The sequence below is a fragment of the Neovison vison genome, chromosome 13 (genome assembly GCF_020171115.1).
Source record: "Neovison vison isolate M4711 chromosome 13, ASM_NN_V1, whole genome shotgun sequence".
NCBI classification, from domain to species: domain Eukaryota; kingdom Metazoa; phylum Chordata; class Mammalia; order Carnivora; family Mustelidae; genus Neogale; species Neogale vison.
The window spans coordinates 97,920,032-98,064,210 of record NC_058103.1 but is presented as its reverse complement, the minus strand read 5'-3'; the positions used below and the strand labels follow the sequence as shown (position 1 = coordinate 98,064,210).

General features: G+C 38.5%; 1 protein-coding gene and 1 pseudogene across 6 annotated transcripts; one reads left to right on the top strand and one right to left on the bottom strand.

Moving 5' to 3' along the window:
* Positions 1–24,116: 24,116 nt before the first annotated feature.
* On the top strand, positions 24,117–143,301 carry GLCE (glucuronic acid epimerase). 6 transcript variants are annotated; one of them, XM_044231663.1, is made up of 4 exons: positions 24,117–24,285; positions 128,072–128,667; positions 131,962–132,207; positions 139,299–143,301. In XM_044231663.1, exons 2-4 carry the CDS (start codon positions 128,085–128,087, stop codon positions 140,321–140,323), a joined length of 1,854 nt encoding a protein of 617 aa, XP_044087598.1. In that variant the 5' UTR covers positions 24,117–24,285; positions 128,072–128,084; the 3' UTR covers positions 140,324–143,301. The 6 variants fall into 6 exon arrangements, with proteins under 6 accessions (XP_044087598.1, XP_044087600.1, XP_044087601.1 ...); XM_044231665.1 differs by lacking the exon at positions 24,117–24,285 and adding an exon at positions 79,432–79,522; XM_044231666.1 differs by lacking the exon at positions 24,117–24,285 and adding an exon at positions 99,241–99,264.
* On the bottom strand, positions 73,573–74,134 carry LOC122894647 (annotated as a pseudogene).
* Positions 143,302–144,179: the final 878 nt, after the last annotated feature.

The following is a 144,179-nucleotide window of genomic DNA, read 5'->3' as shown; positions in this document are numbered from 1 at the left end:
GCACACATGGTACCCATGACCTTCTAACATGTGTGGCAGGCATCAGGAGTTAGTGACCACCCCGTGCACGGGCCTGCTAAGCTTACATAAGGCCCTAGAACCTTCAACCCAGGATGCACAAAGTATCTGTACCATTTTGTAGACCACTTATTTTGTTCATCCCTTGATAGTAGTGGAGTCCTAATTTGGTAGACTGTTGGGAGGTCCACTGGGAGTTTATTTACATCAGGAACAAAGGAGCTCCTTAGGAGAGAATTGATCCTAACAGAAGAGAGAAGGGAGTCACAGAAGTTAGATTTAAGGATAATGGCCCAACACGTGGGGGGAGTGGGGGTGTGGATTCTGCCACTCCGTATGTCCTCTACCCAGCCCCACTGGACCGATGTCTGAGCCCTTTTCTGTAGGAAGGCTAATATATATATATATATATATATATATATATAGAGAGAGAGAGAGAGAGAGAGAGAGAGAGAGAGAAGCTTCACAATCATGGTGATGGGTCCTAATGGTCTAAGATGGCTACCACTTTGGGGGCGGCAACTGTTGCCCAGGTGGGAAGAGATACTGTCTCCCATCTGGCCACCTATGCTGGATGCTGGGTGTGGATAGGTATTGGGCGCGTGTGGCTTCGGCACAAGTATGAGAGTACCGGCAGCAGGGATCTTTGTGGGGCCCCCAGCGCACCAGGCACCATGGCCGCTGTATGTACCATCGGTGGTAACCAAAGCCCTCAGTTGAGCAAGGCAGAACAGACAAGCAGCCTGCTTTCAGGTGCCCTGAGGCCCCCCTACACACAATGTGTCACCTACTGGGAACCTCTGAACTACATGGAAGGAATGTTGAGGTGCACAGAAAGGGTAAGAGGCACCAGATGAATATTTTAAAAATAGCATTCCTTGAGATGCCCTCCAATGCAGCCCCTGGGGACCTAGGAAACCACAGAGTTGGTGTATGATCTTGAATCATTATGCATCTTATTTTATTTTTTCAAGACGTGTTCTTTACAGTAGCCTCTGGTAGAGACCTTAAAAGCAGGAGCTAGAGTTTCTGCCTCATGCGGTCTTAGGTAGTCTCTAGACAAGCTGGAGTGACAGTAGGCCCTCAAGAAAGGCTGGTCAAAGGGATGAATAAAGGAATAATGGAATGGATGGATGGATAGATGGAGGGATAGACGGAGGGATGGATGGATGGACAGTTGGGCAGACGGATGGACAGACGGACAGAGGGATGGATGGATAGAGGGCCACTCCTGGCTGCCAGGATTGATGCTCCCCTCTTATCAAGCTTTACTTGCATTTTGTTTTGCTCCCCACTCCCCTCTCTCTCTACCTTCCTCCAAAACATTCCTTGCTTCCATTTTCAGCACTTTCCTGTTGGTCTCCGCTATGAGCTTACTTGTCATCCTTTCACCCTCCTGAGAGCAGAACGGAAGGCCAGGTCAATTTTCCATTAATTAATTAATTAATTAATTAAGTCAATAACTGTTTATTGAGCTCCAGCTGTTCCTCCTTCCATTCACACAGGCACTTGACAAGATGTTTATTGAGCACTGGTGGCGCGTCTGTAGTGGTGCCAGGAGTGAGCCGACAGGGAAGCAGAAAGATCTAAGTAAGACCCTGCTCTCTGGGGGCTGACAGTTTGCAAGGCCAGACTGACAGGGACCAGAAACCATGGAGCTCTGCAGAGCCTGGTCAGTTGCCTTGCATTCAGGGTGTGGAGGGCAGCCCTCTGGCTGCGCTGCTTTGTCTCTTGCCCTCTTGCTAATTGCCCGCCATGGCCCCGTAATTGATGCGGCAGGTGCAGAGGCATCCAGGCCCTCTCTCCTCCTGACCTCCTTTCCCCCCGCTGCTCTCATCATGCAGCGGATCATCTCTGGTCCCTCCTGCTGCTTCTCTGATTTGAATCTTCAGAGCTCCTGGTTAGAAGCCTTGGCTTGCTTCCCTGAAGCTGGTCCCTGGGCGCGTGCCCACACCTCCAGCAGCAGCCCGCCCTTTCTCGGTGTCATGGCACTCCTGTGCAGCCCCAGTGTGGCAGACTCGGATGGGGAGCTCAAGCTGACCCACTTGGTCTGGACTGCCGGAGTTAGCGAGCTCAGGATAATCCTGATGCGTCTTTGGAGCTGCAGTCTGTTCGCTATTGAGATTATAGCTCTGATGTTCCTTTCCAGGATTTTCTTCTTCAGGGTAAGTAGTTCCAGTTTCTCACCTTCTCCAAATTCAAATATGGCCTCTCATGATCTTCCCAAACTTTCTCTGGACAGACTCTAACTTTCCTATAGACTTCTCAAAATGTGCCTTTTTTCCCAAAGCTGCCTGCTACAAAGAGGTCTGTCCAGCCGTTGAGGTCGGCTGGGCTCCTGTCTTATCTCAAATGACCACGACACACCTGCTCAGACACCTTAAGTTCACATTAACCACGTTTTTGTGTACTATTACCTCTTACTGAATTTATGGCCAACTAAAACTACCAAATCATCTAGGCACACAAAATACAAGATAGAATGGTATGTGAAGGTTACAATAAACCACAAGGATTATCAAGTAGTCCAAACCACTAATTTTACAGGAAACTGATGCCCAGAGAGGTCAAGGGACTCCCAGCTTGTGTAGAGTCGGGGCAGAGTGAGGGGACCCCCCCCTCCTGATCTGCTACTCTTTCTACTGTAACCGACTGACTCCTGATCGGCTGTCATTTGGGCATCTTCTGTTTTTTTATTTTTTTAATTTTTAATTTTTAATTAACATATAATGTATTATTAGCCCCAGGGGTACAGGTCTGTACATCGCCAGGTTTACATACTTCACAGCACTCACCATAGCACATACCCTCCCCAATGTCCATAACCCAACCACCCTCTCCCTACCCCATCCCCCAGCAACCCTCAGTTTGTTTGTGAGTTTGAGTCTCTTATGGTTTGTCTCTCTCCCGGTCCCATCTTGTTTCATTTATTCCTTTTCTACCCCCAAACCCCCCTCATTGCCTCTCAACTTCCTCATATCAGGGAGATCATATGATGATTGTCTTTCTCTGATTGACTTATTTCACTCAGCATAATACTCTCTAGTTCCATCCATGTCATCGCAAATGGCAAGATTCCATTTCTTTTGATGGCTGCATAGTATTCCATTGTAATATATATCCCACATCTTCTTTATCTATTCATCTGTTGATGGACATCTAGGTACTTTCCAGAGTTTGGCTATTGTGGACGTTGCTGCTATAAACATTCGGGTGCACGTGTCCGTTTGGATCACTACATTTGTAAATACCCAGTAGTGCAATTGCTGGGTCATAGGGTAGCTTTATTTTCAACTTTTTGGGGAACCTCCATGCTGTTTTCCAGAGTGGTTGCACCAGCTTGCATTCCCACCAACAGTGTAGGAGGGTTCCCCTTTCTCCGCATCCTCGCCAGGCATCTGTCATTTCCTGACTTGTTAATTTTAGCCATTCTGACTGGTGTGAGGTGGTATCTCATTGTGGTTCTGATTTGTATTTCCCTGCGGCATCTTCTGCTTTTGAGTTAGGTTTTTTTCATTCAGTATTTTGTGCTATTGGGTTTTCAAACTCCATGCCTGACCCTGGCTTCCGTTCTTATGGATTTCGTCTCGTTCATTTCATTCAATCTGTCTCGATCTTTTCCAGCCATGTTTTAGAGCTGCTTTGCTGGGGCAGGTCCTCCCAACCTTGCATGGGCACTTCCTCCAGCCCTGGATGCTGTTCATCTGTGCCTTTGCCAGCTGGTTTCACTCTCAGCTTGGCAGAGAACACACCCTGCCTGAAGCCACACTCTCCATGAGCTTCCTTCTCCCCTCACCCATCTGCTTGGCTGTTGTCGTCCCAGTAAGGACCTCTCCTTCCATCCGCCTCTCCTGCTGTGTATTAGGAGTCCCACAATGCCATTTCATTTTAGAATCTTCTCCAAGGATGGAACTTAGGGGGAAATAAGAAAAACAGGGTTTTGTTTTATTTTGTGTAACGGCCTTTTCTGAGAGTCTATATGCTGTAGTAAGAATGATCCCTAGACCAGGCATGAGCCAGACACTGGTTCTTCTCTATCCCTTTATTTCTCTCTCCTCAGTTTTCCTATGTACATAATGGGAGACTATGGAAACTCCGTGCCAGCACCTATGCTGGGGACCTTGACAGTGTGGTTTTTTCAGTTCTTTGTCACCACTAGCCTGCACAGCAGAGGACATCCCATCCCAAAGGAGAGGAAACTGAGGCCAGAGAAGTTAATTTACCAAGGCTCATCCGGTTAGTGAATGGCAGTATTTCCTCACCCCCTACTCTCCCTTGCTGAGTAACTGTACAAACAAGATAATTTGGTAATGAGTGAAAAGCCACCTTACAAAGTATAAAACCCTCTGTAAATATAAGGTAGTATTGTTAAAATACTGAGATCCCCCCCCCTTGCTCTCTCCCCTTCTCCTTTTCTGTCACCTCCCTAAAGAGTAAGCAGCTGCCTTTGGTCCAGACCTATCAAAGAAATGTCACAAAACCATTTTTCAAAATGTCAAATGCCTGCGCGCTTTAGCCCAAAATAATTAAGCCCTTTTATTTTCACCGAGTCGCAAAGCAGAACCCTGGGAGCTTCCAGAATGTGCCCTTTCTCCGCCATCCTGAACTAATGGAAATCACGACTGAAGGCTGAGCTTGCAGGGATGCCCACAAGAGCCCTTTGGTGTCACAGAGGCCATGCCTGACCTTGGCGGGTCTCCAACAGTGACCACAGAGTGCTAAATAATAACAAGGTTGAATTATTGATCCAGGGGCTGGTGACTCATGATGGCACAGACCACTTCTGGCAGAGCGCCAATGTCTCAAGGTCCCAAGGTCCGAGGGGATTGGATGTCAGAGGCAAGAGTGTACTCCTGGTCTCTAGATCACCATCCCCACTTCATCCCCCCAGAATCATCCTGCTCTCTACCTCATGCACAGCCTGGTGCCTGGTTGGCAACTAACATTTTGGTGATGTTACTGGGCGTTTACGCTGAGCTAGGTGTTTGTGCATACACTTTCCCAGCTCATCGCCACAGCAACGCTCACTGTCTCTATTTTTCCTGATAAAGAAATTGAGACTCATGCTTCGGGTTACGAACTTGGCAAGGGCTAGAGCCAGAATGAGAGCCCAGGTCTGATTTATTTCTAGGATACCGTGTAGGCTTTCTCTTAGAATTCCTCTTCCCTGACAATTAGTTTTTCAAAGCCCAATCTAAGAAGTTTAGGGGGTGCCCGGTGCAGTCTGGGGAGCACAGTGGACTCTAAGGCTGGCGTTTAAGACCTTCCATGTTCTGGTCTCATTCTAACTGCTTCTTGGTACAGACACAAGGCTTTCCACCATTAGAATCACCTGGAAGCTTTAAAAGACAGATTCTGGGATCCCATCCCTACTTTACTGTAATCATATTTGGTGCTGGGATCCAGGAATCTGTCTCTAAACCTCCCAGGTGATGATGATGACCAGTTTGTTTGGAAACCGTGGTCTTACACGAACCGTCCCTTTTAGTCCCTTTCTCAATTACCACCTTAATCCTGTGACTGCGATGTGGGTCAGCATCATAGACTTCACTCAAATGGGCTCTTCTCTGTTTCTGCCCATCATTCCTGTAACTCAGCTCACATTCTGTCACCTCTCTGAGGACCTTGACTACCAGTTTCCAGGAATGGCCCACTCACCTGTATTCCATGAATACCTCTGACCTTCAACTGTTATACATATTAGTTAAAATGTACATTTTAAAACTGTAACAGAGACCCAGAATAATATTTTTCCCTCATTTAACACTCAGAAATATATATATCTGCCTTTCTTTTTTTCTTTTTCTTTTTTTTTTTTTTTAGATTTTATTTATTTATTTGACAGAGACAGAGAGGTCACAAGTGGGCAGAGAGGCAGGCAGAGAGAGAGGGGGAAGCAGACTACCTGCCGAGCAGAGAGCTCAATGCGGGGCTCAATCCCAGGACCCTGAGATCATGACCTGAGCTGAAGGCAAAGGCTTAACCCACTGAGCCACCCAGGAACTCCTACATCTGCCTTTCTTAACAGTGCAAGGAGAATTGGTCCTGTGCTGGCCCCAGGGCACCATGGACACAGGCTCCTGCTATCTTTGCCCTCATCTCTAGAATAGTGTCTTCTTTCAAGTGGGCCCAAATGGCTCATCACTGTGCCTCTATCCCTACCAGTGGGAAAAGGGAAAATGAGTTAAAAGAGCAATGAGCTAGGGGTTGCCCAGAACAATTCTTATCATGTCCCACTGTCTAGAACTCAATCACTTGGCCACACACAGCTGCAACAAAGCTCAAGACATTGAACTTTACTCTGTCACTGTATATCCAGTTAAAATTGGGAGTTCTGTTAATGGCCTGACTGAACCCTGGGCATCGTTTTTGGGGGACAACCCAGCAGGTTTGTAATTCCCTTTGCTTCTGTGATCCCAGCTGGACTGTGAGCTCTGGGAGAACAGGACCCCTGACTTATACCTGTTTGTGATCCTTCCAGGTGCCTAACATATGGTGCTAGATGAATGCCTCTGGTTGGCAAGATAGACTGGCGGATTGACAATGTTCTGGGGTAGAAGTCATATTTTTATTCTTGTCTTTGTTCTCCACATTTTAAGGAAAGTTTCTTAACCTCTCTGTTTCACAGAATCATTAAATTTAGTTGGAAAGCCCTTCCGATATTATCTAGCCCAACCCTCTCATTTTCGAGATGAGGAAGCTAAAAACCAACAAAGAGGGTAGCAACTTGTCCAGGGCACAAAACATCAGACAGAGAAGAGCCAGAGCCCAGGTCTCCAAGCCACCAACCCAGACACAGCGCTAGGGAATCTCATATCCAGGAAATGGGTACAAGGAACAATGGACCTCTATGCCATTTTCCAACTCAGAAACTCTGATGCACCTGCATGGTCCTTTCCTACCCCTCAACCAAACTGTAAATATAAATGTGGCCTTGACTGAGCCTCTGCCTCCTGCTGAATTTTGCTCTGTGATCAGCAGCCTAGGTGGGTCATTCGAGAGGCAGAAACATTCAAAATTTGGTGTTCCAAGGCCATCTAAGAAGCTGAACTATTTGGGGAAAGCAAGGGAGAGAGACTTGGATGACCTGATGACCTGGTCATAAGCAGCAAAGTTCCCGGAAAGATTCTTCTGAAAGGACCCTATTCTAGGTGCCTGGGAGTGGCTTTGGAATCCAGGTCACACACAGTTAAATAGCACGGGAGGAGGGTGTATGCAACATGAAACAGAAGAAATGTCACCAAGCAAACTGGCCATAATAATAATAACAGCTTCCATTTATTGCTCAGCTGCGATGTGTGCCCCACTCTGTGATAGGTATTTATTTTATAGGCTTGATCTCATTAAATTCTCACGACAAGCTTCTGGGATTACTGAAGGTCATAGAGCTGGTAAGTGGTGATTAATAGTCGCAGGAGTGGTGTGAAGACAATAAATTATGGGACAGTTCAGGAGAGTAGCCTAGGGATAGAGTGGTCCAGGAGGGCTGGGTGGGGGAGGAGAGAGTTCAGCTAGATCCTGAGGGTGGGTGGGGTGTGTGGAGGGGGAGACAAGGGGGATGGGAGTGCGGGTGGCAAAGGCAATGTACCAGTGTATGCACAGGGAACACTGAGTCAACAGATTTGCAGGAAAGGTGTGGGAGTGAGTAAACACAAAGACAAACAACCAAATTAGGAATTAGGGAGCTGGGGACGAATGGGGGTGGATGATGCCTGCAGCAAGCCATCCTTGGAGGAGGGATTAAAAAACCAGGCCAAGGGCCCAGAGCTCACACATGGCCCACTGCAGAAGAAACGAGAACGTGGAGTGACAGAACACGAGAGAGGCAACTTTTGTCCAGGGCCTTGGGAAAAACTAGATATTTTTTCATCCTGGAATCTCACTTCTAGAGAAAATTTCAGAAATGCCGTGAAAGCCAGAAACAACCAGATGTCCAAGAATAGGGGACTCGTTGAATGCATTTCAGTATGGACATAGGACTAAATGTTATGTTGCTTCTACAAAACAAACTTTCAAAGAATGAGAGCGCGTAATGTCAAGTAAAGAAGCAGAATGCCAGTCAATAGTACAGAAGTTCTTAATTTTAAAATTATATCTATTCAGATGACATAAAATCAAGTATGTGTACATACATGTGTGCATGTGTGTTGTGTACACATACTCACACAAGAGAAAACACTGAAAGGAAAGACACCAAGCATATCTACCATGATTAGCACTGCAGTGTGGGAATGGCGGGATATAATTTTTTCTTTAGACTTTTCTATATTTACCAGGTTTTATTCAGTGCACATGCACTTTCGTAGTAATAAAAATGCTCATTTTTAATCTTTTTAAAACTTCAAATCCCCACACTCTGCCATGAAACCCTATAATAAACATCTTGCTTTGCCTTTAGAGATAATTCATTATCTCATCCTCGTGTATGCAGACACTAATGTTCCAACCAAATGATTGTTTAGTGATTACCGCACCCATAGATTTTTTTTCTGAAGGTTCATTTAAACCTGATACTCCTAGGTCCCCACGGAAAGCTCCCAGCTCTGTGGATCAGAAAGACTAAAGTCTCCCATTAATGTTCTCTGTAGCCATTTAGATAAATCGTCTTCCCCAGAGCCATAAATCCTAAATGAACGACACCCTTATTTCAGGCGACAAGCACCAAAGCCTCTTTCAAACTCAGTGATTTATGAATCTGTGGCTTTTAGAATGTCAAGGGTCCTTCATCAATACCCATAGGGCCTTTCCAGGTAGAGGAACGGATCACATCAGATGGAAAGGCATTACTGTATTCAGGTCAATAGTTTTCACCTTTATCCTTCCTGCTTGGTTTGGTTTGGGGGTTTATTAATTTTTTTCCCTTCCATTGAAATAGTTGAGGTATTAGCTGAGCAAGAGAGGCAGTGCATTAAATGTAACTTGATCAGAATCCCAGCCTGCCTTTGCCCACCCTGCTTGAGGGGCAACGTAAAGGTTAATAACTGAGAGGCGCCCCTCCCGCCCCCCGCCACTCAACTACAGTGCGGCACCACATCACCTAGTAACAATTAGAAGCTCTCCGTGAATGCCAACGATGGGTGATCAAACAGCTTCACCCCAGCCAGGCGGACCTCTGCATTAGCTCAGCTCTCCATTCATCACTGAGCTGACAGCCTGCAGAACTCGATGTGGAGCGTGCAGCTCGGTCCTTCTGTTTCACCCAATGAAATGATCTACGCTCCTAGCACTGAGTGGGAGAGAAGCAGGGGAGGGAACGAGGGAAATGAAATAGGCTTGTCTCTGGCATGCTTGGACAACAGCTCCAAGAGTCTGCTTGAGACTTGAAAAGAAATATCGCACAATGATCTTGCTTGTCTCTGCTTGCCACTTTCTGGCTCTCAGGCAAGGATGTTCCTACCTTAAAGAGTTCTCTTTTTGGAGGCGGCATGACAAATTGGAGCAAGCACGGAGCTAGCTGTGTGATTTCGGACAAGTCACTCTGGGCCTGTGTGTTTTTTCATCCGTAAGAGGAATGGGTTGGATAAGAATAGTGGTTTTCAAACTGGGTTCCTCAAGGTCTTACTGTGCCCTGGTGGGGCTGCAGAACCTGCAGGAGTGGGGATGGGGCTGGGGTAGCCTGTGCCAGGCACGGCCACTTCGTGTAAGCTTACTGAATTATATCCACAGGCTACTTAAAAATGTGCAAGGAATGGTCTTACATACTAATCTGATTTGATCTTCACAACTTTGTGAGGTAGTCAGGACAGATATTAACCTTCTATTCCGGTGACTGTTGTTATGGGACAAACCATCCCAAAACTTGGTAACATAAGACAACCACTATATTATGTTCACGAACTCTTGGGGTGAGGATTTCAGACAGGCACAATGAAAAATGCTTTTCTCTGCTCTGTGATGTCTGGGACCTCAGCTAGAAAGACTTATAGGCTGGGGATAGCTCAATGGCCAAGGGTTAGACTCAGCTAGAGGTGTCTTCTCTCACGTCTGTCTATTGACCGAGCACCTACATGTGGCGTTTCTCTGTGGTTTTGGTCACATGGGCTAGTTTCAGCTTCCTCACACAATGGCAGCTGAGTTCAAAGAGCCGGTGTCCCAAGAACAAGGCAGAATCGCATGGTGTCTAAGATAATCTTGACTCAGAAGTCACAAAGTGTTGCTTCTACTGTGCTCTACAGGGTGAGGCAGGCCCCAGGTTTCAACCACGATCAAGGAAGAGGACACGATGGGAGAGAAAGAGCAGTAATAGGGGCGCCTGCGTGGCTCAGTTGGTTAAGCATCTGACTCTTGATTTCAGCTCAGGTCATGATCTCAGGGTCGTGAGATTGAGCCCCGAGACAGTCTCCACGCTTAGCGGGGAGTCTGCTTGAGATTCCTGCTCTCCCTCTGCCCCTGCCCCTGCTCTTTCTCGATCATGCATGCTCTCTCTTTCTTAGATAAATACAATCTTTTTTTTTCTCTTTTTTTTAAGGGGCAATAATATTATGGCCATCTTTTGAAAATACAGTCTGCCAGGTCTTCTTCATTTGAAAGGTGAAGAGACCAAGAGCTGGTATGTATCCCCTAAGGGCAGATCTTACTGAACCAATTCCTTCAGATTTGTGGTCCTTCCACTTTACCATGCTGCTTTGGCTCAGGGTTTTATCTTTCTGAACTAGCTGGTCATTCATTTAATGAATAGACTGATTCAAACATGAATCCTCATCTTAGTAGTATGTGACCAGCCTAGGAGAACAGTGTCTTCTGGTGGATGAAACATTTGGTCTCATCTGTTCTCAGAAAATTGGAATGGAAAAAATATATAAATCCCATTAAAGTTAAGGTAAAAGGCTAGGCTCCTGGCCAGCATCTGAAACATAATCAGTACTTAGTAAAGGATTGCTTTGTTGTGTTTTAATGAGTCAACATTTGATTTTAAATCCTTTCCAAAGTCAAGGCCATATGAATACTACTTTAAGGTACCTTTGATGCTTTTGCTGTTCCTACTTGGGAGTTTACTTTTCTCTTTTATCCATTCTCACAGCACCTAAGTGTATTTACTTCCAATTTACCAATGAAAGAAAAATGAGGTCTGAGGGACCAAGAGAAAGCCAGGGAGATGGGATGGAGCCTGAGAAAAGAACAAGACGTTGGGGGAAGTTGTGGAATCAACATTTTGTATTGATCCAGCCAGCCATCTACTGGGAAGTGACAATGCCTGGTCCCATGTTCAACACAGAAGCCAGAGAGAAGTCCATGATGGTTCCTGCCATTGAGGGCTTCACAGCCCAAAGCAGAAGCTCTCTAAAACAACCAGTGCTGAAACAGAGTCTGAACAAAGGGCTAATGGAACATAGAGGAAGCAGCAACAGGCACTGCCTGGGAGACTGGAAGGCTTCATGGGGGAGAAAACATGGAACCTGGCTTTGGTGGGAAAGGCAAGAGCTGTCCAGGCAGAGATTGTGGGGTGGGAACAGTTCTGAGCATGGGAGATACACATAGGAGCACAGAGACGTAACAAGACATGATGTGTCTTGAAAAATGTAGGCATCTGGTCAGTGTTGGGGGACAGGTGTGAAAGATGGCCAGACAAACAGGGAAGGAGGTTAGTGAAGTAAGTTGAAGTCACAGTGTAAAGGAGAATCGTTGGCATCCCTTGCTATCCACCTTCCTGTGAGCTTCTCCTTCCTCACCCTGCTCTCTGCTTCTCCACGATTAAAATCTGCTCTGGGAAGTACCTGCTGTCAGTCATATACACTATAGTATAAATGAGATTATCTGTAGCCTGGAAGCCAGTGTAGTGTGCTCTTTCTTGGAGAGTTTTTTTGGGTTTGTTTGTTTGTTTTTGGTGTGTGTGTGTTTTAGAAATTTTATTTCAGCATATAAAACAGAAGGTTATTGTGTCTCTCTAGGCTGTTACGGAGATCCTTCCTATGGTCAATGACATCCTGGCCCACAGTGAGAGTCTTATGAAGAAACATCTACCATTCTTCACCAGAGTCAAAATCCTGGGCTGAAATAAACATTTGCCCAATTCAATGTGCCTGTATAGTCCCTGGTCCCTTTGAGCTCCCTTGGTATCTGGATGAGAGCTTAATTATCCCAAGAGCTGCCAATCATTTCTCCCAATAAAATACAGTATGCCCTGTAATGATCAACCTGTAGAGCTCTTACCTTTCACATACGACAAGCCAAACTCCCAGGCATGGGGCAGAATGTAAATGTTAACAATCTCTTAGCTCATTGCCTATAAAAACTCTTTTATGGTGTCTAAGTAACAGGAGATTGTCCAGTGCCTGCAGCTAGAGTGGTAATTCCACCTCTTACCAGCTGAATGAGATGAGTGCTGATTCTCTACGTGAGAGCATGTAGGTTACAGTGATGTTCAGGGAAAGCCAGGTTTTACCAACGTGCTGACACCACAGGGCTGCCAGGGAGGAATGAGCATGTTTCCTTGGGTGATGGCTTTCTCTTCCCTTGTTGATTGTTGATTGGGGTCAGGTCCTGCCTGACCTGCTGGCTCATTGGCACCCCTTCTTATCTCCCACTTGTTGTCATCCTTGAAGTCTACCTGGCCTGATATTAGCAGGCAGTTGACTTCTCATTAAGCTCCATTCTTGCTGTTCTTACTCAGGTTACTCTTCTAACCCCTCCTTCCTATCATCTCTCTCTGCCTGACCCCACAAATGGTCTCACTCTTTTCTCATTTCCTGAACTCGGGTTTCCTGATCTCCCACAGTGCTGATTGCTTTTTCTCCATGTTCTGCTGTCCTCTGACTTATTGCCAAGGCCACTATGTGTCTTCACTAAGTACAGGTCTACCCCCATCCTCCCCAAATAGTATTACCCCAGAAGACTGCCACTGCTGGGGCTACTGTTTCTGGACAAGGGCAGATCTTCTTGCCTTGTTCTCTTCATCCAAGCCTCTGCCTTGTGCTGCGGTCCCAATCTGGTCTATGTCTTATCCGTGCTCGAACCCCTCCCCTGCCCAATTCCTTTTGAAATGTTTCACTCCATTCCTTTGGAATTATGGCCCCATCCTGCTCTCCCTATGCTGACTATGCCCCAGAGGCTGAAGTTGAAGGGGGAACCCTAGTCTTAGGATCCCAAGACGTTCTCTTGTTATGCTCACCAAATATTAGGCTATGGCTGCTAATATCACCTTGAAGACCTTGATCTGGAATCAGACCCTTTTCCTGTCTCTCTTATTTCTGGTCACTTTACTTTATTCCCTGCATAGACCTTATGCAGCCATCTGCTGCTGGATCTGCCCAGAAACCTGCCCTATCATCAGTCAATGCTAGGGTGGCCCAACTGCTGTGACAAACAACCCCAAATCTCGGTTGCTTAACACATAACAGATTTATTTCTCACTCACATCAATTCAAGTGTTGACAGTCTACCACATGGTGACTCAGGGCCACCACTCCCATCCAGTGCCCCTCCGTCTTCTCAGCCCTTGGAATCCTTAACTGGTTCCTCTCGATCCAGCCAGCCAGTAAATAGAAGGAGGTAGAGATAACAAAGGATATTTCAGGATGTTTTAGGACCTGGACAAAAGATGGTGTTCATTTCTTCTGCCCTTATACTGGCCAGAGCTAAATCCTAGGAAGTCCTCCTGGGTGCCAGGAGAAAATGGATTCCTTTGTTGTACAAGTGGCATTGTATCAGCTTACACAGTGGGGACATCTGTTTCTGAAGGGCGGTCTCCTCCCTATCCAGCCCACCTTGCCTGCTTCAGCTTATCATTCTGTCCAAAGCCTAGAAAGGACTAGACTTCTAAGAAGATGTCTCAGAGGTGATAGAAGATGTGGATCAGGGTTTCTGCCTTCCTACTCCATGAGCAGAAGGTGGATCCCGGCAGGGATCCCTCTACCGAGAACCTCAGGCCCTATATCATCTCACAAATCGGGCTCTTTCTGACAAGTGTCAGCCTTTCATTTCTTTCAAGAAATAGTCTCTTTTCCCTCCTGGGGACTTGTTCAGAGAAGAGATACTCAAGTGATAGGTGCTTCGCAAATACCTAGATGGGGGTGGGATGGCATAAAGGATAATTTAGACAAAACAATGTAGATTGCCATGGAAACAATCTTTAGAACACACTGGGGAGAAGGAATCATTGTTAACGTGGTTCATTTTTGCAGAGATATCCAATCACCAAATTCAATTCTGGGCCTTTGTGATAGAAAAACAGCTATTTTGAGTTGCTGCCTAGGCATTTTGCAGTATGACAATTCTGCTCACACCAAGAGTCTGGATATTTAGATAACCTGAGCTTTGGATTCCTCCCCTAAGTTTTCTTGGCAGATTCCTACCCTCCTGCTTTGCTTTTCCTGAGGCACCTTTTAAAATAACCACTTAAGGGGCCCCTGGGTGGCTCAGTCAGTTAAGCATCCGACTCCTGATTGTGGCTCAGGTCATCATCTCAAGATTATGAGATCAAGCCCCATGTCAGGCCCCAAGCTCAGCCAGCAGTCTGCTTAAGGATTCTCTCTCTGTCTCTGCCCTCCCTGCTTCTCTCTTTCTCTCTCAAAATTAATAAATAATATCTTTTTTTTTCTTTTTTTTACAAGAGAGGGAACACAGCAGAGGAGTGGGAGAGGGAGAAGCAGGCTTCCCTCTGAGCAGGGACCCCGATGTGGGGCTCGATCCCAGGACCCTGGGATCATGACCTGAGCTGAAGGCAGACACTTAATGACTGAGCCACCCAGGCACCCCAATAAATAATATCTTTAAAATTTTTTTAAAGTAATAAAATAAAATAACCACTTAAGAGCTGAGCCTGTGAAAGTTAGTGACCTTTGCCCCAACTACCTTATATGTAATAGGTGCTTGCTACCTTGCTCTCTTATTCCCTGCTCACTCTTGACCTGGAACCCAGGTCTGCCCTTCCCCCAGCTCATTGCCCACCCCCACCCCTCATTCTGGGATCTGGATGTAATAAATCTTGTGACTCTACTTCCTTCATGTGAGTATATCTTTGACTGTACTGCCAATGATCCTATAGGTTTCACTTCCCCAGAGTGGGAGCTTGAATGCTGAAGGAGCTACCTGCTGACTCCATGTGGGTGGCTGGTACCCCCTCATTTGGTGGCTCATAACTACAGAGCTAATTCAATATCCTATCTCCCGGCTTCCCAACACAATCTTTCATTCAAGCTACCTTCAAGATGCTGGGTTGTTATAATCACAGAGCACATGCTGGTTTGCAGGGAACTTTTTCTTACCCATCTAATAATCTTTAATGAAGATAATGCTTTAATTAAGGTAACTTACTGTTTCCCTGTTGGTTAACTTGAAATCAGTGAAAGGTCAAGTTTCCATTAACACAGTGCATTTACTATGCTATTCCAGAAGGATTATTATTCTGACAGCCGAGGCTTATAAGAATATCAGAAAAATACATATTTAGTTGAAATGCAAATAAGGAAAATGAGAGGCTCACCTTTTGTATTGCATGGAAAGGAGAAAAGAAACCATCCTTAATTACTGAGAAACAGTTTTTCTCTGACTTTTCTGTCCCAACATATGTGAAAAAGTCTATAGATGTGGATAATTCTTGGTCAGTAATAATGATTCAATGTCAAATACCTAAACAAAACCTCTAGGGGTTACAAACGAACAGATGCTACTAAAGAAATGTCAGAAGAAGGGCCATGGCTTTTGCAAGGGAGCCCTCAGAGACGTCGGGTCATCACAGTACAGATGCCGGGCCTCCACCTGGCAGGTGTGTAAATGTGGTGTCTGGCAAGGTTATCTGCTTGCTTCTTTCACGAGACTCTATCCCTGCCCATTCCCCAGTCTCCCGGGCTTCCTGGGGAAAGCTGGATGTCCTCCTCATTGGAAGGGAAAGCCATTGTCTAAGCTTGTGACCCCAGGAACCAGCTGGATCACGAGTCATGCTTCATGCTTGCTCTGGACTTTCGGAGAAGGGATTTGTGCTCTCCTGTCTCCTTTCCTTGTCCCTGGTCTTCCCAGTGCATGAAATGTGTGGCCAATCTGCTTGCCTCCTTGCCTTGATAGAATTATGATACTTCTTCCTTCCTTCCTTTCATTTCTTCCTACAAACATGTGTTAAGCACATACTGTGTACTAGGCAGTCCCTCTGGTCTCTCCAGTGTTTCTTTGTGTATCTCTCTTCCCTCTCTGTGACTTTTCTGCTTCCCACTTTCCTTTCTCCTGTCCTCTACCTCTCTTTGACCTCAAAACCTATTCTGGGGAAGTTCATCTATCAGCTGTGTGTACCTTAGTGGCTGTTTTTCTCCTCCTGGAGGAATTAGCCTTTGACATTTGATCTTTCATTGTTGTAGCAAATGGTTCCCTGTTCATGAAATTTTCAACATCAATTTGCAAGCAGGGGAGATATTTGCAAAATAGAGGACCTTCACAAAACCTTAGAGTCCCACCATCTGGTGACCACCCACTTGGAATATGCATGAGGTTGGCCCTTTCCTTGACTCCTTTTTGTGATAAAATCAGAGACCAGAATTGACTGATCTTAGAAAAACATGCTAACATTGCTTTTCGGATAAAGCTTCAAATCCTTTCCACAGCACCTAAGACCCTGCATGGTGTAGCCTCCTACTTAACTTTTTATTTACACCTTGCAGGAAAGTCACATTGGAATTTGTTCAGGTGTTTGGTAGAAATAAGTGTTCTACTTGTCAACCCCTTCCGCCATGCTAACTCCTCCTCCTGCGGCAGGTGTCATTTTAAATGTTGCTTCTTCCAGGAAGCCTTCTGTAACTTCTAGGAACCTAATGAGACTGGGATTAGTTTCCCTGATACATGATTTCACAACACCCAGTAATTGTCTAGCACCTATCACGATCATCTTTAGTTGTTTCATGGAAGCCTACCTCATTGACTGGTCTTTACATCTCACTTATCTATTATTCTGCACCAAGCGTCAGGCAGAGTGCTGGGCTCATAGTAAATATCTGTGGAATGTATGCATGACAAAACATACTCTGTCTCTAAGTAAACCTTCATCCAGAGTTCCCTTACTATTTACTAATTTAAAAAAACCAAAAAACTGATTAGTTCTGCTCTGCTGGGTGCTGACTTACTATTAAGGTCATCTCATCTCAAGCAGACTCTGTATTTGGATTCTGCTCTCACTGTCTCATACCTGGGCTTTGTCCACTGGGGTCCAACCTGTGAGATCCTTCTGGATTAATCTTCATCAAACACCGGTTTGACCAGATCACGCTGCTGCTAAAAACCTCTGATGTGGAGTTGGCTACAGAAGAAAGCTCAGACTCAGCCTGGCCTTGAAGCCTGTCTGTAATCTGACTCTGACCTATATTTCTGTGTTCGCTTACTTTGTAAAGGGAATTGTTTGTTCCACCAAACATTTTCACTCACTGACTCTAAGCTTTCATTGATAGTATGTGCTCTGTCCAGAAGCTCTCCCTCTTATTCTGTTATCAAACTTCTATCCATCCTGAGAGTACAGCTCATATCCCACTTTCTCTGTATTATGGCCCTAGTCACCTGTATTAGGACCCTTTCAGTTGCGAATAGTGAGGCAGACCCCAAACTGGCTTAAGTAAAAAAAACATTATTAGTTCATGTCATCCACAAGTCCATGATAGACTTTAGGTAAAACATTGTTAGTAATCTTTGTCTCTTCCGATTCTGCTGATGATTCTTCTTTTTTTTCTCTCTCTCTCTCTTTTTTTTTTCCCAAGCAGGCTCCATGCTCAGTGTAGAGCCCAGTATGGGGCTTGAACTCACAACCCTGAGATCAAGACCTAAACTGAGACCAAGAGTTGGATGCTTAGGTGATTGAGCCCCCAGGCGCCTCTCTGCAGATTGTTCTAATCTACCGATTTCACTCTGTTAGAACAGGTGACATTAAGGTCCATGTGGTAGCCCCAGATACTTGGGGCTTACATCCTACCAACTTGACAACCTCAGGGAAGACAAACTTACCTTTCTTAAAAGTTCTCACTGAAGTCCCAGAGAAGGGAGGGTCACAAGTCCATCCTAAACCTACTGCTATGTTTATGATTAAACAAATCTGGGTCATGGGTCCATTCCTGGGACCCATGGGTGGGGTCAGCCTCACAGACCTTCATGCACGGAGAGTGACAACTGGGTGGCTCCCCAAAGGAAAATTGAGATACCATCACCACAAGAAGGAGGAATCAGTGCTGGGAGGCAAAAGACAGCCTAAAGCCATTCTATCCTTCCAAATACGAGTGGTCTATCCTGGCTCCAAATTCTGTTGCTCTTTTTGTCTCCCCTACTCCTGTATTTGTTTCCCTAGGTCACTAGATAGCTGCCACAATCACAGACACCACAAAGTAATGCCAGAATCCAAGCAGAAGGGCAAGGGGAGCAGGTGGAGAGAGGACTTTTCCAGGGAAAGGAAAGCTTCCTTAGAGGCCATCCAAGATATTCGGATCACTTGGCAAGGAGGCAGGGAAAATGAGTATCTGGCAGAGAGGAACAGAATAGCTGAGATTGGATTAGTTTGGATGAGAGGTTTGTTACTGGGACTGAGCACACCGCAGAACAAAAGCAGGGTTTTGTTAGAAGGAAGGAAGGGATGAGGTCCTTGCCCTTGGCTGGGTCACCAAGAGTGGCTACCTAGGATACTTTTTTTTTTTAAGATTTTATTTATTTATTTGACAGGCAGAGATCACAAGTAGGCAGAAAGGCAGGCAGAGAGAGAGGGGGCTTAGCCAGATGGTTCTGGCTGAGGTCTCTCATGAGGTTAAGCAGGGAGCCTGATGATGTGGGGCTCAATGTGGGGCTCGATCGCAGGACCCTGAGGTCATGACCTGAGCCAAAGACAGAGGCTTAATCCACTGAGCCACCCAGGTGCCCCTGCCTAGGATACTTTTTAATCAACTTATCTGCCAGCAATTGGGAACTCACTACATGCAAGATGCTGTATATTTCTGATTCTCTTCTAGTCCGTTTGACTTTTTCTTTTTAATGCCGGGAACTGTGGCTTATACTTTGCATCTTTACATTGCCTTGCACTTAGTAGCTGTTCAATAAGTATTGGTTGAGTTTTAAAATTTGATGATGAGGGGTTGAGAGAAGGGTCTAGAATTCAGTCTTTCTTGGATCTTACGTAAAGACTTCATTTTTGCCCTCCTGCTAAAGGAAATGGAAGCTCACCACATCTGTGTTACAGTCATTTGAATCATGGAGATGCAAATGAACCTCAAATAGATCTTCTTGGCTGTAAGTTCTCTCTCAGTCAACTTGTAAATTACTTGCTTCTTCGTCTGTATGGCCCATCTATATAGTTCTTACATATGTAAAATGAATTTAGACAGGCAGTGTAGGTAATTTGGCTAACTGGTCTCCTTTTTCAAGGGCTTTTCCGCATTTTTTTATTTAATAGGGAAATTGCTCTCCCACTGAATCTCAATTCACAATGTTAAGACTTCAGAAACACAGGTTTTTATTCAGAAGGAATTTCAATCTTCTTGCTGTCAAACACACTCTGCTCTCACATGGGCACTTAGTGGTGTCAGGATGTCAATTTAATTTTGACAGGGCCCCTATCGATGGAATGTTCAACTTTTCATATGTAGTTAATATGGATGGGTAAGAGGATGTTTGAGGGTTTTTTTTTTCCTCTCTGTTTTCATGGAAACATATACTTTCCCATAAGATTGGATGACTGTAGTATGTATGAAGCACTGAAGGCTTTTTCGAGTGCAAAGTTTCCCAGCTGTTCAAGACCTACTATTAACTGCCTCCAAATGGCACACAGTTGTTGCTACCTCTAACTGCTATGATGCTCTAAATAGTCTGAAGGCACTGGAATCTTTGTTCCCACCAAGAAATGGTTTCTTCCACTTTCTTTTGGAGCAGCACCTCTTGAACTGTAGATGTAGCAAGTATGGCTACAAACTCAGTGTTCCTTGCCCGTTGGGGGACGTTAGTGCCCAATGGTTGGCAGCATGTGAGTTTTTAGATTTTTGTCTGGGAGTAGGAGAAGACCAAACTACTCTAACAACACTTGTATTAGCTATCTATTGCTCCATAATAAATGATGTGAAAAGTGAACTGGCTTAAAAGAAGAGAGGTGCCTTATCTTCCACCATTTCTGTATGGAATATGGGAGAGGCTTAGCCAGATGGTTCTGGCTGAGGTCTCTCATGAGGTTATGTCAAGTTGTTGGCTGAGGCGTTAGGCATCTGAAGGCTGAACTGGGACTAGGGTTTCCAAAATGGCTCACTCACGTAGCTATTGGCTGGAGGCCTAGGTTTCTTGCCATGTGGGCCTCTGGTTGAATGTCCTTATGGCATTGCAGCTGACTTCCTCCAGAATGAGTGATTAAAGAGAAAGACCTCAGAAGAAATGCAATGGCCCTCACAACCTGGTCTCAGGAGCCATCCATGGTCACTTCTGCAATAGTCTCTGTTAGATGCGAATCAGTAGGTCTAGCCCACACTCAGGGGGAGGGGAATGAAGGGGAATTTGTAGACATACTTTTTTGATTTTCCACTACAACTTTCTTGATTTTTTTGCCTTTGTGACTGGGTATCTGCAAAAAATAAACCAAACTCAGAGATTTAGTACATGGTCCGCAAATAGACAGGTGAGTACTGCCCCTTCATTCTTGGGGTAATTTATACATAATTGCAGCCTTCCAACGTAATGAGGTAGGTGCTTCCCCCAAAACTGCACAGGGGTGGAATGGAGGTTGGGTCTGAGAGAGCCAGATTTCTATGCCCCTCATGAATATGCAGTGGTCAAGAAGAGGTAGCTCAAGAAGGGGAAGAGTTAGCTTTTCCCAGGGCACGCTCAGAGAGTGGGGCACCAATAAGGATGGATTTGGGATGGGGAAAGGAGTGTTTAGTTGCACTCACCTAGACGGATAGGTCAGATAGAGGCGGCAGATGGCAAGAGCTGGGTGAGAAGCTCTCTGGTTCTGCTCTGCTGCTGGTTGGCAAAGACCAGCCACAGATGGTAAGAGTGAAGCTGTGAGCAGACTCCAGTCCTAGGATCAAGCAAGTGCCAACGCTCTGCTGAAATCACCCGCAGGACCACCAAGAGATGTGAGCATTCATAGGCGGAATTCTCTGCTTAGATCCCAAAAACAGAGACCATGGCAGTTCCGGCTCCTTGGCAGCTCTTGAGTGTATGTAAGGAAGGAAGCACTTAGGACCAGATGGAGAGGTTGGGAGACAGAGTGGGACTGTCAGGCCACAGAGTGAAGCGTCAATGCCATAGAGACAGATGGCAAGAGGGGTACCCCTGTCTCCAGTGACTTTAGTGTCTTTTCAGTACTCATCTGCTTGTGAACCCTTCACATAGGGCCTCTTCAAGGGCTTCTACTTCCAAAGCATTTTAATGTAGAAGTTGAATGTAAGTGTTCCAAGCTGGAGTCCAGGATAATAGTCTCTTTCCTCACATTTAGACAAACCCTGGTTTCTGATACACTGATTGATGAGGGAATCATACAGTGGTATTATAAGTTATGAAACTGTGCATTAGAGGGAAGATGCCACATAGGGACAGAGTCAAGAAGAGTTTTCTTTCCAGAATATTCCTGCCATTAAGATACCAGTGCAAGAGAAGAGGTATGAAACATAGAAACTTAGAAAGCACACAGATTTATACTTCAAGATAGAGATCTACTATATATGTCATTAGCCTCCTAAAGACATGCTGGTATCACCTTTAGGCACAGGTGGGAGGGGCCTGCTTTAAGGGGCTCTGTTCTGGCCCTTCTCCAGCTGCATTCCCACATACTGAGCAGGAGGCCATCAAGCCAAAGGAGTGTGTCCATCTGGAGCCAATTTCACCTCTTCTGACCTTGCTCCAGGTACCCAGAAGCCAGAATTCCCTGTCCAAAAGGCCATGAGCCCACTTCCAGGGCCTACGTGGGCTTCTCCTCTAGATCTTCTGATATGTACTCCTGGAGTGGCCAAGAAATGACAGTTTTGTAGAGGGAAAAGTGGACATGTGGGCTAGAGTGCCTACGGGGTGTGGGCCTTAACTGGCTGTGGGAAGTGAAGTGGGGAAGCCTTCCCTGTGTGGAAACCAGCTCTCCCTGTTCTAGCAAGGAACTCTGAGAAGTCCTAGAATTCTAAGTTCAAACCTAAGTTTGGTCTTCCAAACTGTATTGAAAGTATATTTTCAAGGTGAAAGGATACATACACACACACACACATATTAAATTTCACAGTTTGTTAGCTTTTTTTTATAAACTTTACATATTTATACGTTTGACTGCGGGCTTCTACATGTAGCCTTTTTGTGGACCCTACAAATGTCAGGGTTGGTTCTGGCTCCCCATTTAATACCATTTAATACAGAACCAAGTTGAATCAGCTTGGCTTGGTTTGGAAGGCCTTTTAATACTGATTCCTCTCTAATCTTACCTCCCACTGCTGTTCTGCAGGAATCTTCCATCAACCAAACTGGTCGACCCATAGCCAGGCTCGGCTCACATTCTTTCCTCTCTGCTCGGTTCACACTATTTTTCTCTAAAAGGCCTCCACTTCTGTCCTGCATTTGTATGGGCCACACTACTGTTTTAAGACCCAGCCTCATAGTCACATGTCACATTCCACTGGTCTCTTCTAACGGCTCTTGTCTGAGCCACTTACTGGCATTCAAAGTGTGCAACTACGGGTGGCCATTTTTTCTTATAATGGACAAGGTATGGCTATAAGATTAAGGAAACATCAATACATAATCATTTTCGGACCAAAAGAGGGGACCACCCCCCTCTCCCGCACCCCCCCCCCCCCAAAGTCAGAGGGGTAGCTAGGGAATGAGAAGAATGTAGTTAGGCAGGCACCCAAGGAGGAGATAGCCAGCATTGTCAAAAGCCGCAGAGAGCTCCTCGGGAAAGATGCCCAAAAATAGAATATTTGCCCATTAGAAAAGAGGTCTTTTGTGACCATTGAGAGAAGAATGTGTGGGTGAAACCAACAATGTAGTGGGAAAAATAAGAGATGAGAAAGTGGAGACAGCAAATATACTTCAATGTCTCTCAAGAAAATGGGATTCGTCGAAAAGATAGAGTAGCTTTAACAGGGTGGAAGAAGTAGGGTTGGTTTTGTTCTGTTCAAAGGTTGGAGGAGACTGTATTTGTAGGAGAAAAGAGCCAGATTAGAAGGAAAATTGATAATGGGGAAAGAAAGGATAGATGATTCAACAAAATCTGGGAATGGCTGAGATCCAGCGCACGGGTGTAGGGGTTAACCTTGATGAGGAGAAAGCTGGATTCTTCCTGTGGGTAAGGGAAGGAGGGAGGGAAGACGAATGAAGGCTACAGGATAGGCGTAATAATGGAGTGATTGGATTTACTGGTGAAGAGATTGGCTGTCATTGCAGAGAAAAGGCTAAGGAAGTCTGAATTTTCTAGGGTGGGTCCAGATTTCAAATATTCAAATATCACATTCTTTATTCATTTCTTTTACATTTGTTCAATGTCCTGCATGTACCGGACACTGGGGTCTATAGTGATGCGACTTTTCATGCAATTTTGTAATCTGTTATACTGGGACTCAAGTGAGATTTACTTTTTACTCTCCTAGAAGGCTTGAAGTAGAAATAAATGCACGAATCAGAAGGGTCCTTTGTCAGACCAGATGTCCCGACTTGGGGTTTGGAAAACACGGGCATCTCAACAATGGCGCCCTGTTTGAGGCGGAGAGGGAAGAGAGGCGAGATAGGGGTAAGGTTTACACCCGGGTAACCCCAGGAGAGTGCGCCTTCAGCCAGGAAGGTGCGAATCTTCCGTGTACTTCGGGCCGCGTGTAACCAAGGGTAACGGCGCCTCAGCCTACACCAGGGTGAAGACGCGTTTCTTCCCAGAACCAGGTGTGTTTACGGAGGCTGAGCAGGACCAGACAGACACAAACCCACCCTCGCCAACCCAGATATCTTGCCGCGATTCGCCACGGCCTCTGTTTAAGGTCACTGCTCCTTTTGCCCCTAGTTAATTGGGAGGGGCGGGGGAGGGGAGAAGCGGTGGGCGGGACGAATCCCTTTTCTATTCTGCAACTGGTCGCAATGGGCTCCGAGTCCCGCCTCCTGCACCGCCGCCGACAGGCTCTGCGGGCTGTCACTCGAGCCGCCGCGGCCGCCCCTCGCCGTGGCTGGGATCTCGCGGGAAGAGCGGCGGGCACGGCTGTAGCTTGGTCTCCCGGCTGCGCGCGAAGCGGGAGGGTTTTCCTCACACAAGCGCTTCCTCGCGGAGAGGTTGGAGCTGCGGCAGTCGCAGGCCTGGGCCGCCCCTTCCCTGCCGCCGCCTTCTTTTCCTCAGGGCTCCTCGGTCTGCTCGCCCTCCGGCGCTCCCAGGTAAGGAAGCCCGGAGCGCGTCTCGGGTGCGAAGCGGTCGGGGCGCGGGGACTCGGAGCAACCGGGGTGGGCTGGCTCCCGACGGGGGCGGCTCCGCGGGCTGTTCCGCGCTGCCGGGTGGGCGCGAGGCTTAGCGGGGCTCGAGAGTGCGGGGGGCACGAGGCGGCGGGGTGGGACCCGAGTGCGGGCGCCCAAGGGTGGTGTGACGGGTCCCGGGGCTCCTGAGGCAATGGGGCGGTTTATGGGGGGAGGGAGCTTCTTGAGGCTCTTCCAGCTTGGCGTGGGGGGTGGGTGGTGGCGCACAGGGTCCCACTTCGGGGTCAAGGGAGATTTGCCAGGGTCTTGGGGTTCCTCGAGGTGTCGTAGCGGGGTTTCACAACAAGGGGTCCTCATACCGCTGTCGCAGGCTCTTTGGAGGCAGAGAATTTAGCAGGTCCTAAGTCTCTGAAGGAGCAGATCATTGGGGTCTTGGGGGTCCTTTGAGCGGGAGCGTTTCACATCCGTGGGTGACAAAGCAGCGTATTAGGGTTCCGGGGAGGGGGCTCTGTTTATCCGGGTCTCGGGGGAGAGGGCGATGTCTGGGTCCTGCAGGGGCCGGGCCACCTTGGTGGGCTGCTGGGGGCGGAAGGGTGTTCGGCGGAGACCGGCGTCTCCCCTGGGGTTTCTGCTTTGCCCAGAGGGGGGCGGTAACTTGACATGGTCTCCGGGCTTTAAAGGGGTGACAGGGCGAGTTAGCGGGTCTCCGGGAGATCTCGAATGGAGGGCGCGGCTCAGCAGGCACTACTGGGTCGGCTCGGGGTAGGAGGGGGGCTCTAGGGGCTTCCGGAGCCAGCCCAATAGACAGTCTGTGGCTGGTCGGCATCCTGGAACAGGTCTCTTTCTCCGTGAGATTGATTTGGTGCTCAGTGGGAGGACTGAGCCGCGTTGTTTCTTAGTTGGAGAGATCGTGGGTTTGTTCTGCAGTTTTCTGTTCCCTGCCCCGGGCTCCCTGTGGGGGCGTGCTGGTCTCGCTGCTCTGGGAACGAGAGAGTGGCCGCACCTTAGGTTCTCTAGGGGGCGAGTCTTCTAAGGTTGGGCGTGCCAGCCGCTGAAGATAGGGAAGTCTGTGTGGTTTTGGCTTCTCTTTCCTAGATAGTCTGCTTATGCTGATCCTGCATTATTAGATCTGTCCTGAAGTCGTGCCTGAGTGGTAGGCAGTCGAGTAGGAATGGGAGGTGTGTTCTGGGTTCCCTCTGTCCTTTGAAAAACGTTCGTGGACAGGGGTAACTTGAAGTTTAGTCTCCAAATAATGTATTGGAATATGAAGTCCCAGAGCTAGAACTCTGCAGAAGCCTCATTTGAGACCTCTAAGGATGGCTAACAGCTCTTTTAGAGAATCCTGCAAAACAGTTTTATTGTTAAGGTTGAGTTAATCTTGTCTCTAATGCAGAGTTCTTGGTAACTAGCCCAGACTCTGGTGAAATTCAAGTAAAATGACCTATGTGTATGTGTATATGGTTTAAAAAAAAAATAAATGAATGGCTTGAGAAGTCTGCATTTGCTTGACAGTTCTTCAGGTTAGATGGCAACTTCATCACAGAGGCCTGTAAATGAAGTCTGATGTGGCAGGGGGTGGAGCCCATATTAACAGTAATTCTGTCATTTTGGGTAAACAGACAAATTTGATTATGCCAAAGCAAAGAATTTTGCCTGCCTTAGTCTTTTACTTAGTAACAGTTTTTTAAGATTGAGATTTCTTTTTATCTTAGAATCAAAAAGATTAGGAATAATGTACCTAGTCCTTGAGTATTGCAGTCATTTAAAAAAAGGGAGGGATCCCACATAGCAATATTTAACCCATTGAGGAGCTTAAGCTTTTTGTTTTGCTTTCATCTTTGCCAGATTGACTTTTATAGCTATCAAAATTGATCAATTGAGCAGATACTGGGTTGGAACTACAGCCAGAAAACCTGAAACAGACCTTTGTTCTCCTCATTATTTTTGAAAGATGAATAATTAAGCAAATTTCAGTAACTTTTTAAAGCAGCTTATATGATTTCTAAGTAAACATACTGAGCAGTCAACAAATATTTGATTAGGAGGTATCATAGCACTGGAGGTACAGTGATTCCAGCTCACATATAACCTATATTGAGAGAAAACAAATAAAATGAATATATAAAATAATTGACATGGCTGATAATGAAGAAACAGGTACTTAGGGTTCAGCTCACTTTAAAAAAAAATAACCCTTGAATAATAATATAATCGATGCCTGTTGTAATAACAAGAAACCAAGTAAGGTAATGATCTGCCTTCTGAATTATTAAAGACTGAATTATGATCAGTACAGTTTGGATGTTAATTATATGTTGACTCTGAGCATTAGCACCTTTTGTTACATAAGCATTAAAAAGTCTAAGGATACATACACATCGAATTTACAAGTATTTGGGGGATTCTTTAAGAGAGGGTTATAGAGGCATGGAAGAGAGCTATTAATTTTAGGCTTTAATATTTGAACCTATTTCAGTGAGTGGACATAAGTGCAAATTAGAGAAGTCTAAAATTTAAAACATTTTGGTAACTATGCAAATCTCTGAAATGTACAGTATTTATAAGGCATTTTGTGAGTGTTGCTAGTTCACTGTGTGTAGTGAAGGAAAAAGTGTATTTCAAGAATCTGATAATTATAGGGGTTGGGGAGCACAACAGAATAAGAATACTGAGACCTAAGTAAAATGTTAAAACATGTTAAAGATGTTGGATATTTAAGTATATAAAGATAAATTAATTCAAGGCCTTTCTTTTTTCAAATTTAATTATTTCCAAGTTTGAGAAGGGAAGTTTTTCAACTCCTTAGACAGGAATACCTTGTGTCTCTGTGTTGGGGGTAGAGGTGTTCTTATTGGTGCACAGACTTCAGGAAGAGATTTCTTTTTGTCAAATGTATGGGTACATCTACTAGATTTGTTTTTCTTCTGAGGCATATGAAACATAATAATTTTATGGTTCATTATTACTATAGTATTAGTATTTATATTTCATTATTGTTATAATGAAAATGGCACTACCAGAATGGCTCTTGGATTGTCATCCAAAATTCTAGAATTAGAAACATGATGTACTAAAGCAATTTCTAGAAAGGAAATCATAAGGCATGGATCCCAGTCTTCACTGTCCTACTAACATATAACCAGGGTAATTTTTTAGACTCTTAGGGCCTCGGTTTCCATATATACAAAATTAAAGAGAAGTCCCTGTTAGTAATCAGTGTAAGCTCCAATTCCAAGGATGCTATCGCATTGATTTTGATGTTGCATGTCAGCAGTGTTACATCTACAAAAAGGGATAGATGTCTGAAGAGTAGCTGGTTCTCAGGATACAACTAGTTCCATGTAATTTTCATTTATGATATGTAATTTTAGAAACCTCTTCCTTTTTAAGATACATAGGAAATATTTAATTCCAGAATATACAATCATGAAGGTAAATGATTTTCTTTTGATAATTTAGCTTTATTTGTTAAAGTATTATTATTTTTATTTCTGATTTCTGGTTGAGTATCTATGTGATGATGTAATGTCCTTATTTAACTTGGAATTGTAGAATGAGGTTTGTAGTGGTTGACCCCCTTTAATCCATCTTTTACACTCCTGCCAAGGTGACTTTTCTAAAATGAAAATCTATTCAAAGCTTCTTTCTTAAAATCCATACTTCTTGTTTACCTACAGGACATATTTAGTTTTTAAAAAACTGAGTAAATAAATTTTAATTTATAAAATATTATGTAAATAAAATAAATAAAATAATATTTTATAAAATTTAAAAGATTAATATTTTATAAATAAAAAGAAATTATTTTATATAATAATTATATAATTTATTTTTATATAATAATTTATTTTTAGGTGTTCTTCATATAAATAATTATTTATTTGACAGAGATCACAAGTAGGCAGAGAGGCAGGCAGAGAGAGGAGGGGAAGCATGCTCCCTGCTGAGCAGAGAGCCCGACATGGGGCTCGATCCCAGGATCCTGAGATTGTGACCTGAGCCACCCAGGCACCCCGGGCTTTCTTTAATAAAATAAGATACTTTGCCCTTATACCTATGACCACAAGCTGATATTAGATCTGTAGTTCTTATTCTCATATTTAAAAAAGTAAGACTCCCGGTACTATAGGAGTTAAGGGTTGCTCCATTATACTTGCAGATTTTGAGGCAACCACTAATTCCTATAACTAAAATATAAGAGAGTTATAAACTAATATGGGTATTTCAGATCTTGGATATCAGTGATTGGTAGCTATTTTAACCTTGGCTGCTTTTTGTATGGGACATGATTGTTGCCAACGTTTGTGTGTCTTTAGATTGTTTATTGGCTGAAGATTTATTAACTTGCTCAGGGTCATTATCTACTAAGCAACAGGCTATAACTAGATTCAGGTCTGTTGTACTCCTGGTTCTATGCTTTTCCAAATACTCTACACTGCTTTCTGAATATGATTCCTTACTCAGTGTATTAAAATTATTATTATTATTTTTAAATATTTTATTTATTTGACACAGAGAGAGACACAGTGAGAGAGGGAACACAAGTAGGGGGAGTGGGAGAGGGAGAAGCAAGCTTCCCACTGAGCAGGGAGCCGGATGCGGGACTCGATACCAGGATCCTGGGTTCATGACCTGAGGTGAAGGCAGACGCTTAAAGACTGAGTCACCCAGGTGCCCCCAGTGTATTAAAATTATTAATAGATATTTTATTCATTTTACAAATTGGAGAAGCTAGGTTGTAATGTTTATTCATTCAGTTTTTTCAAAAAAAGCTAGAGAATTTGAGATTGTTTGGACATTAGAGATCATTTAATCCAACTTCATTTTAGCATGTGAGGGAACTCACGCATGCAAGATTGAATGACTTGCTCAAGGTCATGTAGCTAATTGGTTAAGATTTTCTTTGTTAAGTTAGTTATACACATTGGTGTTACAAAAGCATTATTTGAAAGGAATACCAGGTGCCTAGTCCTGTCTCCTCCCTGTAATAGGAAAAAAAAAAAAAGCCTGGAGTGGTTTTTAGAAAAGTGATGTTGAGGATCTCAGAGTCTTAAGGACATGGCTCAGAGAAAATCCAGACTTTGGATCATGACACATGGAGATGCCTCAGTGCCTTTACTCACATAGTTCCCTCATCTTGGTTTCTTCCCTTCCTCTTTTTCTTCTTAAAAATCTATCCACAGTTAACTAATCTTGTGCCTGATGAGGTTATTAACATCAGCCTTACTAGTAACCACTTAAGTGCTATCCATAAGCCAGCTAAGAGAGATAGAAAAAAGCATAAAAGCTAGTCACTATCCTGAAGAGGCTTGGTTTATTTGCGAGTGGGAGACAGTGCATATTTAAAGATGCCAGTACTGGTGCAGCTGTAGGAACTCAAAAGATTAGATAAGGGTGGACTGAGCTAGTGGTTACAGAAGTTTCTGCGTAGAAAAGATTGGAAAAAAGAATTAATCTTTTTTTTTTTTTTTTAAGATTTTATTTTTAAGTAATCTGTACCCCCAGAGTGAGGCTTGAACTCACAACCCCGAGATCAAGAATCAAATGCTCTAATGACTGAGCCAGCCAGGCATTCCAATTTAAGTTAATTTTTTTTTTTTTTTTTTTAATAGAGAGAGAGAGCACGAGAGGGTGGGGGAGAGGTGCAGAGGGAAAGAGAGAATTTTAAGCCAGTTTCATGCTGGGCTTGGAGCCTGACACAGGACTCAGTCTCATGACGGAGATCTTGACCTGGGCCAAATCATGAGTCTATATTTAACAGACCGAGCCACCCAGGTGCCCCTAAGTTAATCTTTAAATAAGGAGTTGGAGTAAAACTCTTAATTAAACGCGTTGAAACCCTTGCTATTTTATTTTGTTTTGCACACTTCCCTGTGGTCACAGTGGCCTTCTCTCTTGCTTCAGGAGACCTGGAACATGTTCTTCCACACATACATGTCTCCCTTTCTTACTTCCTTCAAGTCTTAATTAAAATATTACCCCTTCTGTGAGGCCTTTACTGGCCCCCTTGTTTAGAATCCTAGCAGCCCTTCTACACATACTCTTCCTATTTCTCTTCCCTGTTTTGTTTCTTTGTTTTGTTCTTTCAGCTATCCAATGTACTCTATATTGGCTTTCCATGCCTATTATAAGATCCATGAGGGCAGGGATTTTTACCATTTTATTTAGTCCTATATACCCAACACCCATACAGTACCTGTTACAAACTAGGTGCTCAAATTTTTGTTGCATAAGACAACTGAACTTTAAAGCAGGAATCTGAAAACTATTTAACATTTTCTCCTTCCTTTTTTCCTTTCTTCCTGTTTTCCTGACTGGCATAGAGGAATAGGAACTTTCTCTTCCATTTTCTAAAAAATTTATGGGACTTCAAGAATATCCTACATGGTAAAGTGCAGAAATTATAAACAGCTCAGTGTATTTCTACATGTGTAAACATGTAGTCACCAATCAGATCAAGTATAGAACACTTCCTCATGTTCTCTCCTAGTCAGAATTTTCCCAAAGTAACCACTCTTCAGACTTTTATCACAGTAGATTAGTTTTATTCTTGCTGAATGTCATGCAAATGGAATCACCCTGGCTTCCTCTGCTCAGCATTGTGTCTGTAAGATTCATCCATGTTTTAAGTTAACAGTAATTCGTTCTTTTTCATTGTAATGTAGTATTCCATTGTGTGAGTACATATGTTTTTCTGTTCTGTTGATATATTTAGGCCATTTCTGGTTTTTAGCTCTTAGGAACAGCTGCTGTGAACAACTTTGTGCCTGTCTGTTAGTGTGCATAAAGATTACTTTCTTTGGGTGCCTGGTGGCTCAGTCAGTTGTGTATCCAACTCTTGATTTTGGCTCAGGTCATGATCTCAGGGTCCTGGGACCAGCTGGGTAGGCCTCCTTGCTCAGCGGGGAATCAGCTTGAGAATTCTCTATCCTCTACCTCTGCTGTTTCCCCTGCTCATGTTCTCTGTTTCTCTCTCTCTCTCTCTCTCTAAAATAAATAAATAAGTAAATGAATCTTAAAAACAAAACAAAACAAAAGATTAGGGCATTGGGTAGCTCAGTCAGTTAAGCATCTTCCTTCAACTCAGGTCATGATCCCAGGGTCCTGGGATTGAGTTCTACATCAGGCTCTTTTCTCAGCAGGGAGTCTCCTCCCTCTGCCCGCACCCCCCCTTCTTTTCTGTGTGTCTCTCTCTCAAAAATAAATAAAATCTTCAAAAAGATTAATTTCTGGGGCACCTGGGTGGTTGAGTCTTTAAGCAACTGCCTTTGGCTCAGGTCACAACCCCAGAATGCTGAGATCAAGTCCTGAGTCGGGCTCCCTGCTCAGTGGGAAGCTTGCTTCTCCCTCACCCACAACCCCCTGCTTGTGTTCCCTCTCTTGCCATATATCTCTCAGTCAAATAAATAAAATCTTAAAAAAAAAATTAATTTCTTGGCTAAATAACTAGAAGTTAACCTCATCTCCATATATATATATATATAGAGAGAGAGAGAGAGAGAGATACACATAATTCTTAATACCACATAGTTTTTAAGCACATGTTAGATGATCATTAAATGATTGAAGATAAATCAGTGACTAATTATGTACTGTGAGATTATCTCAAACTTATTAAAAATATTGGAGAACCACTTTTTTTTTTTTAAGATTTTATTTATTTATTTGAGAGAGTGAGAGCAAGTATAAGCCAGGGAGGGGCAGAAGCAGACTATCTGCAGAGCAGGGAGCGGAGCTCCAGTACCCTGGGGCAACAACCTGAGCCAAAGGCGCACTCAGTTGATGAGTCTCCCAGGTGCCTCTGGAGAACTGTTTCTAAATCCATACTTTTTTCTTATGTCTGACGTTAAATATGGGTTCATCTAGGCTTTACACGTTTCTCTTTCTTCTGGGATTGCCTTTTTTTTTTAAAGCCATATTCCTTATTACTTGCTCTCCCTCTAGAAAATGGGAGAAATATGTGCAGGAAAAAGAAAATTCAAATTAATTTCAAGATGTGAATTTCAGAACTGGTTGCTGTTTTTAATTTTTCAATAAGTCTTTTTTTCCTGACATTTGGTTCTACTGTACATTATATTTTTTCTAACGTTCTATACTCTTTTTGAAATCAGTTATACCAATGCATTCATAACAGGTGGAAGAGCTATGAATCTTTTTTTTTATTTTTGTCATGTGTTAGTGATGTTTTGGGGTATGTCAGGCAAAGCCTTTCTTTGATGGCCTTAAGTAATTCTAGAAATGGCTTTAGTTGGTGAAGAATGCAAATGAGAGCTACAATAATAGAAGAAATCTTGAGTAATATTTTTCTAATTCTGGGAAAGTTTACAGATTTCTTTTGAAGTGATTTCTAAGCTAAGACTTGAAAGATGAGTAGGAAACAAGGTGGATAGGACACCTCAGAGGGAATGAGGTAAAAGAAGGTAGGTAGCCAACTACATTTGTAGGAGAGAGCAGGGCAGATTTGGGATCTGCAGGCAATTTAGGAAGGCCAGAGCAGTGGTTTTCAAGCTATAATGTGCGTATGAATCTCCTAATAGGAGTGGGGCTTGTGAATTTGGAGTTCTGACATGCTTTGGTGATGGGAATGTTGCTGGTTCAAGGATCACACTTTCTTGTAAACTACTGGGTTCAGATGTAGAAAGCAAGTGAGAAGGAAGGAGTGGGGAGTGAAACCAAGGACCACCATCCCATGAGTCTTAAAACCAACCGAAGGAATTTGGGCTTAAGGCATTGGCAACCCACTGAAGGGAGCCGAGAGTAATAGTGAACTTGTGATTTAAGTGGGCAGTGGTGGTAGAAATAACCTTTAGGGGTAGGCTTCGTCTGCATTTGAAACATAGAGATTAATGTCTGAGAAATGATAATTTACCTATTCATCAGTAACTATTTTTGTTCCCCAGGAGCAGACTCAATGTATTTAAAGGAAAAGTTTGGTTATATTTATGAACTTAGATGTTATATGTTAATTTCAGCAGTTCCTTCTTGCAGGGATAGTGTTTATCCTATTAAATATTATTATAATTTTATATTATAATTTATCTCATAATTACATTATTAACCCTGTTCAATGGGATTAAATTTTTGTCCATTTGTGTACCAATATAATAGTCAGAAGTTTTCCTTTTTTATTATTTTGATTTAAAAATGAGCTAGCTGGTAGTGCTTATTGTATTGTATGGTAGTGCTTACTGTATAGTAGGAATGATCTTGATCCATAGTATGAGTAACTTGAGTTTCTCTTCATTGGTTTCCCTAAATGTTATTAATTAGAAGGTTTTTAGTATTTCAACTGTTTAAACATAGTATCAGTTTTACAATATTATAAACTCCAGAATAAAGGTATGTGTTTATGTTTTACATATTTATATTGTATTTTCCCCTGATTGTGTAAGTTCTAGGTACTCTTTTTTTTTTTAAAGTATATTCTTTTTTTTTTTTTTTAAAGATTTTTATTTATTTATTTATTTGACAGATAGAGATCACAAGTAGGCAGAGAGGCAGGCGGAGAGAGAGAGGAGGAAGCAGGCTCCCTGCTGAGCAGAGAGCCCAACGTGGGGCTTGATCCCAGCACCCTGGGATCATGACCTGAGCCGAAGGCAGAAGCATTAACCCACTGAGCCACCCAGGCGCCCACTAGGTACTCTTTTAAAAACTTGGAGAAAGGTAAAATAAGCTCAGCCCAAATATAAGCAAGCATTACTGTCATTTTGGTATACATTCTTTCTCCTCCCATGAATATATGAATATATTTATTTATTCATATGGATACTGTTTGTTGCCCCACCAAGGATTATATCATGAGGACTTTTCTACTTTGTTAAAATTGTTTTGAAATCTAACTTTTAATAGTAGCACAGTTCTATTAAATGGATGTGTAGTGATTTAACCATTCCCATTTATTAAACATTTTTTTCCTCTGCTGCTAACATTGAAGAAAATCTTTGCATAAGTCATTCTCCATACCTGTTTTCTTAGGATGGGAATAAAAATGGTCAAAGGTAAGACCTTAAAAAAAAAATTAGGTATTGCCCTACTGCTTTCTAGAAGGATCATGCCAATTTTTATGTCAATATTCAGCTTTTCTAATTTGGTAAGCAAAAATGATCTTATTTTAATTTGTCTTTTTGATTGTAAGAGAAGTCAAACATTGTAAATTGTTTTTAAAACAATTACATGTTAAAATGTTTTAAATATATCTTTACGAGAATCATTTATACATTATATTGTAAGGTAAAATATTTTAACTGGAATTAATGTTTTCTTTCAATGGATAAATTAATTTTTTGAATAGTTTTTATAAAAACATAAAAAAACCTCCAGGACCCAAACAGTTGCCTGAGAAGTAACCACTGTTAATCATTTTCTTATATATACTTCCAGAGTATGGTAGATCATGTATGTGTGTATGTGTGTATTTGTATGCCAAAATGTTAGATAAATTACAGGGAGCATTCATTAAAATACTGTCTAGTTCAGATGTGGTATTGTGTACTAAATTGTGTACTAAAAATTAGAAAGGGTCTAAATATGATTAGTATCTGGCTACTAGCCCAGAAAGAAGAAAAGCAGGGTCTGGCAGCATTTGGCAGTAATTTTCTATAAGACAAGTGGCCTTAGCTCTTTTTATTATTGGATCGATTCTTTGACAATAGCACTTCTGTTTATAGTACCAATTCTATAGTTCTGATCCAAAAAGGAAAGCCAAGTTTATTAAAATTAGACAGTTGATACCTGAAAGAAACTCTTTAAATTACGAAACCTATTTGGAGGCATTTAGGGGAAAGACACTTTATTCTTTTTTTTTTTTTTTTTAAAGATTTTATTTATTTATTTGACAGAGATCACAAGTAGGCAGAGAGGCAGGCAGAGAGAGAAAGCAGGCTCCCTGCTGCATAGAGAGCCTGATGCAGGGCTTGATCCGATCATGACCCGAGCCGAAGGCAGAGGCTTTAACACACTGAGCCACCCAGGCGCCACAAGACACTTGATTCTTAGGTATTTTAGGATTTTTCTGCTTGACATTTTTAGCAGAGCTTTCATGACTTTGTTGTTTAACATTGAAAGTTTGAGTAAAATAAAATAAAATTTAATTGTTTTCCTAAACTCTTATTTACCTATTTCAGAAACCAGTCATCCATGATATAAACATATTTTTAAAATGATTTCCATGCTAATGGTACTATTTAATAGTAATTGGTCTCATACATCAAAGATTTTGAACTTGACTTGAATGTTACTCCCAAGTAAGTGATTTGAGCAATAAGAGAGCTTTTAATTGGATTTTAGAGAGTTTTAATGCTTTAGGCATAAGGATACTTGCTTTGCAGGTAGATTTTTTTTTAAGGCTCTTGTTTCCAAAAATAAAATTGGGGGATGACTATTGTTTACTGAATACTAACTCTCTGTGTGACCCACATAAGTAGGGGTATTGTGAATATTCCTATTTTCTGGAATTCATACCTTCTATTCCAGATTAATTATCAGGCTGTAAAGGCCACTAAATAATTTGTACCTAATAGTGGTTGGTAATATTTGAGGTATTTTAGGAATGAATTTATCAGAGGTGAGAGAGATCATCTTAATTTTTTTAAAAGATTATTTATTTATTTATTTATTTGACAGAAATTACAAGTAGGCAGAGAGAGAGGAGGAAGCAGGCTCCCTGCTGAGCAGAGAGCCTGATGCGGGGCTCTGTCCCAGGACCCTGGGATCAAGACCTGAGCTGAAGGCAGAGGCTTTAACCCACTGAGCCACCCAGGTGCCCCGAGATCATCCTAATTTTTAAAAAACATTTAATTTTGAAAAACTTAGTACTGTATGTAAAAAACTGTTTTAGCTACTGAAGTATAGACAATGTTGGAAAACAAGTAAAGATTGCAGAAAAAAAATAAACTGATGAGCTAGGTGTCCTTCCTGAACAAATGCTCAGATTTTTTTTTTTTTTTTTTTAGATTTTATTTATTTATTTGGCAGACAGAGATCACAAGTAGGCAGAGAGTCAGGCAGAGAGAGAGGAAGGGAAGCAGGCTCCCTCCTGAGCAGAGAGCCCAGTGTGGGGCTCGATCCCAGTACCCGGAGATCATGACCTGAGCCAAAGGCAGAGGCTTAACCTGCTGAGTCACCCAGGTGCCTCACAAATGCTCAGACTTTTTAACATGTTTGTTGTTGGTACTTAGAAAAGAAGGCGCTGATCACTAGGAGCTAGCATGGGTTCCCAGAGAGCAAGTAATATCATACTGGCCTCATTTCTTTTCTTATAGGGTCCGTAACCTGGTAGGTACAAACAGGAGATATTCTGGCTGTATTATATCTAGAATTAAAGCTACATTTATTGGATTTTTAATTTTGTGCTGGGCACTGGGTTAAATGCTTTTACATAGATTGTCTCATTTAGTGCTGTTTTACAAATGAGAGAAGGGACCCCCAAGGTTATACAGATAGCATTTGACAGCCTTTTATGATATCTTTATAGACAACTTAGAGAAATGTAGTGTGAATAATTGCATAGATAGGTGGATTTGTGATTGATTAATGGGCTGATGTTAAAATTAAACTGCAGTTCATTCTTAGTGGTGTCCCTCAAGGTGCTGTCTTCCCCCATGTTCCATTAAAATGTTTATCCGTTACAAACTGTGAGGGAGTGCTAGTATGTTATGTGGCAGAATCAAGCTCTTCCCTCTGTCCTCCCCCTTTATTTTTAATAATTGGAAAGACAGACGATGTCTAAGAAAATATTTGTTGTAATAAGTTTATATTTGACACGTATGTACTTGCTAGGGACAAGCAAAGCCCTGTAATTGATTTTTTTTTTCTCTTTAATCTGCACAATTACAGGGTTGGAGATTTGGAGGGCTAACGCGTAGTTTGTTGTTGTTGTTAAGTAGGTATGTGCCTGGTTGGGTCTCCTTATTTGTCTGAAGTTGATGAGTCATAGGTTTATTATAACTGCCCCAAAGGCTCTTACTCACTTAAATAATATTTTGAAGCAGGTTGTTTAAAACATAGTTGATTATCCTTTTCTACTCTGCATTTAGCTGACTGTTCTCAGTTCTGTTTGCTGCTTTTTGAGGAGGATGTTGATAGTGTATTTAGAGGAAAGTAATGGGAATGAAGCAGTGTCTTGAAACAAATATTTGCAAAATAATTGAAATATTTGAGATTTTCAGCCTGGGAAAAAGAAGACTTTAGTGGGGTATATGATTATACTTTTCTAATTGGGTAATTGAGTGATCTTTAATATTCTTCCTGACTCAGATCTGTGGTTCTGTGAAAAGCATGAAGGAATGGGACATGGAAAAGGGACTAAAACATATGTTTTATATCCCCAGAGGCCAGAACTAGGAACAATGAATGAAAATTAGAGGAAGGGAAATATTGGTACATAATGAAGATGTTTTTAACAATTGAAATAAAAAAGGAGTGGACAATTTCTCATTATGGTGTTAAAGTATGTACTGAATAGCATTTCATCAAGCTATTCTTATTCTCTAAGGACTTTTCCAACTCTTTTTTTTTTTTTTTTTTTTTAAAGATTTTTAAGTAATCTCTACACTCAGCGTGGGGCTTGAACCTCCAACCCTGAGATCAAGATTAACATGCTCCTCTGACTGAACCAGCCAGGTGCCGCCAATCTTACTTTATTTCTTCATTGGTTATAATTTCCCATAGCAAAATTTTCTTGGGTATATCACTTACTCTCAGCACCTTAAGGTGTTATATAGTACTAAATGTTAGTAATAACATATTATTATGCTGGTAATAAATTTAAACAACAGCATTTTTCACTGCTAGATTGATAAAGATTTTAAAAGTTTGACAATATACAACAAAGACAAGGGTTTATAGAATCACTAACATCTAGGCAGGAATGTAAATTAGTGCAGTTTCTTTGGAGGACTTACTAAATTTTTAGTGTTCATACTTTCTGACTCAGTAATTTTATTTTATTTTTTTGTTTATTTGTTTTCTGACTCAGTGATTTTAAAGAACTTATCTTTGTTTATTAAGTGCCTGAAGCCCTAAGTAATTCTTAATACAGGTTAAATAAATTATTGTACAGCCATATAGTGGATGTCACACAGCTATAAAAGAAAGAGTAAAGGAGTACTTCTGCATGAGTTTATCTCTAACTTACTATTGAGTGAAAAAAATAAGTTGCAGGACAGTATTTATTGTAAGCTGACATTACCGTAAAAAAGTAAGTTGTGAAAAAAAGTCAATTGTGTATATGTGGATGTATATGCAAATACAAATGCACACATTATTAGACACATTTATGCTTCTATATTCATAAACCTCTCAGGAAGGATACACAAGAGCAATTAGGAGATTAGCAGTTAGGAGATTAAAAGTCTGAGATCTCATTAAGACTTTGGTTTGCCTGAGTACACTTTTATGCCACCCAGACACACACACACCCAGACACACACACACACACACACACACACACGTGTGTGTGTGTATAGGTCAAGATTGTATTGTAAAAAATTTTTTTATTTTGAAGTCATTACAGAGTCATAGGAAGTTCCAAAGTTAGTATGGAGAGGTCCCACATACCCTTCTTCCAGTTTCCCACAATGGTAACATCTTAGGTAACTATAGTACAGTATCAAAACCAGGAAATTGGCATTGGTACAACCCACAGATCTTGTTTAGGTTTCACCAGTTTTACATGTGCTCATTTGTGTGTGTATATAATTCTTTCAGGTTTTATCAGATGTGTAGATTAGTGTAATCAACATCACAACTGAGATACAGAACTGTTCTCTCACCAAAAAGATCCTTGTTCTATCTATACCCATCCATCCATCCTCTAGTCCCATCCAGTTCCCTAACCTCTGGCAACCACTAATCTTTATGCCATTTTTGAGCTTTGTCATTTCCAGAGGATAAATAAATGGAATAAAAACATATGTAGCCTTTGAGACAGACTTTTTTTTATTTAGTGCAATTCCTTTGGAATTCATCCAAGTTGTTGCATGTATCAATAATTGCTTTTTATTGCTGGACAATAACCCATGGTATGGGTGTACCAGAGTTTGATTTTGTTTTGTTTTTTGTTAACATATAATGTATTATTGGTTTCAAAGGTACAGGTCTCTGTGTACCAGAGTTTTTTGTATCTTCACTCATTGTTGGAGATTTGGGCAGCTTCCAGTTTTGACTATTACAGATAACAGCTGTTATCAACATTTGTGTGCAAGACATGAGATTTCATTTCTCTGGGAAAAATGTTTAGGAGTGTGAATTGCTGGATATTATGGTAAATGTTTTTAGGAAAGTATAAAGTATATTTTAAGAGGCTGCCAACCCATTTTCCAGAGTGGTATAACATTTTAGATTCCCATCATCATTGTATGAGAGGCCTAGTCTCTCTGTCTTCCTTGGCATTTGATATTGTCACTGTTTTTTTTACTTTAGGTGTTCTAATAGGTGTGTAGAGATATCTTTTATGTGTGGTTTTTTTTTTTAAGATTTTTTTTTTCAAAGATTTTATTTATTTATTTATTTGAAAGAGAGAGACCACAAGCAGGCAGAGAGGCAGGCAGAGAGAGTAGGGAAGCAGCTTCCCCGCTGAGCAGAGAGCCTGATGCAGGACTCGATCTCAGGACCCTGAGATCACAACCTGAGCCAAAGGCAGAGGCTTAACCCACTGAGCCACCCAGGCACCCCTTTTTAAAGATTTTTTATTTATTTGAGAGAGAGCACAAGTGGGGTGAGAGGCAGAGGGAGAAACCAACTCCCTTCCGAGCAGAAAATTCAATGCGGGGGCTCAATCCTGGAACTCTGGGATCATGATCTGAATTGAAGGCAGCCACTTAACCCACTGAGCCACCCAGGCGCCCCCCTCTCTTTATGGTTTTAATTTGCATTTCCTTGATGGCTAATGATGGTGAGCTTATTATTTTTGCTTTTTGTATTCTCTTTGGTGAAGTGTCTCATTTCTTCTCATTTTTAAATTTTTATTATTTTTAAGATTTTATTTATTTGAGAGAGTGAGTGAGAAAGAGAGACCAAGAGAGCCCCTGAGCAGGGACAGAGGGAGGGGGAGAAGCAGACTCCCCTCCTGAGCAGGGAGCCTGTCACTGGGCTGGATTCCAGGACTCTGGGATCATGACCTGAGCCAAAGGCAGACATTCAACTGACTGAGCCACTCAGGCTCAGTTCTCTTCTCATTTTTTTAATTGCATTTTTTGTTTTACTATTGGATTTTGAGAGCTCTTTATCTGTTCTAGATCTGAGTCATTTGTCATAGAAGTGGTTTGCAAATCTGACTTGTCAAACTTATTGGCCTAAAATTATTATGTTTTCCTATTATTCTTCTAATGGCTATAGATTCTATAATGCTGTCATTTCTTTCATTCCTGATATTGGTTGTGTCTTCCTCTTTTCCCTTCTTTGTCTGGCTAGATGTTTAATAATTTTATTGCTCTTCTCAATGAACCAGGTTTTGGGTCCACTGAATTTTCTCTGTTCTTTCCATTTTCTGTTTTTTGTTTTTGTTTTTGTTTTTAATTTCAGCTTTGGTCTTTATTATTTCCTTTCTTTGGCTTACTTTGGGTTTAGTTTATTCTTCTTTTTCTGGTTTTTAAAAGGTAGAAACTTAGGATAATTAATTTGAGACCTTTTCCAAATATAAGCAATTACTACTATAAATTTCGCCTTAAGTACTTCTTTAGCAGAATCTCATAAATTCTGATGTATTGTGCTTTTCTTTTCATTTAGTTAATAACACCTTCCAATTTGCCTTCCCCCTTTTTTAAGCCCATGAGTTATGTAGAAGTGTTTTCTTTAATTTCTAGATATTTGAGGATTTTTCTAGGAGCTGTCTGTTACTGGTTTCTGTCTTAATCACACTATGGGCAGAGAACATACTTTGTCTAACTTGAATTATTTTGGATTTGTTTAGCCTTGTTTTGTTTCCCAGAATATGGTCTCTCTTCATAGGTGTTCTGTGTACTCTTTTTTAAAAAAATATTTTATTTATTTATTTGACACACACAGAGAGAATACAAGCAGGCAGAGCAGCAGGCAGAGGCAGAGGGAGAAGCAGGCTCCTTGCTAAGCAAGGAGCCCGATGTGGGGCTCGATCCCAGGACCCAGGGATCATGATCTAAGGTAAAGGCAGATGTTTACCTGACTGAGCCACCCAGGCATCCCGAGTTCTGAGTAATTTTTTTTTTTTTTTGAAGAGTTTATTTATTTGACAGAGATCACAAGTAGGCAGAGAGGCAGGCAGAGAGAGGGGGCGGGGAAGCAGGCTCCCCGCTGAGCAGAGAGCCAGACTCGGGCCTCTATCCGAGGACCCTGAGATCATGACCTGAGCCAAAGGCAGAGGCTTAACCCATTGAGCCACTTAGGTGCCCCACTTCTGTGTACTCTTGAGAGGCATGTGTATTCTGCTCTCAGGTAGAGTATTTTAGAAATGTCAACCAGATCAAGTTGGTTGATAGTGTTGTTCAAATTTACTATACTCCCTATTTTTCTTTTCTTTTTTTTTTTTTTAAACCTATTTGTTACACTAATTTTTGAAAGAGAAGTATTGGAAATTCTTACAGCAATTGTGAATTTGTCTGTTTCCCTATGCACTTCTTTCAGTTTTTGCTTGATGTATTTTGAAGCTCTGTTATTAGGGGTATAAACATTGAGTATTGTTAGGTCTTCCTGATAAAATGACTTGTTCATCATTATGAGATGACTGTCTTTATTCCTAGTTACAGTCTTTGCTCTAAGAATCTCCTTTGTCTTATATTAATATAGCCACTCCAGTATTTTTTCATATATCTTTTTCCATCTTTATTTTTAACCTACTTGTGTTGTCTTCTTTATTTATTCATTTATTTATTTAGATTTAGTTGTTTGAGAGAGAGAAAGCGCAAGTAGAGGGAAGAGGGGGAGGGAGGAGCCTCAAGCAGACTCCTTGCTGAGGGCAGAGCCCAATATAGGGCTCAATCCCATGAGAAATCATGACCTGAGCTGAAATCAAGAGTTGGATGCTTAACTGACTGAGCGACCCAGGTGCCCCGTGTCTTCATGTTTAAAGTGTTTCTTATGGGCAGCTTCTAGTTGGATCACGTTTTTTAATCCAGTTTGATAGTATCTTGTTTTTTGTTTGTTTGTTTTTTAATATCTTGTCTTTTAAGTAGAGTCTGTAGATCCTATACAGGCATACTTTGGAGATAGTACGAGTTTAGTAGCAGACTGCTGAATATGAAGTGAATATTGCAATAAAGTATGTCACATGAATTTTTTGCTTTCCCAGTGTGTACAAAAGTTATGTTTAGGGGCGCCTGGGTGGCTCAGTGGGTTAAAGCCTCTGCCTTCAGCTCAGGTTGTGAACCCAGAGTCCTGGGATCGAGCCCCGCATCGGGCCCTCTGCTCAGCAGGGAGCCTGCTTCCCTTCCTCTCTCTGCCTGCCTCTCTGCCTGCCTGTGATCTCTGTCTGTCAAATAAATAAATAAAATCTTAAAAAAAAAGTTATGTTTATACTATCATATATACTCTATTAAGTGTGCAATAGTATTATATCTAAAAGAACACTAAACATAATTTAAAAATACTTGATTGCTAAAGTTGGTAACCATCATCTGAGCTTTCAGTGTTGTAATCATTCTTCACAGATCACCATAACATAGAGTAATAATAAAAAAGCTTGAAATACTGTGAGAATTACCAAAATGTTATAGGGACACATGAAGTGAGCTAATGCTGTTGGGAAAATGGCACTGATGGACTTGCTCAACAGTGTTGCCACAAACATTCAATTTGTAAAAAACAATATCTGTGAAGTGCAATAAAGTGAAGCACAATAGGAGGTATGCCTGTGTGCCTGATGTGATTGTGATGTTGTGTTTTGTGAATCTGTCATCTTGTTACTTGCATTTGTCCTGTGCTTTTTTCTGTCTTCTTTTGGCTTAGTTAAGTATTTTCTATGATTCTGTTTTATCACATCAGTTGCCTTATTAGCTGTAACTGTGTGTTTGGTTATTTTAGTGGTTGCTTAGATTTATAGTATATAAATGTCTATAGTATACATCTTTCATTTCACTCCTTTTTTTTTTTTTAAGATTTTATTTATTTATTTGACAGAGATCACAAGTAGGCAGAGAGGCAGGCAGAGAGAAAGAGGGAAGCAGCCTCCCTGCTGAGAAGAGAGCCTGATGCGGGGCTCGATCCCAGGATCCTGGGATCATGACCTGAGCTGAAGGCAGAGGCTTAACCCACTGAGCCACTCAGGCGCCCCTCATTTCACTACTTTCAAAGATAATGTCATTTTATGTATAGTATTATGAACCGTACAAAAGTGTATATACTTATACTCTTTTCTTAGCCTTTATGCCATTGTTGTGATCCATTTTACTTATACATGATATAAAACCTCGTTACATTGTTATCTTTTTTTAAACAGTCAGTTATCTTTTAAAGAGGTTTAAATAATAAAACAAAATCTTAAATATTTACCCTTGAAATGATCACTTCTGGTGTTCTTCATTCCTTTATGTAGATCCATATTTTTATGTGGATTTTCCTTTTGGCTAAAGAATTTCCTTTAACATTTAAAAAATGTAGGTCTGCTTTTGATGAAGTCCTTCTACTTTTCATGTCTAATATTTCCATTTTAAAAAAAGTCTTTCATGTCCTTAAGTTTTTAACATGCGGAATGTGGTTATAATGACTATTTTATTGTCCTTTTATGCTAATTCTAATATTTGTATCAGTTCTGAGTCTTTTAAAAATAATTGTGGTAAAATATACATAACATAAAATTTAACATTTTTAAGCATACAAATAAGTGAAATTTAATACATTAACAATGTTGTACAACCATTGACACTATATATTTCTAGTACATTTTATCACCACAGTTTTAAGTCTTCCAGCCTATGAACACGTGATGTCTTTACATTGGTTTAGGTCTTTAATAATTTCTTTCAGCAGTCATTTGTCCCTTGCAGTGTACATGTCTTAGAGTTACTTGGTTAAATTTATTCCTAAGTGTTTTTTTCTTTTTGATGCTGTTGGAAGTGACATTGTTTTCTTACTTTCCTCTTCAGATTGTTCTTTGCTAATGTGTAAAATATAGCTGATTTTTATGTATTGATCTTATATTCCACAACTTTACTGAATTTTATTAGCTCTAATGATTTTTCTTGTAGAGTCTTTAAGATTTTCTGTGTACGTAGTTTTACTTCTTTCTTTGCAGTTTGGGTGCCTTTTATGTATTTTGCCTTGCCTCACTGCTCTGACTGGAATCTCTGGTACAGTGTTTAAATAATCTTGTTCTTGATCTTAGTGAGAAAGCTTTATTTTCCCTACTTTGCTGAGCATTTTTTTTTTTATTATTATGAAAGGGTGTTGGATTTTGTCATGCCTTTTTTACATTAACTGAGATGATCATGTTTTCCTCCCTTCATTGTATTAATAGGATGTATTACATTGATTTATTTTCATGTGTTGAACTACCTTTGCAGTCTTGGAATAAATACTACTTGCTCAAAGAATATAGTCTTTTTACTATGCTGCTGGATTACATTTAGTATTTTGTTGAATATTTTTGCATCTGTTTAAAGGGACATTCATTGATAGTTTTCTTGTATCTTTGTCTGGCTTTGGTATCAAGGCAATGTTTGGTATCTTAAAATTAGTTAGGAAGTATTCCTTCAGTTTTTTTTGTTTTTTTTTTTTAAGATTTTATTTATTTATTTGTCAGAGAGAGAGAGAGTGAACACAGGCAGACAGAGCGGCAGAGGGAGAAGTAGGCTCCCTATTCCTTCAGTTTTTGTGCGAGAGTCTGAAAAGGATTGGTGTTAATTCTTTGGGAGGTTTTTGATTACTCATTCAGTCTCTTGTTATAGATCAGTAGATCATGTCTTTTAGGAATTTGTGCATCTCATCTAGGTTATCTAATTTGTTGGCATTCATTTGTTCATAGTATCCTTTTTTTTTCCTAAGATTTTATTCATTTATTTGACAGAGATCACAAGTAGGCAAAAAGGCAGGCAGAGAGAGAGAGAAGGAAGCAGGCTCCCTGCTGAGCAGAGAGCCCGATGCAGGACTCAATCCCAGGACCCTGAGATCATGACCTGAGCCAAAGGCAGAAGCTTAACCCACTGAGCTACCCAGGCGCTTTGTTCATAGTATTCTTTTATGATCCTTTTTATTTCTTTAAATTCAGTGGTAATGTGCCATGTTCATTTCTAATTTTAGTAGTTTGAGTCTTCTCTGTATTTTCTTAGTTAGTCTAGCTAAAAGTTTGTCATTTTATCTTTTCAACTACCAACTTTTGGTTTCCTTGATTCTTTCTGTGTCTTTATATTCTCTATTTAATTTATCTGGACTCTAATCTTTATTATTTACTTTCTTTTACTAGTTTGCTCTTCTTTTTCTAGTTCCTTAGTTAGATTGCTGACTTGAAAACTATTTTTTCCTGTAGATGTTTGCAATTAATTTAGTTGTTTGAGTCTGTTTTAAGAGCTTGTTAATTTCCATTTATCTATAGTTTTCTAGTTTTCCTTCTGTTACTGAGTTTAATTTTATTCTATTGTGTCCAGAGAATATACTTTGTATGATTTAAGTCTCTTAAATTTATTGAGACTTACTTTTGTATGTAGCCTAACCTATGGTTTATCTTGAAAGTGTTCATATGCGGGGCACCTGGGTGGCTCATTCAGTTAAGTGTCTGCCTTCAGCTCAGGTCTTGATTTCCAGAGTTTTGGGATTGAGCCCCACATCCAGCACTCTGCTCAGCAGGGAGCCTGCTTCTCTCTCTCCTTCTCCCTCTGCTTGGCACTCCCCCAGCCTGGGTACTTTCTGTCAAATAAATAAGTAAAATCATTTAAAAAAAAAAAAAAAGGAAGTGTTCATGTGAACTTCAGAAGAATATTCCAGAATGCCCTGTTGTGCTGTTGAGTGGCATGTTCTGTGTTTATGTATTAGGTCTGGTTGGTTTATAGTGTTGCTTACGTCTTCTATTTCCTTAACTTATTACCTGCCTGGTTTTTCCCACTGAAAGTGGGATATTGAAGTATCCAGCTACTACTATAGAGTGTTTCTCCCATCAGTTCTATTGGTCTTTGCTTTATTTATTTTGAGGGTCTGTTGTTAGGTGCACATGTTTATATTTGATATATTTTCATGCTGGATTTACCTTTTATCGGTGTATAATATCTAATTTTGTCTCTTGTGACTATTTTTGACTTAGTCTATTTTGTCTGGGGTGCCTTTGTGACTCAGTCAGTTAAACATCCAACTCTTGGTTTTGGTTCAGGTCATGATCCCAGAGTTAGGAGATGGAGCCCTGAGTGGGGCTTTGTGCTCAGCCTGGAGTCTGCTTGGGATTCTCTCTCTCCCTTTCTTTTTACCCCTCCTCCTCTGCCCCCAACTTGTGTTCTCTTGCTTTCACTCTTTCTCTCAAATAAATTTGAAAAAATTAAGCCTTATTTTGTTTGATATAAATATAACCACTTTAGCTCTCTCTTGGTTACTGTTTGTAAGGAATGTCTTTGTTCATTTTTTTTGCTTTTAGCCTCTGATTCTCTGGATCCAGAATGAGTGTCTTGTAGACAGTGTATAGTTCAGTCATCTTTTAAAATCCTTTCTACCAATCTTTGCTTTTTTTTTTTTTTAAGATTTTATTTATTTGACAGACAGCGAGAGGGAGAGTGCATACACAAGCAGGGAGAGCAGCAAAGGGAGAGGGAGAAGCAGACTCTCTGCTGAGCAGGGAGCCCGATGTGGGGCTTGATCCCAGGACCCTGGGATCATGACCTGAGCCTAAGCAGACACTTAACTGACTAAGCCACCCAGGCACCCCCAATCTCTGCTTTTTAATTGAGGAATTAAGCTCTTTACATTTAAAGTAGCTATAGGGAAGGGCTTTTTAATAAAAATATATATCCCTGGGGTGCCTGGGTGGCTCAGTGGGTTAAAGCCTCTGCCTTCCGCTTGGGTTATGATCCCAGAGTTCTGGGATCCTGCACCTCGTCGGGCTTTCTGCTCAGTGGGGAGCCTGCTTCCCCCTCTCTCTCTGCCTGCTTCTCTGCCTGCTTGTGATCTCTGTCTGTCAAATGAGTAAATAAAATCTTATTTAAAAAATTGTATCCCTTTTGTTCTTCAGTTCCTCCATTACTCCCTTCCTCTGCATTTATTTTTTCTAGTGTACTATTTTGTTTCCCTCTCTTATACTTTTAAACAAAGGTTCTGGGAAGCCAGAGAGGTAAGGGAGAACCAAGTGGTGGTTAAAGCAAGAATTATTTTAGCCAGTTGAGGGGGTGAAGAACATCTCAAATAGAGAATATCATAAACAGAGGCTTAGAAGGTACCAAGTGTTGGAGAACAGAAATTACAGTGCTGTTCAGGAATTTAAGTGTATCCTTGTTTGATATTGTCAAAGAACAAAATTGAACTGAGTAAATTTGAAGATCTAATTGGCTTTATTAAGTGATTTATGCATTGGGCAACTTCTTATCTAGCAAGTAGAGGGGAGCTCCAAGGGTCTGCACAAACTGAAAGTTTTTTTATAGGAAGGAAGTGGGGCAAGAAAATTATTAGTGAAAGAAAAGAAAGGATTGTTCCAAGCAAGATCATCTTCCCTTAGATAGAAGGGCAAGAGGTATTATTAGCTGGATTTCCTCATCTTTCTTTGGGGGATGGAGAGGATTCATGTGAGAGATTACCGCACTGGTGCTTATCAAAAAATTCCTGATGGACATGTTAAGACTTAAATTTCTGTGGGAGGTTGAAACTGCAGTTAGGTTAGGGGTTAAAACCCTGGTTTGGTTCTTTGCCTTCCCCAAGTGATGCCATTTTGGGCCTGTAGTTTTCTTTTTAACAGTGTTTTTGTAGACTTCCTCCTTTTAGTAGCACTTAGAATGAACAAATATTTTCTGTATTTTGGCATCCAGAAATTTTTCATAAAAATGAACATCAGACCCAAGACTGAAGTCAGTAGTTGGTTCCCAAGACCAAGACTGATCCTGAACCATTAACAGTGATTTTTGTTGCAGCTTCCCAAACACCTCCTCAATTTTAGCTGTTGGGCATACAATGCAAAATAATGACACCTCTCTCCCTCATGGACTCTGCCTCCCTCCAGCTCTTCCAGGAATATCCAAGTCAGAGAAAATATTAATTATAAAATTATTAATTACAATTTTTATTAATTATAAACATTTTAGTTATAAAATATAAGCATAGAGTTGTTATATTGCTTTTCCAAAATTCTGTTTTCTTTTTTCATTTTATATTACTACATCTAAATTACCTATATTACTACATCTAAATTGTCTGGGTGGCTCAGTGGCTAAGGTCATGCCTTTGGCTCAGGTCAGGATCCCAGGGTGGTTCAGTGGCTAAGGTCTGCCTCTGGCTCAGGTCATGATCCCAGGGCCCTGGGATTGAGCCCTGCTTCTGGCTTACTGCTCAACAGGTAGCCTGCTTCTCCCTTGCTCACTCCCCTTGCTTGTGTTCCCTCTCTCTGTCAAATAAATAAAAAAAATCCTAACTAACTAAAGAAATAACCTGCTAGTAGAATAAGTGTTCTTAAATCTTTTTTTAGAAATCCAAAAGCTCATTTTAGTTCTTAGGCATCTTTTCTAATTCATCAGCTAGATGTGTTATCTCAGTGTCTGTTTCAGCTAGGCTTCTTTTGGCTCTGAGTATCAAAGGCCCATTCCAAATATGTAACAAGGAAGTTTTTTGTCTTAACATAACCGGCAATGTTAAAGGACAGTAGTCTTCAGGATTAGCTCTTTACCACCCTACTGAAGATACCAAGAATTCAGATTCTTTTTTTTTTTTTTTTTTTTAATTTATGTATTTGGCAGAAGGAGACACAGCAAGAGAGGGAACACAAGCAGGGGGAGTGGGAAAGGGAGAAGCAGGCTTCCTGTTGAGCAGGGAGCCCAGTGTGGGGTTCAGTCCCAGGACCCTGGCATCATGACCTGAGTGGAAGGCAGACGCTTAACGACTGAGCCACCCAGGCATCCCAAGAATTCAAGATTCTTTGCGTTGTTCTACATTAGGTTCCATAATACTGGCTTTATGCCAAGAAGGGATTTCTCTATAGTTGTATGATGGTTGCCATGAAGGAACCCTATGTTCTACAAGGAAGAAAAGTCTGGCATCTGTAGAGGCTGCTTTTAGGCAACAAGTTTGAGCAATGGAAACCTGAATAAGGTAAAAAGGCCCCAGGTGACCACTGAGCTAAACGCAAACAAGCATTGCAAACAGGCTCAATAAGCAGCCTACCTCAAAATAACCATAGGCCCTCACTGGCTAGTTACAACCAGACACAGCTTGCTCCTTCCTTCCTTCCTTCCTTCCTTCCTTCCTTCCTTCCTTCCTTCCTTCCTTCCTTCCTTCCTTCCTTCCTTCTTTCTTTCAAAATTTTATTTATTTATTTGACGGAGAGAGAGAGATCACAATAGGCAGAGAGAAGGAAAGGCAGGCTCCCCGCTGAGCAGAGAGCCCAATGCGGGGGGGGGGGGGGTTCAATCCCAGGACCCTAAGGTCATGACCAGAGCGTGGAAGGCAGAGGCTTAACCCACTGCGCCCCCCAGGCACAGTTTCTGAGTTTACCAAAGAAAAGAAAGTTCGAATGTCTGAATAACTCCCTCACTCTGCACTTAACTGCTGCCTCATCGTAGATAATCTTTGTTGCTGTCCTGCCTGCTGCTCCCTTGAATTCAGTAAACTTTCATCTCCTTTGCTCTCCCTTGGGTGAATGCTTTTACCACCAGAGGCATCAGCCTCTGCCCAATCAGAGCGTCCCATGTTTAGTACCCCCCCCCCCATCCAGTGGGACACCCCACAGCTTCCTCTGGATAGAAAGGACAAACTTAACCAGAAGCTACCAGAAAACTTTTCTTCCTGTCTCTTTGGCATGATTGTCCTTATTTCTGAATTTCTAGCAGTGAGGGTGAGCTGAAGTCAGCTTTCCTAGTTGCTGCCACATAAAGTTGTGGAATGGGTATTGGAGCAGTCACAGTGTCTGCTTTGGTTGTGTCCTAGTGCTCTGAGGTTTCTTATTCATTCTTTTTCTGGTAGACTTTTATAATGAGTCAAAATATGCTTAGTCGTATTTTACTGATTTAATTGCCAATGTTCAGAGCTTTCTATCATATAAAGCAATACAGCAATTAGTAAGTATTCCTTTCTTTAAAAAGAGAATCTTGAAATAGTGAAAAGATTGAAGATAGTTGGCAAATTTGAATCTGTTTCTCCTTGTAACCAATAATTTTTAACCCCTTTCACCTCCAGATAATTGACTTAGCTGCCATTTACATAGAGACTTCAGTGATTTGATTTGTATCTCCTTTCTCTCTTCAAAAATTGCCTGGAGCATTGTGATAAAGTAGAAAGTGAGTTGGATTGTGATTAGGGTTCCAGTGATGTTTGATCATGGGCAAATCACTTCATCTCTCAGACCTTCAGCTGTCTTCTCTCTAAGATGAAATATCTTCTCGTGAAGTTGTTCTTATAGGAGTCAAATAAAATGATGTGAAAGAAATATGAGAAGTGTGGAGTAACACAATTTTAAATTGTCTTAATTGTTACACTAATTAAAGAGTGGGCATTTAAAGGGAGAAAAACCTAAAAAAGCAGAAGATTCTAGTCCTAAAAAATAATTGATCTTAGGTTTTGAGTATTCAAGAGCTATCAGTAGAAGATAAAGGTGTGTGCAGCTTTTTTAAAATTAGATGCTCAATGAGTAAAAGATGTTTTATTGTAAACAGTTGTTTGAATGCTTGATTCTACTAAGTGTATCCTAGTAGCAACTTTTCAGGTATTACCTACAATATCTTTACTTCAGATTTTTGCCTTGGTTAAAGCTGTTTTCGAAGATAGCAGCTGTAGAGTAAATGTAAGCTGTAGCGCTTTATGTTGCTTGCAGGGTTGATGGATTTATTTATTTATTTATTTATTCCAGTTATTGACTTTTCTCAAATGCACTTTTTCCTTCTTTGGGACATTATTCTTTTGGAGAACCCTGAGGTTTCCCACAGAAATGTGGGTGGAGTTTGATTGTTATTGCCAAAGGAGATTTGCATTTCATTTCTGAGAACTCTAATAAGCAAAAATTCCTCTTTGGTGTTGAATTAAATTAAAGTGAAGGTGAGGAATTTGACTTTTAAAATACTATTTAATATAGTCATCATGTCTTAGGTTAATGTACAAGTGGAATCTGAATATATTAATAAACTATGTTAAATATAGTTTCTGTATTTTATTACATTAAAATCTGAAAACATAGATGTTCCTTGAATTGACATCATTTGCCTTTTTGTTTTGACCTAGTTACTGCTCTCTGTCATGTTGGATGTGGTTCTAAATGAGAAGATCAGCTCTGTAATTTGCCTTTTTTATATGAAAAATATTGCTTATAGATTTCGGAAGGAAAAAGGAACTAATGTATGTTGACTTTGTTACTATGTACTAACATACCAAGTACCTAATATTTATGCACTTTATTCTTCCTTCAGCCTGATGGGAGAGTATTAGTGTCCCCATTCTGTACAAGAAAACATTGAAATTTAGAGACTAAATAACCTCACAATTACTGCAATGGAGGAATCAATCACACTCTCCCTCCCTGTCTTGCTCGTTCCTTCATTACATTTCTTAGACTGCTTTCATGTAATTATTACATCTTTTTTTTTTTGAGGAAGATTTTATTCTTCTTGCAAATGAAGAAAAGTGTTAACATGAGTATATAAAGAATAAAAAAATGAGAACATGTATTCTGCATTAAAGGATAGAATCTTACATAAAGGTTTTTTTTAACAATTCATTTTTAACGTAAACCAATTTTGCTTTTCTCATAAAAACACCACTTGGTCATGATGCATTAGGCTTTTTATGTATTGTTGGGTTTGTTAAGAATTGTTAAGAATTTTTATGTCTATATTCATGAGAGATTTGGTCTGTAGTTTTCTTAGGATGCCTTTGGTTTTGATATCAGGACAATGATGGCCTTGTAGAATAAGTCAAGAAGTATTCCCACCTTCCTTTTCAATTTTCTGGATTTTTTTAGGTTTGGTATTATTTCTTACTTATATTTTAGGTAGAATTCACCAATGAAGTCAGTTGGGCCTGGAGTTCTGTCTATGGAAAGATTTTAAACTACAGTTGCAATTTCTTTAACTGATAATGGGATTATTCTGTTTATTTCTTCTTAAGTGAGCTTTGGTAGTTTGTCTTTCAAGGAATTTATCTGTTTCATCTGAGTTGTTAAATGTATTGGCATTGGATTGTTCATAACATTTCCTTCCTTCCTTCCTTCATTTGTTAAAGATTTTATTCATTTATTTGACAGCACGCACAACCAGGGGGAGCAGCAGGCAGAGGGAGAGGGAGAAGTAGGCTTCCAACAGAATAGGGGGAGCCCAATGTGGAACTTGATCCCAAGAACCCAGGATCATGACCCAAACCGAAGGCATTTGCTGCTCAACCAACTAAGCCACCCAGGTGCCCTCCCTTATTCTTCTAATTTCTCTCTCCTATTTCTTTCTTTCTTTCTTTCTTTTTTTTTTTTTTCCCTATTTCTGATATTGGTGTTTTGCCTCTTTTCCTTTTTTCCCTCCTGATTAGTCTGGCTAGAGGTTTCTCGGTTTTAGTTATATCAAAGAACCAGCTTTTGGTTTCATGGACTTAAAATTTTCTTTTATTTTTTTATTTTTATTTTTTTAAAAAGATTTTAGCGAGAGAGGAAACACAAGCAGGGGAGTGGGAGAGGGAGAAGCAGGTTTCCTATTGAGCAGGGAGCCCAATGTGGGCTCTGTTCCAGGATCCCAGGGATCACAACCTGAGCTGAAGGCAGACACTTAATGACTGAACCACCCAAGTGCCCCTGAAAATTTTTTTTTAATTTTTTTTCAAGATTTTATTTATTTATTTGATAGAGATCACAAGTAGGCAGAGAGGCAGGCAGAGAGAGGAGGAAGCAGGCTCCCTGCTGAGCAGAGAGCCTGATGTGGGGCTCCATCCCAGGACCCTGGGATCATGACCCGAGCCGAAGGCAGAGGCTTTAACCCACTGAGCCACCCAGGCGCCCCTGAAAATTTCTTTTAAAACAGATTGTTTTTTAGAGTAGTTCTAGGTTCCCAGCAAAGTTGAGTGGAGAGTACAGATTTTTCTATATACCTCCTGCTCTCACGTGTGCACAGTCTCTTCCACCACTAATACTCAGTGAATCTACATTGACATATCATTATCACCTGAAGTCCATAGTTTACGTTAGGATTCACTCTTGGTGTTGTATGGGTTTGGACAAATGTTTAATGACCTATATTCACCATTACAGCATTATATAGAGTAGTTTGATGGCCCCCAAAATTGTGTGCAGTGCCTGTTCATTTCTCCCTCCCCCAACTCCTGGCATAGTTTTGACTTTTCCAGAATGTCATATGCCTTTTCACATTGGTTTCCTTTACTTAATAATAGGCATTTAAGTTTCCTCCATGTCTTGTCATGGCTTGATAGCTCTTTTTAAAGCCCTGAAGAATATTCCATTGTATAGATGTTCCACAGTTTACCCATTCAACTACTGAAGGACATCTTGTTGCTTGCAAGTTTTTGTTTTGTTTTGTTTAAAGATTTTATTCACTTATCACAAAAAAAATTTGTATTCGCTTATTAAAGAGTGCACACGAGCCACTGGGGGAGAGGCAGAGGGAGATGGAGAAGCAGACTTCCTGCTGAGCATGGAGCTGGATGTCAGTCTCCATTTCAGGACCCTGAGATCGTGACCTGAGCTGAAGGCAGATGCTTAACTGACTGAGCCACCCAGGCACCCCTCAAGTTTTGACAATTATAAATAAGGCTTATATAAATATTAATGTCCAGGTTTTTGTATAGAGATACATTTTCGACTCATTTGGGTCAATTGAATTGTATAAGAATATGTTTTGTTTTTATGGGGCACTTGGATGCCTTGAGCTCAGAACTTGATCCCAGAGTCCTGGGATCCAGCCCCGCATCCTGCTTTTCCCTCTCCCTCTCTGCCTGTTCCTCCCCGTGCTTGTGCTATCTCTCTCTCTCTCTGTCAAATGAATAAATAAAATCTTAAAAAAAAAAAAAAAGTTTCATTTATAAGACACTGCCAAACTGTCTTCCAAAGTGTCTTTACCACTTTACGTTTTACTAATCTCAAAAAATTAGCTTTTTTTCTACCTGTTTTCTGTTTTGTTGTCCTAACCTTTTGTTCTCCTTATCACCGACATCTTCTGCTTACTTTTTTTATTTTACAGAAAAGGAGAGAACATTTATTTACTGTTTAGGTTTATTTTGCTCTTCTCTTACTAATTTCTTAAGGTGGAATCTTAGGTCATTGATTTCAGACTTTCTTTTTTAAGATACAGATGTTTCTAGATGTTTGGGGATTTTGAAGATGTTCAGATTTTAATTTCTAATTTAATTCCTTTGTGATAATAGACTTTTTTTATGATTTAAAGTTCTTAAAATTATTGAGAATGGTTTTGTGGCTCAGAATATAGTCTCTTGGATAATGGTTCTGTGTGTATTTGAAAATAATGTATATTCTGCTGTTGGTGGAATGTTCTTTAAATTCAGTTAGATCAAGTTGGTTGATAGTATTGTTCAAGTCTGCTATATCCTTACTCATTTTCTGTGTACTTGTTCTATCACATATTGAGACCGTAGTGTTGAAATCACTGACAATAATTGTGGTTTTGTCTATTTTTCCTTGCAATTTTATCAGTTTTTGCTTTATGTATTTTGAAGCTCTTTGGTTTAGAATTCTTACGTCTTTATGACTAAATTGATTCCTTTATCATTATGAGATGACCCTTTTTATCTTTGGTAATAGTCTTAGCTATGAAATATACTTTATCTGATATTAAGAGAGCTATTCCAGCTCTTTTTTATTTAAGATTTTATTTATTTATTTGACAGACAGAGATCACAAGTAGGCAGAGAGGCAGGCAGAGAGTGAGGAGGAAGCAGGCCCCCTGCTGAGCAGAGAGCCCAATGTGGGGCTCCATCCCAGGATCCTGGGATCATGACCTGAGCCTAAGGAAGAGGCTTTAACCCACTGAGCCACCCAGGCTCCCCTATTCCAGCTCTTTATTGATTAGTGGTAGCCTGGTGTATTTTTATAATCCTTTAATTTTAACCTTTTTGTCTTTTATATTTAAGGTAGATTTTTTTTTTTAAAGATTTTATGTATTTATTTGACAGAGAGAAATCAGAAGTAGATGGTGAGGCAGGCAGAGAGAGAGAGAGGGAAGCAGCCTCCCCGCTGAGCAGAGAGCCCGATGCAGGACTCGATCCCAGGACCCTGAGATTATGACCTGAGCCGAAGGCAGCGGCTTAACCCACTGAGCCACCCAGGCGCCCTGAAGGTAGATTTCTTTTAGACAATATTTTATACAATTTGATAATCTCTTCCTTTCAGTCAGGTGTTATATAATGTGATTGGGCTTATGTCTGCCATCTTGCTAATCTTGCTATTTGTTTCCTTTTTCCCATCTCTACTTTTTTTACTCTTACGATCTTTTTTTTTTTTTTTTAAGATTTTATTTATTTATTTGACAGAGATCACAAGTAGGTGGAGAGGCAGGCAGAGAGAGGGAAGCAGGCTTCCTGCTGAGCAGAGAGCCCGACGTGGGGCTCGATCCCAGGACCCTGAAATCATGACCTGACCCGAAGGCAACGGCTTGACCCACTGAGCCACCCAGGTGCCCCACTCTTACCATCTTTTAAATTGAGTACATTTAGTATATGATTTTATCTTCACAATTGCCTTATGAGCTATAACTATTTTTTTCTTTTTCAGTGGTTGACATGGTTATAATTAGCGCCTTTAACTTACCACAGTCTTGCTACAAATAATCTATCACTTCATGTATAATGTGTGACTTTAAGCACAGTATATTTTTCCCTTATCCCATCACTTTTCCAAATGTTATCATATGTTTTACTTCTATATATTTTACAAACCCCATAATAGATTATTCTTTTAAAATAAGGAAAATCTGGGCGCCTGGGTGGCTCAGTGTGTTAAGCCTCTGCCTTTGGTTCAGGTCATGATCTCAGGGTCCTGGTATCGAGTCCCACATCGGGCTCTCTGCTCAGTGGGGAGGCTGCTTCCCTCTCTCTCTGCCTGCCTCTCTGCCTACTTATGATCTCTCTCCCTGTCAAATAAATAAATAAAATATTAAAAAAATAAAATAAGGAAAATCTATTTTATGTTTATTGACATATTTACTTATTTTAGTGCTCTTCATTTCTTTGTATAGATTTATGTTTCTGTTTATCATCAGTTTTCTTCTGCAGAAATTATTTCTCCTCATTTTTTTAATGTACAAGTCTGCTGGTGAGAAAGTCTCACAATTTTATTTGTCTAAAAAGTATCTTATCAACATTTCTGAAAGATATTTTTTCTGGTACTGGATTTTAGTGTATTAAGAGTCTCCAGGACTGCCTTCAGGTTTGGTGGTTCGCTAGGAGAATTCTCAGGACTGGGTATATAGTTATACTCATGATTTATTACGGTGAAAGGATGCAAGGTCAAATTAGCAAAGGGAAAAGGTACATGAGTAAAGTCTGGAGAAAACAAAGCACAGGAGTCTTCTAAGAGTCTTCTCCCAGTGGAGTCACACAGGATATGTTTAATTTTCTTAACAATGAATTGTGTCAGCACATGAAAAATGCTGTCTAACAAAGAAGCCCATTAGAGACTCTGTGTCCAAAGTTTTTATTGAGAGTTGGTCACATGAGTGTCCTCCGCCTAGTGTGCACCAAAATACCAGTCTCCTAGAAGGAAAGTAGGTGTTTAGCATAAATCATATTGTTTACACAAACACATTAGGTACAGTAAACCACCTGTATTAGTTAGAAAATGTTTTCTAAGGATAGCAGGCTTGAGCTTGGTATATTAATTCTCTTCTGTATAGTAGGTCACTTTGCTTTTTACCTTTTTGCTAGATTTTATTTTGTTGTCTTCTGGCTTGGATACCTTCTGAGGAGGAATTTGTGGTAATTCTTTGTTCCGTTGTGTGTAATGTACCTTTTTCCTCCTGCTGCTTTTAAGACGTTTCATCACTGTTTTCAGTAATTGGTTTATGAGGTACTTTGTGTGAATGTGTTTTTGTGTTTTCTTGTGTGGGATTCCTTGGACTTCTTGGAACTGTGAATTTTAGGTACTCAACAAATTGAAATTTTCTCAGCTATTATTTTTTCTGACATTGCTCTACCTCTTTTTTTTCATGCTTCAGTTATGTTAGACTGCTGATACTATCCCACGGGTCACTGAGTCTGTTCATTTGGGGAAGGGGAACATCTTTGTTACCCCACTCTCCTTTTTTGAATAGTATTACTCTTTGGTCTCCAGGTTTACTTCTACAGTGGCTTATCTACTATAAATCCCTTCCAATGATATTTTTATTTTAGATATTATATTTTTCATCTCTAGATGTTCCATTTGATTTGTTTTTATAGGTTTCCTTGTCTCCTCATTATATTCAAATACTTTATTATGTTATTGAGGAAATGTATCACTTTTAACTGTTCTCATATCTTCATCTGATTTGCTCCTCTCTTTCATTTCTGGTTCTATTAATACTGGCTATGGTTTTCTAGTTCATGGGTCACATTTTATTGTGTATTCATAAACCTATTTTTGTCCCGTATTTTAAAATAGTTTTTTATTATTTTATGATTATTGTATTTTTGATTATTGCATGCTTATCTTTGTTTTATGTTTGCTGGAATTTGCTGTATTACATTAAAGAATGTCAGAATTTTTATGGTAAACTGCTTAGTTACTTGCAGGTAAGTTTGGTCCTTTTATATCTTCTTTTTAAGCAGTTTCAGGGCAACCCCAGAATTGCCTTTACAGTAGGACTAATTTATTTTTTTATTTTCTTAAAAGTATTTTATTTATTTACTTGAGAGAGAGCACAGAGGGAGAGGGAGAAGCAGACCCTCACTGAGCAGGGAGCCTGCTCCTGAGTGGGGTCCAATCCCAGGACCCTGAGATCACGACCTAAGGCGAAGGCAGATGCTTAACCAACTGAGCCATCCAGGCACCCCTGTGGTGTAGGACCAAATTAACCTCACTTCTAAGGCATGGCCCTTCTGGGGTTACTGGTGGCTTCCATATTCAGCAAGATCTTTCCACTTTGGATTGGGAAACTTTAACAATTCCTGGCCCTTTGTGAGCTCTGACAATTTTTATCTAACAGCTTCCTGGTAATATTCTTTCCTTAGAGTTTGATTTTGATTTTGCCTCTTGCAGTTTCACTTTCTACATGTACAAATTGTATTCAGCTAAGATCCAATAGAACCCTCAGGCATTTTTTTGGACCTCTTTCTTTGTGTAGATCTCTCCTCTCAGTTAGTCTGTATCCTACACCCACACACATAGTTCTAGGCGCCTTGGCCTCTCTAAACTTTGATCTGTGTCTTTTTAACTCAGTAATAGTGCTGGATTCTTTTGGGGTTATCAGACTTCTCTGTACCATTGCCTGGAAGTTACCTCCAGGTGGAAAACTAGAGGTTTCTCTAACTTATTGCCCTTTATGAGCAGTAGTCTGGGATCACAGTCCTGTGTCACGTTTGTTCAGTGTTTGAAAACAGTTGTTTCCTATATTTTGTCTAGTTTCTAGTTGTTGAGACAGAAGAATAATTCCAGGCCTTCTTTGTCCTTCATGTTCAAAGTGGAAATCTCTCCATAAACACTAAATTTTTCCATTTACACTATAAACTTTTCCTTTTTCTAAAGATATGTGCAATTGTCATTTTCCAGAATATGAGCAAAATGTCAAGCCTCTCATTATATTCAGAAGATGGTCATGATGAATGTGACCAGGATTTCAGACTTCAAATTCTGCTTAGGTAGTTCTTAAAGCCACATAATCTTCCACTATACCTTTGATGAACATATATCTATACATACATACGTGTGTGTGTGCGCACGCGCGTGTGTGCACACGTGTGTATATATAATTTTATATATATACACACACTTATATATTTATATATCACAGTGGATGAATATATATATTTGATGAATATATATTTTATTGATGAATATGTATATAGATATATATATCTCACAGTAGATGAGGGCTCTAAATTGGTGAGGCAGTGGAGCACCTACAGTACAGAATTTAAGGAAACACTCTCAGGTGCCAATCCTGCACTTAAACTGCCTGTGGATTCGGAGCCTCCTTAAATATTGTGCCCTAGGCACCTTGCTTATCTTACTCTATTTCAGACTTTGCAGGGGATATTCCAGACAAAGATAATTTTCATTACTTAGGGTGTTGGTCCCAAACCACTATTAATTGCATCACATATTTCCTTTAGAGTAATTTTAAATCTTTCTTTTTTTTTTTTTTTTTTTTAACTTCCCTCCAACTGTTTATTTTCTTGAAGGAACTGGAAATAAAGTCTGATGTAGCATGTCAGTCCATAGATACTGGCTGAAAAATGGAAGCAACAGGAGTGTCTGTGGTAGCAAATACTGTTTCAAAGAAACAAACCATGTGTAGTGAAGTACTATATATTTTTAGGTTAGTCTTTTCTAGTCCTAGAAGTGAATGGCTCTCCCTACTTAGGCCAGGTTCTATCAGTTCCTATGTGCTATTGCTCACTGGACTGGCAGCCATATTTGCAGTTTGAAAGTCCCAGGTAAGCCTGACTTGGCTTCATAAATGAACCTAGATTTCTGCTAGGAGAACTTTTAATATGGGTGAGAGACACACGGGTTCTGATGATAGGAAGAACAAAGCTTTTAATCTCACATGGAATGTACTCTTTTTAAAGAGTTAGTCTCTTGACCCACTTTTGTATTGCTTTAAGATGCAGATAGAACGATAAAGGAATCCCTCTCTCCTCATCTTAGATTATTAGAGGACTTCATGAAGAAGTCCAGATGAATCAAGTCATGAAACTATTTGTTGATCTAAAGCTGAGTTGAACCTTAGGGGAGATGGGCAAAAAGAATTCACTCTTATTTCATTCTGAATTTCCAGGGTTGTTCAGATAAGGACCTAGTATGAGTTCTAGAAGTGATTTTTACCTGGAATTGACTTTGTTAAATATCTTCTTCTGGCTGCAGTGGTATTAAGTATCTGTTTGGTAGTTGAATGGTTCAAAAACATTTATCTTGGGGCATCTGGGTGGCTTAGTGGGTTGGGGCCTCTGCCTTCGGCTTAGGTCATGATCCCAGGGTCCTGGGATAGAGCCCGGCATCCAGCTCTCTGCTCGGCAGGGAGCCCGCTTCTCTCTCTTCCTCTGCCTGCCTCTCTGCCTACTTGTGATCTGTCGAATAAATAAATAAAATCTTAAAAAAAAAATTTATGTGCAGAGAATAACCATTAATCATATCACTACTGCTTTGGATACTGAGTTTTCTTTACTCCCATTTTATTGACTTCTTGGGCTTTTCTCCTTTTTTTCTGTGAGAATGTTAGCACATTTGTAGCATCTGCAAAGCATTTTATAATAGGTTGGAATGTGAAAATGTCCAGTCCTGAACGCAGACGCTTTTATAGTCGCAGACGCTTTCATAGTCAAGTTTTGTAGACTCAGGCAGTGGTACCTTTCTTTAATCACTGGGCGAGGTAATACGTTGTGATAGAAAACAGTAGACTTGTATTGGAAAGAACTTGGTTACATCCAGGTTGAACCACTTACATAGTTTTGTGCCCCTGAGCAAGTCAGTTAATCTCTTTAAGACTCAGTTTTTCTCCATCTGTAAAGTGTGTGTAAGTATGTGGGAGGTGGGTGAGGGTGTGATAATATCTGCCTGCTTACTGTACATATCAGTATGAAGATCATAAAGGTGTGAAAGCATTTGTGTAAAGCATTATACAAATGTAAAAATACAGTTATAAAATTATTTTATCTCAGCTCGATCAAGTCCTGTTCTTTGAGAATCTGTTAAGTTTCATCTAAATAGTTCATTTCTTTTATCACTGATAGTTCAGAGAAGAAAAATGTAGGGTAGAGTATAGATGGAAAATACACGATACTGTGTTACGCAAAGGTTATTAATTAACCTATGAAAAAATTCATAAAATCTTAAAAGTAGTTTTTTTGTACTAGTAAAATTTGATTGAAATTTTTACTTAACCTCTTCTCTACTCCTAGACTTTGCAAATTCTTAACAGTTATATCCTACGAAATACTGTGTGTAGATTTTTCACTTTAGATTATCTATAGAAAAAAAATGTTTTTAAGATTTTATTTATTTGAGAGAGAGTGCACAAGTGGAGGGTAGAGGCAGAGGAAGAGGGAAACACAGGCTCCACACCAAGCATGTAGCCTGTCCAGAGGCTTGATCACAGGGTCCCGGGGTTATGACCTGAGTCAAAGGCAGACGCTTAACCTACTAAGCCTCCATAGACAACCCTATGGAAAATTATTTTTAAAAATAAATCTGGGGGGGTGCATTCTGTTGAGCATCCAACTCTTGCTTTTGTCTCCGGTCTTAATCTCAGGGTTGTGAGATGGAGCCCTGACTCAGACTTCGCAGTTGGTGCACAGTCTGAGATTGTGTCTCCTCTTGCCCTCCCTTTCTTTCTCCCTCTCTCTCAGATAAATCCATAAATCCTTAAAACAAACAAACAAGAATCAATAGGGGTTCTCCTTGTTTAAGATGAATCTGCACTACTGTTCCCCACATAATTAGTATTCATCGAAGGGGATGAACGAATATGAGCCCAATATGAATGTAATTAGAGACTTAAATCTGCCAGAACTTAAATCATAATGATTGAAATATGGATGTAATATTTTGGTACCTTTGAAATTATTGAGATTATTCCCCTAACGATATTAGAATGAGTCAGTGGGAGGATCCCCTTGGTTGGTTCAGTCATTCATTGACCAAAAATATTAATACAGTGCTAATAGAGTACCTACTATTGTCAGGTACTCTTCTATTCAGGTACTCTGAATAGAACAGGAAAGAAATACAACAGGAAAGAAAAGAGACAAAAATTCCTGTTCTTATGAAACTTACATTCTAGTGAAGGGAGACAGAAAATAACAGATGAGATACATAGTATGCCAGATAACAATAGGTACTGTAGAGAAAAATAAGAGATGGAAAGGCCATTGGGAATGTTGGGAGGTGCTGGAGGAGAGCGCAGGCCAGACAAAGAAGGGAACGACTGAGCAAAGACATGAAGGAACAATCTATACAAACAGTAGTCTTAGAGAAGAGTATTCCTGTTCCAAGGTAAAAGTAAGTTCAGTGTCTATAAGGGAAGTGTGCTTCATGTGTTCGGGGAACAGGGAGGAGGCCAGTGTGACTGAGTGGAGTGAGCCTAAGGGAAAATATTAGATGATGTTAGAGAAATAATGGCAAGCTAGTTAATTGAATTTAAGGGGACTTTGCCTTTTAATCTTAAAAAAGGACGTCATTAGAGAGTTTTGAGCAGAGTTATCACATGGTCTTTTTTTTTTTTTTTTTTTAAATTATCACCAGTGGTGTGGGTGGGGGGAAGTGGGGGTTTGAGGGAGAAATAGATCATTTAGGAGACAATTGCGATAATCTGTGTGTGCTTGGTAGCAGTGGAGATGATGAAATATGGTTGGATTCTGTTTTAAAACTGAAGACAACAGGTTTTGCTGATAAGAAATAAGAGGGGGAGAGAAAGCAGGGCTAACAGTAGATGTTTGGGCCTAAGCTATTGGAAGCTTATAGTTACCATTTGCTAAGATGGGAGAGTGTGGAAGGAGAAGCAAGTTTGTTGGTTGGGTGGTGGTGAGGTTATTTAGGAGTTTTATTTTTTTTTTTTTTTATAGATTTTATTTATTTGAGACAGAGAGAGAGCGTGCGAGCGAGCACATGCGCACACACTTGAGCATGAGTGGGGGGGGGCAGAAGGAAGGGGAGCAGGGAGCCTGATACAAGCTTCATTCCAGTACCTGGAGATGATGACCTGAGCTGAAGTCACCTAGAGAGTGAATGTAGATGGAAGTACTGTTCTATACCCGATTCCAAACTGCATTTCCCCCCAACACCATGCAGTTCTTGAGATACCAGCTGAATGCCCTACAATTTAACTCAATTCTAACTGTCCAGAGAGAGCTTCAGGTTCCTCATGTTAAGGGCTCAGTCCTACAAGACTAATCCCCCTTTCAGATGCTAGACACAAGTCCAGGTGTTCCCAGTGACCCCTATTCTTGTGTTTGGCTAATTTATACTACAGTGGCTAACAGAACTCAAATACTTTACTTAGAGATAACTGGTTTATTATAAAAGAATGTAACTCAGGAATAGCAAAGTGGAAGGAGATGCATAGGGCAAGGTATGAAGAAAGGGTGCAGAGCTTCTGGGCTCCCAGGGAGCAGCACATCACTCTTTACAGATGTCAATATGTTCTCAACTTGGAAGGTTTCCTAAACTCCTCCTATTGTATGTTTTATGGAGGCTTCATTACATAGGCACGATTGATTAAATCATTGGCCATTGGTGACTGAGTCAACCTCTAGTCACTTGCCCCTCTCCTTTTCCAGAGGTCAAGTGGGTGAGACTGAAAGTTTCATGGGTAGGACTGAAGGTTTCAACCTTCTGGATTCAGGTTGGTGTTCCTGTAACTTCCTTGGTACTTTCTAAATCACTTCATTAACACAACAAAAGACATCTTTATTGTTCTCCTCTCTTAGGAAATTCCAAGAGCTTCAGGAGTTTTGTGCCAGAAACGGAGAAAACCAAATATACATATTTCTTTTTATAAATTAGTGTCACACTGGAGAGAAGAGGTCTGAGGACTGAATTCTGGAACATTCTGTATTTAGGGAGAAGAGAAATGAATCAGCAAAAGAGAGTGAGAAAGATGAAAACCAGGAGAGTTGGTGTTCTGCGAACCATGTATTTTATAGGAGGAGTTACTGTTTCTATTAGCTGCTGGTCACAGGTAAAGTAGAAGGAAGACAGAATTGATCATTGTATTTAGCAATATGGAAGTCATTGACTTTATTAAGGGCAAGTTTGACAAATAGGTGGAGAATAAAACCTGGTTGACAGGGATTCAAGAGATGAGATGGTGAGTATTGACAACACTTTTTAATTTTATTTTAAAGGGGGAGCTGTACACACATGGCATATAGAGTTAAGGGAGGGAATTTATTTTTGTTTTAAAATATGGGGTGAGAATGACCCCGTAGAAGGGGAATATTTGGCAGTGCAGTAGAGAGAAGAGGTCATTGCTGGAGCATTTTCCTTGCATAGGTGGAGGGTAATTGGGATCTAGTATACAGGTGGAAAGCTTGGCCCTTGCCAAGTCCTATCTTGGAGCATAGACCATTTATTCATAATTAGTGATATTATTCCATAATAAAGTAATGTTCTGTAATCTAGTGGAAGTTGAAAGTTTACTAATTAACTAAAGTTATACTGTGTATATACAATACTAGAAAGCTCTTTGACTCTTATGCTACCTATAAACGCTTGTACGTTTTTGAAGTTGGAGCACCAATAATCATCTCTGCCCTCTATGTTCCAGATTTACCAGATTACCTATAGTTTTCCAAACTGACCATTATATTTCATGCTTATAACTCACATTCCCCCTTTCAGAGAACTTCATTGCCTATGCCCTTCCAAAAACAAACTCTTTCTTAAGTCGCCACTGTACCCTGCACATATGTACTTCTGTTAGACTGCTTAAAACACTTTATTACATTTATGTACATGTTTCTCACCCATTACTAGATTGTTAATGCCTTGATCCTACTCATTGCTCAACTCTTGGTTCCTTCAGTACAATGTTCAGTGTTATGTGCCTATATTATCTATTGCTGCCTAATAAATTGCCTTCAAAACTTAGCAGCTCAAAACCACATCATCTGGGGCACCTGGGTGGCTCAGTCATTAAGCGTCTGCCTTCAGCTCAGGTCATGGTTCCAGGGTTCTGGGATCAAGCCCCGCATCGGACTCTGCTTGGCAAGAAGCCTGCTTCTCCTTCTCCCACTCCCCCTGCTTGTGTTCCCTCTCTCCCTGTGTGTCTATCAAATAAATAAATAAAATATTAAAAAAAAAAGTCATCTCACTGTAGCTCAGGAATATAGGAATGGCTTAGGTGGTCTTTTATAAGGCGACAGTCAGTGTGTTGAGTAGGCCTGCAGTCTCATCTGAAAGTTTACTGTGGAAGGATCCACTTCCTAGCTCACTCACATGGTTGTTGGCAGGATTCATTTCCTTATTGGGCTGTTGGTCAGAGGCCTCCCTTGGTCCCTTGCTACGTGGACCTTTCCAGAGTATCTACCTCAGAGCAAGTAAGCAAGAGGGCAAGAAAGAGTACCAGCAGAAGAGAGTGCTAGCAAGTAGGACATCATCATCATTTTTAACCTAATCACAGAAGTGACATCCCTTCACTTTTGCCCTATTCTGATCTTCAGAAGGAAGTCAGTAGGCCCAGCCCACACTCAGGGGAACAGCCTGTGAGTACCATGAATGCAGGAATCATTGGAGATCCGTTATAGAAGTATGCCACCTAGTCCCCAAACACTGGTACTATGAAGCGCTTACATGTTGAATGGATTAGCCTCTTTTTCAAGCACCCTCATTTCTGTAGCATACATTTGTGAGAAGGCTGGCTGAGGGTGAGGGCTCTGCTTGACGCTACCAAACACAGCTGCTTTTCAGGAGTTCTCTCGACCCCTGTTTTCCCATGTCCTTAATGCTTTGCTTTTATGAAATAAGTTAACATTAGTGAAAAGTTAAAATCATGTTGCGCCTCTGTGACCTAAATAAAACCAGGAATGCTACTTAGGAAAATCAGAATACATGTAGTATATAATTTAATGGGATTTCAAGAAATAGTCTAATAGCAAGCTGTATTTTAAGTTCATTCAAGATTCCCATCATCCCCAGTCCATATACTACTTTATGACCTGGATAGACAAAATGATGTATCAAAATTTGAGCAGTTGAAGTAGATAGCTAAATTTGCTCTCTACTATAAAATAATCTTTTCTTACAAAAATAAGCTCTTAATAGGCTGGAAAAACTATCAGGTCACGGATTTGGATTTTGGTTGGGGGAGGCATTTAAAATTGAGGCAGTTTAATCTTTAGAAGAGAACTAAGGAATCTCATCCTAGACTCATAATATGTTCCATATTAGCAATAATTTACCTAGCCTTATCTTTTTACAGATGAGGAAATGGCTACCCAGTCAGTGATGTACCCAAGCTGCTGGTGGCGGGACCAGTGCCAGATCCCAGGCCACCAGTTCCATAAAGTGCACTATACTGTGCCACATTGCTAGTCATAAATCATACTGGAACTACTTTGGGATCTTTAAAAGTACTTAGGCCTGTCCCATCCCCAGATATCCTGAGTTCATTGGGGTATAAGTTGAACACTGAGATTTTTAAGAGCTCCAAGTTTGAAAACTTCCATAAGGAATGAGTGTGCTTATGGACTTGGAACCAGAGTGAGATCAATAGTACAGACTTCCATCCATTCTGATGCCTTAATCATATATTTGGCTAGGTTTTATCTGGGCAGTAAGAAAAGTCTTTACATTGAGAAATAGCCAAGAGTTTTGCTGAACAAAGGCTTTCTTAATAAAGTTGTCCTTTCACTCACTAGTGTGTGTTTTGTAAATGAGATGGCCTGCAACAGAATTCTCCTTATCATGAAATAGGAGAACAGTTCTTTGACACTGATCAAGCAAGGAGAAAGTCTTCTGCCATCTGTGTTGTGGCGTGCTCTGCTGTTGTTTTAACTAGATAAAATTCTAATTACTGTTAAACAAATTCTTTATGAGTTTTTTTTTAATATTTTAGAGCAAGTATATAAATAGAAAGAGGCAAAGAAACGGTTCCAGATTTAAAAACAAAAGGCTTTGCCTTTGAAAGTAAGTTAATCTGGATTTGACATGCTGGGTTGTTCAATAACACATTTCTGTGTATGTCCTCGGTATTGCCTGTTGCAAGGAAATTTGCAGTTTTATTATAATCATTCTGTGGGGCAATCATGCACTCTTTGGTAGGATGCTGACTGAGCATTGTAACTAGAAAATAGAATTCGGGATTGGTAAACAACACATCTTGTTTCAGGATATCCCTTCCTTTAAACAAGGTATTTTCCTTCATAAGGACAGGTACCAGCAGCATGAAGTAGAAGAGTTAATAGGAGATTGTGGTCAGATTGAAGCATTAAGGATTTAAGATCTTTGAAAGAGTGTCAAGGTGATGACAAGAGGCTATACATTCAGGTTGCTAGAATAGAAGTTACAGGGGGTGCATTTGTTTTCTATTGCTACAGTGGCAAATCACTACAGGCTTTGTGGCTTAAACAACAGAAATCTATTATCTTACATTCTGTAGGTCAGGAGGGTCCAGCTGGGCTAAAATCAAGATTTCACCAGGATAGGATTCTTTTCCTTCCAGTTGTAGGGCTGACATCCCAGTTGCCTTACTGGCTATCCCATGAGGACCCTTCTCAGACCCTAAAGACTACCCTCATACCTTGACTTATGGCATTCTTTCCTCTATTTTAAAAGCCAGCAACAACAGGTCAAGTCCCTTTCACACTTAAGGTATTTCCTCCTCCTTCTTCTGTCTCATCTCTGTGATCCACTTTTTGTCTTCCTCTTCACTTTAAAGGACTTTTGTGGTTGATTAGATTGGACGCACTTGGATAATTTAGGCCAACCTCCCCATTTTAGCATCCTTAATCTGAATAATAACTGAAAATCTTTTTGTCATGTAAGGAAAGCTAGGCTGGGGGTAGGAGTGAAAGGAGAAAGGACATCTTTGGAGGGCTGTTCTGTCTGTCAAAAGGGGCTAGGTCACTGAAGTCAAGGAAAGCAAATGTCAGTATTGACAGGGCTGTTGAAAATCTTTTGTCCAGCAAATAATTTCTGATTACTTACATTGTGCCAGGCATTGCAATAGGCACTGGGGCTATTGTGATAAATAAGACAAGACACATTCCCTCCCCAGCCTGTATGTATATAGCAGCAAACTTAGAACAAGCAAACCAGAGCAGTGCTTTATAAAGGATTCTTCATGTTCTTTGTATTTATATTAAGTTCTTTGAAAGCAGATACTAGTGTTCTTTGTTTTGGTCCTTTCCTCATCCCACCACTAGACCAGTGTTTTACATCTTACGGGTTTAACAGATACTGTTCACAAAGGCTTACTTTGGTTTTCCTTTGCATTGTTAAGAATCTGATTTATCTCTTTTCTGATATTTTCTACTCTAAAAGCAGTGAGGAATTTTGAGTTCAATCCAGGCTAAGATGGCAAGTTAAGATTTAATCAGATTCCTGCTGAAGAATTTTTTAAAGGATTTAAAAATTTTCATGTACTCCATCTTCCTTTCCTGAGTTAAAACTCCAGAGTGGTAAAGGCAGCTTTACAAATGCTGTCATCATATAAATTTGCCCTTTTGCTTTATTTCTCCTGGGTTCGACAGCCAGAAAGTACCAACCCAATTTTTAGAAAATCAGCAGTTCTATTAAGCCCTGTATTCATCAATAGATAGTAAAAAATTACCAACCCTGAAGCACATTAAAATAAACTTCTCAATCTGGCTTTTCCATGGATAGATAGCCTATTAAAATAATGGGGAAAAATGAGTGAAAGAATAAAAATAAAATAATGGAAGAGATAGACTCTTTACTATGCCTAGAGCTATCTTCTTCATATTCAACTCCCTGTTGTTCTCCCACTGTGTGCTGAGTGTCAGTCTGTTTTTTTGTGAAAAGCCACAGGATTCTTACAAGTTGTTCAAAGACTTTAAAACAATGCTTAATTTTTTCAGTGGTAGTCAAGGTTATTCTGTGCTATGTAATGTCCCAGAGCAGCAATGAGGAACTTTAGTAATGATGGGTTGAAATAAACATTGGTGTGTGCGTTTTATAGATAATATACCAGCATTAATTTCAAACTTGATCATCACAGAACTTCTTATCAAAACAATTGGCAGTTGAAGTGGCGGGGGTGTGGGAGGTTGGGGTACCAGGTGGTGGGCATTATAGAGGGCACGGATTTCATGGAGCACTGGGTGTGGTGAAAAAATAATGAGTACTGTTTTTCTGAAAATAAATAAATTAAAAAAAAAAAACAGTTGGCAAGTGGTTAAATATATTTGTTGCAAAGGTGTGAGCTCCAAAGCATACATGTCACATAGGATCTTAGGGCACCTTCTTAATTTTGGTACACACAGAACTCCAACCAAAATTCCTTCCTGATTCTTTTTTTTAAATTAATTATTTTTATTAACATATAATGTATTATTTGCCCCAGGGGTACAGGTCTGTGAATCATCAGGCTTACACACTTCACAGCATTCACCATAGCACATACCTTCCCCAATGTCCATAACCCAACCACGCTCCCCGCCAACAATCCTCAGTTTGTTTTATGAGATTAAGAGTCTCTTATGGTTTATCTCCCTCCCAACCCATCTTGTTTCATCTTTTCCTTCTCTACCCCCAAAGCCCCCCACTCTGCCTCTCAAATTCCTCATATCAGGGAGATCACATGATAATTATCTTTCTCTGATTGACTTATTTCGCTCAGCTAATACCTTCTAGTTCCATCCCGGTCATTGCAAATTCCTTCCTGATTCTTTGGCAGTTAACATTATTTATGGATATCTTATCCATATGACTCTTCATGTCTCCAAACAAGTAGCCTAAGTATATTTACACAAAATTTCATTTCTGATAAAAGAAATTTTAGAACAGTAGATGAAAAATTCATTTCATTTGCTTATGTTAAGATGGGTATTGTCCTATTAAATTTGCATGATATTAATGTGGGTTGAGGAAGGCGATAGCTGCTTTTGTTTTATAAAGGTGTTTTAATGCACTATAATCATGAAAGCATTAACAGATAATGTTGATTTCTGTGGGCTTTTTTTTTTTTAATGCTTCAGTGAGTGTCTAGGAAAGTGTAGCATCCTGTCAGATTTCATTCATATGCAAAAATTCTTATTAAATGGAAACTTTTGGCGCGCCTGAGTTACCTCAGTCCATTAAGTGTCTGCCTTTGGCTCAGTTCATGATTCTAGGGTCCTGAGTTCGAGTACCATGTCGGGCTTCCTGCTTAGCTGGGAGCCTGCTTCTCCCTCTCCCTCTGCTCCTCTCTGCTGCTCATACTCTTGTGCGCTCTCTCAAATGAGTAAATAAAAATTCTAAATAAATAAGTAAATAAATTTAAAAAATGGAAACTTTTGAGGAGGCTGGGAGTATAACAATACAATAATAAAAATAACTGAGGTTCTTTTGATTTTTGTAAAAAGAGAAGGGAAAAGATCCTCTGGTTTTGGTCATTAAAATGTAGTATTGACTTAAATACATGCAATGCCACAGTGAAATGGTATTTACTGACTTATCGAAGCTTTTGACAGGTATATTTGCATCTTTAGACATCAGATTTGAATTCTTAAAGCAGCCTTTGTTTAGTAAATTGAACATTTACTGAGAAGATTACATGGAAGAATAAGCATACTGATTTGCAGTTGGTGCAGTTTTAGCTGGTGTTAAAACTAAACTGGCCTTAGTGAATTCTTACCCTGGCTACACAGAAATGGCTTCAGTTTGAAAGAATATGGTTTCAGAAGTCATATATTTTTCCAAATGTGTTTCTGGGGAAAATAAACCTAAATTCTTGAAGCAGGCCATTTCACTTCTAATTGAATGTAATACTAGGAAAACAAAAAGCCTTAAGGCAAAAACTGTTTCTTACAGAGGTTTTTGTTTTCCATTTGAAATTAGTGCAGTTGGAGATTGGCTTTTTTTTTTTTTTTTTTTTAAACTCCGATTCTTTTAAACAAAGTATAGCAATGTAAAATTGTTGCTAAATTTACTAGCACAACTGAGAACAATTGTCTTCTTTAAAAAAAAGTAATCAGTGGGACGCCTGGGTGGCTCAGTTGGTTAAGCAGCTGCCTTCGGCTCAGGTCATGATCCCAGCGTCCTGGGATCGAGTCCCACATCGGGCTCCTTGCTTGGCAGGGAGCCTGCTTCTCCCTCTGCCTTTGCCAGCCATTCTGTCTGCCTGTGCTTGCTCTCTCTCCCCCTCTCTCTAATAAATAAATAAAATCTTTAAAAAAAAAAGTAATCAGTGAGTTTTATTTAAATAAAATAGTTGCCTGAATATGATTTAAAAAAATAACACCTAAGATAAACCTAGAAGTCAGATTAAATAATAATAAAAGGTGTTTTCAAGAGACGTAGTGCCTTTCTACTTAGATTTTAAAATTTAAACCAATTGTTGTGTATGGGTTTGAATGTTTTGTTCTGTGTGTATGTGCAGTATAATGAAAGCTTATGTAGTGCTGTATTAGTTCAGGTAAAACTCTTGCAGAAGAGTAGATTTCTGAATATTATGTTATCTGATTTACATTTTTGCTTCACCTTCTTATTCAAGTAAAACAATTTTTGCCTGATAATAAAGGTGGAAACAAATGATTATGTTTTACTCTCGAATGTTAGAATGTTCTTAATGCATTTGAAGTAGAATTAATTACATTTTTTTCCTTCCCTGGAATTCTCTGGCTATAAATCAGTTTTGTTTTTTTTTATTAATGAAAGTTCTTTTATGATGCCCTTAAGCACCTGTCAAGATTTACTCTTCAATTAGGTAGGTTTGTGATTAGACTCTTTGCAGGTGATGCACTGACTAGAGGAATTGACTTTTAGGCTATTGATTCTATGTGTTAGGACTGAGCAGAGAAATTTTCATTTGTTTTATCTTAAAAGTAGCCAGAATAAATGAGAGGATTCTTATAGACTGTAAAACCCAAACTAAATATCCTGGAAAAATCTTCGTGACTTAAAGGTTATTTGTTTAAGTAGCAGAAATTAATTTTTTAATGAACATGAAGTAAAATTGCCTCGTGGGCATACAGTTGATGAACTTTAACATGTGTAGATTTTCTTGTAACTGTCATCACAGTCAGTATCCAGATACCCAGATGGTTCCATTAGTTCATAAAATTCCCTTATGCTATCTCTATGTAGTTTTGTTGGGTCCATGGTCAAAGGAGCGAGATTGATAACAAAGCAAAGGTCAAGCAAAGCTTTATTTCGCGCCAGGCATCAAGAATCAAACTGACCGGCGGGGGCCGTCTCTTGCAAAGAGGTGACCTCTCTCTGCCTTACAGACTAGCTTTTAAGGGCAAAGGCCATGTGGTTGGGCCTGACCACGCACAGGTGGCCAGTGAGATTGTAACACACAGAGAAAGCTGCGCAGTCATGCTAGGTCACATATAAGTGACCAATTGAATTACAATTTACCTTAGAGTAGATATTTGACTTAGCCTATCACCTTGGTCAGAATTGGCACCCAAAAGGTGCCCAGAGGGCGGGGCCCATATTCCTTGGTAGCTGGGGAGACAGTATGCGCCCCTACTGATTGCATACCTCTACCTGGCCTGACCCACCGTTGTATTTGGGCTTTGTTACCTGGGACTGGTTTCTGGGACTTGTTTTTAAGTAAATTCCCTGAGGTGTGGGGGCAGGGTCAGTTTAAGTTTTACTGCATAAACAACAAAATCACTGTTAACCGGATAGAGCTGCTCTGGCTAAATAGGCCCTTACAGTTGTACTCTCTTTATCTCACCCTGGCAACCACTTTGTTGTTTAGTTTTATCTTTTCAAAAATGGCCACTAAGTGGGATCATAAAGTATGTAGCTATTTGAGACAGTTATACATGCATTTACTCAGGATAGTGCCTTAATATTTCATCTAACTTGTTTTATATATCATTATTTCATTCATTTTTATTGCTGAGTAGTATTTGATTTAGTGGATTTACCACAGTTTATCCCTTAATTCATTGAAGGACTTTGAGTTGTTTTAAGTTCGTGACTATTTTAAATAGGGATGTTATAAACATTTGTTTGTTGACTTTTGTGAATACAAGTTTTCATTTCTCTTGGGTAAATACATAGTAGTGAGATTGTTGGTAATTGTATAATTTTACTTAATAAGAAATTGCCAAACTGTTTTCTAAATTGGTTGTACCACTTTGTAGTCCCATCAGCAATGTGTGATTGTTCTAGTTGTTTTGTCTATTTGCCAGCACTTGGTAGGGTCATTCTTTTATTTGTTTAGTTTTTATTTCATAATCATAAACTTAACTCTGTAATCCATCTAGACTTAGAAGGGAGTAAGGAAAACCTATAGAATTGCGGTGAGAGCACAAAGATTATAGGATATTTTAAACAGGTAGAGGTGAAGAGGTACTCTCCTGAGCTACAGAAGGAACGGTCTGGTAGTTAAGATAAAACACAAGTGAAATTTATTACATTTGTCCATAGTCAGCAATGGTGATCATTTGCTGGTCTTGCCATTCCTGGCTCTAAAGCACTCCATGTCTTTTATAGTATTCATGCCCTCCTTCACCTTGCCAAAGAACACATATTTGCTCTCCAACCACTCAGTGTTGGCACTGCAGATGAAAAACTGGGAACTATTTATGTAGGGTTTAACATTTGCCATGGAGAAGATGCCAGGACCTGTGTGCTTCAGGATAAAATTCTTATCATCAAATTTCTCCCCATAGATGGACTTGCTGCCAGTGCCATTATGGCATGTGAAGTCACCACCCTGGCTTGTAGATCCTGGAATAATCCTGTGAAAGCAAGCACCTTTATAACCAAATCCTTTTCCCCAGTGCTCAGCGCACAAAAGTTTTTTGCTGTCTTTGGAGCTCTGTCTGCAAACATCTTAAAGGAGACGTGGCCAAAGTGCTTGCTATCCACAGTGATATCCAAGAACACAATGCGGTGACCATGGCTGGATAGGCACAGGCAGCCCTGGGGCAGCAGCATCTGCAAGTGGTCATTCTCTTTAATTACAACCATTCTAATAGATTTGGAATGATATCTGATAATCATGATTTTAAATTGCATTTTTCTAATAGTTAATGATATCAACCACTTTGTTATGTGTTTTTTTGCTATACGTGTATTCTTTTTGGGTCTCTCCAAGTCTTTTGTCCACTTTATAAAATAACAGAAACTTTATTTGGGAATAATTTTAGATTTGTAGAAAAGTTGCAAAGATAATATAGAGGATCCCTGTATGTCTCTCATCCAGATGATAACATCTTATAAAACCAAGACCAAATACATTCATCAAAATGAAGAAACCAACATTGGTACCTTAATGTTAACCAAATTCCAAATTTTAGACTCAGATTTTGTCAGATTTTCCATGAGTCTCCTTTTTATGTTCTAAGGATTCCACATTGTGTTTACTATCTCCTTATTCTCCTTTGGTTTTTGGCAGTTTCTTAGTCTTCCCTTGTTTTTCATAACCTTGATAATTTTGAGTATTAATACTAGTGAGGTATTTTGGAGAATATCCCTTAATTTGTGTTTATTTGATGTTTTCTTCTGATTAGACTGAGGTTAAGGATTTTAGGGGAGGATACCAAAGGTATGATAGTGAAGTACCCTTCTCATCACATCATATTAGGGAGTATCTGATATCATCTGGTTAAGGTAGTGTTTGCTAGGTTACTATCCTGTAAAGTTATTATTATTTTTGTCTTTACGTCATCTCTTCTTTGGAAGTGAATCACTATTTCTAGCCTGCACTCAAGGAGGTGGGGTGATGGTTTCATTTTATGGTCTGTCTACATATATTATTAGGATTTCTTCCATAAGAAAGTTTGTCCCTTACCTTTGATTCATTCATTAATTCTTTCATTCATTTAGGTCATTATGAATACTTATTTTTATACATTGGCTTATAACCCAATGAATGTTATTTGTTTTGTTGCTAAAATTATTTCATTGTTGAACCCTGTATCCCTTTGACATTTGTTGAATAGTGCCTTGATTTCTGGCACTACAAGATACTCCAAACTCATCTTATATTTTCTCCACCCTATTCCTAGCCTCAGTCATTCTCTGAGCTCTGGTTTCTTGTATTAGAGAATTGTGTTTAGAGACCAGTGTCTGGGTGCTGGATGTACTCCTTACTCTTGGGGTGTCACTGTTTCTAAGCCTTTTCAGAGGATAAAGGTGGGAATTATACATCTGTATGCTAATCTGTGTGTATGTACACATTATAATTATGTATTTATGTATTTGTGTATTATGTAAGCAGTATATATGTTAAGTTCATACCAAAGTCTGTGACTCTGCTCCAGTACCATAAGGTTCATTCCAGCCTTCTCCTTTTTGCTTAACTACTAACTTTTCTTGAGAATGAGAAACCTGGCTTATTTACATTTTTGTTCCACCGCGGTGTACATGTAAAAAGTAAATTTAGAATTAACCATTGCTATTATAAAAAATAAATTTACCAACTAGAGTACTGTGTTTATGTATGGGTCCTTTTGTATTTAGCCTTAAAGTTTCCATTTAAAATACTGTTTTCCAAAGTTACTTAGGTCAGCTTATTTTCCTTCTAACCTCTTCAGTGGGGTGTTTGCCTTTCATTTGCAATACAGTCAGACGCATTTGTCACAGACTGCATTCTATCTTAAAATTTCCCTAGCATCTTAGTTGATTTTTAAAAATTTGCATACATTAAGGGTGCCTGGGTGGCTCAGTGGGTTAAAGCCTCTGCCTTCTGCTCAGGTCATGATCCCAGGGTCCTGGGATCAAGTCCTGCATAGCATCAGGCTCTCTGCTCAGCAGGGAGCCTGCCTCCCCTCCACCCCCTGCCTGCCTCTCTGTCTACTTGTGATCTCCATCTGTCAAATAAATAAATAAAATCTTTTTTAAAAATTTGCATACATTAAAGTTCACTTTTTGCATGTACAGTTCTGTGGATTTTGACAAATGCACAGGGTCATCAGTCACTATCCCAGTACCATACAGACAGTTTCATCACACCGAGTGTTCTCCTATTAAACAGTGCTGGACCCAGTTAACAACCTGTGTATATGTGCATGTATAGGGCAGAGGAGTTCCCCACACCAACCAGCAGCTGGGTGTCCTACAATTCAACTAAATGTCTGACAATCTACCCAGAGATAGTATCGGTTAAGGGCTCAATTCCATATGACTGTGCACTCCATACCTCAGTTCATATACCAGGTGCAAGCCGAGATTGTCACCAGTGATTCTGACCAACAAGCTATCAATCAGAAGTTCCAATGACTCCCTTTGCGTTGGTGGTATAGTGGTGAGCATAGCTGCCTTCCAATGACTCCCTTCTTGGGTTTGATTAATTTGTTAGAGTAGTTTTCAGAACTCAAACATTTAACTTACTAGATTATTGGCTTATTAAAAAGGTATATAACGTAGGAACAGCCAGATGGAAGATAAGTCTAGGGCAAGGTATGGGAAAAGGGTGCAAAGCTTCCATGCCCTCTGAGAGCACACTGCTCTCCAAATGCCCATGTATCCACCACCTAGAAGTTCTCTGAAACCCTTCCTGTTGTGTTTTTTTTTTTTTTAAAGATTTTATTTATTTATTTGAGAGAGAGAGACAGTGAGAGAGAGCATGAGCGAGGAGAAGGTCAGAGAGCGAAGCAGACTCCCCATGGAGCTGGGAGCCTGATGTGGGACTCGATCCCGGGACTCCAGGATCACGCCCTGAGCCGAAGGCAGTCGTCCAACCAACTGAGCCACCCAGGCGTCCCTCCTGTTGTGTTTTTATGGAGGCTTCATTACATAAACACAATTGATTAAATTATTGGCCATGGCACTTGATTCAGACTGTATTCCTTCTCCCCTCCCTGGAGGTTCATGGGGTGGAACTAAGTTTCCAACTTCCTAATCCCAGGATTGGTTCTTCCAGAAACCTTCCTTCCTCAGTTACTTTCTGTAAATCCAGTTGTGGTGGAAAGGAGCTTATTACAACTAACAAGTCACCCATTTCACCTTTATGGCTCTGAAGTGATTATAGGAACTGAGGCCAAGAGGCCAAATACAACAAAGGATGTTTCCCTTGCTCTTATTACTCAGGAAGTTCCAAGGGTTTGGGAACTGTGAGCCAGGAACCATGGATGAAGTATAAATATATATGAAAAATATGTTTTGGTCGTCTGAATGACCACATGTGTGTATTTGTTATAAATCACAAAGTTGCACTAAGTTCTGACACCATCTACCTGGAGATAGTAGCAAATTCCACATGTTAAGGGCTCAGTCCCAAAGGTCTGCCCATCCCACATCTCAGTTCACACACCTGCTTTGTAGTTAGCCATTCCCACATCCCCCAATCCCTGACAACCACTAATCTCTTTTCTTTCCATGTTGTTTTGCCTTCTCAAGTGTGTCATATACATGCAGTCATATAATATGTAACTTTTTGAATCTGACTTCTCACTTAGTGAAGTGCATTTAAGATTTCTCCTTGTTGGTCTTATGAATCAAATAGTTCAGTTTTTTTTATTCCTTCAGAGTATTCTATTGTATGGATTTACCACAATTATTTTATCCATTCTTCTTACTGAAATAACTTTCTAGGCCCAAGATAAAGCTGCTCCTCCTCCAGGTGCCACACCAGCAAACTGAAACCGTATCTCTATAAATGCTCCACTTCACCAAAAACACAGGCTCTCTGATAAGACAATCCCTAAACACCACGCCAACTCTGGGCCTTCTCACCCCAAATGAGGTTGACTGTGTGGTTCTAGCCAATCAGATATTTTTCATTTTTTTCCTTCCTTTTTCTTTATTCTTTATCCTGTAGAAGCTTCCTGTCTTCTGCCTCATTTTTACTTATTGGAATAGAGACTGTCCACTTCATAAAGTGTTAAATAAAATTTGTTTCACCTAAATTATTACCTTTAATCATTTTTTGTTTGTTCTTAACAACTTGTTGAAGGACATCTTGGTTCCTTCAGTTTTTGTTGATCGTGAGTAAAGCTTCTATTAAACAGTCATGTATAGATTTTTGTGTGACTATGCTTTCAGTTCACTTGAGTAAGTAATCTAGGAGCTTGATTGCTGGGATGTATAAGTGTAAATTTAACTTTATAAGAAACCGCCAAATTGTTTCTCAAAGTGGTTGTGCCATTTTTCATTCCCACGAGCAATGAATGAGAGTTCCTATTGCTCTGCATCTTTGGCAGCGTTTTCTTTTGCTATGTTATTGGTTTGTGTTTTTGTTTTCATTTTATTTATTTTTGCTGTTTTTAAAAAGATTTATTTACTGATTTGACAGAGAGAGACACAGTGAGGGGGGAACACAAGCAGGGGGGAGGGAGAAGCAGGCTTCCCACTGAGCAGGGAGCCCAATGCGGGGCTTTATCATGACCTGATCCACCCAGGTGCCCCTGGTTTTTTGTTTTTGTTTTTTTTAAATTTTAGCCATTCTAATCAGTGTGCTTTTTGTTCACATTTAAATTGGATTGTTTTGGGGTGCTTGGGTGGTTCAGTGGGTTAAAGCCTCTGGCTTCGGCTCAGGTCGTGATCCTGGGGTCCTGGGATGGAGCCCTGAATCCATCCATCCATCCAGCTCTCTGCTCAGTGGGGGTTCTGCTTCCTCCCCTCTCTCTGCCGATCTACCTACTTGTGTGTCAAGTAAATAAATAAAATCTTAACAAAAAAATTGGATTGTTTTCTTCCTGTTGAGTTTTGAGAGTTCTTTATATATTCTGGATACAAATATTTTGTTGAATATGTTATTTACAAACATTGTTTCCCTGTCTGTAGCTTGTCTTTATATTATATTAGCTAACTTTCTAGAGCAGAAGTTTTTAATTTTGATAAAGTCCAATTTATCCTTTTTTACTTTCTGGATTTTTTTTTTTTAAAGATTACTTATTTATTCATTTGACAGATCACAAGTAGGCAGAGAGGCAGGCAGATGGGGAGGAGGAAGCAAGCTCTCCACTGAGCCCAGAGCCTGATGCGGGGGCCCTGAGATGACCTGAGCCAAAGGCAGAGGCTCAACCCACTGAGCCACCCAGGTACCCTACTGGGTTGTATTTTGATGTCATAGCTAAGAACTCTTTACCTAGCTAGCCCTAGGTCACAAAAATTTTGTCCTGGGTCGGGGGGGGGTGTTGTATAAAAAGTTTTATAGTTTTATATTTTATGTATCCATTTGAGCTAATTTTTTAAAAAGATTTTATTTATTTATTTATTTGACAGAGACACAGCAAGAGAGGGAACACAAGCAGAGGGAGTAGTAGAAGGAGAAGGCGGCTTGCTGCTGAGCAGGGAGGGGGCTCTATCCCAGGACTCCGGGATCAAGACCTGAGCAAAAGGCAGGCACTTAATGACTGAGCCCCCTAAGTGCCCCAGCTTGACCTAATTTTTTATATGAAATGAGAGGTTTAGGTAAAAATTCATTTTTTTCTTTATATTTGGATGTTCAGTTCTTCCAACACAATATGTCAAAAGCCTATCCTTTTCTCATTGTATTATCTTTGAACCTTTGTTTGTGTGGAGCTATTTGTAGAAACTGTTCTGTTCCATTGGATTGTATTGTTCCTCCAATTTCCTCTTTTTCATTTGTTTTTTAATAGCTTTGGCTATTTTAGATTTTTTGCCTTTCCATATTAGTTTGAAAATCAGCTTGCTATCATAGCAAAAAATGCTGGGATTTTTATTGTGTTAAATCTGTAGACCAGTTTGGGAAAGAATTGACATTTTTACTATTTTGACTTTTCCAATCTGTGAAATCAGTATATCCTTCTATTCACTTATGTCTTCTTTGATTTACTTTATCAGCATTTTGTAGTTTTTAGCATACAGATCCTATACATGTTTTTATCAGATTTTATACCTAAGGAATTTGTTTCTATGGAACTATTATAAATGGCATTATTTAAAAATTGGGGGGTTCCAAAGTGTTTGTTGTTTAGTATATAGGGATATAATTGATATTGACCTTGTATTTTTTGACCATGATAAGTTCACTTATTAGTTCCAGGAGTGGTTTGTTTGTTTGTATTCCTTGGAATTTTTTGTGTAGACAGTAATGTTCTTTGCAAATAGGGACAGTTTTATTTCTTACTTTCCAGTCTTACCAGTCTGGAGTTAACCTCTTTTTTAAATGTTTGGTAGATTTCATTATTGAAGACATCTGGGCCTGAAGAATTCCTTCTTTTTTTTTTTTTTTTTTTTTTTTTTAAGTTTTTAACTAAAATTCAACTTATCTGATACTTCTGTGCAACACATCCATACTATTCTAAGTGAATGTTTATAGTTTGTCATTTTAGGAAGTTCTTGAGTTTATGTGCATAGAGTTGCTCACAGTATTTCCATGTTAATTAAATATTTGTATGATCTATTGTGAAATCTCTTCGTTTGTATTGATATTGAGAATTTATGTCTTCTTCCTTTTTGTCTTTGTCAGTCTTGCTTGTATTGATCTTTTCAAAGAGCCAGTTTAGGTTTTAGTTGATTTTCTGTATTTATTTGTTCTTTTCGATTTCATTGATTCCTGCTTTACTATTTACTTCCTTCTACTTTTTAGTTTGCTCTTCTTTTTTCTAGTCTCTTAAAAGCTTAGATTATTTCAGACTTTTCTTTTTTCTAACTTAAGTATTTAATGCTATAACATCCTCTAAGTAATGTGTTAGCTGTACCCCACAAATTTTGATATGTGTCTTATTTTTGTTTGGTTCAAAATACTTTCTATTTCCCCTCTGGTCCATGGATTACATACAAGTGTGTTTTGAAATTTCCTTTTCTTTCTTGGTCCTTTCTGTTATTGGCATCTACTCTAATTTTGTTACAGATAACATCCTTTTGTATGATTTAAAATTTTTTTTGTAAAGGTTTCTTTTATGATGCAGCATATTATTTTTCTATTGCTGCTTTAACAAATTACCAGAAACAGTGGTTTAAACAGCACAAATTTTTTGTCTTAACTGTTCTGGTGCTCAGAAGTTTGAAGCCTATTTCACTGGGCTATATTCCAGGTGTCAGCAAGATGGTTACTGCTTTCTGGAAGGTCAGTGGATTAATATATTTTCTTATTCCTGCCATCTTCTGAAGGTGTTCACTTTTCTTGACTCCTGGCGTCTTTTAGCACTGGCTTACTAGTTATGCTATTATAGTTAAAGAATGTTTCTTTTACTATTCTTTTTTGACTTTCCTTTAATTGGTGTGTTTAGATCTTTTACATTTAATGTAATTATTGATGTATTTGAATTTACCTCTACCATTTTCTTGTTCTTTTTTTCCATTTGTTGCTCCTGTTTTTATCTATTTTCCCTTTCCTGCCTTCTTTTGGAGTATTTGATTTGTCTCTCTCTCTCTCTGTGTGTGTGTGTGTGTGTGTGTATTGGCTAGGTATTCCATTATAATTTGTTGATTGTGTTTTTATAGTTTGTTTTTTAGTGATTGCTCTAGAGATTACAGTGTGCTTTTCAGTTTACTTAGAATCAAGATTTTACTACTTAATGTGTCAGATAGAAACTCTACCAGTATACAGTCCCTTTACCACCCCACCCACTTTATACTCTTGTGTTATATATTATGTTAAATGAAATACATTGAAAGCTCCATCACACAATGTTATACTTCAGGCTTTCAACTATCAAACATATTTAGAGGCTAAGAATGGTCTATTATATTTAATTATATATTTGACAATTACATTGCTCTTCCTTACTGATGTTTCAAAGTTCCCTTATGGTGTTATTTACCATCTGTTGGAAGAATTTCCTTTAGCAATTCTTTTAAAGCACTCCTGCTGTCAAAACATTCTTTAAGTTTTCCTTCATCTAAGAATGTCTTTATTTCACTTTTATCACTGAAGGATATTTTTGCTGGCTATGGAATTCTGGGTTGACAGTTCTTTTCTTTTAGCACTTTAAAAATGTTCTACTCCCTACTGACCTGCATGTGTTCTGAAAATAGATGCACAGTCACTTGAACACTTTTCCCCTCTAGGTAATACTGAATTTTTCTGGCTGCTTTCAAGACTTTCTGTCTAAAGTTTTCTGAGGTTTTATTAGTATCTGGCTGGTCATATATTTCTTTGTATTTATTCTGTTTGGAGAATCTGCTGAGCTTCTTAAAACTTTAAGTTTGTCTTTGAACAAATCAGCAAATACTGAACTCCTCTCTTGCTGGGATTCTAGTGTCACAAATGTGGGGTCTGAGGCACTCATCTTTTTTTTTTTTTTTTTTTAAATCTTTTTCTCTATTGTTCACATTGGGTGATTTCAGTTTATCTGTATTAAGTATATTGACTTCATCTTTTGTCATCTCTCTCTCTCTCTCTTTTTTTTTTTTAAGATTCTACTTATTTGAGAGAGAGGGAGAGAAAGCAAGTGAGAGAACAAGAATACAAGTGGCAGGGAGGGACAGAGGGAAAAGGAGAAGCAGATTCCCTGCATAGCAGGGAGCCAGACTTGGGACTAACTTGGGGATCATGACCTGAGCCAAAGGCAGACACTTAACTTACTGAGACACCCAGGTGCCCTGTCATCTCTGTTCTGTTGAGCTCATGTAGTGAGTTTTTAATTTTGGTTATTGGTATTTTTTTCACTTCTGAGATTTGTATTTGGTTCTTTTTTTTAAATCTTCTGTTTCTTTTTTGAGACTTTATATTTTCCATTTGTTTCAAGAATGTTTGCTTTTACTTGGTGAAGCATTCTATAATTGTTGGTCTCATATCTTTAATATCTTCCTCAGATAGTTCCAGCGTCTGTATTTTCTTGGTGTAGGCATCTTTTCTCATGCAAGTCAAGATTTTCCTGGTTCTTCATTTGCCAAGTAATTTTGGGTTATATTCTGGGCAGTTTGGTATGTTATGAAACTTTGCATCTTGTTCAAATCCCATGTAGAATGTTGATATATTTGTTTTTATAGGCAAATAACCACATTAGGTTAAGACCAAGTTCCTGTTGGTTCTGTTTACAGTATTAGTTAAATTTTCAAAGCCTTTGCCATGTTATTTGGATCTGTCCTACATGTGCACCACACTTGGGTCGGTCTGGAACTTGGGTAGTGGTCTGTATCATAGTTCAAGTCTCAAAGTCTATTATGTACTTGTTTGGGTCAGATCCACACATAGGCTGCTTGAGAGTGAGCCTGGGGAGTTCATAAACAACTTGAACAACTGCTTTCCTAAGCTTCTTCTCTGGGATCTCCCAGTAATTTCTGATTCCCTGGGGCTCCCTTTTCTATTCTCTGACTAGAAAGGTGGAGCTTTATTTATTCTTCTCTAATGTGCATTCCCTACAACTGTGCCCATATCCAGGGCCAAGTAGCAGAACAACAGAGAAAAAGCAAACAGAGATTCACCATATCCTCTTGGGATGACAGCTCCTATAATCACAGAGGAAGGTTTCCCCTTCCTCAGAGTTTTAGGATCCTAATGGGCCTCAATTGCCACAGCTGCTACAGGAGGCTGAACATGAGAGAATGGGGAGAGATTTCCAGTTTCTTTTGGGTAGATCCCTTTCCTTCTCCTCTCCAACACTAGACAGCTTTTACTGAAGTTTTTTCTGTACTAATGCCCGCTTCCAGGCCTTCTGGGGCCTCCTTTCTAAGGGCACACTAATCTCATTCATGAGGGCTCTCCTCTCATGATCTGATCACCTCCCAAAGCCCCACCTCCAAGTACCATCACAATGGGGGTTAGGATTTCAACATACATTTCTAGGGGACAGATTTTTTAGACCCTGATGATGTCATTGTATAGTCTTTAGGGTTATAAAGAAACTAATACAGAAATGAGCCTTTAAAGTTTATCCTCACAGGAGATAATGCAAGAACACATTACTTTAATTGATCACTATGGGGTTTTCTTAAACTTTAAGTGATATATTTTTAAAGCCTTTGTTTATACATAGTTGTTTTCTTTTCTTGCAAATAAACTCTTAAAAAGTTTTATTCACAAGATTTGCTATACTTTTGAAAGAGAGGAATAAAGGCTTTTTTTTTAAAGATCTTTTTAAAACAACTTGTTACTTTAGAATTATTTTAGATGTGGAAATAAGTTCTAAAGATAGTATGTGGTTTTTCTATATTATTCACTCAGCTTTTCCTAATGTTAACATATGATATAGCCTTGGTACAGTGATCAAAACTAAATAATCACCGTAGACTACTAAACTATGGACTTTACTAGAATTTCACCAGTATTTCCACTACTGTTCTTTTTTCAGGATCCCACATTACATTTATTTGTTATGTTTCCTTCATTTCCTCCAATTGTTGACAGTTCCTCGGTCTTCCCTTATTTTTCATTCACACTTTGCAAGAAGACTGATCAAGTAGACATTTGTAGAATATCATTCAATGTGGTTTTCTCTGGTGTTTTCTCATGGTTAAAGTAAACTTAGATGGGGTGCCTGGGTGGCTCGGTGGGTTAAGCCTCTGCCTTCGGCTCAGATCATGATCCCAGGGTCCTGGGATCGAGCCCCGCATTGGGCTTTCTGCTTAGCAGGGAGCCTGCTCCCCCCTCTCTCTCTGCCTGCCTCTCTGCCTACTTGTGATCTCTGTCTGTCAAATAAATAAGTAAAATCTTTTTTAAATAAATAAGTTAATTAATTAATTAAAGTAAACTTAGAGATTTTGGAAAAGTATGCCAGAGAGGTGATGTGTCCTCCTCAGCATATGATAACCAGGGGTTATATGATGTCAGCATGTCTCATTACTGGTGATTTTATTAACCTTTATCACCTGGTTATAGAGGTTTCTGCCAGATTTCTCCACTGTAAATTTACTATTTTTCCCTTAATAAATGTTTTAGGGGAAAATACTTTGAAGTTACACAAATACCCTATTTCTTTTTAAAAATTTGGCCACTAATTTTAGCATTGATTGTGGATCTTGACTGAAGCAACGATTAGTCTGTTGTTTTGTTGGTGATTTATCTATTTATTTATCTATCCCATGCCTGTCTTCTACATTTATTTATTTATTTTAAAGATTTTATTTTATTTGACAGAGAGAGGTCACAGGTAGGCAGAGAGGCAGGCAGAGAGAGAGGGGAAGCTTAGCAGGGAGCCTGATGTGCGGCTGGATCCCAGGAACCTGAGATCATGACCTGAGCCAAAGACAGATGTTTCACCATCTGAGCCATCCAGGCGCCCTCTTCTACATTTATTAATTATAATTCTATAAGAAAGAGTTGTCCTTCCCCACATTGATTTATTTTATTTAATCATTTATTTATATCCTCACATACTGATGGATTTTTATTTTATTCTCTGGATTAGGATCAGTACTAGTATTGATACCTTTTGTTGCTCAGATTGTTTCAGTTTTGGCCACTGGGAGCCCTTTGGAGTTTGCGTCTGTGTCCTTTCAACAGGTCTTTTGTTCTTTCCAGCCATTTCTTACTCTCTGGCCCCACAAGATGCTTCCGGCTCATCTAATATTTTTCCTCCCCAAGCCTGAAATCACCCACATCTCCAAGTAGCCCAGGTCCAGCTTATTGGAGAATAGTATTTAAAAGCCAACATCTGGGTGCTAGGTGTGCTCATTGCTACCCAGGCGTTAACTTCTAGGCCTTTCAGAGCTAGGAAATGTATGATGTATACTAAGCCAAATATATACACACATCTGTGTTTATTTCTGTATGTACTATCTGTATATATATAAAACATTATTTGATACTGATACTTCCATCTCTAGTCTAGCACCATAGGGATTATTCTAGCATTTTCCTTTTGCTTATTTGTAACTTATTTTACCCACAGTGAGAAACCTGAGTCTCATCTGCAGTATAATTATATATTTATTATCCGTGTATGGTAGTTTCAGAATTGCTCACCCATACTCCTGTGAGAAACAATTTACCAGAATACAGTGTTTGTGTACAATTTTTTCTATCTTTATTCTCACAGAATCCAGTCAAAATGCCTTTTTTTTTTTTTTAAGATTTTATTTATTTATTTGACAGAGATCACAAGTAGGCAGAGGCAGGCGGTGGCGGGGTGGGGGGGAGCAGGCTCCCCACTGAGCAGAGAGCCCGATGTGGGGCTCGATCCCAGGACCCTGAGATCATGACCTGAGCTGAAGGCAGAGGCTTAACCCACTGAGCCACCCGGGCACCCAAAATGCTCTTTTCCAAAGCTTGTTAAGTCAGGTCTTTTCTCCCATATCCCCTTCAGTCTTCTATGTCATTCATTTGTCATACAGTTAGGTTCAATTTATCGCAGTTTGCATTCCATCTTCAGTTTTCCAGACTCTCTGGTTTGGTTTTTTAAAACATTTATATTCAATAAAATTCACTCCTTGTGTTATATAGTTCTGTGGCAATGCACAGAGTCCTATATCTGCTAACAAGAGTTCCATCACCCACAAAATGTTCTTGTGTTGCCCTTTCGTAGTCAACCCCTTTTCCCACCTCTCCCAAAGCCTAGCAAGTACTTATGTTTTTAGTTAGCTTTTTCCAGAATTTTGTATAATTGGAGTTTCATAATGTGTAGTCTCTTAGGACCTGCTTCTTTCACTTAACAATATGCATTTAATATTCACTTATCTATTGTATAAATCACTAGTATGTTCCTTTTTATTGCCATGTAGCATACCAGAGTTTGTTTATCCATTTACCTGTTGAGAGAAATCTGGGTTGTTTCCAGCTTTGGGCAATTACAAATAAAGCTACTATTACATTTACATGAAGGGTTTTTTGTTTGTTTGTTTTGTATTTTTTGCGTGGTTTTTGTTTGTTTTCACTTGGGTAAATACCTAGGAGTGGGATTATGGACTTTAAATATTCAATTTTCTAAGAAACTGCCAGACTTTTTTCCAAGTGGCTATACAGTTTTGCATTCTTATCACCAGAGTATGAGAGTTCCTATTGCTCTGTATCCTCTTTATTAGCACATTGGTATTATCAGTTCGTTTTTGTCTTTTCTGTTCTAATGTATGTGTAGTGGTTTTAATTTGCATTTCCTGAATGACCAATAATGTTAATAAGCTATCCAGATTTGTGAATGGGTAGCTGGTCCCTTTTATTTCTCTTGATTTTCTCCTTTTGTGATCAACCAGGTGGATAGAGTCTTTTCCAATACAGTTTTTTTCTTTAAGATTTTGTTTATTTATTTAATAGAGAGAGATCATAAGTAGGCAGAGAGAAGTAGGCTCCCCACTGAACAGAGAGCCTAATGTGGGGCTCGATCCCAGGACCCTGAGATCATGACCTGAGCCAAAGGCAGAGGCTTAACCCACTGAGCCACCCAGGGGTCCTCCAATATAGTTTTGATTGAACTACTTGCTATCATCTCTGGCTATTTAGCTATATTTTATAATAAATATGCATTTCCATATATGAGTTTGGCTTTTTGTACTTACTATAGTGGAACGAATATAACTTTTTATATAGCTGAGTATTTGAATGATAATTTCATTATTGTCTAAAGCTAGATTGCTTTATGAGAATCTATTCATAGATTACGTCTGTGACTAAATATACTTGCAAGGCAAGGGAAATGTAGTAAATTCTGCTCGTGCTAGAGGTTGCTTTGGATTGACAAATGTCACTGGTAGAAAAAGAAATCTTAAGGTCTTTGGTGAGATCTTTCTCCTTTTAACTGAACAAGTAAACCTGATACTTTCTTGGGATGTCTGTCACCGTATTCAGCTTTTGTTATATTCTTATAACTAATCAGTTAATATTAGGTAAAGAGATTAGGAATGAATATTTTTAAATTTGCCCCAATTTACATAAACATTTAAATTGACTGCTTGAAAATACGATGTTGCTTCATTGAACTGAATTAATGAAAATGTGTGGAATACTCATCATCTACTTTCTTGCATTTCAAAGACTACTATCAAAAAATCCTGTAATTCAGTAACTAAGTTTTTAGTTTGAATTTAGCTTCTAATGGAATAAAATGAAGACATAAAGTTTTAGTGACTGATTTTTATCCTATTGAAGCTTTATATTTACTTTTTCTGTTTTGTGAAGGCCTGTGTTTAATCTATTAGGCTAAGTGCAGGGATGCCAAGTTATTTAAATAGATTTTTCTGTTTCTATGCTATATAAAGTCCTCTCGAGAATTTCATAGAATGTATGCTTAAAATACGTATAAGCCTTAAAGGATAACCTTCCTGTCACATCATAACATTTGGGTAATTATGATTTGATTCTGTTGATAATGGATTCTAGTTAACAAAGTGAGTTATTCCCAATTTCAACAGGAGAAAGGCAGCTTGAGGAATATTTTATTTACATATTCAGATTATGAAAATAACATTATTAGAAGTCATTACAAATGGGAAGATGACTTTATTATCTACTTTAGAATGAGCCTATCTCTTTAAATAATCTGTTTGGTAGTATGATTACATTACTGATTCTAGTGGCTAAAACCAGGGTGGTGGTTACTATTATGATCAATGGCAGTCTGAATTCAAAGCAGCAAATTTTATTTATTTATATTTATTTAAAGATTTTATTTATTTAAGACAGAGAGAGAGCACTCGCGAAAGTAAGGAGAGCAGCAAAGGGAGAGGGAGAAGCAGACTTATCACTCAGCTGGGAGCCTGACATAACTGCCTGAACCACCCAGCCATCCCAATCACCATTTCTGAATTTGGGGAATTGAGGAAGTTTGGAGTTTGACTTCTTTTGAGCAGCTGTTCTTTGGTTGAGTCCAAACCAGGTCCTTTTATTTCCATGTTATTTAACTTGATCCTCACAATTAGCCTACATGGTATGTATGATTACCCACATTTTACAAATAAAGAAAATTTATCCAAGGTAACATAGCTGGTAGTGGCAGAGTCAGAATTTGAACCCTTGTTTTTGTTTTTGTTTTTGTTTTTTTAGCTAAATGTCAGTGCTTATCCATTATACTATATTGCCTCTCCTACTACTGGAAAAATAATGAAAATTATTAGAAAATCTCTCCAAAGTTTTAAAACTCTTGGAGAGAAACTAATAATTAGATAAGCCTTACATCCTCTCAGCCTTTGTAGTGTTTTCTTCAATCTTAAGGGGCTTCACTTTTGAAAGACTTATTTTATACATGTTACATGAGGGAACCACCAACAGAACACTTATCAATGGTAATTATATGATTAAGTCTCCAATATGTGTCTCAAAAAATATCTCTAATGATATTAGCAATATTATTAACTTCCTTGAAGATAAAATCATGTATGAATCAGAAATAGTACATGTATGAATTGCTGTTAGTAATAAAAATATGTATCTCAAAAATTCATTTATAGTACTAGAACCTTTTAATCTAATTAAACTCTTATAAATGATACATAGTGTAACATTTGCAAAACAAACTTGTATAGCTTGGAAATAATACTTTAAACTGGTCAATAAACCCATTTTATGGTAGATCAATAAATTCCATTTGTGCAGTGATTAAGCTGTCTTTATCTTAATGGTATTTTACCCCGTAGTAATGTTATACTGTCAAATTAAACGACTATATGTAGAATTGTGACTTGTAAGAGTTTTTCTTAACATATTCATTGTATTAGTGGTCTTATTGTGTATTTGTAAATCCATCTATAGGCAAGTCATTAATTATTTAGTATTTATCTCTAGCATACTAAAATTCTCAAATCAATAAATGTAGAAAATATTTCAAATATGATAAAATAATATGGGAAATTGTTTCAGTATATATAAGCAGTCAAATTATAGATTTTTTGTTTAAAAAGTGCTGAATATTTGTTGATACTTGGTAAGAAAAAACTCCAGAATTTATTATTTCTTTTGTTTTATTGTTTTACTTTAGGGCAAAATACAATATTAAATAGGATGATGTAAAAGCATTACCTGAGTCTATTTATGTATTTACTTACTTATTATTCATTTTGGTGTTGCACAGAGATCAGTACAGGCAGTAGATTGAAATGGAAAACAGACCCTTAGAATCTAATCAGCATAGCTGAGTTCTAATGTTGGTACAGCCAATACTAGCTGTGTGACTTAGGACAAATCATTAAACTTCCTTAGATCTAAACTCCTTTTTGTCTGTAGAGTAATTGGACCGTGGTTTTTAAGATTATTCCCAGGCCTATGATTTTTAGGCCAGAAATTATGTCAGTATTAAACTTAACATGGACGGTAGAGTTGGTCTGTTTTTTGTAAAAATTAAATTACAATTAAATTAAATTACAATTAAATAGGGACTTTTGTTTTTTATTTTCAGAATGAGCAGCCCAGCACAACTCTGCTGGTGAAATTAAGTGCCTATGGTATTATATATACGAATAGTAGCACAATATACATAAAAAAGTCTGACTTTTGATATCAGGAATAACATTAGCCAAATATTTTTTAAGCTTTTCTTTTTTCTTTTTTTGTAGGAAGGAGGTAAGGATGGGTTCGTTTATTTGGCCCTCTCTATGGTTGGCATAATGTGGAGTAAGCTCTTTGTACTGGAGCTACCTATAGTACATTAGGTATCTTTGTATCAGCTCTCATGGAATTCCCTGTTGTCTTAGTCAAGATACGTGTTCTTTACCACAGAGTTCAGCATCTAATTATATATGGTCTTATATTCTAAATAATCTGTTAATAATGATTATAAGGTTTTAAACAACAGTTGTAATGTTCTAGTCTTTATGTCCAAGTGCTTATTTAGGAGTTCACTTGATTGGATCATCATGTATAGGAATAATATACTGTTTTGTGGAGTAGTGAAGGTTTTGAAACCTCGGTAGACATTAGGTTGAAAGTATATGAACAACTTCTCATGATATTTAAAATTTTGAACTTTGACTTTTTAATTGAAAGTTCTTTCTCTCACTTTGTTTCTTTTTTTAAGCAGTGGATTGTGGTGGATTTACTAACACTTAATACTTTCAGTGTGCCTGGCACTGATCTAAACCCTTTACATACATTAACTCATTTAATTCTACTGTGAAGTAGTTATTCTTTAAACCCATATGATATATGAGGAAACTGAGTTGTAAACAAGTTAAATAACTTTCTTAAAGACAGAATTAATAAGTGACAGGCCAGGATTCAAACCCAGAAGGACTAGTTAGAAGCCTGAATTCTTAATTAGTATGTTGCACAGCTTCCCAGTGTTTTATGTGAAATTTTGGATTTTTGTTGGAATTAAGGCTTTAAATCCATCAAGACACACACACACATACACACACACTCACACACATATTCACACACATGCATACCCATTTTAGTTCTTTGTTATTAGATGTACTGATTAGACTATCTTGTGAACATGACATTTTCTGTTGCTAAACTGCTTATCTTTAGGTGACTTGGATAAGAACTAGGTCTTTGACACAAATACCACTTTTCTTCCAAACTATTTACATTTTAGAGCTATTTCATGACCAATAAACTTGCCTTTGGCAAAGTTCCAAACACTGTTCTTGTTGGAACTGTCAAACTAGATAGAATTTTGAATACTAAGTAGACATTGAAAATGGAATATTTTTGTAAAGATCTCATTAATCTCCCAGTCTGTATAAGCCCTGTCTGTCTCACAAATGTACAGTGCAGAAGATAGGAATATCTGAGGCAATAATATAGCCAATCAGTCACTTTTTAAATGCAGTATTTTTTTGTTGTCCACGGTGTTTATTGCAAAAACAGTAATAGGAATAATGGGGTCTTTAGAGGAAGGCTAAATTGCCAAGCAGGAAAGTTTATACTACAAGGAATTCTAACATCTTAGTGAAAATCAAAACATGGCTGCATGAAAACTTTATACGGACTTCATGCATATTCCTTAACTGTAAATAAGGACTTTAAATACAGATTTCCTGTCTTCATTGCTTCTCGGCCTTTTGGCTAAGATCGAGTACAGATTTCCTGTCTTCAGTCACAGTAAGCATACTAGCTAATTAGTATATTCTTGAGTGCATGTCAGTGGAAAAATTATACATATATACACACACACTGCACATATAAAATTATTGCTAACTTAAATCAATGGCAGTTAATTGTTTAAGTGTAATTTGAGTTAGTAGACCATGCTGAGCAAGAAATAAATTTGTTTTGCTAAGTTATTTAAAAGTGTTGGAAATATTTATTTCCCCAGACCTTGATTATCCTGACTTAGACTAATTTGTATGTGCTATAGTAAGAGTATCCAATTTATCATGAGGGACCCCCCATTTATATAAAAGATATTTTGGGAAGACAACATCAGTATTAGTGATATATTAGTGAAGTGTTAGTGAAGCCCTGTAACAACACAAGTCACTAGTCTTAAATACTAACTGCTCATTATAGACCTGATACTAGACTCCCTGTTGAGCATTGAGCCTGGTGTGTGAGACTTGATCCCATAACCCTGAGACCATGACTTGAGCTGAAATCAGAGTTGGATGCTTAACCAACTGAGCCAGCCAGGCACCCTTTTGTAAGTTTTAATAATAAGTTCTATTTTCCTAAGGATTTGTCCATTTCACCTAAATTCTCAAATTCATTGGCATAAAGTTATTTTAAAAATCCTCACATTGGGGCACCTGGGTGGCTCAGTTGGTTAAATGTTTGACTTTTTTTTTAAGACTTTTCTTTTTTTAAGATTTTATTTATTTGACAGACAGAGATCACAAGTAGGCAGAGAGGCAGGCAGGCAGAGAGAGAGAGAGAGTGTGGGGAAGCAGGCTCCCTGCTGAGCAGAGTGCCCAGTGCAGGGCTCAATCCCAAGACCCTAGATCACGACGAGAGTCGAAGGCAGAGGCGTAACCCACTGAGCCACCCAGGCACCCCAAGTGTTTGTCTTTTGATTTTAGCTTAGGTCATGATCTCAGGGTTGTGAGATCGACCCCTCATGTCAAGTTCCACATTGAGTGGAGTGAAGATTTTTTTTAAATCTTTAAAAAATAAATAAATAAATAAAAGTTCACCATGATAAGTAGAGTTACCATTTGTTACCATATAAAATTACTACAATATTATTGACTTTATTCCCCATGTTGAATTTTATAGTCTTGTCAACTGAATTATTTTATAACTGGAATTTGGTACTTCTTAATCCCCTTCACCTATTTTGCCCACCCTGCACCTTTCTCCCCTCTGGCAACCAAAACTTGTTCTCTGTATCTATGAATCTATTTTTGTTTTGTTTTGTTCATTTATTTTTTTAGATTCTACATATGAATAAAATCATACAGTATTTCTTTCTTTGACACATTTCACTTTATATGATACCTTCTAGGTCCATGCATGTTGTTACAATGGCAAGATTTCATTATTTATGTCTGAGTAATATTTCATTTTATATATACCGTATCTTTTTTGTTCATTCATGTATCAATGGACAGTTTGGTTGCTTCCATATCTTGGCTATTGTAAATAATGCTACAGTGAACATAAGAGTGCATGTATCTTTTTGAATTAGTTTTTTCATTTTGAGTGGAGAGATACCCAGAAGTAGTGTCATATAGTGTTTCTGCTTTTAATTTTTTAAAAAACCTCCATACTGTTTTCCATGCTGACTGCACCAGTTTACATTTCCACCAGCAGTGCTTGAGGGTTCCCTTTTCTCTACATCGTAACACTTGTTATTTCTTGGGTTGGTTTTTGGTTTTGTTTTGTTTTGTTTTTTAATATACTAGCTATTCTGACAGCTGTGAGGTGATATCTCAGTATGTTTTGATTTGTGTTTCCCTGATGCTTAGTGGTGTTGAGCATCTTTTCATATGTCTGCTGGCTATCTGTATGTCTTCATTGGAAATACATCTATTCAGGTACACTGCTCAGTTTTTAATCAAGTTGTGGTTTTTTTTGGTATTGAGAGTTCATATGAGTTCTTTATATGTTTCAGTAGGTTTCCTTTAAATTTTGCTGATGCTTTCCATCACTGTGAAAAAGTTTTTTAGTTTGGTGTGGATCCAGTTGTTTATTTTTGCTTTTGTCACCCTAGGCTGAAGAACAGATCCAAAAAAATATTAATGAAACAGATGTTTAAGAGTTTATTGTCTTTTCTTTTAGGGGTGTTATGGTTTCAGGCTTAACATTTAGGTCTTAAATCCATTTTATTTTGTTTATGGTATAAGAAAGTGATCCAGTTTCATTCTTTTGCTTGTACCTGTTCAGTTTTCTCAACACCATTTATTGAAAGACTGTCTTTTCCCCATTGTATATTCTTCCCTCTTTTATTGAAGATTAACTGACTATAGAAGCATAGGTTTGTTTCTGGGCTCTCTGTTCTGTCCCATTGATCTATGTGTCTCTTTTTGTGCTGGTACTATACTGTTTTGGTAACTGTAGTTTTGTAGTAGGGTTTGAAATGAGTGTGTGATACCTCCAGCCTTGTTCCTCTTGCTCAAGATTATTGTGGCTCAAGATTGTTTGTGGTTCCATAACAATTTTTAGGAGTATTTGTTCTGTTCCATGAAAAGTTCTGTTGGAATTTCGAAAGGGATTGCATTGAATCTGTAGATTGCTTTGGGTAATGGACATTTTAACAATATTCTTCCAATACATGGATGTGGTATATATTTCCATTTGTGTCATTTTCAATTTCTTTCATCAATGTCTTTAGTTTTCAGAGTACAGGTCTTTCTCTGCCTTTGTTAAATTTATTGCTAGGTATTTTATTCTTTTTGACTCCAGTGTAAATAGGATTGTTCTGCCACTTTGTTATTAATGTCTAGAAATAAAACAAATTTCTGTATATTAATTTTGAATCGTGCAGCTTTTCTGGATTTATATATTCTAAGTTTTTTTGTGAAATCTTTGGGGTCTTCTGTATATAATATCATGTCATCTGCAGGTAGTGACAGTTTTACTTCTTTCTTACCAATTTGGATGCCTTTTATTTCTTTTCTTGTCTGATTACTGTGGCTAGGACTTCCAGTGTCATGTTGAATAAAAGTGGTAAGAGTGGGCATCCTTGTCTTATTTTTGACCTTAGAAGAAAATCTTCCAGTTTGTCACCATTGAGTATGATGTTAGCTGTAGGCTTGTCATATATAACCTTTATTATGTTAAAGTGTGTTTTTTCTATACCTACGGTGATGAGTTTTTTTTTTTTTTATCATGAATGGGTGTTGAATTTTGTCAAACAAGCATCTGTTTGATGTTTTGCATCTATTTGAGATACCTATATGATTCTTTTTTTAAATATTTTATTTATTTATTTGACATAGAGAGATCACAAGTAGGCAGAGGCAGGCAGAGAGTGGGGGGAGGCAGGTTCCCCACCGAGCAGAGAGCATGATGCAGGGCTCGATCCCAGGACCCTGAACCACCTGAGCCGAAGGCAGAGGCTTTAACCCACTGAGGTACCCAGGCACCCCTACCTATATGATTCTTATCCTTTGTTTTTTTAATGTGTATCACATTGATTGATTTGTAGGTATTAACCATGTTGCATCTCTGGAACAAATCCCATTTGATGATGGTGAATGATCCTTTTAATGTATTATTGAATTTGCTTCCTAATATTTTGTTGAGGATTTTTTGCATCTATATTCATCAGGAATACTGACCTATAATTTTCTTTTTTCATAATGTCTCCATATGGTTTTGGTGCCAGGGTAATGCTAGTCTCATAGAATGAATTTGGTAGCATTTCTTCCTCTTGCACTTTTTTGGAAATAGTTTGTAAAGAATAGATACTTACTCTTTAAATATTTGGTAGAATTCACCTGTGAAGCCATCTGGTCCTGGTCTTGGACTTTTGTTTGTTTCAGTTTTATAACTAGTAATCTGTTCACATTTTCTGTTTCTTCCTGATTCCGTCTGGGAAGATTGCATATTTATCATTATGTAATGCCTTTATTTGGCTCTTGTTACAATGTTTGTTTTAAAGTCTGTTTTGTCTCATGTAAGTATTACAACCCAACTTTTTTTTTTTTTTCTATTTGCATGGAGTATCTTTCCATTCCTTCAGTTAGGTCTGAAATGAGTCTCTTGAAGGTAGCATATAGATGGATTTTATTTTTTATTTATTCAGTCACTGTGTGTTTTGGTTGGAGCATTTAGTCCTTTAATACTTAAAGTAATTATTAATAGGCATGTAGTTAACACCATTTTATTAATAGTTTTCTGGTGGTTTTTGTAGTTCTTTTCCATTCTTCCCTTGCTCTCTTCCCTTGTGAAATGATAACTTTCTTTAATGTTATTCTTGGATTCTTTCTCTTTATTTGTATCTATTATAGGTTTTGGGTTTGTGGCTACCATGAAGTTCATATATAACACTTTTTGTATATAGCAGGTTTTGTTTTTTTTTTTTTTTAAAGATTTATTTATTTATATTGAGAGAGAGAGAGAACGGGTAAGGGGTAGAAGGAGAGGAAAAAGAGAAGCTCTCAAGCGGATTCCCCACTTAGTGCAGAGCCTGACCCGGGGCTCAATCCCATGACCCTGAGATCATGACCTGAACTGAAACCAAGAGCTGGGTACTCAACCAACTGAGCCACCCAGGCACCCGTATAACAGTCTATTTTAAGTTGGTGGTTGCTTTAGTTCAGGCACATTCTAAAAGCACTAAATTTTTACCACCTTCAAGCATTTTATGTATTAAAAGTTTACATCTTTTGGGCGCCTGGGTGGCTCAGTGGGTTAAGCCGCTGCCTTTGGCTCAGGTCATGATCTCAGGGTCCTGGGATCGAGTCCCGCATTGGGCTCTCTGCTCAGCAGGGAGCCTGCTTCCTCCTCTCTCTCTCTGCCTGCCTCTCTGCCTACTTGTAATCGCTCTCTGTCAAAAAAATAAATAAAATCTTTAAAAAAAAAAGTTTACATCTTTTTATTTTGTGTATCCCTGGACTAATTGCTGTAGGTGTTCATTTTACCACTTTTATCTTTTGGCCTTCATACTTGCTTTATAAGTGATTGATCTACTACTTTAATTATATGTTTGCTTTTTCCAATGAAATTTTTTCTTTCATAATTTTCTTCTAGTATGGCTCTAGGAAAACATTATCATCATGACCTTAGGGTTGGTAAAGATTCTTAAACAGAATACATAAAGCATTAACAATAAAAGGAAAAAATGATAAATTGTACTACATTAAAATTAAGAAATTCTGTTCACCAAAATATACAGTTAAGAATGAACGTCAGCCACAGAGTGGGAAAAAGATATTTGCAATTGGAAAAAAAAAGTATTTGCAACTTGCATTACATATATCTGACAAAGAACTCGGCCAGAATATATAAAATAGCAATAGAAAGACAGATAACCCAATAGAAAAATTAGACAAAATGCTTAAATGGGCGTACACACATATTAAAAGATTTTCAATCTCTTAGGGCACCTGGGTGGCTCAGTGGGTTAAACCTCTGCCTTCGGCTCAGGTCATGATCTCAGGGTCCTGGGATCGAGCCCCGTGTCGGGCTCTCTGCTCAGCAGGGAGCCTGCTTCCCCCCTCTCTCTGCCTGCCTCTCTGCCTACTTGTGATCTCTCCCTCTCTGTCAAATAAATGAATCTCAAAAAAAAAAAAAAAAAAAGATTTTCAATCTCATTAGTCATCTGCAGTATACAGCTTAAACCTACTATGTGATACCACTCTACCCTACAGAGTGGCTTGGATTAAAAGACTGGTGGTATCAAATGTTGATGAGGATGTGTTGCATTTGTAGCTCATTTTCCCGGTAGTAGGAATATAAATTGCTTTAACCACTCTGGTTAATAGTTCCCCCCTCCTTCACCAAAGTTGAACTTAACTCATAGTTGTACCCCCATGACCTTACAGTTCCACTTCTAGGTAGTTCCACTTCTAGGTATATTTCCAACAAAAATGCTAACAAGTGTTCTCAAACACATGTGTAAGAGTGTTCATATTCATACAGGCAAAAACTGAAAACAATCCAAATGTTCAAAAACAGCAAACTGGGTAACTAAATGGTGGTATATTTGTGTAAGGGAATACCATACAGCAGTGAGAATACATGAAGTGTTGTAGTGCACAGCGCATGGATGAACCCCAAGAACATAATGTTAAGTAGAAAAAGTCAGTCACAAAGGAGTGCACTGTGTTTCTAGTTACATAAAGTTTGAAAATAGGCAAAACGGATTTATTGTGTTAGAAGTCAGGAGAGTTGTTACTTTGGGAGAAAGATCTGATAGGGAAATAATGTGCTCTTCTGTGTAGCTGATTAAGGAAGTTCCATTATACTGATTGTTAAAAGCATTTAATAAAATCATGACTGGGTAATTTTATCAAATGCTTTCATCTGATAAAAGCTATTGACATCATGTGGTTTTCCTCTATTTTTCTTTTAATTTGAACTCTGAATGTTAAAGCAGCCTGTGTTCTTGTACTATATTTCTTGATTTGGATATTGGTTATAGATACACAATAACTTTGTGAAAATTGAGCTGTAAACCGGTTTATTATACTGTAATAAAAAATTTATTTAAAATTTTTAATTAAAAAAAATGAAAGTGATACTTGGAGGGGTAGTCAAAAATGTACCTGTTCAGTTTGTAAGACAAGAAGCGATAAAGAAAAATTTACATTTCTATGGAAGATTATCCTTCTCAGTCATGCTTGGTTTAGAATGTACTTTGTAGAATAATAACATTTTATGAGACAGTTCAGTAATTAACACATGCCCCTGTGAAGTTAGCTACAAGTACAGTGAGGCTTTTTAGGTTGCAGCAAAACAATGGCTTAATAATTAAATGGAACTTACTAATTGTAAGAATTGGCTTCTCAGCTTTACTTCTTTCCTGCTTGTGGTTTTTCACTTACTGGGTAAAAGTCATTCCAGGGTGGTGATCTCTGACAGAAGAGAAACTAATGGGGTAAGCCCATAGTTTTTCCAAGCCACAGTACTGCTAGAGGCCACCTAAACAGCCCAGGAGTCTCACATGATTGATTGAGTTTGGGGTTCAGGGATGACAAGCTAGGATTTTGAGAGCAAAATATTGGAAAGTCAAGGACTATAGAAATGGAGAGCTCCAAGGACCTGGAAAGTGCCCTTTCATGTCTTTCACTATCATTCTTTGTGTACTTGTGTAATAACTACTCAACAGTAGAAAGAGTCACTGGAAGGAGTAGGAAGAAAACTCCTCAGAGATGACAGAGAGTAAGGTAGCCACACTGTCCAGAGTGGAAAGACCTAATAGAAAAGCATTGCGGTAGACTAAAAGCTATATTAGCCCTTCCTTATCTGTGGTTTTACTCTCTATGGTTTCAGTTACCCATTATCAACTGTGATCCAGAAGCAGATGGTTCTCTTTCTGATGTATCATCAGGTCAGTAGTATCCTAATGCTTCATCACAATGCCTATGTCATTCACCTCACTTTCATCACATAGGCATTTTTTATCATTTTATATCATCACAAGTATGAGTATCGTATGATATTTTGAGAACAACCACATTCACATAACTTTTATTATGATATGTTGTTATAATTGTCCTATTTTATTAGCTTATGTTGTTAATTTCTTAATTTGCCTAGGTTATAAACTTTATCAGAGGTCTGTGTATATAGGAAAAAACATATAGGTTTTGGTACTATCTGTAATTTCAGGCTTCCACTGTGGGTGGAAGGGAGGACTTCCCACAGATGAAGGGGAGACTGTTGTACTCTGGTCCCAACTAACAAAGTTTAAAAAATAAGCCTTGAAATTATCAAACTGTTTCCTAGCCATTGAATGCTATTCCCAGAACAAAGCACTTAAAGGAATTTTAAAAATCCACACCAGATGTTCCAGCAGTCTCATTCCTGGGTACTTATACAAAGTAATTGAAATCAGGATCTTGAAGAGAGATTTGTGTTTATGTGTTCCTTGAACCATTATTCACAGAAGCCCAAGAGGTAGAAGCAACCCAAATGTCCATCAGTGTGTGATAAGGAAAATGGTGGTATGTACGTACAGTAGAATATTATTCGGTCTTTAAAAGAGGAATTCTGTCATGCAGCAACATAGATGAAACTTGAGGATATTATGCTAAGTGAAATAAGCCCCAGAAAGACAAATACTGCATGATTCTACTTATATGAGGTATCTAAAGTAGTTAAACTCATATAAGCAGAAAGTGGAAGAGTGGTTGCCAGGGGCCGGAGCTAGGGGGAACAGGGGAGTTGCTGCTTAATGGGTATAAAGTTCAGTTATGCAAATTGAAAAAGTTCTAGAAATCTGCTGTACAATATTTTGCTTATATTGTAATGTACACTTAAAAATTTGTGGATAAAATAAATCACACAAATTCATTTGTCAATTTATATTTGCTATAAATACCATTTCTGCTTTAAAACTATGCAGTATATCCATATAGTGAAGATTAAGCATGAAAGATAAATATATTCATAACAAATTTGAAAAAATTCAATACCCAAAAATGTAAAATTTGTAATGTCTTGCATCCTATAAAAAACTACCAGACATGCAAAGAAGCAGAAAATATGGCCCATAACAATGACAAAAACCAACAAATAGGAAGAGAGAAAGATGACCCATATGATCAAATTAGCTGACAAGAACATTAAAGCAGTAATTATAACTATGCTCTTACGTTCAGGAGAGTAGAGGAAAACAAACATGCCAATGTGAGACATGGGAGTTATTTTTTAAAAAGCGTGACCCAAATAGAACTTCCAGAGATGAAAAATAAAATTTCTGAAATGGAAAAATATAGCAGATGAAATTACCAGATTAGACATTGCAGGAGAAAAAGATTAGTTAATACTTGAAGACATAGCAATAACAACTATCTGAAATGAAATACCAACAGGAAAAAATAGTTGGAAAAAGACATATCAGTGAGCTGTGGGACACATCAAGCACTTTAACACAAGTATAACAAGTTTCAGAAGGAGATGGGAGACAGAAAAAAATATTTCAGGAAATAGTAGGTAAATATTTACCAAGTTTGATGAAAATGCATGTCCATAGTTTATAGTTTACAAATTTGCAAGCAAAAGAATCAGGTACAATGATTAAATTGTTGAAACCAGCGACAAAAGTCTTGAAAGAAATCTTAAAAGCAGCCAGAGGAAAACATACCATGTTAAATATCAGATGAACAAATATATAAAAATCACTACAGATTTGTCAGAAACTATGCATGTCAGAAATGACATCCTTAAAAGTACTGGAAGAAGAAAAACAGTCAAAAACTCAACCTGGAACTCTACCTGGCAAAAGGATTTTCCAAAAATGAAGGCAAAATAAAAGATAAAGCTGAGAGAATTTCTTACACTATAAGAAATGTTAAGAGTAGTTCTTCAGGCAGAAAAAAAATGATATCAGATGGAAATTTGCATCCATAAAAAGAAATTTAGAGTATAGGAAATGGAAAATATATGTATGAATAGAAAAGTCTATAGAAAAACAAGATAATTGTTTAAAACAAGAATAACAATATATTGTATTTAAAAGTTAAAAACAAAGAAAAAGAAGTATAGCTAGAAGTCATAGAGCTAAAATGGAATCATAAAAAAATACTCACCAAAAGATGGCAGGAAAAAAAGAAAAAGGAACAAAAGAAAGATGAGACAAATAGAGAAATAGCAAGACAGAGATTTAATTTAAATCCAACCATAGCAATGATCACATTAAATGTAAATGGTCTATATGCTTCAGTTGAAACAGATTGTCTGATTAGATGTTTTTATTTATTTATTTATTTTTAAAGATTTTATTTATTTATTTGACAGAGATCACAAGTAGGCAGAGAGGCAGGCAGAGAGAGAGGAGGAAGCAGGCTCCCCGCTGAGCAGAGATCCCGATGTGGGGCTCCATCCTAGGACCCTGGGATCATAACCTGAACCGGAGGCAGAGGCTTTAACCCACTTAGCCACCCAGGCACCTCTGATTAGGTGTTTTTAAAGTAAGACTCAATTACATACTGTCTACAAAAAACCCACTTTTGAATATAAAGGTACAGATTAAAGTAAGCAGATAAGAAAAGATACACTGTGTAAACAGTAATCACAAGAAAGCTGGAGTTCCTATATTAATATTGAATAATGTAGATTTCAAAATGAAAAATATAAAAGTTAATTTCATAATGTAAACAGGGTCAGTTCATCAAAAGGCTGGCTGTAACAGTCCTCGTCAGTCAGCATCCAGTAATATAACTTTAAAGTGGATGAAGGAAAAGCAGTACAACTAAAAGGAAAAGTAGAATGTACAATTATAGTTGCAAATTTCAACATTCTCAGCAATATGTGTTTGAGCTGTAGTCTGCCATGAGAGGCATGATTTATCACGATTTTTTTGTTTTAATGTTTTCTTTTATTTGACATTTGCTTTCTCATTAGCCAAAAGATTTGCCTACCAAACCTTATTATCTAAGTACGGTTAAGGTATAGATTCTATGTAAGTACCCCCAACCAAGAATCAGTAAAAACAAGTATTTATTGGGACTTACTGATTGCTAAGTGTATTAGTTTTCTTTGCTATTATAACTTATTACCACATAGTGGCTTAAAACAACACAAATTTATTATCTTACAGTTCCGGAAGTCAAAAGTCCAAAGTGTATTTCACTGGGCTGAAATCAAGGTATTGGCAGAACTGTGTTCTTCTCTAGGCTCTAGGAAGTATCTATTACTTAGATTACTCATATTTCCGGTTCCTAGAGGCTGTCTGCATTTTGTGGCTTCGTGGCTCCCTTCTAAAATAAAAAGGCTTGTATTTCAGATGGAGTACTTGATACAGATAATTTGAAAAGAGAGTGAAAGTAAAGTTTTGAAAAAGAAAACAAGTGGTTGAGAATTCAAATCCACTTGCAGTTCTTGACAAAAATCAGTTTTTCTCCTGGTGCTCTATCTGGGTGTGACTAAGTGGATGGTGGGACAGATTTTATTATACTTTAGATTTTTTATGACAAAATATCTAAAGTTTACCAAATTTTTCCAAACAGACAGGGGTTTTATTTTTGCTACCTAGCATTTCTTTTCTAGTCATTCCTAAAAAATTATGTTTTCGATAATTCGGTGGTGTAGTCATTGCACCCTGGAAACACGCAGCAAATGACCCCATTTCATTTTTGTTGTTACTTATTTTTTATTTATTTATTTTTTAAAGATTTTATCTATTTGACAGAGAGAGAGAGATCACAAGTAGGCAGAGAGGCAGGCAGAGAGTGAGGGGGAAGCAGGCTTCCTGCTGAACAGAGAGCCCAATGTGGATCCCAGGACCCTGAGATCATGACCTGAGCCGAAGGCAGAGGCTTAACCCACTGAGCCACCCAGGCACCCCTTTGTTATTATTTATTATTCTTTAGCTCTTGAAAGACCTTTTCAATATCTTTATATATGCCTCTGGGAGTTTTTCCCATTTACGATATATATGTATTTCCTCTTTTCATACAAACCTTTGGATGGAATAAAACAGGCTGCGTGATCATAGTTCCTTTTATTTGCATAAAAATAACATAATTCTAATTATTTAAGCTAGAGAGCAACTTCCTGTATGTGTCTAGTATGTTTGTATGTCAAACCAGTAGTATCAATCTGGTAGGAGAGTAGAGTTTGGTTGAACAGTCATTAATACTTTTCTTTTCATTTTTTTTTTTTTTTAATGCTTTTCTAATAGTCACTGATTCAGGTGCAATACTGTGTTCTAAATCAGTGGTATTTCTAGGCAGTAGTCTTCAATGAGATACATAATATTGTGTTATATTACAAAATGTTTTTCCAGGTGAAGGTTTTGATTTGTCACTGGTATGGTGGGATTGGTGTGACTACATGAAGTCTGTGTATGTATGTGTGTTAACTTGTGTCCATTTTCCTTCCTTCCTTCTTAGATTTATTTGTTGTGAAAGTAGAACTTGCTGAGTTGTACTTTTATCTTATTATGCCAGTTGTCTTAAAGAATTCAAATACTTTTTTTTAAATTAATAGGTTGCCTTTTAAATGTATTTCATTGTTGCAGAGCTTGGGGATCCTTCATACATGCCAAACTGATTATTTCCAGGGAACAAAAAGTGATTAAGATAGCAAGTGAAATTTGAGATGGAATTATATTCATAGGAATTTATTCAAATGTCTTGCAGGAATAATTAAACTCTCATATGGAAAGAAAACAAACCCAGTATTGTCTTAGGCACTTTGGGAGGGAGAAAAAATCCATTCACACATGTTTTCTCCTTTCAAAGAGTTTATTTTTTTATATAAATGCCTTAGCAAGGATGTATAAGAAATTCATTCTTGGATAATTAGAAGCTTTAAAGATTTTATTTATTTATTTGACAGAGATCAAAAGTAGACAGAGAGGCAGGCGGGGTGGGGGGGTAGGGAGTAGGCTTCCTGGAGCGATGCAGGGCTCCATCCCAGGACCCTGGGATCATGACCTGAGCTGAAGACAGAGGCTTTAACACACTGAGCCACCCAGGTGCCCCTAGAAGTATTAGTTTAAAATCATAGACTAGTTGATAGTGTTTCTGTTTTAGTGGAAGATAATGCTGTTTGGAGAGGAGCAGCAGACAGGAATGAGACAGAATATCCAAGGGAAAAATAATGTCTAATGTGAAGAAGTAACTTATTTGACATATTAAAGATTGTAGGTTCGCCTGAGTGGCTCAGTCAGTTGAGTGTCTGGCTTGGTTTCAGCTCTGGTCATGATCTCAGGGTCCTGGGATCAAGTCTTGTGCCCACCTCCACACTCTATGGGGAATCTGCTTCTCCTCCTCTCCCTTTGTCCCTCCTCCTCACATGCGCTCTCTCTCCCCATAAATAAATAAATCTTAAAAAAAAAAAAAAGTAGAATATCTGTATTTGGGCATTTTATGGTAATTTCTCATTTTCCTGGAAAGACTGCAGGAAGGTATACTGGCTTAGAATTTTATGAATCCTTTGTAGGAGTTCTTTACAGAAAAGTGTGTTCAGGTTGGATGTATTTAACTTTAAGGTGCTCTGTCACTTCTAAGAGTTTATGAAAGACATGTAAAAAAATCCATATGACTCCCAAAAGCCTTGAAGCCACCAAATTCCTGTAACCTCCTTAGCCACTTCTTGTGACTAAGGTGGAAAGTAAGTTTCATTGGCTTTGTTTTTAGCTTATAAAATAAAGTCCCCTTGTTTCATTCCAGCATTCAGACTGTGAATTGATACCCAGAAACTGCTAGAAGAGTTTAATTTTCAGTCAAGAAATAGATGTCAATAACATACTTGAACACCTTTCCCCTTACCTACCCCAGGCAGTGAATAGTAAGGGGATGGAAATCATTAGCATCATGTCTTCAAATTCAGTGTATAATATTAAGCTATAAAATGTGTTAAATTCACTATGCTTCCTAGAGGTGGAGTTTAGCACTAACAAAAAAGAATGATCTCTATCCTTATTACAAATGTGCATCATAGAACATGATAGGAGACACTTGATTTATAATTCAGATTCATTTGGGTTGTTTGGAGGCCATATCTGCTTTGTGGTTGGCTTAAGAGCAAAGGGAAGACTTGTGTATTATCTTCATTTCTTATTCTTGAATCAGTATTTGCCACACTTAGAAACCTAAAACTGGGGCGCCTGGGTGGCTCAGTGGGTTAAAGCTCTGCATTGGGCTCTCTGCTCGGCAGAGCCTGCTTCCCCCTCTCTCTCTGCCTGCTGCTCTGCCTACTTGTAATCTCTCTCCCTCTGTCAAATGAATAAATAAAACCTTAAAAAAGAAAGGAAGAAAGAAAGAAAGAAAGAAAGAAACCTAAAGATCATGAAATGTGGGATAATACTTTATTTTTTAAAAAGATTTTATTTATTTATTTTTGTGAGAGAGAGGGAAAGAAAGAGCAAGTGAGCACAAGTAGGGAGAGGGGCAGAGGGAGAAGCAAGACTCCTGGCTGAGCAGGGAGCCCGATGAGGAGCTTGAACATGACAGGATCATGAGCTGAGCTGAAGGCAGACACTTAAACGGCTAAGCCACCCAGGCATCCCTGGGATGATAAAGTTTGTTCTGAAGGAGCAATTTTTTTTTAATATGAGGTAATATGTGAAGTATAGAATACTGTTTGTTGCCAGAAGAAAAAATACATGTATGTGTGTATATATATGAAATATACATGATATATATGATAAAACACATATATGGAGAAAAGGATTTTGATTTGGGGAAGAAATTCTAGAAGATATCATTTTCTTTATCAAATACTTGTAATCCAGGTTTCACCTTTATAAATAGTCCCAGTGCCAAGATCTGAGACTTTATATAAATGTCAGTGAAAAGTTAGTTTTAGCCCTTAGAAAATGTATAGAAATGTGGTTTTGTACATTAAGAAATACTGTTTTGGATAAATTTCATTTCTATTTCAGCTGTCTTATTTATTTAGGTAAATGGATTTCTGTGTGGTAATTTACACTCATCTCAAATTTAGAAACCAAAAGAAAATATCCATACACTTTGCTCAACATGCAGTTAAGTCTTAAGTAGGAGTTAAATGAAAGTTCCTACAGTGCTAAAGTTAATTCAATTTGATAACCTTCCTATTTGCTTAGAAAATTGTTCATTTGGGAAATCTTAGCCTAAGTCTTACTTAATTCACATTTATTGCTGATAAAATGTATTTCCCTTACTAATAGTTTATCATTCTGTGAGAGGCAGATTGTATTTGTTTCTTGATTGCTGTTCTTACCAACTTTTATGAGATAATAAAAGTCACAGAAGCTTAGAGGAAGGTGTTCTTTCACAGGTGGAGAGACTTGTACTTATCTCTTTTTTCAGATTGCTTATTTGGGAAAATGGTAACTTACCACATAATAGATGTTTAACAAATATATGTTGGTTAAATGAAATGGTATAGCTAAGTGAAGCTCACTCTTTCTTTTTTTTTTTTTTAAAGATTTTATTTATTCGACAGATCAAGATCACAAGTAGGCAGAGAGAGAGAGTGGAGGAAGCAGGCTCCCTGCTGAGCAGAGAGCCCGATGCAGGGCTCCATCCCAGGACCCTAGGATCGTGACCTGAGCCGAAGGCAGAGGCTTTAACCCACTGAGCCACCCAGGTGCCCCGAAGCTCACTCTTTCTTTATTGACTTTAGACCCTGAGATCATGACCTGAGCCGAAGGCAGCGGCTTAACCCACTGAGCCACCCAGGCGCCCCTCTTTATTGACTTTAAAAAGAGGTATCACTTCATCCATAGACATTTTCCTTTGTTTGCTTGTTAGGTGGTGGGAGCCAAATTAAGTGTTCATTTAATCTCAACCACTTTGTAAAGTAAAAGGTATTATCTCAGCTTTACATATGAGAAAATTGAGATTACCTGACTTATTCAGATTACCAGTATTGAAATTTAGTTATTTCAGTATCAAAAGCTTGTTTTTTCCCCAACAGACAATATCTCTTTTTTTTTTTTTAAAGATTTTATTTATTTATTTATTTGACAGAGAGAGAGAGAGAGAGAGATATTGATCACAAGTAGGCAGAGAGGCAGGCAGAGAGAGAAGGAAGCGGGCTCCCTGCTGAGCAGAGAGCCTGATGCAGGACTTGATGCCAGGACCCTGAGATCATGACCTGAGTGGAAGGTAGAGGCTTTAACCCACTGAGCCACCCAGGCGCCCCCAGTTAGATGAGTTTTGATAGATGTATCTAGCCATGTAATCTGTATCACAACAATCAAACTCTAGAACATTTTCATTACTCCCCAAAGTCCCTCATACCCATCAATCCCTTCCTGCCATTACTGATCTAATTTTTATCCCTATAATTTTGCTTTTTCCCAAAATGTCATGTAAAGGGAATCATATATTAAGTAATCTTTTGTGTCTGGCTTCTTCTATTTAACAAAATGCTTTCCGGGCTTACCCATGTTGTTGCAGATACCAAGTATTGATTTATTGCTGAGCTCTATTCCATTATATGGGTAAACCACTGTTTATACAGTCACCAGTTGAAGGACATTTGGGTTGTTTCTACTTTTAGATTATTATGAATAAATGCTTTAAACATTCACATTCACGGCACCTGGGTAGCTCAGTCAGTTAAGCATCTGCTTTTGGGGGTGCCTCGGTGGCTCAGCGGGTTAAGCCTCTGCCTTCGGCTCAGGCCATGATCTCAAGGTCCTGGGATCGAGCCCTACATCGGGCTCTCTGCCAGGCAGAAAGCCTGCTTCCTCCTCTCTCTCTGCCTGTCTCTCTGCCTACTTGTGATCTCTGTCTGTCAAATAAATAAAAATAAAATATTAAAAAAAAAAGCATCTGTTTTTGGCTTAGGTCAGGGTCCAGGCATTGAGTCCCACATTGGGCTCCCTGCTCTGCGGGGAGCCTACTTCTCCATCTCCCACTCCTCCTGCTTGTGTTCCCTCTCTTACTGTGCCTCTCTCTGCCAAATAAATAAATAAAATCTTTTAAAAAAATAACATTCATGTTCATAACCTGTTTAGTTTTAAAATTTCTGGTATGGCATTATCTTGAGTGACATGACATCTCTTGGATGACTAGTTCATAGATTACTTAGTTTTAGATAATGTAAAATATGGGCTACTTCTCTAGGGGATTCTGAGCCCTCTATTAGAAATTAGGGAATGAAGAAAGTTGTTGACTGTTTTCAAAATTTGGGAGGGTACTCTGATATTTGGGACATATTTTTTTTTAATTTAGCATATAGTATAAAGTTAATAGTATAAAGATAAATGATATGAGATGAAGTACAGTGAAAAGTAGTAAAGTAACGAACACTGGACTAAGAGTTAGAAAATGATTTCTAGTCCTTTAATCTGGTTTTAGTTTCCAGCTGCATCTCTTAGTAGACTTTGGGTAAATTGTGACTTTGAACCAATTAGTAACCACTTGAAGAAGGAGGATGGAGCTAAGGTTTCCACATTTCTTAGATATATACTTTAGATCATTCATTCCTCAGGACACCCTAAGGGGTACCTTTGTGATAGATTACAACTAGCCCTACTGCGCTGAGGAGGAAACGGCAATTCGCAGAAGTAGCTGGTAATGGTAGCAAAGTCAGTAAGTAGGTAGATGTTTCAACAATTGACTCCCTTCCAGTTTCCTTATCTGAAAAATGAAGATAATAACCAGTTGTGTAGTTGTGAGTATTAAATGTGATTATATTAATAAGGACCCAGAACTGCCAGTCTCTAACTGTCCTTCCCTTCTTTTCCTATCTCCTGCCCTGCAAGTCTGTTAACTATTAAGAGAAATCTAAAATGTGGGTGCTAATCTTACATCTTTCTTACTTATTTATTTGAGAGGGAGGGTCGGGGAGGCAGAAAGAGAGGGAGAGAGAGGCTTAAGCAGACTCTGCACTGAGCATGGAGCCCATTGTGGGGCTTGATCTCACAACCCTGAAATCATGACCTGAGCTGAAACCCAAGAGTCAGATGCCTAACTGGCTGTGCCACCCAGGCACTGCCCTGCCCACAGTGTCTTTTTAATTGCAAAAGATGCTATATTAGATGTTTCTTTTTAATATAAGTATTAGAAAAACACTCAGCTAGCAAATAGAAGTCATTTTAGTCCAACAACCTAGCAGATTGTTCTCACATGATTCCTGTTAGCACATTCCCTCAATCTTTTTTTTTCTAGTGTGATAGGTTCTGCATTGTTTGTAAAGTAGCTCAGAACTGTATTCTACTACTTCTGAGTTAACAATTACCTCAGTAATTAGTCTTATTTAAAAACCACTTGGGGGTGCCTAGGTGGGTCAGTGTGTTAAGCCTCTGCTTTCGGCTCAGGTCATGATCTCAGAGTCGTGGGATCAAGGCCCACATCAGGCTCTCTGCTTAGCAGGGAGCCTGCTTCTCTGCCTACTTGTGACCTCTCTCCCTCTGTCAAATAAATAAATAAAATCTTTAGGGGGAAAAAAAAAAAAAAACACTTGGGACCAATGCCCACATAAGATTTCTTCCACATCTTCCACATAGTTTCTACATGGCCAAGACTCTATACTTTATGATTGTTTAAAATTGCTATAAGCAAGCAACTTGATGAACTTTTGCCCTTCTGTCATTCCTGTTTTGCCGGATTGCAGCAAACTTGATAAAAAGTTATTATCAGCAGCTATTCTGTAGAACTTCTTAGGATAGTTCTACCAGTCTGTCCTGTAAAATCCCCATATGCATGAACCATGCGGAGTAAACACATCATTAGGTTTTCTTTCTCTTGCTTTCCTAATGAGGGAGGAAATGCTACACAGCTGGAGAAGCCAGGGACTCCTTTCTGAATCTAACATATGCTTAGTTTGACACTTTGCTCAGAAGAAGCAGTTTTTTAGTTAAATATTATACAGTACTTCAAAGAACATTTTAGCTACACTATAACTATTCAGCTTTTCTGTATACAAAAGCTGTTCTTTGCTTTTAAAAACATTCCTGTCCTAGTTCTTTATATTATTGCTTTCAGTATTAAGGAGAATTAAGCTGAATACGTTTAGAAGCTCTTTTCAGAAATGAATTTTAGTTTCAGAAGCTGCTGCACAGTGCCAGTAGTTTAAGATGTCTGCACAAATCAAGAGCAAATCATTCTGCTCTTAATCTAGTTGGTAAGAAAGTAAATAGTGATTTGGAGCCAGATGATATGCTATTGGTGTGATGTGAAGAACCTAACACTTTGAAGCTAGGTAAATCTAGGTTTAAATCCTACTATGTAATTGCTAATACTTTTTCTTCAGCAGAGTTAAAAACTACTTAGTTTCTTCTACTACATGCTGGTGATAACTCCTTCTTAGGGTTTGATTTCAATAACTGAAATATTTGTAGTACCTGACATATAGTAAAAAAAAAAAAAAAAAAAACTACTCTTTAAATGTTTCCTTTCCCTGTAAGCTTGTCCCCTACCCCTCAAAAACAAATAACTTCATTTATCATTCAAATGTAATTTGGTATTTGTTGGTTTTTTAATGCTAAGTATGTCTAATGAAGGTTTGAGGATAGATGAGATGGCAGGGTTAACCTACCCATCAGTGATTGCTTGTGATAATCTTTAGCACAAGCTGTAGACTGTGGGAAGACTAGGTTGCCATGTAGTTTACACAAGCCAATAGATTAGATTGAAAGTGTATGGAACCGGAAACACTGTGACTGAATAAGGCACTTTCCAATTTAATATTTATGGAGTACTTCCTTTAAGTGGGTAAGACATTCAACTAAGAGATACACTCTTTTTGCCCTTCTGCCTTTTCTTTCTGGGCTATAACACAGCCGTGATGGCTGAGACTTAGTCACAGGCTTGCGCCTTAGTGTGGTGTGGAAAGATAGAAAGTACCTAGGTCCTTAATGATGTAGCTGCATATATTGGTTCCAATCACCTCCTCCTGAGTTTCTTTTACATAAGTGAAAAATAACAGTGACTGGAGCATATAAGGATTTATTTCTGGTGTCTGTTACTAACAGCAGAACCTAACCCTAGCAGTCAGATAGCAGTCTGGGTGCAGGCATCTGACTCCCTGTAATCCCGCATCTACTTACTTGTGAGTGACTAAATATATCTTAATAAAATAGTACACCAACACTAAAATATGAAAAAAGGGAGGTGTTCAGATCCTGAAATACAGAAATGTCAAGATATTTCTATCAGAAATAATATAGGTATTCCCACTATAAAAACTAGAACTCTCTGAAGAAGGGTTGTGTCTTTGGCGAGAAGTATATATGATGAAACTGGGGTATCTTGTAATACAAGAAAACTATCAGAAACTACTTGTGTTGTGTCACAAGGACTTGGGAGCCAACTTGAAAAGATTTGTACCGGCTAAATGTGGGATAATTTGAGCATCAAAAAGTTGTAACTTTTAGGGCATCTGGGTGCTTCAGTCAGTTAAGCATCTGCCTTCGGCTTAGGTCATGATCTCACAGTCCTTGGATCAAGCCCCTGCTACTCTCTCTCTCTCTCTCTCTCTCTCTGCCCTTCCCACTCTACTCAAGCTCTGTCTTTTGCTTTCTCTTTCTCAAATAAATAAGATTCTTTTAAAAATTAACTTTGTAACTGTAATGGATTGAAGCACATTAAATATATTTAATATTCATGAGTTCATTCATATATTACTTTAAAAAATCATTTATTTTTAGAGCTTATTAGGGAGCAAATTCACTGTTTTCAGTTGGTAAATAAAAGGAAAGATTCAGGCATTAATTCTGACCATACAGACTGTATACCCATACAGACTATATACCTCAGAATTACCAAATCGTTAGTAGAGAAGGGCAAGATTCTCTTTACAGAAGTATGTCAGCTAATATATTAAGAAGGACTGGTAGAATATCACCATTTTGCAACCCTTAATGAAAAAGTCATTCCTAAAACTATTAGACGGCTGCTAACGGGGAACTCTATAATGGCTGGATCAAGATGACAACACATGAACATATAGATTAATCCTAACATAACAAAAAGAAAGACTATCAGACATTATATGCTTCCTGATAAAGGTTCACGCCTCTACTGTGAAGTATTCTTCCTGAAAAATCAAGCCCTACTTTTAGCAAGCTCTAAGTCTCACTGCTGATTTACAGGAAGTATCTGGGAATTTCGGAATCTGAGGTAAGATCCTACAGCCACTGAAAAAAAAATAACACTTATTACAGGACAAAAGCATACCCTTGATAGTAAAGATTACTCCAGTTACAAATTTTAGAAGCATTTTTTTTATTTTTGCAGACTAAAAAACAAAACAAAACTGGAGTCTTTGAGTAAGACATGGAAAATGAGTCACAAGATAGACTAAGATGAAAGGGGGATGGCTAATGGGGAGCCATAAATTAAAAGGTATTGGATAAAATAAACTATAGGTTAGACTCTAAAATAAGTATCCAAATATGAAACCATAGAATAGTAACTAAATATGCAGTATCCAAATTAAGTTGTGTGCTGGAAAAAAGTAGAAACTTGAGAATATTGACTCTGTGATATGGAAAACAAGGTTGAGAAGCTCTCCCAGAATGCATAGAAAAAGGGGAAAAGAGATGGACAAAGAAAACATGAAGAACAGTTGATAGACATAAAGGATAGAGTAAAAGAGATCTAACATAAAGATAATTGATATTCTGTAAGAGACCAAAACAAATTGAACAGGAGCAGTTGTTAAGCACACTATAGAAAAAAACATTTTCCAGAGCTAAAGGATTACTTGAGTCATTGCCAAATACCAGGAGAATTTAATAAAAAGAAATTAACAACTAAACCTGTCCTGGTGAAACTTCGTGCTTTCCCTTGTTAAAAATTATAATAATAATGATCAGGCATCCAGGCAAAGAGGAAAACAAACAAATATACAGAAGTTACTCATTCACAAGGGAACTTATGGCAGACTCCTAGCCTTGGATTGTGCTTATAATTAAACATCAGGAGATAATTAAGCATCATTTACAGAGTTCTGTTGACAGTTTAGGCCCCCAGGTTCTTTATCAAGCCAAGTTAGCAGCAAGAAGCAACACACCTTTTCAATTCTCAAAGCTTCAAAGTATAGCTACCCTTATGAAAGAATTACTTCAAAACATACTCAGGCTGACTGAGAAATTCTTTAGCAAAAGCCAGAATTTGGAAAAATTTTCCATCTGTGACTTACTGTTTCAAGTTTAGCAAGCTCTTGAATCACTGCTTTGTCAGTATTAGAAACGAAGAACGTTAACTGAAGTCATTCTCAGTGGAGTATGGATTAATTATTCTGCGAAAATCAATGTGCTAATAATCTTAATCTTCACAATTGCCTGAAATAGTTCTGAGTCTGGGCAGCACACCTATTTTATCATTTGCAAATAGTATCTACTAGTCAAATAAATTTAATGCATGTGGTATATTAAAGTGATTCTTAAGAGTGTGGTCCGGCAGTATAGATTTCTCACCTGGAACTGGTTAGACAGGCAGATTATTGGGCTCACCCAGATTCAGTCAATCAGAAACCATGGAATTGGAACCTAGCAATCTGTGTTTGAACAAGCCTTCTGGGTAATTCCGATGCCCAATAAAACTTAAGAACTGCTGGTATAGTATATTGGTGCCCAAACCTAATAAATCCTCAGAATCACCTGCGAAGATCTTGAGACGTATTCCCAGCCCAGAGGCTGATATGCTGGGTTTGGAAATCACTGATAAATTAGAGCTTGATTCAAATGACCTAGATTTTGTGCTTGGCTCTACCTTATCAATTTTGACAACTTTATATTGCTGAGCCTCAGTTTTCTATTTTGTAAAACAGCACTCACTTGCCTGCCCATTTCATTAGATTGTTGGAGGAATTAAATGAAAATGAAAACAAAAAGTACTTTGCACAATAGATATGGAAATCCATAGCTATAAGAATATCATCTTTGGGGTGCCTGGGTGGCTCAGTGGGTTAAGCCGCTGCCTTCGGCTCAGGTCATGATCTCAGGGTCCTGGGATCGAGTCCTGCATCAGGCTCTCTGCTCAGCAGGGATCCTGCTTCCTCCTCTCTCTCTCTGCCTGCCTCTCTGCCTATTTGTGATCTCTCTCTGTCAAATAAATAAATAAAATCTTTAAAAAAAAAAAAAAGGAATATCATCTTTGTTCTGCTTTAGTATATGTTCTTACGTGCATCTCATCCAAGCACCTTTCCCTTGCCTAACAACCTGCCACATTATTGAGTTGCAAATTCAGTGACCATATGTTAGCGCCTTTTCAATATATAAATTTTTTCTTCAGTAGTTTCCCATACATTCAGATCTTGTCTCTGAGGTTGTAAGCCATTTGAGAAAAGGAACCATATGTAAACATCTTATATTTTCCTCAGTATCAGATCTTAGGCTAAATTATATACATAGTAATACCAAGTAAAATATTTATTAATCTCTTCATTAGCTCATTGTCATAACTAGTACTGTAGGAATTATTAAAGGTTTTCAAAACCTTTTTTACTTCATTAATTTAGTATTTTTATGCAAATAGACTTTCTTTATTTCCAGTAACAAGGAAAGGTGGTTGATCTGGTACCAGTCAACATCGGTACTTCACTTCAAATTATTTAAAGAAATGTTCCTTTTAGTATGCTTTCTGTCTAGTTGGTGGTTGCTGTATTTTAGAAAATGCATTGTTTTGGTGTCCTATTGGCACCTAAACCTTTCCTACAAAAGTAATGTGTCAAGTGGAAGGCCTAGTCTTAGAATATGAACTTCCAGATTGAAAAAGGTGTAAGTAAATGGAAACACATTGCATGTTTGTGGATTGAAAGAGTTCATATTGTTAAAGTATCGTACTACTTAAAGTAATCTACTGATTTAGTGCAGTCCCTGTCAAAATTTCCATGTGATTTTGCAGAAACAGAAAAACTTATTCTAAAATGCATATGGAATTTCCAGAGACCCCCATGTAGCCAAACTGTCTTTAAAAAAAGGGAAAGAACTGGAGAATTCACACTTCCTAATTTCAAAGCTTACTTCAGGAATCAAAATAGTGTGTTATTTGCATAAAAACAGAGATATAGATCAATGGAGTAGGCAGCCCAGAACTAAACCCTTGCATATATGGTTAGATGATTTTTTTTTAAGATTTTATTTATTTATTTGACAGATCACAAGTAGGCAGAGAGGCAGGCAGAGAGAGAGGAGGAAGCAGGCTCCCCACTGAGCAGAGAGCTTGATCCCACCCAGAACCCTGAGATCATGACCTGAGCTGAAGGCAGAGGCTTTAACCCACTGAGCGAGCCACCCAGGCGCTCCTGGTTAGATAATTTTAACAGGAGTGCCAAGATCATTCAATGGGGAAAGGACAGTCTTTTTCAACAAAAGGTGCTGAGAAAACTAGATATTCATGTGCAAAAGAATGAAGTTCTGGCCTCTACCTAACACCATATGTAAAAGTTAACTCCAAGATGGATCAAAGAGCTACACTTAAGACCTAAACCAAGAAATTCTCAGAAGAAAACAGAACAAAAGCTTCATGACATAGGATTTGGTAGTGATTTATTTATTTATTTATTTATTTTTAAAAGATTTTATTTATTTATTTGACAGAGATCACAAGTAGGCAGAGAGGCAGTCAGAGAGAGAGGGGAAGCAGGCTCCCCGCTGAGCAGAGAGCCCCATGGGGGGCTCGATCCCAGGACCCTGAGATCATGACCTGAGCTGAAAGCAGAGGTTTAACCCACTGAGCCACCCAGGTGCCTCTGGTAGTGATTTCTTGAATATGACACTGAAAGCACAGGCAACAAAAGAAAAAATTAACAAATTGGGCCTCATAAAAATTAAATTCTGTGCACCAAAGACAGTATCAGCAGAGTAAAAAAGGCAGCCCACAAAATGGGATAAAGTATTTGCAAATCACATGTTTGATAAGGGATTAATATCAGAATATATAGAGAACTCCTAAAACTCAACAACAGCAAAAAACCCAATTCATAAATGAGCAAAGGACTTGAAAAGACATTTCTCCAAAGAAGATACATAATTGGCCAATAAGCACTTGGAAAGATGTTCAACATCACTAATAATTAGGGAAATGCATTTCAAGACTACAATGAGATACTACCTCATACACTTTAAGATGGGTACTATTTAAAAACAAAACAAACAGAAAATAAGTTGGCAAGAATGTGAAGAAACTGGAACTGTGTGCACTATTGGTGGGAATGTAATGTTAAACTATGGTAAACAGTATGATGGTTCATTAAAAACTTAGAAATAGGATTTCCATATGATCCATTAATTCTGCTTCTAGATATATATCCAAAATAATTGAAAACAGCGTCTTCAAAAAGATTTTTGTACACCCATGTCCATAGCAGCGTTATACACAGCCAAGAAGTACAAGTAACCCAAGTGTCCATAAACTGGTGAATGGATAAGTAAAGTGTGGTGTGTGCATACCATAAAATATTATTTAGCCTTGAAAAGAAAGGAAGTTCTGACATATACTATACCATGGATGAAACTTGAGGTCATTATGCTAGGTGAAATAGACCAGCCACAAAAAAAGACATATACTATAGGATTCCACTTTTGTAATTACTTACAGTAACCAAAATCATAGACACAGAAAATAGGATGGTGGTTGCCCTGGGACTGGTGGAGAGAGATAGAGAGTTACTGTTTAATGGGCATAGATAGAGTTACAGTTTTACAAGATGAAGAGTTATAGAAATGAATGCTGGTGATGGTAGCACAGTATTATGAATATATTTAATACCACTTAACTGTACACTGAAAAATGGTTAAGGTGGTAAATTTTATGTTGCATGTATTTTAGCTCAATAAAAAAAAGAATTGGAAAAAGAATGTGAGCTTCTACACTCTGGAATAATAGAAAACTCCAGGTGGTCTCAGGTCTCCTTGCAAATACAGCACAGTACCACAAGTTTATTTTCTTCCAACTCCTGGGTTCTGTTTTTAGTTTTTATTTATATGATTAATGTATTCCTCATTAGATGGTTCTCCTTCATCTTTGTGATTAAAGTTTTTCATTTTCATTGTTTGCTTTTTCCTTTTCAGGCAATGGATATGTGTTTATAAGAGAATAGCAGAGAAAGCAGAAGTATTGGTTTAACTTGCTTCAAAGAATATTTGTTTTGAGTAACTGAGCAGATAAATTTGAACTTTGATGTCATAGGTAATTTTCATTCTGAAGGTAATTACAGACAGTCTGTATGCAAGACTAAATAGGGGGGAAAAAAGTTAAAGCATTTATATAACAAATTTACTCTTTTCTTTTCGTCCTTTTTTTTTTCTTTTTTTTGGTTTGGTGGCAGTTGTTATTGCTAATAAAAAGATAGTCGTGGAATAAAAAATTTTTTACTTAAGATTCTACTTTTTTTATACTCTCATTTCTTATATTAATTCTAGTTATTTTCCTTATATACTGCCGCACTGGTGTTTTTAGGACACTGGTACATTATTCTCAAAGCCTCAAATTAACATGGACTAATGAAACTGTTATTAAGTTCCACTTTTATCTCTAGAGAAAGGCTTTGCTTGGATAAGTTATCCCAGTACATCACAATAATTATTAGCAGAAATGAGGTATTGTAATGCTTTCGTAAGCTGTTGCTGAATTTGTGGGGCCCCAGAGATCCTATTTGCAAGGGCTTAATTATTCAAATACATGTGGAGAGCAGGTATCTTTATTGGATGATATATATACATGTATATTCATAATGATGACTCATTTCTATTCTTTTCTAATATTAATATCAAATAATAATACTGTTTGAAGAAAATTTATAAATTCCAGTACCTTCATTCAGAAATATCAGTAAATTTTTAGAATAACTAGGTAACTTTTCCTAAAATTGTGTTTTTAGGAAATATTATTTCCTAAATAGTATTTCCTAATTCTGTGTATCTATGTGGACTGTTGATTCATGGTCAAAATCAACTGTGTCTAAAATAAGACCGTTGATGGTGGGTCCAATTCACAATCTGGTAACCTGTTAGAAATTAGAATATCTTCTGGGGAAGGATAGTATTCAGCTGCCGAAATATAATATGTAATTGGTCGAAGATACTTTATGGCACATCAGAGCACAGTGTTTGGAATCAAACAAATGAGTTAAAATTTCAAGTGAACATCGTGTACCTTAGGTTAAATTACTTAACATTACAAAGCCTATTTGTTTCATCATCTGTAATATACAAAGAAACACAATTTTTAACCACATTTAAGTTCTCACCTGTCTTGGCTTTGTCCCTGTCTATAGTGACTCTCTTGTGGGCTATTATAACCTAGTCCCTTTGTCTGTAAAATGTGAATCATGTAATACAGGCATACCTCATTTTACTGCGTTTCATTTTATTGCCCTTCATTTATATTGCAGTTTGTTTGTTTGTTTGTTTGTTTGTTTAAATGAAAGTTTGTGGTAACTCTGTGTTGAGGAAGTCTATGGGTGCTACTTTCCCAATAGCATTTGCTTACTTCTGGTGTCTGGATTACATTTTGGTAACTCTCACAATATCTTAAATTGTTTTAGTTGATTATGGTGATCTGTGATCAGTGATCTTTGATGTTATTATTGTAATTGTTTTGGGGCTCTATGTACCATGTCCATATAACGCAGCAAACTTAATTGATAAATGTGTATGTTCTGACTGCTCCATGAACTGGCCATTCCTTCTTCCTCTCCTTGGGTCTCCTTATTCCCTAAAACAACAATATCAAAATTAGGTCAATTAAAACCCTGCAATGTCTAAGTTTTCAAGTGAAAGTAACAGTCATATGCTTCTCATTTTAAAAGCTGTAAGTTAAGCTCAGTAAGGATACATGTTGAAGCAGAGATAGGCCAAAACCTAGACCTCTTGTGCCAAACAAGTCAGCCAAGCTGTGAATGCAAAGGAAAAGTTCTTAAAGAAAGTTAAAAGTGCTATTCCAGTGAACATACAAGTGATAAGAAGTAATATAGCCTTATTGCTGATATGGAGAAAGTTTTAGTGGTCTGGATTAAAGATTAAACCAGCTACAACATTTCCTTAAGCCACAGCTTAATCCAGAGCAACACCTAACTCTCTGCAGTTCTACATAGGCTGAGAGATGATGACGCTGTAAAAGCGAAGTTTGAAGCTAGGAAAGGTTGGTTCATAATATGTAAGGAAAGAAGCTGTATCCATAACATAAAAGTGCTAGGTCACGCAGCAAGTCTTGATACAGAAGCTACAGCAAGTTACCCAGAAGATTTAGCTAAGATAATTAATGAAAGTGGTTATACTAGATAACAGGTTTTCAGTATTGATGAAACATCCTTATACGAAGAAGATGCCATCTCAGACTTTCATAGCTAGAGAGAAGTCAATGCCTGACCTTGAAACTTCAAAGGACAGGCTGGCTGACTGCTTAGGAGATAATGCAGCTGGTGACTTAAAGCCAGTAGTCATTTACCATTATGAAAATCCTAGGGGCTTTAAGAATTAGCTAAATGTACTCTGCCTGTGCTGTGTAAATGGAACAACAAAGCTTAGATCACAGCACATCTGTTTACAACACAATTTACTGAATTTTATTTTTAAGCCCACAGTTGAGACCTACTGTTGGGGGCAGTGGATTCCTTTCAAAATATTACTGTTCATTGAGAATGCACCTGGTCACCCAAAAGCTCTGATGGAGATGTACAGTGAGGTTAATGTTGTTTTTATGCCTGCAAACACAACTGTTCTGTAGCCCATGGATCAAAAGGAATTTCAACATCCTGGTCTTATTATTTTAAGAAATACATTTCAGGGTCTCCTGGATGGCTCAGTTAGTTAAGTGTCTGACTCTTGGCTTAAGAGTTAACTTTTGGCTTAGGTCATTATCTCAGAGTCCAGAGAGAGAGCCCTGAGTTGGGCTCCATGCTGGGCATGGAGCCTGCTTATAATTCTCTCTGTCCCTCTCTCTGCCCCTGCCCTGCTTCTTACGCCCACAGTTGGTTAGTCCCTCTCTCTCTCTCTCTCTTTAAAAAAAAAAAAAAGTTAAATACATTTTATAAAGCTATAGCTGCCATAGGTAGTGATTCTTCTGATAGATATGGGCAAAGTAAACTGAAAACCTTCTGGAAAGAATTTAGCTTTCTAAATGGGATTAAGAGCACTCATGATTCATGGGGAAGGTCAAAACACCAACATTAACAGGAGTTTGGAAGAAGTGTTTTCCATTCTTCATGGAGGACTTTGAGAGGTTCAAGACTTAAGTGAAGGAAGTAACTGCAGATGTGCCAGAAATAGCAAGAGAACTGGAATTAGAAGTGGAGCCTGTAGATGGGACTGCATTGTGACAATCTCATGATAAAACTGTAACAGATGAGGAGTTGCTTCTTATGGATAAGCAAAAAGGTGGTTTCTTAAATGGAATCTACTCTGGTGAAGATTGTTGAAATGACAACAAAGGATTTAGAATATGACATAAGGTTAGTTGATAGAGCAGCAGCAGGGGTTGAGAGGATTGGCTCCAGTTTTGAAAGGAGTTCTGTGAGGCAATGCTATCAAAACCATCACATGCTGCAGAGAAATCATTTGTGAAAGGGAGAGTCAATTGATGTGAACTTCACTGTTGTCTTATTTTAAGAAATTGTCACAGCCACCCCAGCCTTCAGCACCCACCACCCTGACCAGTCAGCAGATAAAGATTATGACTCATTGAAAGCTTATATGATGGTTAGCTGATGGTTAGCATTTTTTAGCAATAAAGTATCTTAAAATTGAGGTATGTATGTGGTTTTTTAGATATAATGCTGTTGTATACTTAACAGACTACATTGTAGTCTACTAAGCATATTAGTCTATTAAACGGTGTACTCAAACTTACATGCACTGGGAAACTAAAAAATTATTTTACTTGTTGTATTGTGATATTTGGTTTATTACAGTGTTCTGGAACCTAACCTGCCGTATCTCTGACGTATGCCTGTGTACTCTATATCCCCTACTCAATTTCTTCAGGGTGTTTGCCTAGGAATATAACCTTATTTGAAGCATTGTGAGCCAGTTGTAGCATAATTACTTTAACCTTAATATTTGAAAAAAAAAATGGGATAGCAAAGTTAACTTCTCATCTTGTCCTTCATAATGAGAATACTATTTGTTTTACATTCCTGGAAGAGTCCTAACCACCAAAAATAGTAGGCATTTCTCTATTATGTCAGAGCTATCACAGAGTACTCAACCATTTGACTGTGTAATTTAAGTCTTGGTCTATCAAGCAGTAAACAGATGGAACATTTCTAACAGCAGTAATTAAATTGTAAATCTGTTTTAACGAGTTGGCTAACATACAGCATCACAGTCCATATTCTGTTGTCTCAGTTATGTTCATTTTTATTTGGATTATGATTTCAGCATACCCAAATACGGGAAGGAAAACAAAGCTATTATTTGTTAAAATTGCATACTTGGGGTGCCTGGGCGGCTCGGTTGGTTAAGTGTCGCACTCTGATTTCAGATCAGGTCGTGATCTCAGAGTCATGGGATCCAGCCCCAGTGTCACTTCGCAGGGAGTCTGCTTGCCCCTCTCCCTCTGTCCCTCACCCCAGTTTTGTCTCCTCTCAAATGAATAAGTAAAATCCTTAAATAAAATTGCAGTACTTACAGTACTCATTCGTTCAACAAATCTTTATTGAATGCCTACTATGAACCAGACACATTTCTAGGCACTGGGGATCCAGCAGTGACCGGGAGAAGCAAAATTCCAGTCCTCACGGAGCTTAGATTCTAGTGGATTGGAGACAGATAATAAGCTAAATATATGTAATACCAAGTGTGGTAAATGCTATGAAGAAGTATAAAACTGAGTAAAGACCAGAGAGGATGTTGGGGTGAGACATACTGTTTTAGATAGGGTAGTCAGGGAAGTAAGGCCTCTCTGATAAATTAACACTTAAGCAGTGACCTGAAGAAGTAAGGAAGCAAGCCAAGTGGATATCTGGGGAAACAGTGCTAGGCAGAGGGCATGGCAAGTGCAGATACCTGATTTATTAGTTGTCAGTGCGTATTCATTCCACCTTGAAGCTTTTCTTAACACCTTAAAAAATTAAGGGAGAGTTCCTTCTCTGTGTGTCATAGCATATTGTATGTAACTTTTTTATAGTTCTTATCTCATCATTATGGTTTTTATGTGCATATTTCCCAATAATCTGACCTTTAGGGACAGAAATAGGTGCTGAATAGATGCTGATTGAACGAGTCAGTCAGTTTGAGTAAATATTGCACAACTACTTTCCTGTTTACTTGGTACCAAAGCATTATAAGAAATACAAATTGTCAGATACATAAGTAAATAAGAGAAAATAATGATCAAGTAAGCCGTGGTCTACGTTAATCAGCGGAAAGAAATTTCTTTCAATGAAATCTTTATGAATTTATTTAAATGTTCTTAACTGTAATATGATCTTCATAATTTAAAAACTCAGGATGATATCCATGATTTAATGTTTTGAATGACTTGGTTACTTGAAATATTCAGTTAGAAAAGTGAATTTGAGAAGTAAAAGTATCTACGCCACAGGAGTTTTTTGAATTGCAAATCATTTTAGAAGAGAACAGTTTGCTTTCCCTCATTTTTAACCATTTCTGCTAAGAAATTATTCCACAGTTTCTTTATGATACTTACTGAATGTTATTTTCTGTTTTAGATCTCTAAAGATACTAAAATCAATTTTTATTGGATTATGTTTCTAATGAAGTAAATCTTTAGGGTCTACAGTACATGAGATTTCAAGGTTTTTGAATTTACTGATTGTATAAAACTTTTTTTTTTTTTTAACTTGAAAGGTTAATCTGGTTTATAGATGTGGCAAAAGCTTTAAAGTAAGTAGGAAGCTTATCACCACTCAGAAGAAAACCCTGGTTTGGTCTGTTACAGGTCCTGTTGTTACTGTATTAACAGTACAGTCTACTTTCTGAAATTTTAAAGTTTCTGATTAGTTTTCTACAATTTGGCAGCATTATAATAAAATTATCATGTTTACCTTTAAATAAACCTACTTAGTAGTTAATAGTGCATGTCAATACTCAGAGTTTTCTTTTTTTTCATCCTTGTTTCTCCTATATTTTGAAAACTAAATATTTGTAGACATTTTAAACTTAAAATTTACCTTTCCTCTAATATTTTAACAAAGGTGACTTTGACCTAATTTTCTATTTTAATGATTTTTAAAACCCAGTAAATATGGGAAATGTGTGTGTTGTTTTACTAAAGTGAGATCATTCCAGTGTGTTTGTGCCTCTTTTTTTCAATTTCAAGTCCATAGTCACATTTCCCAGTGGAGGACCACTTCTCACATCTGGTTGTCCTATGCCCTTTTAAGTCTCTTTGGGAAAAAAAATCTGACCTAGTCCCCTTCTTCTTTTCATACCACTGACTTATTGAGGGGACAGGGCCAGCTCTCCTGCAGGATATCTTGCCTTTTAGATGTGGCTGGTTGATGGGTACCTAGGTGACTCAGTTAAGTGGCCATCTCTTGGTTTTGGCTCAGGTCATGATCTCAAGGTCCTGGGATGGAGCTCCGCATCCAGCTCTGTGCTCAGCGGGAGTCTGCTTGAGGATTCTCTCTCCCTTTCCTTCTGTCCCTCCTCCGACTCACATGCACACTTGTTCACTCCTTCTCTTTCCCAAATAAATAAATAAATCTTGAAAAGAAAAAGATGTGTCTGGATGCATCTGCATTTAACTTGTTCCTCTATCTCTTGTATTTCCTATTAATTAAAAGTCAAATTGTAAGGCCTCAGGGATTCATATTAAACATTTTTCATTGGGATATATGATAGGTTATTTACTTTTTATTTTAACTCATTAAAAAACACAGTATCTGGATGAGTCAACAGTAATGAGACTGAATTTGAGCACTGAATTAGGGTAATGAATCTGATCCCTTCATTGTAGAGTTTCAGCTTTTTAATCTTGCTACTAGAAAATAATGTATTTGGTGTTACTTTGCACAATATGAATCTCTAGGTCCCTATCAAACGTATACCTGAATATAATACTTGTCTAAATTAGTAAATTTCATGAGGAAATGACATAATGCTAATTTTCTGATATTTTTACCATTTTTCTTTTACATCATTAGCCAAGCAATTATTCTTCTGTAAAAGGAATTATTTATCATATGGAACTATTGGTTTGTTCTCTTAAAAAGGCCAGATAGATAAATAAATAATTTCACTTAGTTACCAATTTTAACCGTCTCAGTCAGAAGATGATATAAGGTTGGTTTTTGTTTTGTTTGATTTGCTTTTCTGGTTCTCTTTTTTTGAGTATCCTTGTAGACTCATGGATTTTTATTGTTTTAGTGTATTTCAGTCAACATCAGTCATAATTCTTACAACTTTGACTTAGGGGGAAAAGGATCTGTCAGGCTGATTCTTGTATCTTTTTGCTGTGATACCTATGTTTTTAATTATGGAAATACTCAAAGTATAGAGAATAGCGTAGTGAACCTTCAACATATCTTTGAGCTTCAGTAATTACCAGTGTTTCCAATCTCATTTTCTATATATCCTGCTGCTTTTTTGATCCCCTGGATTATGATCTCACTGATGTTTGAAAGTTTTCTTTATTTTCTGGCATAACAAGGCCCTAGACTTTAGAGAAATCATCCATTTCTCTAAGAAGCCATCATTTCTTTTTGTAAGCTTTTCATTTTCATTTTTGAAATGAAAGCTTTTCATTTCATTTCTCTTCACTTTGCCATCATGTGTCTCATTATAATGGTAGTATAGTTCCATAAGCGGGTTTGTTCTCATTTGAGTCATGGAGGAAGGGCATCTCTCAAAATGGGACAAAAATCTTTATATTTCTATTTAGTTGATCTAAATGTTAGGTATAGCTAACAAATGATTCAAATATTAACACATAAGTGTTTTTAAGGAATGCTTAAAGAAGGATTGCTTTTTTAAAAATAAATACCGTTTAGTGTTACTTACTGGTTTGTCTGTACTACAATATAAGGAAATCCTTTATAAATGTATGACTTCTGAAGGTTTCCTTGTACCACGCTTTGGTTTTTTAGCATTCAAAACATTTTCTCATAGTCATAATGCAGATGATGAAAGTGTTACTGGATTCTGGCTCTTAAATCTGTGTAAGATTTCCCAGATGGATCAAACTCTGTCTTTGCCTTTTCCCCTTCTGATGCCCTACTGAAATAAAATGTATAGAAATAAGAAATGAAGAAACCAGTGAAGTAAGGAGGAAGACTATGAAAGAGTGATAACTGAACAGATTTCTGGATCTCTATTCAAGTACTAGAAGATACAACTCTACCCTCTCATTTCCCTATCCCATTCTCATCCCTGCACTTGGACTATTGATAACAGGCATGAACCCCAAGCAAAACATCAAGCAGAGTTTTTTAGAGAAGCTAGGCAAAGCTAAGGCTTCTAGAGTACAAGTTATGTCTCCAGAACAAAAGAAAAACTCCATCATTTTGGCATTTAGAGGGCCTGCTGGCTCCCTACCCATGTACCCTAAAGGAATACTGCCAGTCAGCCTATACCTACCCCACACAGAGTCCTCAGGAGACAGTCTAGCCAAAAATCAGACCATCTGCACAATGGTAGAGGAATCTGTGTTGGCTAATGGGTCATTCAGATGTAAATACAAATGAGCAACCAAGATCACCAGGGATGTGAGGAAAAATGATGGCATGAAAGAGAGACTAAGATAATCAGAAAAATCGCTACTGGAGAAAATAGAGCTAATCAGAGAGAACTTAACAAGAAGTGAACGCTAAGGGCTGCAGGAAGATACTATACTCATTAAACAAGAATAAGAGAACACAAGTTTTCAGATCAGTAGGGCACAGCAAGTGCTGAAATAGTGAATCAAATATAATGTACTTCTTTCTGGGAAGCTGAATTCCAAGGACAAAGATCCAGAGGAAAACCATGTACAAAGTGACAAGTATCAGACTGAAATCAAGTCATCAGGAATTCTCTTAATGCTTTAAGACAATAAAACATTACCTACAACTTTTTAAAAGAAAATAATGTATAACCGGGGATTCTGTATCTTGCCAAACTGTTAATCAAAGGTAAGAGCAAACTGAAGGTTTTTTTTAGACACACAAGAACTCAAAGGTATCTTCTCTTGGAATTAAAAGAAATGAGTGAGGGTTGCCTGGCTGGGTCAGTCTGTAGAGCCTGCAACTCTTGATCTTGGAGGTCATGAGTTCAAGCCCCACATTGGGTGTAAGCTTACGATAGATAGAGAATTACACTTTTACCATCAGCTTTCTTTAAAAAATAGAAAATTATTGTGTAATATTTCACTCAACATTTTCATTTGGGGGTTTGATTTTTTTTTTTTTTTTTTTTTAAATCTCACTGCTGACAAAAGGGTTTATTGAGGGGGACAAAGAAGATGAAGAATTAGAGACAGTAAAGTAAGTAGTTGTGGATTTATATCAGAAAATAAATTATAGAGCTACTACAGCAAACAATAAGGAGACTGATTCTATAATTCTCCATAGTTCCCAATGACCCCCAGCAACAGGCAATTGAGGACTATTTTTTAATTGCAGTCACAGCTGGCTGATACACCATATGGCCAGCAGGAGCAACAGCATCAGATTCTTCTTCCATGATGACTGGAGTGACATGGTCTGGCTTATATTTAAAAGCATCATTCTTGTGGTTATTTTTGAGCATAGACTTGGGGGTAGAATAGTAGAGCAAGGGTAGAAATAATGAGACCAGTTTGGATATCACTGCAGTATTCCAAGTAAAAGATGACAGTAGCTCAGATGTGGTGGTCATTGTGGAGTTGGGGGAAAGAGGTCAGATTCTAGGTTTTATTTGAAGGTAGAGCCAACAGCATTTCCTGACTGATTGGATATGAGGTGATCAAAAAAGGAGTAGAGGTTTCTGGTATGAACAGTAGGAAAAGAGAAACGGGATGGGGGGAAAGACTGGGAGTTGTTTTAGATGTTACAGAAGTCCATTTGACCTCCAAGTAAAGATGTCAATTTCTTGTATTGGCACTTAGATACATGTGTCTGTAGTTCTGAAGAAAGGTCTGGCTTAGAGATGGAATTTTAGAAGTAGTCAGCATATAAAGTATATTTAAAGCCATGAGAGTGTGTGAGATCACAGGAGTGAATAGAGATTTTTAAAAAAAGTGTGAGGACCGAGGCTCTAAAGCACACTAACACTTAAGGTTCAGGGAGATGAGAAAGAATGATCAGAGATGACTGAGGAGGAGCAGCCAGTGGCGTATAAGGAGAACCACAAGAAGATGGTGCCCTAGAAGCCATGAGAAGAAAGTGTTTCTGGTAGAAAAGAGTCATTGACTACTCATGCTGCTGAGAGATCAAGTAGGATGAGCACTAAAAATCTACTGTTGGATTTGGCAACATGGATGTCAGTGTTTACCTTAATATCATTATGTTTTTTCAAACAGCCAGCTTGTTGGGACAAAAATAATGCATTAAGTTGTTCAGACCCAACTACTTAATAAATGAAACTATTAGATATTTCTTTTGGCCCAGAGACTTTGAAACAATTACTAAGATACAAAGAGAGTCACAAACAGAAAGCCTATACCTGCTTTAAAGGATCATGCTATGTATTTTAAGAGGGGAAAGCTCCTCTTACCTTTTCGTTGTCTCTGCTAAAAAGTTTGAGTTAGTAATTTTAAATCTGATCAGATTCTGCAGTGAATAAAATTGCCTTATTGTGGTTCAATGTAAAAAAATAAAATCTTATCCTATGAAATGTCTGCAGTACATCTTTGCATGAATTTTTCTTCTTGCCTCCATAGGTATGGTCTGAATATGCGTTGCTTGGCAGCTCGGGTCAACTATAAGACTTTGATTATCATCTGTACACTCTTCACTTTGGTCACGGTACTTCTGTGGAATAAATGTTCCAGTGATAAAGCGACCCAGTTTCCACGGCACTTGAGTAGTGGCTTCAGAGTGGATGGATTAGAAAAAAGAGCAGCAGCATCTGAGAGTAACAACTATGTGAACCACATGGCCAAACAGTCTGAGGAAGCATTCCCTCAGGAACAGCAGAAAGCACCCCCCGTTGTTGGAAGCTTCAACAGCAATGGGGGAAGCAAGGTGTTAGGGCTCAAATATGAAGAAATTGACTGTCTCATAAATGATGAACATACGATTAAAGGAAGACGAGAGGGAAATGAAGTCTTTCTTCCATTCACTTGGGTAGAGAAATATTTTGACGTATATGGAAAGGTGGTTCAGTATGATGGCTATGATCGGTTTGAATTCTCTCATAGCTATTCCAAAGTCTATGCACAGAGAGCCCCATATCACCCTGATGGTGTGTTTATGTCCTTTGAAGGCTACAATGTGGAAGTCCGGGACAGAGTCAAGTGCATAAGCGGGGTTGAAGGTTGGTATCTGTCTGCTCCACTGCATTTTTCCATCCTGATTGTGTTGAGGAATAAAAAGTTGTAGGTGTTAATTATCTAGCAAGAACATACATAGCTTACTATCAAGAGACCATTTGTTGCTCTGACTTCGCAAGGAGGAAGAGATGAAGTCTGAACCTGGGGCAGTTTTCTAGATGATGTGATTTAAGGGCTGCAAGAAGATCATACCTGATCAAATAGGATTATTCCATTAGCCTTCCATAACATCTGAAATTCTCACCAGTGAGTTAAAGGCACAGCATCTCCAAAAATTTTGCATTAAAATGCAGTTATTGTCCTGTGAGAGGAGATGGGAACGGGAGAGACCAATGGACCTACGTACGTACTGATGCAGTCTTGTTACTACATTAGCCAGGTATCATCTCCAGATCGAGGTTTAAAGTCTTCAGAACAAGATAACACATAGGCACCATCTTCTCTGATCTTACATACTACACTCCTATAATCTACTGCATATTGTTTCTCAGATCTTATGGGTATAATCAGTACATTTTAGAATTTGTATTTCAAACCTAAGATTGATCGGAAAGCCAAATTGAATTTGACTTTAAAATACATCATTTAACCAGAGGAAAGAGCTTAGTGTGTTTTGAAAATGCTTCGTTTAAATTTTATTTTCCTCATTCTATAAAATGTGATTTCAGTATCTTAATTTTTTAAGTTTTTTGTAATGTCTTTGCCAAATGTTCATAAGCAGAAAGGGCCAAATTCACTTATATTCATACCACTTCAAGATAATTATTACCATTTTTGCATATTCTCTGGAAGTCTTTGTATGTAGTCCTATGTCTTAACATAGTTGTAATGATACTTAAACAACATACTTGTAATAATATTTATATACTTCAAAGATATCTGTCACCAAACTTCTTCATATTAATTTTATATTTAGATGCTAAAGAAAAAGTAAAAAATACCCATAACCTTTGTTAAATAATATTTTGATATGCTTTTCCAATCTTTTTGTTGTTGTTATAGAGATACATTTTTTAAACAAGTTGGGATCATACTGTATAGTCAATTTTATATTCTCCTTTTTTCATCTAAAATATCTTATTATTTCCCCTTGTTCTTTCCCTTGTTTAAGGACTAGAATTCACAGTAAAAATATGCCGTGGTACATGTAATAATTGCAGCCTTTCTCTTTAGTTGGCTACTTAGGTCATTTCCAGTTTTTTTTTGCTTTTATATGTAATGGTATAGATACTCATGTTCATTCTTTGCTATTTTAATTATAGTCTAGGAGTAGTTGCCTAGGAAATAAACTGCCATGTCAATTAATATAAATTGAACTGTTTTGCTAAACTGCTTTCCCAAAAGGTTGAACCTACTTGTACCTCCAGGAGCAGACTATAAGGGTGCTTTTGTCACCCCACTCTTGCTGTCATGCAACATTGTTTTTTAATCTGTTGTTTACTAAGGGATCTCATCATTCACTTTCTGTAACCATCAGTGAGGCCACATACCCTTTTCATATGCTTCTTTTTTTTTTAAGATTTTATTTATTTATTTGACAGAGAGATCACAAGTAGGCAGAGAGGCAGGCTGAAAGAGAGAGAGGAAGAAGCAGGCTCTCTGATGTGGGACTCGATCCCACGACCCTGGGATCATGACCTGAGCCGAAGGCAGAGGCTTAACCCACTGAGCCACCAGGCGCCCCCATATGCTTCTAATTATCATAAAATCTTGTTCTTATTTCCCCCATTTCTAATGTGATTAGTGGGTTCTATAGTCATGTGAACTTTTATATATATAGTAATATAATGATACTTTGTCACATTTGTTAAAGCTATTTTCTTCAATTTGATTGTCTTCCATTTTACTTATGATTTGTTAGTTTTAGAAGTTTTTAGTTCTATTTGGTGAACTTAACAGACTTTTTAAATTTTTATTTTTTTTACTTCTACTTTTATGCGGAGAAAGTCATTGCTATACCATGATCGGCTTTTCATCTGTATTTTCTCTAATAGTTTTATTAGGGTTGTGTTTTTTTACATTCAACTCTTTAGGCCAGCCAAATTGATTTATATCTTGGTATATGGTTTAAGGTCAGGGTATAATTTCAGATTTTTCTTTTCACATGTATTGAATGATCTTTTTTCCCCAGTGATTCATGGTGCAGTATTTATTGTTATGTAAAGCATTTTGAATAGCAGAGTAGGTTTCTGGCCTACTGTTCTTGTTCATTGATCAGTCTAACAATTGTTATGCTGGTTGCGCATTGTTAAAATTTTCATCCATCTTTAATGAGATATTGTATAAACCTTCCTTTCATTAAATAAAAACAATGCTATTTGAATTTTGGGGGGAAAAAGTCTCCTCTTGGAAAAAAAATACAAGTCAGGAGCTTATCTAGCCTAGGTTTCTTAGCCCTTATGCTTCCTAAATCCTTAAATTGTTTTGAAACTACATCACACATATGGTTTTGTAGGTTCTTAGCTTCTGCTGTGCCCATCTGATGCTTCTTAATTTATTTTAGAACTACAGAGAGGAGCTTATCTCTCAACATAGACCATGATGCAACAATACAATATTCTGTGCAATGTCATATTATTGTATTTCCCATGTAGAAAATTACTAAAACACTAATACCAAACATTTAAAAGTTTTGCTTAGGACCTTAGAGGAGATAATCCATTAATGAGTTATGTCAAAAATCTGTGGTTCAATGTGCAATGTGAGAACACGCCTGGTTCTCAAAAAATTATATTATGACATGAAGGATATGAAAAAGAATTGCAAGCTATGTTTATACTTTAAGTTGCCTAGTTGTAACTGGCTCTGTAAACAGATACTTTAGCTGTCAGATGGTATAGGCATTAGACCACATCTTGACTTTGGAGAGAGAGATGGGTATGTAATTATCTTGAATTTTAATACAGACATTTAAAAAATTTAATATTTAGGATGACCCTGTGGTAACATTATCTACATGTATTTAAATACGAAACAGGACAACTGTAGCTATGAGCAAAAGTTATACATGTAAAAAGTCAATCCTTAAAAGATAATCTGCGACATTGCATTGCTATCAACAAATACTGAATGAGAGTGAATAAACCTTCATTTTGTTTTTCATATCTGATTAATTAAGTGCTAGTTTTTAATAATTATGAAAACAGTATAAAATAGAAGCTTTAAAGTTGTAGATAAGCCTATAACATGCCCCAGAGGTAAAACAGTAAAGAATGGTGTTCAGAATATGCTTTTAATTGTCCAGACATGGTTATTTATTTTGTTTCTCTATTTTTTAGGTGTACCTTTATCTACACAGTGGGGACCTCAAGGCTATTTCTACCCAATCCAGATTGCACAGTATGGCTTAAGTCATTACAGCAAAAATCTAACTGAGAAACCCCCTCACATAGAGGTATATGAAACAGCAGAAGACAGGGATAAAAGCAGCAAGCCTAATGACTGGACTGTGCCAAAGGGGTGCTTTATGGCTAGTGTGGCTGATAAGTCTAGATTCACCAATGTTAAACAGTTCATTGCTCCAGGTAAGTGATATATTATTATGTGTGCCTGCTAATTTTGTGATGATTTATGGTACCTGATACTCCCTTAAAATTGTCTTTATGGTTTTAGGAAGCACATTAGCAGACCCTTTATATCTATGTAAAGATACAAATGGTGTCACCCAAGTGAAATCTCTAGAAAGGGTCACGTGGGTGGCTCAGTCGTTAAGTGCCTGCCTTCGGCTCAGATCTGAGTGTCCTGGGATCAAGCCCCATATTGGGCTCCGTGCCCAGCAGGGAACCTGCTTCTCCCTCTTCAGCTCCCCAGTGCTTGTGTTCTCTCTCTCACTATCTCTATCATAAATAAAATTTTTTAAAAAATAAAATAAAAAAGAAATCCCTAGAAAAAGAACTGCTAAAAAAAAAAATTTACTTTGTGAAAAGCCAAACCATAGATTGAATATTAAGATCCAGGTTACTGCATAGTATGTATCTCCTTCCAGGTATCTGTGTCCCACAGGAATGATGCTCCTTAGTTCATTTTAGCATTTCAGTACAATATTTTAATTTTACTTTTAAACTATTTTGCATAAATGTAGAAATTTTTCTTTATAGAACAGTCCTTTTCATTTGCCTGTTTTTTTTTTACCAGAAGCTTTTTATTTTTTCGAGTTATTATAGCATTAACAACCAGGCCTGCTTCTCATATTGAGTTTTGTTAATGTAGTAGATTGTCTCAAACTTCATATAAAACCATTTTATTAATAAAATCATTTATAAAATCAAATTAACTTTATGTAACATTTCCCCTTTTAGTAAGACAGTATCATTAATTGGGATGTAATGTATTTTTCTCTGCTAATCAATTTCCATGAGAATTAATGAGTCCATTACTTAAAAAGACAATGAAATAATTGTAGTTAGCACCTCAGGCTTAATTCTCTATGGGGAAATGTTGTTAAGAACAGAACTCCTCCTCCCCCCACCCTCCCCCCCACTAACCTTGCAGTCGGTAAATACAATGAGAGAAAAGGTTATAAGACCTCTTCTGTATTCTCCCCTTGTCCTTTATTGATGACTGTGTAATTCACAGACCTTGAAAGCCACAATACAAATCTACTCATTCTAGATGGCCTTAAGTAATGGATTTATGAGTGCTTAATGCAGTGCAAATAATGGGTGACCTTTAGTTTTTATTCCGTGGCTAGAACTTCTTTTCTCCTGTGGTATTCTGTGATATTCCAGTACATAGAGCATCTCTGCTTGACTGGTGAGAAAGTATGTGGAGATGTTTAAGAATATGTAGAAGAGGGGGCGCCTGGGTGGCTCAGTGGGTTAAAGCCTCTGCCTTCGGCTCAGGTCTTGATCCCAGGAGGGATCGAGCCCCACATGGGGCTCTCTGCTCAGCAGGGAGCCTGCTTCCTCCTCTCTCTCTGCCTCTCTGCCTATTTGTGATCTGTTTCTGTCAAATAAATAAATAAAATATTTAAAAAAAATATGTAGAACAGGATTAGACTTTGTAAAAGGACATTTGTTTGTTCCCAAGGAGCTTATTTTTGCACTAATTAATAATGTCTAGATTAGGGTGGAAAACAGCAGTCCTCATCTTGATCTCCTCAAATGCTGGGAAGTTTTCTAGAACAGTTCTTTGAACTCTATCCTATTTAAAGCAATAGATTACACTGTGCACTTCTGGATGCCCTGGGGAATACAAATGATAAGTCTCATACTACATGAGGGACCCTCATTTTACCTCTTCATTCTGCAGCCCATGGCTGGAGATAAAACTGCTTCTTAAAGTGGTTTTAAGTATATGGAAGAGAAAACTCTGTAAAGTCGCTCTGCTAGTGGAACACAATCTCCTCACAGTTGGAACTCCCTGTTGGTGGGAGTGTGCTAAGTGGGAATGGGGTGCTAGTTTTGATATCTTGGGCATGCCTGGAGGTGTATTTGATCCAAGTGTTTGAGGGCAAGTGAGCTGAAATTACATGGGAGTTGCTCAGAGCAGGAGAAGGGAATCAAAAAGGTGAGACTTGTATTGAAGCACAAGTATGGGAGATGAGGCTTTTCAGAGGCTATAGACTTCATGGGAAATAAATTCAGAGAATCACTGTTGAGAAGAAATTGGAACTGTATATAAAAGCATAGGCCTCCATGAGGTGAGTCTCTGGAGGACCAGGGGCCAAATGCTGTTAGCCTTTTTTTTTTTTTTTTCTTTTTGGACTTTGAATTATTTTCCCTGAAAGGAAATAAAGTTGTCTAGAAGAAAGAACCAGAACATGGGTCTACATCATATTTTTATTCTTTTGTTTGTTGAATAATGTTTTGTTCCTCTGCCTAATTTTAAAATTGAATGAACTGAAACTTTATACCTATCGTACTCTATTAAATTAGTTCTCCCTTTAGGGAAACAGTCTCTCCACTTCATTTCCGTGACCTCACTCTCTCCCCTGTCTCTGTGTAGCCATTCTTTCTCCGTCTTCTTGTGATCTTCTCTTCTTTTGCCTGGTCCTTATCTCTTGGTATTCCTCAAGGTCCTAAGTAGGGAGGACTTCTCACTCCTGTTGATTGAAACAAATGAATGATAATGGTTTGTGTTACAGGTGAAAACATTGATTTAAAGACTGTTCTTAAATGTTTATCATCCTTTGTTGCCTAAAGGGAAATATATACTACCACATATGCCAAGAATAAACACTAATAGTGACTCCCAGGTTTAACTGCTCAGAGAGAAGAGGAGTCGTGGATTTCAAAAAATGGAAAACCCAAAACTTTCTGCTAATAGATTTAAAGCAGGGGTCTCCAGATACCATAATACCTTCAGTAGAGCTCGGACTTTGCCTGCTACATTTCCAGGGTGGTTGCTGCAACCACACTCACATCCCAATTGCTACCATTTGGATCCCTCTGGGCGATGCTGACTACTTTAACTACTCTGTATATCTAGAAAATGGAAATTAAAAGACTTACAGGATTATTATGAAGACTGCGATTGTCTGTTGGTTGATTCATGTCAGGGATTGGGGCTTAGTCTCTTTTCCTGTGTGGTTCAGTAACCCCCTCTGGTGGTGGTGGGGTTTTAGGAAAATAGTCATTTTTTTGAAAGGTTACATCCCGTGACATAATTTGTTACTGAGTTCTTTGAACTAATCTGTTATAGTAAAACATAAGATAATTGAGACCGTACCATTTCATTAGATTTGTATTCATAAAGTGAATTAGAATGGATTCTGGGAAGAAAATAGGTAATTGTTTAGCTTTCTCCCATTTGGACTTATAAAGTTGGATCACTGTTATCCAGTTTTGTGAGAATGGATGTCATGGTTAGTATTACTGCCTTATCAATGAGACATTGCCCTAGCAATGAAAAAATAAGGAGCACTCAAGATAGCCTTCTCTACGGAATATAATTGAAACTTTAGTGATTCATCAGTCCATTCAGAATCCTGGAGTGTGTTGGGAATGTTGTATTGAGTGTCAGATTCCACTTTACAATAGATGTAGGAAAATGCTAGTTAAGAGAGAGATTGCATGTTGACATTTTTCCAGATAAAATGGATTTTTATTATGTATGCTTATGTATTTATGTATATTTAATATATGTATGTATTATGTATGTATGACTTTTATCATGTATGCTATGTATTACATACATGCTATGTATGTATCAGTATGCTTCTGATACCACTTTTTAAAGTCACTCAAGTGGCGCCTGGGTGGCTCAGTCATTAAGTGTCTGCCTTCGGCTCAGGTCATGATCCCAGGGTCCTGGGATGGAGCCCCACATCAGGCTCTCTGCTCAGTGGGAAGCCTGCTTCTCCCTCTTCACTCCCCCTACTTATGTTCCTTCTCTTGCCGTCTCTGTCAAATAAAGTCTTTAAAAAATAAAAATGTCATTTGACATGTAAGTCTATCAAGATGTTCTCATTCCTTATACAGCTTCCATGATTGTCTGTCCCATCAAATGAAATCATTAAGGGCACTGGATCAATTATATCCCACAATGGTAGAGTCCAGTGTTGAGGAAGTTGAATAACCAGCTCAACGTGCTAAGACTCTCCAAGTTAATTACATTGTATACACTATCATCAGTCTACTTATGCTCCTGGTGACACTCTAAGGATCTCCTTGAGGACTTCTCAAAGTGGATCTGATTCTTTGGCTCTGTTTAAGAGAAATAACTCTTCCACCAATTATGCTCATGAGAATGCTATATCCAGTATCATTTCTTTTTCACAGTCTTTGAACTTAGGTCCAGGAATCCTGGTTTCTGGTCCCTACTCTACCACTAATTAACATTTGGTTTTGGGCAAAACTTTTAAACTTGCAAAGCTTCCATATCTTCATCTCTAAAATGGAAGTAGTAATTCCTGTTCTGCCAGCATCAGATTATTGTAAGGAGCATATGAGATAACACGTAAATGTGTTTGGAAAATGTAGTTTCATAGAGATGAAGGAATTCATATTTACCTTTAAGGTTATATATAAAATATGCACTACCTATTTGTTGTTGTTGTTGTTCTTGCTGTGGCTGCTATTACATTGCAATATGCTCTGTTTCTTCTCTTGGTAGATCTAGACCAGCAATATTCAGAAAGTCAACTTTCTGGGAATCCACCATCATTGTACTATAGATATGCAAGAGAAATTTCCTATTTGATAATTTGCCAGACAAAACAGCTATTACCATTTTATCAGCCTCTGAAGGCCAATGGCTTCAGACTAATAATCACTCTCAATTTTCACTTTGTTCTAAGCCCCTATCTTTTTTTTAATCCTCCCAATTACCTTGCAAAGTAATATTATCTCTATTGAACATGTGAAGAAACCGAAGTTCAAAGAGCTATTTCATCTTGAATATCTCAAAGCTAGGAAGTGGAAGAGAAATAATTCAAACAGGGTTGTAGGGTTTGGGCTTTTTTTTTTACTCCGAAGCCTTTGCTTCTCCCTCATCCTCCCCTAGTATCCCTCACTTTTGTTGATTACCTGAGCCCATTACTTAATTTTCAGAAATTGTATTCATGATTCTAGCAAATATCTGAAAACAAACCTATCATTTTCAGCATCAGCTAGTAATTAAGAGTGTATATTGTATATTGTGGAGGGGTGCCTGGCTGATTCAGCCAGGAGAGTGTGCAACTCTTGATCTTGGGGTCAGGAGTTTGAGCCCCATATTAGGTATAGAGATTACCAAAAAATAAATAATACATAAACTTAAAAAAAAAAAAAAGTAAAGAAGAGTGTGTATTGTGGAGCCAGACTAGGCAACCTAGGTTCAACATTTTGTATCTTGGGCAAGTTTCTTAACTTCCCTTTGTCTCAGTTTGTCAGCCATTAAGTACGAGTAATAATAGCACTACTCTTGTAACTGTTATGAGGGTTAAATGAGTTAATATGAGGATTAGGTGAGTTAATATGAGTTAATATAATAAAATCAGAACATAATAAATACTAACTAAATGTTAATTAAATAAAATTTAATTCATTGTAAGCCATTCTAGCTTCTCACAATATGTGCTGAGCCAATTTTGATTATTTTTTCTTTTTATAAAATGGATATAATAAAGCAGTCATTGATTATTGATCAGCCAACATTTGATCTAGAAAAGGCATTTTGATCAACAATAACTTATCCATTTCCTCTTAACCCTCTAATATAAATTAGATGGGCCTGATACTCAAAAGCCGTCATGGACTCATCAGTTCTATCATTTGTTTATGGTTACTTTAGTAAAATAATTGATAATGATGATCAGACACAAAATACTGAAGTGTTAATTTTATATGGTTAGTGGTTATCAAAGATGAACTGCAATTAACTTTTTTTTTTAAGATTTTATTTATTTATTTGACAGATCACAAGTAGGCAGAGAGGCAGGCAGAGAGAGAAGGGGGAAGCATGCTCCCTACTGAGCAGAGAGCCCAATGCAGGGCTCGATCCCAGGACCCTGAGATCATGACCTGAGCCACCCAGGCACCTCTGCAGTTAACTTTTTTTTTTTTTTTTTAATAAACATACAATATATTTTTATCCCCAGGGGTACAGGTCTGTGAATTGCCAGGTTTACACACTTCACAGCACTCACCATAGCACATACCCTCCCCAAAGTCCATAACCCCACCCTCCTTTGCCCAACCCCCCTCCCCCCAGCAACCCTCAGTTTGTCTTGTGAGATTAAGAGTTACTTATGGTTTGTCTCCCTCCCGATCCCATCATGTTTCATTTATTCTTCTCCTACCCCCTTAACCCCCCATGTTGCATCTCCACTTCTTCATATCAGGGAGATCATATGATAGTTGTCTTTCTCTGATTGACTTATTTCGCTAAGCATGATACCCTCTAGTTCCATCCACGTCATCGCAAATGGTAAGATTTCATTTCTTTTGATGGCTGCATAGTATTCCATTGTGTATATATACCACATCTTCTTTATCCATTCATCTGTTGATGGACATCTAGGTTCTTTCCATAGTTTGGCTATTGTAGACATTGCTGCTATAAACATTCAGGTGCACGTGCCCCTTCAGATCACTACGTTTGTATCTTTAGGGTAAATACCCAGTAGTGCAATTGCTGGGACATAGGGTAGTTCTATTTTCAACAGTGTAGGAGGGTTCCCCTTTCTCCGCATCCTCACCAGCATCTGTCATTTCCTGACTTGTTAATTTTAGCCATTCTGACTGGTGTGAGGTGATATCTCATTGTGGTTTTTATTTGGATTTCCCTGATGCCAAGTGTTATGGAGCACTTTTTCACGTGTCTGTTGGCCATCTGGATGTCTTCTTTGCAGAAATGTCTGTTCATGTCTTCTGCCCATTTCTTGATTGGATTATTTGTTCTTTGGGTGTTGAGTTTGCTAAGTTCTTTATAGATTTTGGACACTAGCCCTTTATCTGATATGTCACGTTTGCAAATATCATCTCCCATTCTGTCAGTTGTCTTTTGGTTTTGTTAACTGTTTCCTTTGCTGTGCAAAAGCTTTTCCTCTTGATAAAATCCCAATAGTTCATTTTTGCCCTTGCTTCCCTTGCCTTTGGTGATTTTCCTAGGAAGATGTTGCTTCTGCAGTTAACTTTTAATACAAAGAACTTTTCTTCTAACTAGTCTTTGTTGGTGTATTTTCCCCCTGCAGAAACCAGCGAAGGTATATCCTTGCAACTGGGGAACACGAAAGATTTTATTATTTCATTTGACCTCAAGTTCTTGACGAACGGAAGTGTATCTGTGGTTCTAGAGACGACAGAAAAGAATCAGCTCTTCACTGTACATTATGTCTCAAATACCCAACTAATTGCTTTTAAAGAAAGAGACATATACTATGGCATTGGGCCCAGAACTTCATGGAGCACGGTTACAAGGGACCTGGTCACTGACCTCAGGAAAGGAGTGGGTCTTTCCAACACAAAAGCTGTCAAGCCAACCAAAATAATGCCCAAAAAGGTGGTTAAGTTGATTGCAAAAGGGAAGGGATTCCTCGACAACATTACCATCTCCACCACAGCCCACATGGCCGCATTCTTCGCTGCCAGTGATTGGCTGGTAAGGAACCAGGATGAGAAAGGTGGCTGGCCGATTATGGTGACCCGTAAGTTAGGAGAGGGGTTCAAGTCTTTAGAGCCAGGGTGGTACTCTGCCATGGCCCAAGGGCAAGCCATTTCTACATTAGTCAGGGCCTATCTGTTGACAAAAGACCATTCATTCCTCAGTTCAGCTTTAAGGGCAACAGCCCCTTACAAGTTTCTGTCAGAGCAGCATGGAGTTAAGGCTGTGTTTATGAATAAACACGACTGGTATGAAGAGTATCCAACCACACCTAGCTCTTTCGTTTTAAATGGCTTTATGTATTCCTTAATTGGGCTGTATGACTTAAAAGAAACTGCAGGGGAAAAGCTCGGGAAAGAAGCGAGGTCCTTGTACGAGCGAGGCATGGAATCTCTTAAAGCCATGCTCCCCTTGTATGACACTGGCTCAGGGACCATCTATGACCTCCGCCACTTCATGCTTGGCATTGCCCCCAACCTGGCCCGCTGGGACTACCACACCACCCACATCAATCAGCTGCAGCTACTCAGCACCATCGATGAGTCCCCAATCTTCAAAGAATTTGTCAAAAGGTGGAAAAGCTACCTTAAAGGCAGCAGGGCAAAGCACAACTAGAGCTCAGAACCAAAATCATCCTTCAGCCTTTGCCGCACACAAAAACCATGGGCTCTATCTCAACAGAGCTTAGGCACATTTTAAAAGATTGTATACTAGGTTTTTGTGGATTACATCAAAGTGATAACTGAAACCAGTCTTCTGAGATAATTGCATTGGGTTGGGTGTTTCAAAACATAGGTGGCACTTGGAGCAGAAAGTGTTTAGTCAATGGTTGAACAGAGATGTTTAACTTTGCCTTGCCTATCACCGTCTACAGTTCCACAGACAGTCCAGTCCCTCTGGGTCTGGGGAAGACACTGGTAAGTAGTTGTTACTGGCCAACTGTCCAGCACTTACCTGAAAACTTAGTATGGGTCTCTTTTAAAATGTGATGATGTACGTTTATGTTGGAAACAAACTTTTAAAAAATAATGTGCTGTAATACAGTAAATGTGTACTCGCAGCCTGAATAGTGGACTGTGTGCAACTTTTTTAAATGATGTTTCTTTTCTACAGATTAATTTCTTGGAGAATTTCGTGTTGCGTTTCTTGAATTTGTTATATATGGAGAATATTTTGAATGTATGGTTTTCTTGAAATGTGTAAATTAAAAACACAAGCAGTGTTCAGGCTTCACAGTTATATAATGTAAGCACAACTAAAACAGAACTTGTTGACTGCACAAGAAATCACAAAGATGTTATGTTTTATGAAACTTGATCTACAATCAGTAAAGATTTGATAATCAGTATATCCCTCTCCATCCCCACTGTGATGGTTTCTTTTTGTCACTGTCTAGAATTCTATATTTCATTTCAGACTATACTTGAGAGTTTTGTCTATTTGGAGGGAACATTTTTTGGGACATTGTGGAAATTTTATTGGAGAAAGGAGCTAATCCTTTCCCACTGCCCTTTCAGGATTTTCCCCCCTCTTTGAAGAAAAATACTGTGTCGGATATTACATACAGGAATCATAGCAGGGTTTTTTTTTTCCCTACTTTTAGATCATTCTTGGTCATCAACTTTCCAGACCATTGACTCTGCACATGAATGTTTTCCTTTGCAGTTTTAAATTCTTTCAGCTCTTGGGTAGAAGTGATTGATGCTACCGCATTTGCTCTTTGTGTGTAATCAGATCTTTATTTGGGTTTTCTGTCCCACTATACCTTACCTCACGTAAATAGGTTTCACAGCCCTCGTACCCTGGGCAGTGTCTGCTATAGGGCTTTTCAGGCATTATCAAAATCAAGCGAGGTTGATTGTGTTGTTTTTGTCTGAATGTATGACAGTACACTAAGTCAATACTGTAACTTAATACAGATTGAAATTTGAGACCCCACACTTTCAGGAGACTGAGTCTGACAAACCCATCAGTTTGTCTGTGACCTGTATTAAATGCATGACAACAGCCACGTGGGCACTTGCCTACATACTGCATCTTAAATTGAACTCAGCCTACCGACACTACTTAGAAACCAGAAAATATATACATATCTATGAATAGAATAAACATGCAAAATATATATATTAGTGGCAAAGGGAGCAGGAACAAAGAAGACAATACAGATGTACACTGAAGACAGTAGTAAAGTGGCCACGGAAGAGGAAGCTTAAACTCCCAAGTTACATGACCACAATTCTCTTCTGCCCACAACACAACAGTTGTGGGTTATTAAGTTTCTCCCTGGCTTTTGACCTTTGTCATTCTTAGCCATGATTAGATGTCTCCACAAGAATATCTGGACTCCTTTATTTCAGTGCCCCAACATAAAATTTCTCCGATCAGGAAACCCTTTGCCCTTCATTTTACTTGTTATTACTGAGAGCAGTCCAGACTTCTGCCTTGTGTTTGGATACTGGTCCTTCAGACTAAAGGAATCCATGAAAACAGCATGGTTCTGCTTCCGTGACAAATATCAGTGCCTTAACAATGTGGCTGTCCTTTTCCACTGAAAAAGGAAAGACATTTTGATCTAGAAATGGCATTGCTGTTTCACTGATGTTGGTTTCACACTGCCTTCCACGTTGCAACAGCAACTTGATTTTTCTTATGATCCCAGAATTTTCTAAGAGAATGAGTTGAACCTGAGGCAGCCCTGCCAGTGTACACCAGTGGTTCTCAAGCTTTCAGGTGCCTCCTAATCACCTGGGAGCTTACTGAGCTACAGATGCCAGATAGTCACTAAGTCTGCCTGTGAAGCATGATAGTCCTGCGTTTTTAACAAGCATTCAGATAATTCTGATGCAGGTGATCTGTGGGGCAGACATGGAGGAACACTGCCCAAGACCATCAATTGCATTGTTTTGTTCCAAAACACCTGCAGCATTCTTCATAGGTTTTTAAATCATGTAAAATGTTTACTTATTCTGAGCTTAGAGAGCATGGGGAAGGTATTTTAAAGATTTATTTTATTTCTTTAAATATTCTTTGTTTTCAGATAATGGGTATTTGTTTTTTATACTTATCTTGAATTAGCTTTGATACTATATTAAATCTGTTGCCACTTCAGTTGTAAAGCCAGCCAAAAGTTTCCAGATAAAGGTCGTTTGACCCTTTGGGATTGTTGTACATAAAGGCTTCATCCAAAAACCATCCAGTGTACGTGAGCAAATACAGAAATGGCACAAGCACAGCTCTCCAGATGTGGCAGTCCTTTTCTTCGCCAGCGTGCAGACTCGCTGAAAGCTGCTCTTTTCCTCCTTGTTGCAATTGTTGTTCTTATTTCTCCTCCATTGTACATGTGGGTTAGAGACCATGTGTCAAATATGCAATAAAGTGTTTACTGGATGCCCTTCTGAAGGGTGGTCCTTTGTAAAGCTGTACAGACTTTGCGGTTTAAGCACAATGTGCACATGTTAGTTTTCTATACAGCAAAACTTGATTTTTTGCAGATGGAAAGGTATTTTGTTTCTATACAAAGTAAATGGATTGTTTGTGCTTCATGTAAAGCTGCTTTATAAAATTGTAAAATAAAGTTTTTATCTTAAAAGAAATATACTTGGATATTTGTTCCTTCTCTGATCTCAGATTCTTTTGTGTGCCCAGCCGTAGATTTCTGACCATTTTCAGTTCAACCAGTGACAACTAGTCAGGCAACAGATGCTCATGAGAGGTGTATGAGGCTGTGTAAGACAAGGTGGGAAAGAGCCTGTCACGTGGGCCTCAGCCCTAGGAGGTGTAAGGTACATGGGGACACAATGTCCACAGAACAGTTTCGGGAAGATAAAATGCCAAATCAGGTGGTCAGTCAAGGAAGGTGTTGTGGAGGAGACAGGGCCTTATTGGGGCCTTCAGTCCTGCGTACTGGGTAGAAGAAGAGGAGGGGGTAAAGGGTGCAGAAACAGGCATGGCAGCTGTGAGGGTGTGCTTTCCCAGGCTCATTCAGGCTGGTCACCATTTTTGTCTGATTTCGATTTACTTGAAAGTTTGTCCTTCCTTTATTTTCTATACTTGCCTCTTCTCCAGAACAGTAAGCAATTTGTAATCTTTTTCCCCCTCTTCTTAGAGAGTGATGATATAGGTTCCGCAAATACATATAAAACCAGAGAGAGATCAGTCTAGGTTTATGTAATGTTTCCTTGCACATTATTTTTGGGGTTATAAGCATTCTGTGCCATTTGTATAATGGAATCCCAGTGGACCTCCAGTCAACTTATAGCTGATGGGTGCACATACAGTGTCAACATCCTTGGGTCTCTTCTATCTCTCTCTTCAGTTGGGAAACAGCCATACGTTGCAAGCAGTTCTTGGTCTGGATGAGTCTGCTCTTGCTTTGATTTTGCTATTTATAACCAAAGTTTAATACATTGGCCATTCTGCTTTAATACACTAAACATATATTTGCCTCCCTGTTGCCCTTGAATGGGAACAG

Coding starts and splice junctions, on each gene's coding strand:
- GLCE (XM_044231663.1), top strand. CDS start 128,085: ATGCGTTGCTTGGCAGCTCGGGTCAACTATAAGACTTTGATTATCATC. Junction 128,668..131,961: donor GTGCATAAGCGGGGTTGAAG/GTTGGTATCTGT, acceptor TCTATTTTTTAG/GTGTACCTTTATCTACACAG. Junction 132,208..139,298: donor TAAACAGTTCATTGCTCCAG/GTAAGTGATATA, acceptor TTCCCCCTGCAG/AAACCAGCGAAGGTATATCC.